Below are 144,179 nucleotides of genomic sequence, written 5' to 3' on the forward strand. Positions count from 1 at the left end.
TAGCACAGACACTGAGGTCAACAATTGATAAATGGGACCTCCTGAAACTGAGAAGCTTCTGTAAAGCAAAGGAGACAGTCAGCAAGACAAAACGACAGCAGATAGACTGGGAAAAGATATTCACCAACTCCACATCTGACAGAGGGCTGATCTCCAAAATATACAAGGAACTCAAGAAGCTAGTCCCCCAAACACCAAACAACCCAATTAAAAAGTGGGGTACAGAACTAAATAAACAATTCTCAATAGAGGAATCTAAAATGACTGAAAGACACATAAGAAAGTGTTCAACATCCTTAGCCATCAGGGAAATGCAAATCAAAACAACTCTGAGATACCATCTTACTCCTATCAGAATGGCCAAAATAAAAAACACCAATGACAGTTCATGTTGGAGAGGATGTGGAAAAAGGGGAACACTTCTCCACTGCTGGTGGGAGGGCCAACTTGTACAGCCACTGTGGAAATCAGTATGGCAAATCCTCAATAAAATGATCCAGAAATTCCACTGTTAGGCATATACCCAAAAGAATTCATACAACAAGGACATAAGTTCAACGATGTTCATAGCAGCACTATTTGTAATAGTAATGTTTCTTTTACAAATGTGGGTGCCTTCGTATTTGGGGTATAGATGTTTAGGATTGAGACTTCATCTTAATGGACTTTCCCTATGATGACTATGAAATGCCCTTCTTCATCTCTTTTGATTGATTTTAGTTTAAAGTCCAATTTGTAGATATTAGGATTGCTACACCGGCTTGTTTCTTGGGTCCATTTGATTGGAAAATATTTTCCCAACCCTTTACTCTGAGGTAATGTACCTGTCTTTGAAGTTGAGGTGTATTTCTTGTATAGAGCAGAAGAATGGATTCTGTCTTCATATCCATTCTGTTAACCTGTATCTATTTATAGGCAGGTTAAGACCATTGAAATTGAGACATATTAATGCCCATTGACTGTTGGTTCTTGTTTGTTTTGTGTTTAATGTTGGTGGTGTCATTGTGTATGGATTTCACCCTCCTGTTTCTTTTCCTTTTTGGTAAAATTGGATTATCTATTACCTATGTTTTTGTGAGTGTAGTTATCTTCATTGGGTTGGAGTTTTCCCTCTAGGACTTTCTGTAGTGCTGGATTTGTGGATATCAAGCTCTATTATAGAGCCGTAGTCCTGAAAACAGCTTTTCAGGTATTTGCACAAAAATAGACAGATAGACCAATGGAATCAAACTGACAATCCTGATATTAACCCACAGACCTATAAACACCTGATTTTCGACAAAGATGCTAAATCTATACAATGGAAAAAAGATAGCATCTTCAACAAATGATGCTGGCACAACTGGATTCAGACATGCAGAGGACTGCAGATAGATTCATATCTGTCACCATGCACAAAACTTAAGTCTAAATGGATCAAAGATCTCAACATAAATCCAGCCACACTGAATCTTCTAGAAGAGAAAGTGAGAGATATCCTTGAAGGAATTGGCACAGAAGACTGCTTCCTGAACATAACACCAGTGGCATACACATTGAGATCTACAATTAATAAATGGGACCTCCTGAAACTGAGAAGCTTCTGTAAGATAAAGGACATAGTCAACAAGACAAAACAGCGGCCCACAGAATGGGAAAAGATCTTCACCAACCCCACATCTGACAGAGGGCTGATTTCAAAATATACAAGGAACTCAAGAAGCTAGCCACCAAAACACCAATCAATGAAATTAAAAAGTGGGGCACAGAACTAAATAGAGAATTCTCAACAGAAGAATCTAAAATGCCTGAAAGACATTTAAGAAAGTGTTCAAAATCCTTAGCCATCAGAGAAATGCAACTCAAAACAACTCTGAGATACCATCTTACACCGGCCAGAATGGCTAAAATCAAAAACACCAATGACAATCTATGCTGGAGAGAATGTGGAGAAAAAGAAATACTCCTCCATTGCTGGTGGGAGTGCAAACTTGTAAGACCACTCTGGAAATCAGTATGGCGGTTTCTCAGGAAAATGGGAATCAGTCTACCTCTAGATCCAGCAATTCCTGTCTTAGGCATATACCCAAATAATGCACGTTCATACAACAAGGACATATGTTCAACCATGTTCATAGCAGCGTTGTTCATAATAGCCAGAACCTGGAAGCAACCTAGATGCCTCTCAACTGAAGAATGGATAGAGAAAATGTGGTACATTTACACAATGGAGTACTACTCAGCAGAAAAAAGCAACAGAATCTTGAAATTCGCAGGCAAATGGATGGAACTAGAAGAAACCATCCTGAGTGAGGTAACCCAATCACAAAAAGACAAACATAGTATGTACTCCTCATATATGAATTTTAGACATAGAACAAAGGATTACCAGCCTACAATCCTCTTCACTAAAGAAACTAGGAAACAAGAAGGACTCTAACAGAAAAAATGCATGGACCCCAGGAATGGGAAGGGCCAGGACCTCCTGAGCTAATTGGGAGCATGAGGGTTGGGGAAGGGATCTGGCAGAATTTGAGGAGGAGAAGAAGAGGGGAGAGGAGGAAATGGAGGAGCAGAAAGGTTGAGTTGGGGGAAGAAAAGAGGAGAGCAGGATGAGAGATACCATAACAGATGGAGCCATTATAGGTTTGAGGAGAGATCTGGCACTAGGGAGATTTCCAGAGACCTACAAGGATGACACGAACTGACAATCTAGGCAATGGCAGAGAGGCTACCCTAAATGCCCTTCCCCTATAATGAGACTGATGACTACTTTATATGTCATCCTAGAGCCCTCATCCAGTGGCTGATGGAAGCAGAGGCAGACACCCACAGATATACACTGAACTGAACTCTGGAACCTAGTTGCAGAGAGAGAGAAATGAAGACCAAGGGGGTCAGGACCAGGCTGGTGAATCCCACAGAAACAGCTGCCCTGAACAAGGGGGAGAACATGGTCCCCAGTATGCTGTCTGGGAGGCCATCACGGGACTGATCCAGACCCCTGAAAGTGTATGTCAACGAGGAGGCCTCGGCGCTCTATGGGTATCTGGTAGTGTATCAGTATTTTTCCCTGTTGTAAGAAGGGACTTTGAGAGACCATCCCATGTGAAGGGATGCTCTCTAGGCCTGAACACATGGGGGAGGGCCTAGGCCTAGCCCCAGATGATTTTGTGGAATTTGGGGAGCCCCCGTGGAGGGCCCTACCCTCTATGGGGAGCTGAGGGGAGAAGAGGGAGGCGGCTGGTGGGGGATTGGGGAGAGGGGGAGAGGGAGAAGGATTGACATGGGAAATTATAATTTTCTGAAAATTAAATTTAAAAAAAGAAAAGAAAAAAATATACACGATGCCAGAAAAAAAAAAGATAGGGCCGCTTACTAAATGTGAAATTCACTGGGTGGTCAGCAGAGCCCATTGATCCTCCTGTCTCTGCCTTCCCAGCATGGGGACTACAGATGCAGCCATGATGGCTTGTTTTTATTTGGGTCCTAGGGATCAAACACACATCTTCATGCCTGCGTGCCAAGCACTTCTACACTATCTCCCTAGTCGTAGTGTAAGCTTCTTGTCAGTGTTTTTTCCACCAAGGGAACTCACAGTGTATGGCACCAGGTGGTAACAGAGCTCACCCCAGTCAGTGTCCATGCACTTCCGAGGTCCTCTTTTGGATTCTCATTTGTTGGGTTGTATAGCTTGGATTTGACAGGAAAGTCTGAAAGCATCCGCACATGACAGTTTGGTGAGGAGCACAGGAGAGCACTGATGGGAGGGGGGCACAAAGTGTTCTGTGGACTGCTTTAGACCACTGTAGAAAACACCAAACAAAACCTGACTGCTAATCCGATGTCCTTAACATTTCATTCTCATCACACTTTAAAATATTCCTTGGGGAGAAACACAATACCTTCCCCATCTGATCTCGTATCATGTCTAAGTATTTTTAAGCAGAAGAGTTGATTTTTTTTTTAAATTAAGCTTCCCATCATAGCAGGGCTATAATTTAGATAGCACAAGCAATGATTTTGCTTGGTGTTAAATTACTGGGCATACGCCACCGCTAATTCTGTGATTCATTTGGGGCAGGAAAGGATCTTTGTTTTTCCTTTAGTCACAATATAAAGAGTTGAGCATTAATAACTTGAAGGTAGCAAACCATGGTGGCAACCCCCCTGCATCACACCATAGGCAGATCCAGACTGGAGCAGGCCTGCAGAGGCAGTCCAAGGGCAGGGAAGTCTTGATAAGAATATCATAAGCAATAAGAATATCATAAGCACATGAAGCATCACTTGGGGCTATGGGGTGTCTCAGTGGGGCAAGTGTGTGCCTTGCAAGTACAGGGCTTGAGTTGGTTAGCCCTGAGTGGCAGCATGCACCTGACCACAGCGATCAGGGGAATGACAGGTGGATCCCTGGGAAAAATATTTCTCAGAAAACTAGGTGGAGAGTGATAAGAAGTCCTGACATTGTCCCCTAGTGTTCGTATACACACCCATGGATGTATGAACTAGTATGCGTATAACACACACACACACACACACACACACACACACACACACACACACACACACACTTTCGAAGCACAGTGAAGCATATAAAGAAGAGAAGTTGGCAGTCTGCATGAGAGATGACACCTTACCTCAGAGAAATGTTTATGGATTGCTCTTTGTTCACAAAGCAGAGGGTTAACAGAGTACAAATGGAAGGTATCTCAGGACAATAGATTGGGAAGTGATCAGAAAAGGACCAAGTTGCAAGAGCATGTATTCTGTTTGAGGGATACATTGTCTGGGACCAAACCACAGGCTCTAGACCCAGGAGGTCCCGTTGTCACACCCTGGGCTATGAGGCAGAAAACAAGAGAATAGATTCTGCAATTCCAAACTACAGATGCAGGCTCAAAAGATTCTCAGTGTAATGACGCCTCGCAAATTCCCAAACCCTATGAGTCACCAGGGGCCTGGGAAGATGGATCAGTCAGTAAAGAGCTTGACACACAAGCATGGGGACCTGAGTTCAGATCCTGGCACCAATGTGACCAAAAAAAACAAAAAAACAAAAAACAAACAAACAAACAATCCAGGTATGGCAGTACACATCTACAACTCCAGTGCTTGGCAGGTAGAAACAGTAGAATCCCTGGAATCAGACTAGCTCACCAGTGAGCTCTGGGTTTAGAGAGAGCCTGCCCTAAAATATTCAGGGATCTGCCTGCCTCTGCCTCCCAAGTGTTGGCATTAAAGGTGTGTGCCACCATTGCCCATCCATAACTTTTTACAAAAAGGTTTTTTTTTTTTCTTTTTAAAAAGAGAGAATGGAGACTAACATTCACCAGCACTCTCTGTGGGATCGTCAAAACAGCAGTTTGTCAGTTAAAAGTAAAAACAAAAAATGTAATATATTTAAATATCCTACTGATCAGAAGTGATAAAAATGGAAAAAAATCCATATTAAGCCAACAGAAAAATGAGGAACAAAAGGTAGACATAAAAGGGACATTCTTTATGATGTAACTTATCTGAAGACCACAAAGAGGTAAAAAAAAAAAAGGGGGCCACTGAGATGGTTCAGCAGGTAAAGGTGATTGTTGCCAAGCCTGATGACCTGAGTTCAATCCCTGGAACCCACTTGATGGAAGAAAATTCAAAAGTTCCATGTCATGTGTGGCCCCACCAGAAAATAAATGGATTACTCTCTTTTTAAAGGAAGAGACAAAAAAATATCCAGTGATTTCCTCTGGCATCACTTATGAATTGTGAAAGTGGGCAGAAGGGCAAGGAAGCTTCTAGTTCCTGATCTGGGTGTGTCCACTTGGTGATACGATATCAGAATGCATAATTACAGTGAGTGTATGTCTCTGCACTTAGCTAAGCTCCACTAAGTACATTATTTTCAAAAATAACATCAATGTACTATTTACAGGGTGTACAACTGTGAACATTAAAAGTGTAAGATGATATCTATACAAGATCGATCCATCAAGCTGGAGTCACCAGCTGACAGCACTGTCCCCTCTGAGCACTGAACACTTCTCTTTGTCAATCTTCCTTTGTCTCTCACCACCCTTGCTGCAGTGGGGAGCTAGCAGCTTGTGTTCTGATTCCCGACTTTCCATCTGTAAAACTGAAAGATCTCATAAGGATTTGCTTGAGAATATACAAAAACCTAAACACTTCAAACTTCATTTATGAACACCACAATTTTCTTCTGTCCATGTATCTAAACCAGAAGACCTCTGTGACTGCCATGGTGAGGGAGCCTGGAGTGGGCGGGGCCTCAGTCTCATTAAACAGCTTGACTGTACAGAACAATACCAACACCCCAAACAGTGTCCCAAGGCAGAAGTAAAGACAGAGACTGGGGTCTTAAGGTTGGAAGAGCGTGTAAGATGTAAAGGCAGGGTGATGGGCTATAGAGAGGAAGAGTAGGTGAACATTTAATTGTCAATTTCTCCTTGTGAACTTACTAACCACATCACCAGAGAGAAGGCTCTCCCTTTGAGCAGACAGCAAAAGAACAGCAGCTCATTGTTAAGATGAGAAAATGCCAAGTCTAAACTATCTTTGGAAATGCATACACTTACGACCATGGAATTTTGGAAAGCATAACTTCCCAAACATGACTTGCTCCTGCTCTTTGGTACTATTATTAATTCTTTTATGTTTTTCATGCTAGAAAAATTTTGAGAGAAAGAAAATATTAGGAAACAGTATTCAAATTATTCCAGCCAACCAAAACAGAAGTGGCTAGAGAGAAACACGATCAGGACCTCTGAAGACTGAACTCACTCTGACTTACAGGGGTGGGGACAAAGCCTTGCCAGGGCCCCTCTACAGGGGCTGCAAGAGAATGTATTGAAACCATGAAACTGTCAACTGACTATGGCCACATGGATCCCCACTCTGAAAGACCTTGGGTTTGTGGAGTGAGGAAAGCTGGCAACCCAAAGTTCTTAGCTCATGAGAAGCTATTAAAAACCAAGCACTGGGACAAGAGCTCGATGAGCCTGCAAGAGAACCAGCTAAGGCTTGACTCAGTTGCTACAATATAGGAGCCCAGAGGCAGGGGACAGGCATCCAGACTTGAGAAGGCCACATGGGACAGAGAGGGGAGTAACAAATGCCCCTGTCGGCCTTTGAGTATTCAGTGCAGAGTGGAAGGGGGTGGGTGCCTGGGCAGATGCTCAGTGACAGCAACACCCCTTCCTGCCTGTCCTATCCCAGTCTGTCTGCTCATTTCTCTCATTCCTTCTTGTTTGTTCAGGCAACACACCAGTAATTTCCACAGCTGACTTGGTTGTTTTATTCCTCCACTTCCTTTTCCTTGGGTTGGACTTTATGTGTAGGCAGACATAGCTGTGTGTTCTAGCTAATGAGCCAAATATATTGTACCTATTTCTTTGTCTTCATTCACTAATCAGGTGATTCAATCGGAAAAGTGTGACCAGAACTGTCTAACTCAATTCGGTCTTTGTAAACCAAGGTATTTATGGTTAATGCCTTGTTACTCCCTGGAACACAGACAGAGTTTTTTCCTTCCAATTTGGATCCAGATACTTTAATAAAATTTGAAACTAGATTTAGTGCTTGATGATTGCCAAGAACACAAACACAGTGGGGGTAGGGTGTGGTGGTGTGGGGTGTAGTGGGATGGAGAATGTGAAAATGGTTTAGTGTTTTCTCCCTCTTAATCATCTGTTTACCATACAATGGAAAGTCAATGGTATAACTTTTATAAATTATTTTTTATTTAAAAACAGCTTATTTATTTTACTTTTTATATGTATATTTTGCTTGCATGTATATTTGTGCATCCTAAGCATGCAAGCCTGGTGCCTTCCAGGGCCAGAGGAGGACACTGACTCCCTTGGAACTGAAGTATCCAGACTGGTTCCTCTGCAAGAGCAGCAAATGCTCTTAACCACAGAGCCATCTCTTTAACCCCTTTGAGACTCCAATTGACTTTGTAAAAATAATTTTTGTTTATTCCTGGAAAGGTTAGTTCGTGTATACAACACATCTGGGTCATTCCCACCACCGGTAGAGATCTTTAAGACTGAAGTCTCACCCAGTGCAATGGAAACTCCCAGCAATTGATGGGGCTGACCCTATCAAAGACTCCTACAATGGGGGATATGGAGCCTGACCTGCCATCTCCTGTAGCCAAGCAAGACTTCCAGTGGAGTGACTGGGACACCAACCTAGCCACAAAACCTTCAATTCACAATTTGTCCTGCCCACAAGATGTGTTGGGTTAAAAGTGAAATTATGAGAGTGACCAGCCAGTGACTGGCACAGCTGGAGCCCATACCATGAGAGAAAGCCTACCTCTGAGGGCCAGACCCCTGAGGAGAGATTCCCAGTAACCTAGAATAAAACCAAACACTACTGGCAATAAAAGGTTGATGTAATGATTCCTAATGTTACTCTACTATACTCATAGATCACTGCCTAGTCCAACTGTCATCAGAGAGCCTTCATCCAGCAACCGGTGGAAACTGATGGAGAGATGCACGGCCAAACATTAGGTTGAGCATGGGGAATCCTACTGAAGATGGGGAGGAAGCATTGTAGGGGCCAATGGAGTCAAGGATACTGCAAGAAAACCCATAGAACCAACTAACTTGGGCTCGTAGGGGCTCACAGAGACTGAACAATAACCAAGGAGCCTGCATGGGACTGATTTAGGCCCTCTGCATATACAGTCCTTACAGTTGTGTAGATAAGTCTTCTTATGGGACTTCTAACAGTGAGAGCAGGGGCTGCCTCTGACTCTGTTGCCTGCTTTAGGCACCTATTCCTGCTATTGAGTTGCGTCATCCAGCCTTAATAGAAGAGGAAGTGCCTGGTCTCCCCGCAACTTGATATACCATGGCTTGCTGAGATGCATGGGAGGTCTGTTCTTTTCTGAAGAGAAACAGAAGAGAAGGAGTGGAGAGAGGTGACTGAGAGAGAAGGAGGTAAACATTGGTTATTATGCAAAAAGGAAAAAAAAACAAAAAGACTGAAGGCTAAAAGTATAAATGCCCTCATCTTACAATTAGTCAAACATATAGAAAACATGACTGATATGCAGAGTCACAAATACCTTACCATTTAATAAATCATGACTTCTTCATATCCCCTGCCACCCTTCCTTCCCCAGTCACTTTCTCTCCCTTCCCCCATTTCAAATTCAACAACTAATTTCCTTTTAAGATTTATTTGTTTTCATTTTTGTGTGTTTTGCCTGCATCTATGCATACACAGCATTTGTGTGCAGGAACCTGCAGAAACACCACAAGAGGATGTCAGATCTCATGGAACTTGAGTTGAGGATGGCTGTGAGCCATAGTGGGGTGCTGGAAACTGAACCTGAGTTGTCTGTGAGAACAGCCAGAGCTCATCACCATTGCACCATTTCTCCAGCCCCTCAATAGCCAATTTTTTCACTATGATGTGATCCCAAAATTCACAGGGAGGGAAAATACCCTTAGAAAATGACTCAGTTAGTCTCATTTCCATTAAAATCCATTTGCTCACACAGCAGCCATGTGGTAAAATAGAAAAAAATTAAAATAAAAAGGGAAATTGAAACACTGACTCCAGACAAAGTGACTTCCTGTCTTTCATTATGAAACAAGGTGGATGGGAAAGGAGTCATGGAGCAAGGCTGGCATGTCAACCTCCCATCATCACTGTGTACCATTGGGGTGACACTCAAGTTCACTAGTTGATTTAACCCCTGGGATATGCAGGTGATAAGTGCACCAAACAGTTGTATTGTGCAAAAGTAAGTGACTCGGATGACAATAAGTGCATGTGAAACAGAGAGCTCAACCCATGTGGTGCAGGGCCACACATTTATGTCCCCATCAAAGCCTGATTGGTGTAACAAAAAATCCCACCCATAAGAATATAAAACGAACACACTAATGGCTGCAAACAGATTTCTACCCCAGCAACTGGCTTAAACTCTGTGAGGAATTTATGCATTTTCATAACAAAGAAAACACAGTCAAATTGACAATATAAAAGAGGGAGAAAATCAAATGACAGGTCTTACCTAAAACTTGAGGTATTACCATTATATTGCACATTTTAAGTTAAGACACTGCTAAGATTTATCAATAGCTGATGGGTATTGGATATCATAAAAATTTTCAGAAGTATATCCTAATACCATCTCTCCTTCATTTCTGTTGCTGTGATAAACAAAACCAACTTAGACCAGAAAGGTTTATTTTAGCTCAGAATTCCATTTAGCTCAGGGAAGTCAAGATGACAGGGGTGTGAAACAGCTAGTCATGTCATATCCACAGAGAGTGGAGAGAAATGAATGCTAGCTTGGTTGTGCTCAGCTTGGTTTTTCTACTCTATAATGTTCAGGACCCTCTGCCTAGGGAATAACACTGCCCACATTGGGCTGGGTCTTCCCATATCAGTTAACTAAAGTAATACCCCAGAGGCCAACACAATGTAGACAATCCCTCATTGCAACTGTCTCCCCAAGTGATACTTAGTTGTGACATTTAAAGCTGACTGCCGTATCATTCTATTTTATAGATAAGGAAATGAGGCAATGCTAGTAGAAGCCAAGAAATGGTGAAAATAAAATAACAATGAAGCTCCAAGGCCCAGAGATTTCTACTCATCTTGACAACGATGTATGTAAGAATTGCCTATTGATACAAGACACTGTGAAAAAGACAGGTTTTCAAGTCTCACTCTAAGAAATGGCCTTGGAACCAGAATGTGAGATACACTACTCTAAGATGCTTCAATTGTTCAGTAAGAGAAAGTAAAATGCAATAACATGAAAAATGACTCTATGACTTATCAAGATGTTTAAAATAATCTTTAGGGTATCATCTAAAAGCACTGACACAAATATTACAGGTTTTGTTTATTTAGCATAAGCTTGTTCATTGAGTGTGATGACAGAGTTAATACAGCCTCCGCCAATAGTTAGGACTCTAGCTGTGTTCATATTTTTCACAAAATTATTCCAGTATTGCTTCTCTATTGCTCTTCTGTATTGAATAACAACAGGGGGGTGGCCTGCTAATTGAAACTTATCAATATTGCAAAGCCATTCTTTAATTTAAACTACAGGAGTCAATCCACATTGAAATACTTTCAGTGACTGACTCCATAAGAATCCAGTCTAGTCAACAAAAATATTGATACAGTTTATAAACACTTAAAAGAGCAGAGAGGGAAGGAGAGAGGTGACAGTGAACTTGGAAGGGGAAAATGAACACACAAGCCAACATTCCTCCTGAGTTAAATTCTAAATGGTGAAAAAAAATTAAAGAGCAATATGGATTTCTGGGAAGATACAAAGGACAGGTCTGGCAAACAAAGCTCTGACTAAATGGAAAGAAAGAGAAAAGTGGGTAGAGAACTCAGGACTTAAGGTGTGGCAGTGTGGTGAGTTTTCTGGGTTTATGTTCTACTTCATGAATTCCAGACACAGGGCTGAGGGGGCAGTAAGTCAGAAATAATGGTGAACGTGTGAAGCAAGCTCTCTGCCCAAAGATCCTTCTTCATGTTCCTAAAAACCAGAATAAGGATCATCTACAGTTAGATTTATCATCATGAGACCAACAGATGGAAGTTAAAGAAGAAATTACTTAGCCTGGCTCACAAATTCAGAGATTTCAGTCCATCACCACGGTTGACTCTGTTGATGTTGAGTATAGCTCAAGTTCACAGCTACTGAAAAAGAAGGTATGAAGTCTCACACCATGACAGCTGGGACACAGAAAGTATAGTAACAGAAAGAGACCAGGATTGGGCACAGGTCTCAAGAACACTCCCTTAGTACTATACTTCCTCCAACCAGATACAACATTCAACGTTCCAAAACTTCTGAGTAAAAGATTGAAAATTTGAGTCTATCAGTGGATTAAACCATTTATTATGTGGGTACCCACATGGTCTAGTCAACTGTAGAAACACCCTCACAAACACACTAAGAGGTGTGCTTTCCCAACATTCTTGGGATTAGCTAATCAAGTTGCTAATCAAGACTAACCATCACAGGATACACTAAAAGACAAATACCTTTAGATATCTCTGGATGCCAAACATTGCACAGTGTCTCTGGGCCCACTACTCTACACATCACCAAAGGTAGGGGCAGACAACTTAGACTTCCCTCCTAGCCAGGTTATCTTGAGTTATGATGAATCATTGCTAAGGTGGCATCTGAGAGCTTCAAGAAAGCTAAGCAAAGCCCAGACTGTAAGATCCCAACAGAACCCATGCCAAGACATAGCCAAAGACAGCTAAAATTTTAAGAAATGAGAACAGAAAAATTCTTGAGAGACACCAGAGAGAAATACAATACACAAATCAATTTCTTATCAGAAATCATTCAGGGCTAAAAGGACTGGTATAATATTTACCAAGTATTTAAAGAATTGTAGGCTCTGAACTCAATAGATATTGCAATATCCCTCAAGAATGTAAAAGAAATCAAGATACTCTCAGAGGGAGAAACACAATGAGAAAATTTGTCAATGCCCACTGCAGAATTCTCTTTACAGATCCCTGATGGAGTTCTCTAAACAGAAAGCATACAGGAGAAGGAGACTGGGAATATCAGCAAGGAAGAAAGAATGAAGAAAAATGTCACCAGGAAAAATAAGAGTGAATCAAAAGCATTTTCTGTCTTGTGTTTGATGGCTGGGGAAAAACATAGGCTGCTATCTAGGGTACTTCTACATGTATGCAGGGGAAATATTCACAAAACGTATCTGAGACACTCAGAACAGAGATTGGACACAGCAAGAGGAAGTGTTTATACAGACAGGCAAGGCAGAAAAGATGGGCAGAACCAGGTCAGTTGTGTCTGTTTAATATTTAAACATTGATGGAGTCAGCGTATCCACATTCCCAGAAGGAAAAACAAACCATCAAATCAGTAAAACTCAACACATATCCATGACTAAAAGTCTCAGGAAAAAAAAAAAAAAAAACAGGACTTCCCCACCATAGTGAAGAATATACACAGAAACTCTAAAGTTGATCTCATAGGTCATAATTCTTAGCAAGCTCACAGCCAGACTTGCATATACAGGTCAACATTTTAAAGTGATTTTTCTAATTTTATCAGTCATTTTTTATTGGTTCTCTGAGGTGCTCATACAATGTATTTGACCATATTTAGACGTCCCCAAGCCTCATATACCCACCCCCTGTTCTTGGACATATGGCATTCCACTAAAGAACATATATCAGGTAAACACATGAAAAATATTTAACGCCACTAGGGAAATGAGCCACAATGAGATATCTTCATGCATCTATTCAATGGCTAAAATGAAAACTGAGAAGGTTGGGAGAAATTCTGTCAATCACAAGTGCTGTGGGGAATGTTAAATGGAACAGCCACACTGGACATGTCTTGTCAGTTTCTTTTACAGAAAATGAGGAGGCATCTGTCATAGAACCCAGGAAATACACTCCTGGACATTTACCTCAAAAAGACTTTGGAAGTGCACAGAAACTTCTAGATGAATGCTCTGGAGTGAATTTAGATTCTCTTCAGTAGATCAAGGGTTAATCAGGGCTACAACCATGTCATTGAGTAATACAAGAAGCAAACTATTGAGAGATGATAGACAGATCAGACAGATAGATAATAGATATAATAGATAAAATGATTGATAGATGATATATATATATATATATATATATATATATATATTAGAGGGAAGATACATCAATGAGAAATTACAGATAGTAGATAGAAGGCAGATGAATAATACAGATAATACCTAATTGATACAGATGGAGATAATAAATAATAGACAGATGATAGATACATAGATAGATAGATAGATAGATAGATAGATAGATAGATAGATAGATGATTTATTGATTACTGATAGATACTTCCTTGGACCTAGCTCCAGATAATTACATTGAATAAAAAGCACCAATCACAAAACATCATACATCACGTAACTCCCTGACATAACATTCTTGAGACAACAAATCACATTAAATAGACTGAAGGGTGAGAACGAAGAAGAACCCAGGGGATATGGCTTTGGTAGTGGAATGACATCACAGAAATGCCTGACACTTGACCATCGTCACTGAAATGCTCCCTGAGATGTGCACTGGACTTTCATAATCATCTCCAACAGGTGAGCTGAGCAAAAAGCACACATGAGCATCTACAGTCATGTCAAAAGCCGGAATCTGAAGTGAACAGTTTGAGTTGCTGTGTGTCTCCTGTGTGTTTCAGGGGGTAATAGGGATGCACCCCATAAGAAAACATTATCTTCACATTATCCAAGACCTGTTGGGAATTTTGTAGCTGGATTTTTCTAGTTAAAAAGGTGCACAGAGGAGACTTCAAGGCAAGAAGACAAGCATATTAGATTTTTTCCTTTACTTTTATACATTCACAAATCTACACCACATTCTGTCCTAGGCACAGCTACTTCCCGCCTGCCCCCCCCATACTCACCCAGGTATTCAACTTGAAAATAAGTGAAAGGGTCAAGATCTTCAGAGGATGCAAGATGTGGAGAGATCAAGAGAATGTTGCTTCACATGAAGACCACACTGGGGGCTGGCCCTGGAGCCCGTGCGCTGAATGCCCAGCCTGCTCTCCAGTCTCCTTGCCCTGTCAACCTCACTCTGGATCCACTGTCCTTTGGCCTTCCCATAAACACATTTCCCCCATTCAAATATTGCTTTGACGTCTGCTTTATCTGCCCATGCAGGAACAGGGCCATCACAAACCTGAACCTGAATGTAACGTTCAGTAAATAAGCCAAATTTCATTCCTCCCACTGTGGTTGTATTATGTAGCTGTCTTGCTGCTGTGACCAAAGCAACTTCTGAAGGCTTGTTTGCCTCGTAGTTCTAGAACACAGCCCACCATGGCAGCAGGAGCAGGAAGCAGCTCTTTGCGTTTCTTCCACAACCAGGAAGCAGAGAGACAAGAATACTTAAACAAGCTCCGAGCTCGATTCTCTCCTTTTCTTCAGTCTGGGTGTGAAGCCTGTGGAATCATACTGCTCATGTTTTGGGTAGGGTGGGGTCTTTCCACCTCAACCCATTCTAGGAACATGCTCACAGGTTTGTTTCCATGGTGATTCTAAATCCTCTCAAGCTGGCAATTAATACAAAACGCCACAGTGGTCAACAAACCCCTTTAGTTGCTCTGAATTAGTCATAAATAAGGCAGTGAGGATCAATTCTATGGCTGCATTGAAGGTCCCTTTGGCCATGACTGGCAAATGGCTCAAAGTCAGGATCCCTTTCTGCTCTAAAGGTTTCTTTGTGTTTCAGTTGTGCATAGAACACACATCAACCAGAGATTACTGCCCACCTCTGCAGAACATTCAGTATCACTTGGTGACATCTTAAATGCCAGTGGAGTTTAGTTGGCCAGTGAAAAGAGAAAGAAAAAGAGGAGAGCCATGTGCATGATAAAAAATGTGTAATTACAAATGTCTACTTTACTCATTCTCCTCATTAATGCATCTTCTATTGGGAGTCGTCTGCCACAGTTCCAAAAAGATATGCTAACTATCTTCTGAAAATTAAGATCAGTCCAAGGCTCTCCCAGTGCCATTTCCTCTTGATTGCTCCGTCTCCTCAAGTGGAAGGAGAGGGGCTAGTGGGGCCTGAGCAGCAGTCTACAGGGAAGGCATTGTTAATAGTTATGGAGATTGCAAACCGTCAGAGTGCTGGAGAGTTGTGATTTTATAGTGAGTTTTGCATTCTTTTTAATTTTCCACATGAGTAATTTTTTAATAAGGAAGAAGGCGAGGACAGATGAAGAGAACCAGGAAAGTGTGCCCACGTCTCCACTCCCATCTGAGATGGGATGATTGTGTGAGACTGTGTTAGTGATGATGCTATCATTATCCAGATGATGGTGAACTCAGATAATGGCAGAAGCCAGACATTTGTTAGTGAGGAGAAACAGTGTTTTTGAGATGCAGTGTGTGTGTGTGTGTGTGTGTGTGTGTGTGTGTGTGTGTGTGTGTGTATGTGTGTGTGTGTGTGTTAGGGGTGGTACATAAGTATGAGTGTGTGTATGTGTGTTAGGAATGGTATATTATATATGAGTATGAGTGTGTATATGTGTGTGTTAGGAGTGGTACATGAGTATGAGTGTGTGTATGTGTGTTAGGAATGGTATATGAGTATGAGTGTGTGTATGTGTGTTAGGAGTGGTACATGAATATGAGTGTGTGTATGTGTGTTAGGAATGGTACCTGAGTATGAGTGTGTATATATGTGTGGTAAGGGTGGTACATGAGTCCTTGCACACCTTTTGAGGCCAGAGGATGTCATGTGTCCTTGCCTTGCTTTATTACCCTGCCTCATTCCCTTGGGACAGGATCTCTCAATGAACCTGGAGCTAGGCAAGCAGGCAGCAATCTTCGCTGTCTCCACCCACAATAGAGCTAGGATTATAGGTAAACACAGCCCCAGCCAGGTGTGTGTGTGTGTGTGTGTGTGTGTGTGTGTGTGTGTGTGTGTGTGTGTGAGCATGGATTTCAGGCCCTTAAGCTTACAAAGTAAGTGCTCTTACCCCACTGAGTCATGATGCCAGGCAAAAGGGGAGTCATTTTTCAACAATTCATTTGTCTCCTAGTAGAACTTCAGTGCTGGTTGATTATATTAAGAAGAAACTGACCTATTTTGAAAGAGAAAATTAGCTCCTCACATTAATAAACTATCAATGTCACCAAGTTCCAATGACTCAGCCATAGGCAACTTGTTAATGAGGCTCACACAACTTTCTACAGAAACATTTAGTCTAGATTATTTATTACCAACCACTTTGAAAAGGCAAATGTTCATTTTAGAAGACATGGCCAGTCTTCTATTCTTTATTGAAAAAGTGATTAAAAGTATCAACTGGCCACCAAATATATGATACAGAGTGAGCACAGGTGAACAATAGAAAGAAAGAGGGAGAGGAGAGCAGATGAGAGCAAACTTTGAGAGCTACTCTCCAAGGATGTAAAGTGTAAGGATGAAAATTACAAAATAAAATCAATGACCTGGGGCTATCGGTGAGGGGTACATGATGGTGAATCACTGAGAGGCACGGTTACCTGGAAGGTGAGAAAATGCCAATCTCAGGGCCTTGACTTACACACAACGGTTATATGGTAATATTATCACTTACCATATAACGTGTGTGTGTGTGTGTGTGTGTGTGTGTGTGTGTGTGTGTGTGTGTGTGTGTGTGTGCGCGTGTCTTTATGTGAATGTCAGAGACCAACCCAGAAGTCTTTTCTCAGGAGCTGTCCATCTACTGTTTTAAAATCAACTCTCTCTGGGACCTGTGACTTGCTGACAAACTAAGCTGGCTGGCCAATGGACTCCAGGCATCCTTTTGTCTCTACTTCCCTGCTTGTGGGATTAAAATAGACAACTATCTTTTTATGTGAGTTCTGGGGACCAGACTCAGGTCCTGTCACTGTTAGCAAACACTTTTCTGAGCTACCTCCTCACCCTGACTAATTTTTATATGAAATACTGTTTTCCCTGGGTCCATTATTTGGTTTAAGCTACAAATGACTATAAAATATCAGATGCCTTTTTTTCATAAAAATGCAAGAAGACCATGTGTATCTTTTCCAATAAAGATGCTGCTCTGTGTTTAGGCTAGGATTAGTCATGCTCTTCCTTCATCCAATTTCCTGTCTTGACAATCTTTAAAGAATGACCTTTGTTGAAAATACTACCCTAATCATTTTCAGGAGAAATACAAGAGCCTTTGCTTCATTTCTGAAGACAAAGAGAGATTCTACAAGTCCCTTCTGTCACTGGGCAGGAGCAAGGGAAGGAAACAAAAAGACTCAGAACACAACAGATGTTGAACACAAAATCTAGAGCCCAACTATTCCCGGAAGCAAGCGACTGATCCAGCTGTGCAACCAGTGCTCATCCCACCTAATAAAGCTGACCTGTAGAGGTCTTGTGTTGGGTTTGGAGGCAGGGTCTAGTGTAGCCCAGGCTGGCCTCCCACATCCTAGTGGAAGATGAGCTTGAAATACCAGGCCTGGGCCCGCACACTGGGTTTATACAGGGCTGGGATGGAACCCAGACTTCCTTCTCAGCAGACCAGCACCACTCACTCAACTGTGTCTCCATCTTCTGCTCTGAAGACTACTACCTGGATCAAGACCTGATGAAGACAGCAATAGCAAATGCAACATACAACCAAGAAGTCAAATGCACCCCTGCAAGTGGTTACTGCAAATTCTACACATAAATTAAAGTGTGCCTGCATATGCTTAACAATATAAATACAATCTATTTTTGTCCAGAGACTTCCTGACTCTGTGTCTGTCTTATATTTTATCTGCACACTTAGCTTTATACTCCAGAAATTCAGTTAATTTACATAAAAGGATTCTGCAACACAAAAATTATCATACTTTTTGAATAAATATATAGCTTTATTCTTTCTCAAGATATCCAGTGAATGTTTTCAAAATGGTTTATTTTCTGGTGACTGAGAAATCCAATTTATTATAAACTAAATTTTCATGAGTACTTGAGTCCAACATTTACAAATTCTGCTTCCTCCATTACAAAGGACCATCCAGCCATGCATGTACCAATGATTTTAAGCATCAATTAGTTTTAAGTACTATATTCCCTAAAACATGTTCTCATATTTCTTGGGATTCTCCACTCACTGGTCTTCAACTTTCACAGTTTTTAATTTGTTTGTGTTTGTTTGTTTTCCTGGCTGCTTTTATATTGTTTTTCTTGAAGTCTGGTTATGACTGTTCAACATTTACAAACCTAACTTTAAGACATGTTCCGTATTTCTATGATATTTAATAATAGAGCACAAGTCTAGGTCTCATGCTGAGCACTTGCAGTCCTAGCACTCAGGAAGGGATGTAGAGGCAGGAGGGTGACATGTTTAAGGTCAGTCTCAGCCACATAGCAAGACAGAGTCCAGTGTGCAGTACCTGAGACATCTCAAGCTAACCCAGACTAAACAACGAACTGATTCAAACTAAATGCTAGTGTCTAAACCTATCCTTTACCTCTTACTTTCCTTCTAGGCTTAAAAAAATAGCTTCTAAGTTCCTTTAAATATATTTATAATATCCTGATCTCTGGTTTAATGGGATAATGCCTTCTAATCAGATCCATTTCTTGTGATGGAGAGAGGTCCCTCTGTTGTAGTGTGAAGCCTGAGAGACAGGTGCCAGCCTTGTCCTTTGGAGCCACCTCAGTGTGGCCTGTTGTTACAGAACCAGACCAGCTCCTTAAGAAGTCTCTATCCTTGAAAACTGTGGTCCTCTAAGTTCTTCTCTCTTTCTCTTTCTTTCTTTCTTTCTTTCTTTCTTTCTTTCTTTCTTTCTTTCTCTCTCTCTCTGTCTGTCTATCTCTGTCTCTGTCTGTGTCTCTGTCTCTGTCTCTGTCTCTCTCTCTCTCTCTCTCTCTCTCTCTCTCTCACACACACACACACACACACACACACACACACTGGCAACAGCAACAACAACTCTAACTTCAATTAAATTCTATGTTTTAAAAATAAAAATATAGCATGCTTATTAATCATATCTTTTAAAGGATATAAGAATGAAAATCCGTTGTGTATCAAATTCACTTTAAGTGATTATTTTTATGTGTTTATGAGAGAGAGTCTGTCTGTCTGTATGTCTGTGTGTATAGAGGCCAGTGGTCAACTTCATCCAGCATTTTGTTTCTTGAGACAATGTCTGTCACTAGCATGAAACTTGTAGTTACTTTAAAACATAAAACCAACCAAACAATAGAAAGCCTTCATAATATCATTTCTTATCTTAGTGAGGGTTTCTATTACTGTGATAAAACACCATGACCAAAAGCAACATGGGGAGGAAAGGGCTGAGTTCATCTTACAATTCACACTCCATCACTGAGGGAAGTCAGGAACTCAAGGGAACCTGGCAGGATGTGAGGCGGAGGCAATGGGGTACACTGTGGACTGGTTTGTTCTCCACCACTTGGTCAGCCTCCCTTTTTTTCATACCGTTCAGGACCACTTGCCCACAGTGGGCTAGGCCATCCCACATCAATTATTGATTAAAATGTGTTACAGACCTGTTTATAGATATTTTTTTAATTGGGTCTCTCTTTTCAGGTGACTTCAGATTGTGCCAAGCTGACATAAAACTAACTAACTCATCTATTGACAAACATTTTTCTTGCTTCAACCTTAAATCTCTATAATATATTGAAATTCAAATATGGTTTCAAAAGTGCTCAGCACAGGGCTAAAATATTCTGTTTGCTGATGATGTTCATTACTTCCTTAACAAACTCCCACTAACATTAAAACAGAGTCATTTGAAAACTGTGACATGACATATAATAAGCCCTGCAAAATCACACACAGACATGCACACTCACAGACATTTGTGCAACTCCTAATGGTGCCAATAAATCAACGCAGAAACATTAAAAAAAGTAATTAAGCACAAAGAATTGCCCTGGCTGGTGCTGCTTTTCTTTTTAATGTAACTCTAACATGATTATGTATGCAGATCTAATTAGATCTACATCTGATGACCTATGGTCTTAGCTTGATGTCTGCATTATAAATGGCCTGACATTTGATTAGTTTGTGTGATTAAATTATATAATTGCCTAGATGGTTACCAAATGATGAAAACTGTTTTCTACCTCTAGTTTATCCCAGCACTAGTTAATTATTTCTGCCTATATAAACAGCATATGGACAGACACAAGGACATTTTTATAGGATGAAATATGCAGTTATCCAAAATCAGAATAGGAGATATATTGATGAGTACATATTACAAGAAGGAGAAGTAGGCTATAGGACTTAAACCATTATAAAGACTTAAAGTTGATGATGGAGAGATGGCTGAGCAGTCAAGAGTACTTGCTTCTCTTAAAGAGAATCAGAGTTCAACTCCCAGCACTTGTGTAGGATGGTAAACCTCCTGTAAACCCAGTTCCAGGAGTCCCAGGTCCCGTAAGTCCTCTTCTGGTCTCTTTAGGAACTTGCACTCATGTTCATGCACAGAGATACATGCAAATCCACATTTTAAAAAAGGCTTAAGGCCAAAATTCAAATCAGAGAAGACCTGGCATTGTCTTTTCATTGTCACAGGTGTTGGTGGCCCTTGGTATAATTCATTTTATAAGAATGGCAGATTAAATTTTCTTCACAATTGTGATATCAACCTTTACTTCTCATTCTCATGAGTCCCAAACCAAACAGGGGAGTCTTTACTCTTTGTCCCAGGGACTACAGCACTGGGTATGAGTCTCAGTGGGGTTTAGTTGTTTCTAATTTCTGTAAAATACGGAGTTTAAGTTCCAAGAAATATGTGAAGAAGAGCAAGGGAGAAGGAATCTCTACCCCCATTGGCCTAACCAAGTTGGGTGAAGCAGGGAGCAATTTTAGAATGTCTCTGGAGACATGTGTGTGCTAATTAAGCATGTCCTTTTGACACCAGGAGGAATGGTATACTCAGGTCACATCTCAGGGATGTGACAGTGAGGACTGCACCAGTCCAAACAGCCATAAGAGACAGTTAGGGAGAACTGAAACCCACAGTTAATCCTCAGATCCAATTGTTCTGCCAGAAATGTCTCCATAACAGATAACAAGGAATAAAGTTGGTTGTTTGTATGAATCCCAGGCACACGGAGCTATGAGTATAGAAAGAGAGAAAGATTAGAAATATGTCTTTGTTGCAACAGCTCGCTACTTCCTAAGGACTGATTGCTGAGATTTAATGAGTTATATTTAAGCTAGTAAATGACTTAGTGAAATCTACATGTGGTCTAGAAGGCAGAAGTAGGTAAAAAAATGCCATCAGGAAGCCTGCTTGTTAAGTGATGTAAAATTAAAAAATGAAATATATTCAAAAGGCAAAAAGTAGCAAGAAAATTATATTGGAGATCAGCTTGTTTTCTTTACTCTTAACAGGTTCAGAAATGATATGATACATCCAATAATCACCATGTGAAGACAATGTATGTGAGAAATTTCAAAGCCTGTCAAGGAACTATTTCTATAAAGACTCGGGTATGGCTGTGTATATGGCTGCATGCAATTATGTCATGGGTATAGGATCAATGAACCATTACCTCCAGGAAGGAATTCAGCTGCACAACAGCTGCAATCTTCCCCCAATTTAGCACACTTCACTCTGTCTACACATCTGCCCTCCACGTTTCTAATTCATGACAACCCCTAACCTGTTATCTGTCTCCATTCTTATTTCATAAATCCTACACAGAACACAGCAATATATGTCCTGTTGACTTTGAGTACCATCAGCTACTTTTATAGATGGGATCATATGTGTATCTTTTCATGACTGGCTTAGTCAGTTGGCATATCTTGCTTGCTCTTCTTGTTGCTGTGACAAACCTTAAAGAAAGAAGGTTTGGGCTCACAGTTTGATGGCGCAGTCTGTTGTGATGAAGGTTGAATCAGGAGCTCAAGGCTGCTGGTTACATTGAATCATCAACCAAGAAGTAAGAGGTGATGATGGCTGGTGCTCAGCTTACTTTGTCCATTAAAAAATTCATTTATTATCACAGTGTGTGTGTGTGTGTGTGTGTGTGTTTGATATGTGTATCTGAGGGCATGCTGTGTGCTAAGCACACATGTAGAAGCCAGAAGACAACTTTGTAGAGTCAAGCTTCTTCTTTATCTTTGCATGGGCTACAGAACTAAAGCTCAAGTTGCCAGGCTTGTAGTCCAAGTCACAGGACTTGCTTTCCCTTTTGTACTGAGTCTGAGACTTTAATGCATAGGATGGTGCTACTCACATTCAAAAAGAAACTTGCCTTCTCTGTTAAAGCCTCTCAAACACATTAGGAACATGTTCAGGGGCATGTTTCTGTGGTTATTCAACATATGATGGGTCAAACTAAACCTAACCATTGTAACTTTGGGAGCCAGTTTAGTGTTTCTCTCATTCTCTTGATTTTTTTCTCATATGTCTGATGACATTGATGTTTATATTCTATAATGAAATATGTTTTATGTTTTGTTCACTATTGAGTGATTTAATCAGTTGTACAATAGTATCCGATCCCCTGGAGCTGAATTTACTGTATGCTGTGAACATATATTTCTCTTATTGGTTGATGAATAAAGATGTTTGGCCAATAGACAGACAGGATTTAATGGGGGAGCGGGGGATTCTGAACAGGGATAGTGAAAGGTAACAGACAGAGTCAGAGAGTCACCATGTAGCCACTGGGGAGGCAGGATCACTGGGTATTACTCGTAAGTGAAGGCCACATGGATATACAGAGATTAATAGAAATGGGTTAATAATTTTTAAAAAAGAGCTAGCCTGTAAAAATCCTAAGCCAGTAGCAAAACAATTATAAAGCAATATTAAGTCCCAAAATGGTTGTTTCATAGCAGCTGCAGGGACCCTATTGGGTGGAGAGAAATTGGTCCAGTGGGACTGAGACTAGATCGAGAAAATCTCCCAACAGGGTTGTAGCCTGCCCATGATGTGTGCTTAGAACTAAACTCAGGTTCTCTGCAAGAGCAATAGCACTCTTAATTGGTGAACCATCTCTCCAGCCCTTCTTATAGTAATTTTACCTACAGGCTTGGTACCAAGGCCTCCATGGTAACTTCTGATTTTGGTCTTCTCCGTTTCCTTCCTAGTTCATCTAGCTAAAAGTTTGTTGATTTTAATTAGTCTCCTCAGAAAATGATTGTCTATTTCATTGGTTTTCTCTGTTGTTTTCCTGTTCTCTCTTTCATTGATCTCTGCTCTAATCTTTATTGCACCTTCTTTTTGGTTTGGGTTTAGTTTTTCTCGCTATTTAAGCTATTAATTTAGTGACTGGGGATTTTTCCTGCTTACACTATAAGCATTTATAGCTATTAATTAGACTTGTAGACTATACAGTCTTGAACATAAGTATTCAATTCTACTGCTATAGGACTGTAGGGAAAAACATTGGCAGTATTTAAAAGAATGTATGTGGTGTTATTACAATAACACTTCACAAACAGGTACCTGGTTCATGGCTGCAATCGTCAATGTCTACCACTAATTATCATTACCTTAACTGTTCTGCCACATCAAGTGCCATAGAGCCTAGACTTCAAGTCAATAGATACAGCAAATTAAATCTTGGATCTAGTATGATTAAACAATAGTGTCAGTGAAGGTGAATCATTTGTTGTCTCTAATCTCTAAGGAAAAAAATCCAAGGGCTTTTCCTCAAAGTAACTGTGTGGTTTCTAGAAAAAAGTGTTGATGCTTCAAGTAAAGTTGTCTTCTTCCAGCTTTCATTCTGTAGTTTTTGTAATATGAATTCAAGTATGAACTTTTGTGTCCCACATTGACCAACATGTCTAGGCTTTCCAAACATGAAAAAAAATCTGTTGTACAACTGATGAAATTACTCAACAGTGAACAAAACGTACATGCAGGTCATTGTTTAATATAAATACATAAATCATCAGACACATGAGAAAAATTCAAGAGCATGAGGCAGAAAGACAAAACTGGCCCTAAGCAGATAATGCAGTAAGATAATTTGGCAAACTAAACGTAACTTCAGAAGATTCAGATGGCATCGTAAATAAAAATAAAGAAATAAAATGAGACACAGATATTTAACAGACAAGGGTCGTTATCAGCAATGGGCAGAGAAGTGTCTTTTCTGGGTTTAGTGATGCCAGTTAATGGGGAGACCCATAACTGGTTGATTTCTTGAGAGAAGGGACAGTGGAATGTTTGGCTCTAAAATGGACAGTTATCTGTCACCGTTAAAGGCCCAGGTATTAGCACAGAAGAGGGGCAGAGAGACTGTAAAGGCTGGTTGATGAAGAGGGATGCCATGCAATACCATATGGTAGATGTGGCAGAGCCATTAGAATTATGAACACACAGCATCTACGCATTCTTGTATAAGGTTGGGCCCTTCATTATTTCATCATGGGTGAGGGAGGAGCTCCCAACAGTCCACTCATTCCTGAAGCATCCTAGGCAGTTAAGGTCTGCTGAGACAAGTTATTTTCTTCAGTGGTGTAGCCATTAGCCAGTTGTTCATGCCACAGTAAACAAGCCCTATTCATGTGGACCCACTGCAGAAACTCAGTGGGTCAACAGTTTTCCTTTTAAAGACCTGAGAGTAAGAAGGTAACAAGTTGGGAAGAGTAAGAAGGTAACAAGTTGGGAAGATTATCCGGTTCAGAGGGAACAAGAGAGGGACCAGTGAGGATAACAGGGAGGTGGTATAACCAAAATTCAATGCACAGATATATGAAATGAGCTCACAGTCTGGGGTTCCCAGTCAAAGTTCAGTTGACCCTGTGGTGAAGAAGCTTGTGACTGACAGGAGAATGTGTGTGAGCAAATGGTCTGATCTTAGATGCAGTAGAGACTTAAAGAGGACGGTACTCAAGAGTCACTGTTGAGGATGCTTTGAACTAAAATCTAAGAACTTCTTTGAGGTCCCCCTTGACAAGGTCTCCACCATCTCCCAACAGTGCCACCCTGCAGACTAAACCCTCGATTGTGGGTGTTTGGGCTACAGTCTGCCAACATGTAAACACAGAATATCTATTTTTCCAAAAGGGTGTTATGACATGGCCCTCAGTAGGAAGCATCGGGGACCGTGAAAAAAGGTCCCAGATTCCATCAGACTCTCAGCACAGACTGAGCCAAAGGTGGAGCCTTCATTCTTAACCACTTGGCTCAAGAGTAAACACATGAGAGAAAAGTCTGTGAGACAGAGAAAAGACAATTTTTTTCCTGACGTGTAGGCAGAAATGTGCTTTTAAGTTTAAGGGGCTTAAGGGGTACCAGGAAGATGAGAACCCAAATCCTAGACTTGGAAAAATTCTCTTTAACTTGAAACTTCAAAGACATCCTTTAAAAGATCTTTGAAGAGAAAGCATTCCAAGTACACAAACAGGCCGCCTGTGCAAGAATCATATACACAGACCTCTTCCTCACTGGCCTTTTTTGATCAGTGGAGAATTGGCTCCAAAGATACAAAAAATGGAGTATTTGAATTCCAGGATTCTGTAACTTGACAAAATATCAATCACAAGTGTCTGTGGAACAAAGCCATTCTTAAACACGGGAGCCTGAAGAATGTTCCTCATCCTTTCAGGAAAATCTCCAGCAGAAAAAAAAAAAAATGACTGGGGGAGGACGGAGTGAGGAGAGCAGCTTGAAGGAATGAGGTTCTGACCCAGGGGACAGTCCAAGTGACTTCTCTGCAGCATGGGAGGGTAGCACACAGCTCTAAACGAACCCAAAGTACTTCTAAAACAGTGGCTCCAGGGAAGAGGCGAAAATCCCAGAACTTGATTACTGTTCCAGACTGACTTGGGAGGATGCTAAAGGCACACTACTCTTTTTTGTTTATTTGAGCAACCAGAAAAAGGCAAACACTATCACAAATTCTAAAACGAACTCAATCAGATGTGAGAGTCACGGAATAAACACATCCATTTTCTTATCACTTTATACTATTAATTTCTATTGCCGAGTCATCAGAGTAATTTTTATCATTTGATATCTCCATTTGTTGTTAGATTTTACATGTATTTCATATGTGCTTATATGAAGAACATTGACTCAAAGTTCAGGAGATGCCTTAGTCAAAAAATCGCTTGCCTCACAAGCACGGGATCCTGAGTTTAATCCCCAGAACCCATGGAAAAAAAACAAACCAAACAAACAAACAACCCAGGCATGGCAGTCCACTCTTGTAAATCCAAAGCCAGGGAGGTGGAGGCAAGTACATCCCTGGAACACCCCAGCCAACACACTTGAAATCCACAAGTTTAAGCCAGTGAGAGAGCATGTCTCAAGTAAGCAAATGAGGACAGCATCCTGATGAATAACACCTAAATGACCAATGGCATGTGTATAAACACACACACACACACACACACACACACACACACACACACACACACATGCATATACATATGCTCACACACATGTACACACATGCATACATATAGGCACACAGAATGTTGATGCCATATTTGTTGGCCAAATGTTTCCTTTTAAATCCATTAAGTAAAACCTGATAGCCATTAATATTTTCTCTATCAATAGCCAAATAACTAAAAGTAGTCAAATTCTCCCACTATGGCTAAAACTTAACTTCTCCTTTATCAAGTCTATTATTTTTTATGTATTCAAGGTCTTGTAGCACATTTTCACTATAGAACTTTTATTTACCCAGCTTGCTAGAACAGTGCTTCTCAACCTGTGGGTCATGATCCCTTTGGGAGGGTTGAATGCAAAGCTTTCACATGGGTTGCTTAAGACCATCAGTAAACACAGATATTTATATTATGTCCTACAACAACAGCAAAATTTGAGTTATGAAGTAGCAGTGAAAATAATTTTATGGTTGGGGTCACCACAATAAGAGGAATGTTTTGAAGGATCACAGCATCAGGAAGGTTGAAAACGCTGCCCTAGGACCTCACACAAAGCAAGGCAAGCCTCCTTGGGCTCCCCCATCCTTTCCATGGTCCTGTCTGGAGTTTCCAACATCAGTCTCGCTTTGCTGTCATCCATACAGCATTTTCTGACCTATCTCTTCATTCACAGATTCTCTGTTCAGCTGTGTGCAGTCTGATGCAGAAGACACCCAGGAGCTAGTTTCTTGTGTTATTCAGACATCATTCCATTTCCTCTCTACTCACACCCAACTTAGCTTCTACAGGTTCGCTTTCTTGTTTTATTTAAGTTATATTTTATTTATTTGAACACAGCAATCAGTTTGAACATAACAAGTCTAATATCTACATTTTGGTGAATCTTTTCCATGTTCTGTGGTTTCTGCTGCTAAGTGTGGTGTCTGGCAGTACTGAGTGCTACCATTGGAACATTCTATTTTTAAGGTTTATCACCATCACCATCATCATCATAACCATTGCTACAAGGAGGCACCCAAATCAGACAACAGCATTTGCTCAGACATTGTTTCCCACCACTTTTACCCTGCACCCCAGTTCAGCACTATGACCCTCCTGGACTGCTTGGACAAAGTGCCACAGACTTGATAATGTAAAAAAGATCTGTGTTTCCTGCTTCTGCAGGCAGGAACACAGGGACAAGGCATGCTCTCCTCTGGTTTCTGGAGAGATGTTGGCCATTGGCACTCTATGGCTTGTAGACCTATCCTTTCAGTCTGTCCCCTCATGCCCTCCTTCCTGTGTCTCCTCACACGGCCTTTTCTGTCTGCCCACATCTTTGTGAGTCACCAATCTTGCTAATTTCACTGTAACTTGATTAACTCCAGAAGACCTTGTCTGCTTCTCTTCTTTCTTCATCCTTCTTTGCCTTGTTCATTCCTGCTTTCCTTCTCCCCTTCTGCCCTCCTTCATTTATCTCATCCACCTTTCTCCCTCCCTCCCTCCCTCCTCCCTCCCTCCCTCCCTCCCTCCCTCCCTCCCTTCCTTCCTTCCTTCTTCCCATCACACTACAGGGAATTGAAGCCATACCTTTTCAGTGCCATCATGCCTTCCCCACGAGGGTAGATAATACCCAAATCACAGGCCAAAACAGACCCGTCCTTCCTTCATCTGCCTTCATTGGCCATTTCATGACAGTAATTAGATAAATAATGAATACAGGCAACTAAGGAAGATGAGCTAGATTGGACTGACAAATAGTTCAAGAGTTCAGGGCCCCTAATAGATGTAATATTCATAATCAGTAGATTTCATTGGGTTATAAACAATGCCCACTGTTTAACCAGCTGGGTTAACTTCTTTTTGGAAACATCTTCTGTGCCAGAAATTGATCTTAGGGGTGAAAGGGGTACAAAGGTATGCCTGTGGGAGGTCAGAGGACAACTCCCAGGGGTAAGTTCTTTCCTTCCACGGGGGGGGGGGGAGGGGGGTCCTGAGGATCAAACTCGGGTTGTCAGCCTTTGTTGTGAGCATCTTTATCCACTAAACCATCTCAGGAACTCACTACTCAGAAGCTGAAACTAAGATGAAACTAAGAATTGAGAGTTTACAAATGTCCTCTTTCTATCTACCACATTCATTTAGTAGCAATACAATTCTCTGTCCCAACAGCAAACTCCACCGTTATGATCCCTTTGCAGCAACTATCACAAACCCAGCATACAACAGGACTTTAAAAGTCATCAAATAAATGTACACACGCATGGCGTCTTCATTGTTTATAATTCTGACCCTTCAGAACTTTCACAAAACTTCTAATTTAAGGCCATTTAATTTCTTCTACTGTCACTGTCCTTTAATTAATTGGAATATTCTTAAGGGGAAATACTGATAAAATACATCTCCAAATTGGACCAGAGGAAGACAAGAAAGTGAGGGATGTCTTAACTTTGATGGGCTAGTATTAAAAAATGTGTGCTCTGCACAGAGTAGAAAGAGTATGTACCATTAAGGACCCTCATTGTTTTCTCAACAAAGTCTGGTATACCAAGCAGAGGCAGGACCAAGCCCCTCCCACCATATCAAGGCTGAGCAAGGTGTCCCACCATAGGGCATAGACTTGAAAAAGCCAGTTCATACACCTGGGATGGGTCCTGGTGCCACTGTCAGCAGCCTCAGCCCCCAACAAATCAGCTACATATCTGTCACCCACATTCAGAGGGCCTCGTCACTGAGCTCCTACTAGCTTGGGTAAGTTGTCTCTGTGGTTTTCCCCATTGTGCTCTTGACCCCCCCTCCTTGTTACTATGACCCCCTCCTCCCTTTCTTCAACTGAACTCCAGGAACCCTGTCCAGTGCTTGGCTGTGGGTCACTGCATCTGCTTCCATCAGTTACTACACACTGGTTCTATGGTGATGGTTAGGGTAGTCACTAATCTGATTACAGGGGAAGACCAGTTCAGACACCCCCACTATTTCTAGGACTCTTAGCTGGGGTCATCCTTGTAGATTCCTTGGATTTTCTCTAGCACCAGGTTTCTCCCTAACCCCATAATGGCTCCCTCTGTAAAGACCTCTCTTCCATTGCTCCCCTCTCTGGGTCTTCTGGATCCCTCATTTTCCAATCCTCCACACCCTCTCTTCTACCCACCTCCCAGTTTGTCCAGGAGTTCTTAACTCTTTTCTTTTCCTGGGCACCTCATATGTGTCCCTCTTGGGGTTACCTAAATTCTTTGGGCTGTGGCTTGTAGCCACTTATGAGTGAGTACATACCATGTTTGTCTTTCTGGGTCCGGGTTACCTCACTTGAGTTTTTTTTTTTTTTTTTTTTTAGTTCCATCCATTTGCCTGCAAAGTTCAAGATGCCATTGGTTTTTTTACTGCTAAGTAATACTCCATTGTGTAAATGTACCACGTTGTCGTTATCCACTCTTCAGTTGATGGGTTTCCAGGTCTGGCTATTATGAATAATGCTGCTGTGAACACAGCTGAGCAAATGCAGAGCTCTCATTTTTAAAGAATCTGTGTGAAAGTTTGAAGCCCCGATGAGCAGGATTTGTCTAGAGTCATGCTTGCATGATCAGGATTTGTGTACAGTCATGCTTGCAAACCAATTGGTGAGGAGAAGCTGAGATCTTGCTCCCCTGTGGGGTACCTTCTAGCATTCAAGAAGTTCTGGGTTTGACCCTCTGTACCTCATAAAACCAGGCAAAGTAGTAAATGTCTATTCCCCAAGGACTCTAGAGGCTGGGGAAGGAGGATCAGAAGTTCAGAATCATCACAGCTACATGATGAGTTCAAGCACTTGGAGCTCCATGAGACCCTATCTCAGAAAACAAACAAAAAGAGAGCAGGGTATCATCATTTTTAGAAACAGTAACCAAACCAACAACTTATATCTCAGAGAAGTGTTTGAGCCTTTTTCCTGGAAGCGCCCCTGGTAACAGTGGCCCTAGCCCACAATGATAGAAAGCCCGGGATGCTATCAGGTATTTCCTCCAGGTGTCAGTATTCATGGTCCAAGTTCAACAGTTCCCCCTCCCTCTACCCTCCCCCCTCTCTCTCCTGTGTGTGTATGTATGCATATATATAGAATTTTACATATATATAATAAGTACAGTTTTACTGGAAAAAGCCAAAAATATGTGTTTATGTGATACCTGTGCCTTTTTGTGCCACAACAGCAGAGTTAGCAGATATAGGAGTCTATATAACTACAGATTTATATATATATATATATATATATATATATATATATAAAATGAGTTATAATGAGATGTTCTATATATATATATGAGATGTTCTGAGGGTCGGGGAAAGTTTTAGGGGTTATATCTGATCAGGATATAGTCTTTGGGGCTGGAGAAATTAATCAGTAGTTAAGAGCACTGGCTGCTCTTCTGGAGGGCCTGGATTCCATTCCCAGCACCCACATGGTGGTTCACAAACATCTGAAACCCCAGCTCCAGGGGATCCAATGCCTTAGTCTGGCCTTTTTGGGCTCCAGGCACACTAATGATGCACAGATACAACAGTTACACATGCCAGGTGTGGTGTCATGTCTCTAGTCCCCACACTTGGGAGGCAGAGGTAGGCAGAGGCAGACAGATCTCATAATTCAAGGCCAGACTGTTCTATAGGGTGAGTTCCAGTCAGCCAGGGTTATAAAGTGAGACCCTCTCAAAACAAAATGAAACAAACAAAAAACACTACCCATATTCATAACATAACAAATTTTTAAATTGAAATAGTATTTAAAATACATGACTCACTCCCGGCCACTTAGGAGAAAGTCTTGCTGACTGTACTACAAACAATAGCAGATGCACTGAACAAAGTTTGCTTTCTAGACAAGTCCAAACATAGTTTTGTCCAAATGTTTCTTTTTCTTTGACCCAATTTGAATTTGCAAAATTTCAGTTTGATAACATTGCTGGATCTGAGGGTGGAAGATGGGCCAGTCAGTAAAGCACTTGCTACATAAATGTGAGCCCCCCCCCAATTTAGAGCCCTTCCTACCAGCACTGCATAGAAAGCCTATAACAGGAGTGTGTGCCTGGGGAGGCACAGATAGGCAGATCCTAGGGACTTGCTGCCAGTTGTCTACGTTGGCAAGGCCCACGTTCAGTGAGAGAGATGCTCTCTAAGACTAAGGTGAAAAATGACTGAGGAAGACACCAAATACAGAACTCAGGCCTTCATACACGTGCCTATACCACAGGCATGTGCACACACACACACACACACACACACACACACACACACACAGAGAGAGAGAGAGAGAGAGAGAGAGAGAGAGAGAGAGAGAGAGAGAGAGAATTTTTGTAAATTGAGGAATGTGTAAGTGACCTTCAATTTGAATGTATTTTTTCTCATTTGCCCTCTAGAAAAAGAAGAGTAATTTCTACTAAGGCAGAGTATGTTGTGACTAGACACTTCTATCCCCATTCCAAAGTTCCTTCTCAGAAACAGGTTAGCCTTCAGCAGCCACTAGGTCCTCACTGAAGAGTCAATACTTAACATCCAGTGAGAGTGGATTTACTTTACCTCACCCCCAATGGAATCCTCACCCACACCCTGCCTGTCCCAGCTTGCTGCCCTTCACTTTGTAGCTCTCCATACAATGCCCTCATGTTTCTCATAAGGTGTCCTTTTCTCATAAGCTCACCATTCAAATCAACTCATGCCCTGAATAATGGACAAGCTTTCTGCTACTCTGCCATTTATTCCTACACAGAGATGGAAACATTATTTCCTGATTTATATTTAACAATGCACAACTGAGTCAGGTAAGCTGGGCATTGGTGGCGCTTGCCTTTAATCCCAGCACTCGTGAGGCAGAGGCAGGCATATTTCTGTGAGTTTGAGGCCAGTCTGGTCTACAGAGTGAGTTCCAGGACAACCTCCAAAATAATACAAAGAAACCCTGTCTCGAAAAAAAAAATGAGTCAGGTATGGCAGTGCACACTTATAAACTTGGCAAGTGGAGGCAGAAGAATTAGGTGTTCAAGGCCAGCCTGGGATATGTGCTGAGTTGAAACCAACTTAGGCTGCTTGAAACCCAATGTCAAAAAATGGAAAGAAAAACAAAAACAAAGCTGAGATCCATCTGCCCTGCTGCCTTCACACAACTCTCTCATTGAAGGTGACACACAGATTTATCTGCCCAGGCACAATTGCAAAACTCATTGTCTTTTTTAGCAGCACTGTAACCAGCTGTATTAGCCAGGGGGACTTTCAGAGAACCTCCACAAAACTGCTTTTCTTCCATCTTTTCTTGGTCTGAAAGTCCTCCCTTCCTTATTTCCATTAAAAGCAAACAAACAAACAAACAAAACAAGCCCTTGGGCAAGGCCAGTTCTGTGTAGTCATACATCATAATTAGGGTTACTATTATAGCTATAATGCTGTGATGAAAAACAATGACCAAGAGCAATCTGGGGAAACTAGGGCTTATTTGTCACAAGTTCTGAGTCACAGTCGATTATTGTTAGGAGCCCAGGCAGGAACTCAAATCTGGGGAACCTGGAGGCAGGAGCTGATACAGAAGTCATGGAGGGGCTTGCTCCTCATAGCTTGCTCAGCCTACTTTCTTATAGACTCCAGGACCACCAGCCTGGTGACGGGTGTGAGTGACTCCAACCACAATGACTAATTAAGAAAATGTCCTACAGGCTTGACTACAAATGGATCTGAAGGCATTTGCTCAATGGAGGCTCCCTCCTCTTAGACGACACTAGCATGTGTCAACTCGACATAAAACTAGCCTGTAATCATGCTTGCAGGAGGACCAGCAGAGACAGAGACAGTGGGGTGGACACTCCTTCCTCACGGGACTACAATGGCAAGGATTATGGGATGGCTGGGGCAGAAGGACACAGGTGACAGACATAGACTTCTAGGTCTAGAGGAGGTGTAGTCCATGAGGTGATGGGGGAAATACTTCTGTGTATGTTTATAAATAAAGTACTTGCTTGGCCAATGAGACAGCAGGTTAGGCTGGACTAGGAATCAAAGAGGATTCTGGGAAATGTAGTAGAGAAGTGGTGTTCCAGACAGGAAGTGACATAGCAAGGAGACTCATATTTAAGAAGAGGAAAAAGGAAGTATCGCCCTCTTTTCCCCTCGGCTCCTGCTCCAGCGGCACGATGTGATCCACCAGCTAGGATGGACGCCAATAAGGCGTCCGATAAGATAAGTCTTATAAAATATATAAATGTATGATAATTGAGACTTGGCTAACAGATGAGAATCCTAGTCATTGGCCAAGCAGCATTGTAACTAATACAAGTCTCTCTGTGTATTGATTTGGGCCTAACTCGGGCAGGTGGCTGTCGTAAAGCTCACATGTGGTGGTGGGGCTCAGCGGCATTTGGCAAAAAGATTTATCGTAACACAGAGGTGTAGTCCATGAGGATGGAACACCTCAGCCCTTCTCATCAGTGAAGAAGACAGAGGAGGCTTGACATCTGTATCATTCATGACATTCCCCACAACAGGGCCAACATACAATCTCCTGCCAGACTGGCAGCGGGGAGCACAAAATCAGAGTCATTTGAGGAAGAAAAAAAAGTTACAGGATTAATGTCAGAGGATTAAAATATCCCTACATTTTGAACTCCTAATGAAAATGAGTAACAATTCAAGGATAGGAGGGCCCAGCAAAGGAAGAACATACTCCGATTAACAACAAAAACTCTGCAATTCTTCCCATTTTCAGCTTAGACACCTAGAAACTTCAATATGAATACAGTACTCAATAGACATAATTACATCTTCCTGCAGACTTGTGGGAATTCTTACACCTAATCGCCTCGTTTCCTCTTCTGTGAAGTTTACATTTGATCATGAATTGCACCGTTTGTGAGTTGTTTTATTTAACTTGCAATTTGCCTGGAATCTGCTAGGACGCCTATGTGTATGTTAAATGAGGGGGACCTCTGGCTCGGATTTCTTCGTGTTAATTCTCTTCTAACTAATATAGTCCCATTGTAAAAGAGAAAAATATCACCACCCACCATGGTGCTTCCTTAGCTATCGTTAAAAATACCCCTCCTTGGCAGTTATTACATGGAGTAGAAAATAAAATTCAATTTGTTTTTAAACTAAAGTAACTCTCTAAACAGTCACAAATCGTTCAACTATGACTAAACTAGTTTGAACGACATTGTAACTTATCAATTGTATCCATTCTTGTTTGCTGAAAACATCTTTAATTTGAAAATATCTCTGGGGAATATACACTAGTGGATGGGCACAACTCTTTTGTTTCAGAGTAGGGGTTTTATGCGTGGGTCTCAATCTGTAGCCCAGGCTGGCCTCAGACTTGCAGCATTTCTTTTGCCTCAACCTCCCCGTGGCTGGGATCCATGCATGAGCCACCAAGCCCAGATCCACTCCTTTAGTTCACAGAAAATAAATGAAGAGTAAAACTAAATCTTCAAAACATCTATGCATGTGAAATTTAATCTATATTTTATGTTATATTCAGTAAAAATTAAAGAATGCAATTTTAAAATAATGATTTCACCAAGAAATAGTTATATATGAACTTCTTAAACCAATTTTTCTAAAACAGTATTTAAAACAGACATGTATATTATTTCCTAGTTGAAATCTATGACAAGTATTTCTGTATCTGATGGGTAAATCTCCAGTAAGACAGCCTTAGAAATGAGATCATGGGGCTGACGATTCACAGAACTGTCCTGGTAGTGAGTGTGGGGGTGTGTGCATGTGTGTAAGTGCACATGGAGGGTGTGCATGTGTGTAAGTGCACATGGAGACAAGAGGTTGAAAAATGAGGTCTTCCTCAATTGGTCCCTATCATGTGTGTGTATATGTCTGTGTGTGTGTGTGTGTGTGTGTGTGTGTGTGTGTGTGTGTGTGCCTGTGTATATGTGCGTGCATATGTGTGTGTATGAATTTCTGTGTGTGTGTGTGTGTAATTTTTTAATTTGGGGGGATTATAATACAATTATATCATTTCCCCCTTCCCTTTTCTTTCTCTAAATACATAAGAACAACCTGCTTAGTCTGTATAATGTTACTTATATATGGGAGACATTACATAAAACCACAACCAATCAAAATGCAGAATTGTGGAGTCTACCTTGTACTTTGAGGCAGACTATCTTGCTGAACTTCAAGCTCACTCATCCGGACAGACTAGACGGACACTGGGCTCGGGGATCCTCCTATTTCCCCTCCCAAGTTCAAAGACTACAGGCAACAGCACTGTGTCTGCATTTGCATCTGGATCCTTAGCAGGCACACTCAGTCTGTCATGTTCTCAAGGCAGGCACTCTCCTGCTGCTGTGGACGGTTGTACTGAGCACGTCACAGGAAGTGGGTAAAGGAAAACTCTCTAATAAATTTACATAATGGACCCCCAGGATGATGAAATGGCAAGGTATTAAACCCTGGGGTCTTATAGTAAGGCACAAGAAATAGGTTTCCAGGTTATAACAGGACAGATTGAAAGCTCTGGAAGGCACCTTTCAGCAACATACTAAATCAGCAATTAGAAAGTATCTATCAAGTGTCCTTATATTCTGGACTTCATCTGTAGGTAGGAGGGTGAGGTGAAGAGGGAGGAGGTGGCAGAGTCCAGGTCAGGGTTAAAAAGAAAACCTCTTCATAACTAACCACAGCCCCACATGGCTAGCTGTGGAAGAGATTATGAGCAACCAGTTATGGGTACAGAGGGTGAAACAGTGTCTGAACCACAAAAGTCTGGGCAAAGGCAACTTAGAGTGTACGAGAACCAATATATGAACCAGGATAGAAATGGCTCACCATACCATAAAATTGCCTTAAAATGCAGAATAGTGTATTCCTGAGACCTTCAAAGTCAATGAGTAATGGCTACTATGTCACTGAGAATTTTTTCAGCAAAGAAACAATTATATTTACTTCAAAGTTTTAAAGTATGCATTTGGTAGTTCTAGGGTTGGGGCAAAGAAGATAGAAAATGAGCATTGGGATGTCCTGTGGTGCCAGAGTCTGGATGCGCTTAAAGAGTCAAGGCGGATGAAGGCATATCAAAGACACACGGGAGCCCATGGAAACGGCCTCCCATGGCCCAAAGCCGGAACCACCAGGGCAACAAAATCAATAATGTAGTACGAGCTTATAGCCCAAAGTTTAAAATAAATATTCATGAGTCCAAACAGTTATAAATAAATGATTGGTTGAATAAATAAATGGATGGAGGAGACAAGCATTTTGCAAAAACTCAAAATAATTTATGTAGGTGGTCTGTCCTCAGAAGGCAAACCTGACTCATCGCCCTTAAACACAGGCTCTGCACGGTGATGCTTGCCTCAGTAGTGGAGGGCATTACCTACAGTGTAGAGAAGCCAGGCTAGCATCTTCAGTTAAAGCCAAGCTCTTGCTCTTCAGTCAGGAGGGAGACACCAGAGAGTTCTACCTGAAGAACACTCTACCTAGTACCTGATCCAAGTCCTCCAAGCCATCAATAACATCAAACAAAGAATGTCTGAGAAGTTTCCATGGACAAGAGGGCCCAGGGCATAATAACAAGGTCTCATGTGGAATCCTGGATAAATGGGTAAAAGTGTAGTTTATAAAACTGGCCATAGGTAGAGCTAGGGGTACAGAGCAGGATAGAAAACTTGCTTTGGTACTGGGTTCCACCTCTTACAATGGGGGCAGGGCACCAGGTAAAAGGAACATTACAGAGCTAAGAAAAATCTGAGTGGAAGATTTAGGCCAATATTGGTTAGTGTTAATGAATTTATCATAGTTAAGTAGTATACTCAAAATGAAAAAGCAGAGTCAGGCATGGTGGTACAAAATTATAATCCCAGAGTTGGGAGGGCAAATGTGAGTGAAATATTATCTCAACAAATAAAAATCAATAAATAAAATGAATACAGGAGAGGTGGATGGATGCATAGCATGTGAGAACTTCCATTGTTGTTACAATATTTCTGTAAATCCAAAACTTTTCTGAGATAAAATTCATTTCCAACAGTAAGTAAAAATTACTGAGAGCACACACACACGCTTCTCACTAGCTAAGTGGTAAGTGTTACTTCAAGGCAAGCACAGAAAAACGGATGCAAGTGCTGGACAGACAGCTCAGCAGTCAAGAGTACCAGCTGTTTTTGCAGAAGATGTAGGTTCAATTCCCGTATCTACATTATGGCTCACAGCCATCTCCAACTCCAGCTCCAGGGGCACCCATTGCCCTCTTCTGGCCTCTGTGGGAACTGCATGCATAGTGCACAGACATACATGCAGACAAATACTCACATAAACAAAATAAAAATCAATAAAGCTTCTGGGTCTGGGGAAATTGCTGGGTCAGCAGAGTGCTTGCTATAAAAGTGGGGGGCCCTGAGTTCCAGAGCCAACACCCACTTTTTTAAACAGCCATGTATGATGATACCCATTTGTAATGCCAGCACTAGGAGATACACATTTCTGGCTTGCCAGCCTACTAGCATAGCCTGCTGGCATAGTCTATTAGGCAGATATCAGGTAAATGGGAGATGTCTCAAAAGCAAATTGGAAGCTCTCCTTAGGAATGATACCCAAAGCTGACTTTGGCTTCTACACAAATATGCACAAATGTGCATGTATACCCCCATATCACACATGTGCACACACAAAACCATACACATATACTATACACATGTACACACACACACACACACACACACACACCTCTTGGGATTGTAAATAACCTTGCCCTTCTTAGTTTTTACTCTGAACTGGACACAATGGAGTCATCTGGTAAGAGGGACTCTCCCTGGAAGAGCTATATAGATCAAATTAGCCTGTCTGTGAGAAATTGCCTTGAATGATGCTTGATGTGGGAAGGCCAAGATGACAGTGGGTGACACCATCCCTAGCCAGATGGGCCTGAGATGTGTAAGAAAGCCAGCTGAACACAATCCCCAGAGTGAGGCAGCAAGCAGAGTTGTTCTATGATCTCTACTTGAGGTTACTGCTTTGAGTTCCTGCCCTGACTTTCCTCAATGCTGGGCCATGACCTGTAAGTGCCAGCTGATAATATAATACCATGTAATAATGATACTATTATAAAAACCTTTCCTCTATTAAGTAACTTGGCTTGTGCTGTTTGTCATAGCAACAGAAAACAAACCAGGGGAGGCTACCATCAACAAGTGAACAGATACTCTGTCCACAGTACCCCAGCCCAGGATTCAGGGGACAGCCTCACAGTACTACAAATTCACACAACAGCCTACAGTTTCCCAACAGCTAGTGTTCAGACTGTGGCCCACTGTCAGTCTCTACACGCTGTCCTTACTTATCTACCAACAACTGGGTTCCCTATGAAACTTTCTCGAACACTAAGACCATGTATGCCACTTGGTGCATTTAATAGCAATGCCTTTTTTTTTCCATTAAGGAAGTAATGCTGAGTGTGGCTAATCTGAGACAGAAGCCATTGAACAGAAATTTACCGTAAGGATCATTATGGTGACTCAGAATCATGGTAAAAGCAAAAATTGGTTCAGAGTGGAACAGTCCTTGGAGATTTTTTCTGGGATGAACTGATCCCGCCTGTATTTCTGAAAACTTTACCCTGTCATCTTTGTTTCTCTCTTTGGAATGAATCTGGGCTGAAACGTTAATGTTAGGTGCATAACATTTGAACACCTAGACACATGACAGGAAGTGAGCAGTGTCGGATATATGAGGTTTGCTGAATTTCTCAAAGTATCAATGAGCAAACAGTGTTCAATGGCACATGGTTGAAGAACACAGGCTTCTCTGGATAACTTCTGATGGGCATCTCTTGTTCTACAGTGTTGTTCTATGGTTCTAAGTGTTTCACCAACCAAGCTATGTTCCTAGCCCTCTCCCATGGTTTCCTATGGAATACTTCAGTGGCTTCTTTATGTATAATTTAGAAAATTTGCCTCTCTTCTTATTATATGTAGGCAAATCAAGGAAAAAGATGTTTCCACTTTCATCTATGTGTGTTTTTTCTTCTATTTCTTTAAGAGATTTTCTTGTTTCCTCTTTAAGGCTCTGGAACATCTTCATGAAGTAGATCTTTAGGTCTGTCTCTTCTTCTTCTGTGTTGTGCTTTTCAGATCTTGCTGGTGTGGAGTTCCTAGAGTCTAGTGCTGTCATATTGGTCTTTCTGTTGAGTGTGTTTTTATTCTGCCTTCTTTCCATCTCTTCTTCCAGTGGGTGCAGGTGGGATCTCTCTATCTCCTCTTGTCACCTGGTGGTGTGTGGGGGCCAAGATATGGATGGTCTTGCCTCTCCTGGTATTCTCCTCACTCAGGAGAGGTTGGGGTGGCAGAGGGGGAAGGAAGAGTGAGGTATTTCCAGACTCAAGGAGGTCCTTCCTGTCTGGGCAGGTCCACTCTATGCAGGCGGGTTTACTCTCTGCAGCTGCAGGCCCAGAGAGATCCTGGGGTGATGGGGACCTTGGGCAGGAGTAGGGCTCAGAAGAGGTCAGGGAGGCAGAGAGGGAAGGAAGCTCATCCATGTGTGTTATATACATGTTCATGTGTGTGTGAACATATGTGTACACTGAAGTTCAAATACTGCACCTAAGTACCGGGTGGAGGCCCAAGATTGCTACTGACTTTACTTCTGCCTTATTCATTGAGGCAAGTCTCTTAATCAAACCCAGATCTTACCAATATGTCTAGTACCCTGAGCCAGCTAGGACTGGGGACCCTGTCCCCACCTTCCTAGGCTAGAATGACAGGCTGACTGCCATGCCCACACGGCATTTTTACTTGGAATCTAGGAATCTCAATTCCAGTCCTCACACTTGCATGGTTGGGTGCTTAACACTGAGCCATATCCTCAGCCCAAGAGACAAATATGTTATTTTAAGAAAGATAAAAACCAATAAATATTGTTAGTCACGATCATATAAAATGGCAAGGTAATTAGCAGGGAACTTTAAGATACATTAAACTGATTAGAAAGCTTGATACAGAGACACTATTTACTATAAATAAAAGCTTGCCTGATTTGAGAATTGCCAATGGCAACCCATTTGCTGTGTGAGGTCAAGTAAGAAGCTGATGGCTCTGGTCCCACACTGATATGCAGCCAGCATTTGTAACACAGCTCACAAAAGCTCCCTGTTCTCCATTGCCCTGTCTTGTAAGCTTAAATATATCAAAAGCAAAGAACTGGTGCATTCACCAGTATCTAGTGTTGATTTGAGAATTGCCAATGGCAACCCATTTGCTGTGTGAGGTCAAGTTTGGAAATTGTTCTTGTATATGTGACTTAAACTCACCTACACATTCATCCAGGAAACAGTGTTTCTACACTTAGGTTTCTGTAAGATGACAGTCTAAACCTGTGTGAAACATAAAAATATGTGTGTATGTTTGTTTGTGTGTATATATATATGTGTGTGTGTGTGTGTGTGTGTGTGTGTATGCATGTACACATGTATGAGTGTGTACAAGCATGTGTATATGTGTTTGAGTATGTGTGCATGTACACATGTATGAGTGTTGATGAACGTGTGTGTGTGTGTGTGTGTGTGTGTGTGTGTGTGTGTGTGTGTGCGCGCACGCTCTTGGGAATGGGAAACCACCAACCTGTGGTATTTTCCAATGCTCAGAGTAGCACATTTGTTTCCTTAAGTTGGACTTCCAAACAACAGTCTGGTTCTGACGAAAACAGTGCAGCACACCAGTACTGAAAATCCATCTGCTGTTCCTCTGGGTAAGACGCCAGATCAACACCTAGTCTGGAAATAGGGGTTTCTTTCCCCTTGCCCTCAAGCCCTCTGCCAGCCAAGCAGTTCTGAGGCACTGGGAGATACTCTATCCAGTACTGTCAGCATTAAAAACTTCATGAACACACAGCACCTGGCACCATCAACACTAGATACTGGTGAATGCACCAGTTCTTTGCTTTTGATATATTTAAGCTTACAAGACAGGGCAATGGAGAACAGGGAGCTTTTGTGAGCTGTGTTACAAATGCTGGCTGCATATCAGTGTGGGACCAGAGCCATCAGCTTCTTATACATTCGGTAACTTGCAGAGGCTGGGGAGATGCTTGGGTATAGCACTCACTGCATGAAGGTGAGGTACTGAGTTCAAATCTCCAGAATCCATGCAAATCTGGGTGTCTCTGCCTGTCTGTAATCTCCTTGTTCCCGTGGCAAGATGGGAAATAAGGACAGAATCGATGGAGCATGCTGAACTGGCTGTCCTAATGTGCACAGCTGTGAGCATCAACAGTGATAGAGACTTTGTCTTAGACAGGTAGAAGTTGAGGACCAACAACACATGCTTCACACATACACGTGCCACACTATGACTCTACTGCACACACACACACACACACACACACACACACACACACACACACAGGATGAACACTCACATATGAACTTTAAAGATAGATTCAATGAGTTCTAACAAGGAGAGCAAAAAGTAAGAAACTGACTAGTCTATTTTAAACATACCTTCCATACCTAATGTACTGGCGGGAAGGTGCATCTGTTCAGATTTCGATTCCTGTGGAAAACAAAAGTAGGATGGATGATGGATGGAGGGATACAGGGATGGATGGATTGATACAGGGATGGATGAATGGATACAGGGATGGATGGATGGATACAGGGATGGATGGATGGATGGATGGATGGATGGATGGATGGATGGATGGATGGATACAGGGATGAATGGATGGATGGATGGATGGATGGATGGATGGATGGATGGATACAGGGATGGATGGATGGATGGATGGATGGATGGATGGATGGATGGATGGGTGGATGGATGGATACAGGGATGGATGGAGCTAAATTAGAGAGATAAATGGCAGAAAGATAGATAAGAGATGAACGGCAGAGGGCTAATAGATGATAGACAGAAGATAGTTATTAAATAGGTGGGCAGATAGACAGGTGATATTTGGATGATATATGATAGATGTAGAAATTACAAATTAATGCAAGAAAGTGACTGAAGAATCATTTGGATTCCCAGTTCCTCTTCCAATTCACTACGACACACTTCAGGTATTTTGGAAGTCACCACAGTGTGGTAACTTCTGCCCAAGAGTTACCACATAAACACAACCTGGATGCCAAGAGGATTTAAAGGAAATTAATGGGGAAGGCATGCAGGATGCTGTCTGTTGTTCAGGCTTGTGGGCAGTCAGTGAGGTGTATAATTGGGATTGCTAATGTTACTGCTCATTCAATTTTCGACTATATTGTGTGAATTCAATAAATATTGGCAAAAGAAACCCTACACTTGTCCAAATTCAAGCATCTTTAATGCAGGGGGGAAATACCATATGATTTCTCCTCCCATGCAGATGTTACTTTCTTAGAAACTAGAGGCTTTTAAATATATTAATATCACTCTGGTGTATAAGTGTATATATGTGTACCTGTGTGTACATATGTGTGCACATGCATACAGAGGCCAGAAGTGTCTCTCTACCTCACTCTTCACCTTAGATTTTAAGACAGGCTCTGTCACTAATTCTAAGTTCACCAATTAAATGACAATGAGTAGGCCAGCAATCCCCAAGGCCCTTCTTGCCTCCATCTTTGCAGAGCTAGGATTACAAGGCATGGCCCCTATGCTTGGCCTCTTCATTTGGGTTCTGCGGCTCTGAGTTCAGATCTTCATAAGTATGTGGTAAGCACTTTACCAGCCGAGCCATCTTCTATCCTGCTTAGACCTTTTTTTCTGCATCTCTCTATTGCCAACCAATACCTGAATCTTTGCTCTTTAAAAGTGGTCCAGGGTCCAGTAGCATCACTGCCTCCCGGGAGCAGAATTCCAGGCCTTCCCACACCCACAGAACCAGGATCTGCCTTTATTAATAAGATCCCTAGATAAGCCATATGTACATCAATGTTTATACATTGAAACTAAATTTTAAAGCCCACATGAAATCAGTAAAAAGAAGAGATTAAAAAAATAATAACTTCTACATAGTTACCAGAAATCTTTGGTTCTTCAACAAATACCAGCCATGGTATTTTTGCAATTTCTGCTTTTATTTTATCTTAGGGTTGTCAGTTCAATGTGAATAAGCTGACAATAGACACAGTTTCTGTTTTAAAACACAAAAACTGTTGACCGGAGGAATAGCTCAGCTGAATTTGGTTCCCATGGCATTTGTAACTCCAGTTCCAGGGCATCTGATACCCTCTTTTGGTTTCTATGGGCATTGCACACATGGCATATATCCATGGAGACACATCTACACACATACAAAACTCTTTTAAAAACCACAAATCCATACTAATGCTGTAGAAGAAAATCTCATATGCTATTTTTGCAACTTTTTGTTGTTAAAGTGATATATTATTTGATAGAATGTCAAATAATTCTGGTACTTAACTGCTGTGTGTATATGTATATGGTGTGTGTGTGTGTGTGTGTGTGTGTGTGTGTGTGTGTGTGTGTGTGTGTGTGTATCCAGTAAATGGAAGTAGCCATTAAAATGGTATCCACATCAATTAACAAAATCTAGAAGCCCTGCCTCAGGCAGACCAAGAAACTCACTTCTTAAGTGATCCCAGAGTCCATCAAGTTGACAGCACTGACTGTCACAGCCCCTCTGCTCTAGGGGCTTCAGAACCCATCTGCAGAGCCACTTGTACAAGAGGCTCAAAGAGACAAGCAATCATAAAGCGGTGTTTGCGATCCATTGCCTTAGTGTCTGCACCCGTTCCCCTTGCTCTACCTGCCTTGGCATTGAGTCACATGCCCTAAGCCTCCTTCCTGGCTTGACTTCCTCAGTCCTGTGACTCTGAATTTCAATAGACATCAGAATTAAAAGTATTATGGGTTGTAAATTAATGATAAAGCATGCAAGGCCACAGCTGCTTCCTTTCTGTATAAAATGTTAGTAATACAAAGCCCTAGTCATACAGCATTCTATATGTACTCAGTGAACACATTTTTCTTTTTTTATTTTCCAGGAGAAAAAAGGACCTGGGATGCTAAAGGCTCAGGTGTGCTTTGCCTTTGAGTATAAAATTCATACACTGGGAAGGAAGGAGAGAAGGGAAGGGAAGGGAAGGGAAGGGAAGGGAAGGGAAGGAAGGGAAGGGAAGGGAAGGGAAGGGAAGGAGGGAGGGAGGGAGGGGAGGGGAGGGGAGGGGAGGGGAGGGGAGGGGAGGGGAGGGGAGGGAAGGGAAGGGAAGGGAAGGGAAGGGAAGGGAAGGGAAGGGAAGGGAAGAGAAAACGTTAGTACACCCCTCTTTACCTGGGAATGACACCTCCCCATCTCAGCCTCCTCCCTCTGCTCCAGCAGTTTGCTACTGCCCCTCAGGCAGACAAATGGACTAGAATGAGTCCTTTGGGCTTTGTTTAAATAGGAAAATCTCCCATATGGTGATCCAAGGTAAACCAGTGCTGGGCCTCATGATTCTGTCTCAGGATTGGTATTCGACAGACAGGAGGTGGCCCGCAGCGTCAATCCTGTTCCTCCATGTCCCCCCAGACAAGCTCACAAGGGCATTTATGCATTCTTTTATTCCGTGTGTGCCACTGTATGAGCAGGTCAGAGGACACTTGGCAAGAATTGTCTCTCTCCTGGTAGAGGGAAAGTTGGAAATGACTTATTCACCTGGAAATAAATAGCTGCAACTTGGTCCTTAAATTTATTAGTAAAACACTGCACAAAGAACCACTAACCACAGCTTCCCCTCCTGACTGCTGCTGACAGCTGATGAGTTTAATTACTTGGGCATTGGGGATTCCTTTATGAAAGGATTTCCTCACTTTCCATAAAATGTCTTTAAAACACAGTTCTATTATATTTCATGACCCATCTACTGGTTTCTTATAAAATTCATCCCTCTGTTTCCATAGGAAACAGTCGTCATGGAGAAGACAGGGTCTAGAAGGGACTTAAAAAACGTGTGTGTGTGTGTGTGTGTGTGTGTGTGTGTGTGTGTGTGTGTGTGTGTGTCTGTGTGTCTGTGTGGGCACCTGTGTATGTATGTGTGTATATATGTATGTATATATATATATATATGTGTGTGTGTATGTATGTATGTGTGTATGTGCATGTGTGTACCTGTGAGTCTTTGTGTTGTGTGTGTATGTGCATGTGTGTTTATGTGTACAGGGAGGGAGCATTTACATGCACCACATGAACCCAGGTGCCTGAGGAGGTCAGAAGAGGACAACAGATGCCCTAGAATTGAAGTTACAGCTGGCTGTGAGTAGTCCAGTGTGGGTGCTGGGAACTGAATTCTCAGGTCTCTCCAGCCCCTAGAACTATTCTTAACATTGTGACCTGAAGAGCAGCTTTTCCAGGGTTATAGAGAAGACAATCGGGTGTTGGTGCCTGAACCATGGCTATGAGGACCCTGGGTCACCCCAGTGTAGAGTTGGTTCTATACAACAGAGTAACTTATATTGTCAGATTGCTGCATGCTGAGCTAGATGACTGACACTAGCCTAGAGTAATGGCTGTGCCCAGTGACATACTATAATTACCTCGACTGATGCCAATTTATGTCAATCCCAATGGCAAAATGGTTTGATAAAATCATGCATTTGACTTAGACGCAGACATGGCCTGTCCAACGAAAAGAGGAGACACAGGCAGTGTGATTCTGAGGCACTTACTGTTCTAAGATGGTTCTGGATTTAGAGACAAAAATTTGTGGTCCTATTAGCATGTCAAACAGCCACACTATTTTGTATAAACACATCATTTGAGTCAATTATCAATGAAAACACTAAGTTTCATTCATGATCAGTAAAATGATGCCCTTGTAAAAAATATAAAATTTAATGATCTGTATGGCTAACTTTGGCAATTTTAACACTACTCTCAGACCTCACTGAAGCTGTAACTCAGCCATTCCAGTTTTTAAAATAGTTCCAACTAAATGCCACAGCAGTGAGGCCATGGGTGTCTGATAGAGGCCACTGTGAACATATGACGAAAATGTCCCCAGACACTGCCTATGACCAGGCCCCTGAGAGCCTTAGCCTTTTCTGACAGAAACCCTTTCCTCAGCCTCTCCTCGATTCATCCACTGAGATTCAGCTGGTGATGGCCAGTGGCACTCAGCCAGCGTGGCAGAGTGACTGGAGGGTCACATGACCTGTGATCTATGTTGGCTACACAGAGCACAGGAAGTGGGGACAAGAGAAGGAACATAGTTAAAATAAGCCATGTTCCAGTCTGTTCCTACCCTGTGGGACAGTCTTGACATTTTCACCCGATGAAGGTTGGGACAATGCTCCCAATCTCCTTCTAAGTGCATCTCTCTGAGCTTCAAGAGACAGACCTGGGAAGTAGCTATGGATTCCCATTTCTATCTGAGAGTCAAAAAAAGCCATAAAATGAATTTTCTTTTGCTATGAAAAAATAAGAAGCTGAGTTTTTTCAAAGCCTGTGGAAAAATCAAAGCAATCACAAAATAGAAAACAAAACAAAACAAAAAGAGTTAAACTAAAGACAGGGGAAAGAATCATGCCGCAAAGAATGCTCGTCTCATAGCAGAAAAGGGAAGCCACCAGATCCAGATGCATGTGTGCAAAACTTCAGACACTTGGCACTGCCCTCTGTCCTCTGCATGCACATCCATGCACACACATATTCACACACACACACACACACACACACACACACACACACACACACACACACACGTAACTGGCCTATTGAAAGTAAATTAGTAAAAATGCACTGTGGAGCTTTAACATATGCAGAGGAGTGACATGTGACTAAAAAATCGTGAGTTATACTGGGTGGAAGTGGACTGAACCCCTAAGTACAAAGCAGACACTGTTGGGCGGTGTCTGAAAGCAAGACCCTGGGAGGCAGGGTGGCTCAGCACTGCTTGGAAACCTGACAACCCAGTTCATTCCCGAGCAACTCCCACACGTGGTTCTCTGACACCCAGCCATACATGTAGTGGGGCACACACACACACACACACACACACACACACACACACACACACACACACACTTTTAAATTTCAAAACAAGAGCCACAATACACCTTCTTCATTTTCTTTTAAAAAGGTTTTGGGTGGCAAGACCATTCAGTGGGCAAAAGTGCCTGCTGCCTGACAACCTGAGTTCAAGCCCCAGCAACCAGTGACAGAGGGAGAAAGATGACTGCACCCCTGTAGCCACAGCACACACACTATGGCACATATGAACTCACACTCACATTCCTCATAGCACACACACTTTAGCATCATGCCTACACATACACACGCTCATACAGCACACACACTATAGCACACATGCATACACACTCACACACTATAGCACACATGCACACACACACACACACACACACACACACACACAGGAATAAAATAAACAGATATTTGAGGAAAGAGCCCTTTAAATGTGAAGGTGGACACATTTTACTATGAAGTGGTAAAGAGCCAGCACACGATCACTTTAGCAGCCGAGGTGGAAAACACAAAATCCACTCATTATGCAGATGACTGACAGTAAGGGCATGTTTTCAAAGTTAAACGTACATTCACCTTTGCCCCAGGGATCCCATCACAGATGCTTATTCAACATTAATGAGAACCTATACACACAGACACATGCAAGCTTTGTACAGAAGTCTCATCACAAGATTTATTTGCAATATATTATACCTTGAAAGGCTTAATTGCCTGCTAACAGGAGAACAGGTGATTGAACCACATATCTGTGCTGCAGGAAATCTTCAGTGATATCAAGGAATGAGCTACGAGGAACCATAGCCACAAGTATAAATCCTAAGGGTATCTAGAGAGACTGAAGAAACACACAGGACAGATCGTACAGTTCTTATCATATAGGCTTTAAAGTTGTATTGATCTTACTGTATGCATATGACTTTTTCATATTTGTGTGTGGCACACAAGGAGGCAGAAGGGCGGCATCAGATCCCCTGGAACTGGGGTCCATCCTGGAACTCTGTGGGTTCAGGGAACTGAGCCAGCATCCTTTCCAAGAACAAGCACTGTTCTTAACCATGGAGCCATCTCTCCAGGCCCTATCGCATACATGTTTTAAATGGAAGGGGTTCAATTGTTAAGACAATAAAACTAGTGATTTTTAAAAATCAATTAATTTGTAGAGATATGGGAGAGCTTGACTAGGAAGGACATAGGAGACTCTGAGGTGATGGATGAGTTCTCTGTCTTGCTAGAGAACAGATAACATGAGTGTATTCATTTGTCAAAATGAACCAATCTGCATGCCTAACATCCGTGCATACACTACACGTAAATTACATCTCAATATACTTGGCATTTGGGTATAAATAGCATTTCTACAAGACTATGAAAATCAGCAGGCATTTATGCAAATTGGCTATAGTAATATATCAACACTTCTCTGCAGACAAACGGTGCTCAGACACACCAAGGAGGGCATTGTTTGAGCTGGTGCTTCCACCTCCCAGACAGCCAATGCCAGTGGCCATGCCACTCCTTGTGTGGCGGAGTGGGTGTGACTCTCCTAGCATTCAGCAGACACTCAGATCCATGCTGTCATCCCTGCTGTCCTCGGATGGGACCTAAGAGGAATATTTACACACCAAAGTTTTCTATATGTAGCTTATATAGTATCCTCATGTTTGACATAGCAGAATCTACCCACAAAGACTGTGTGTGTGTGTGTGTGTGTGTGTGTGTGTGTGTGTGTGTGTGTGTGTGTTTACACATATGTGTGCAAGTGCACCTGCCTGTACACATACACTAGCAGAGACCAAAGATGCCAATTGCCGTCCTTTGTCAAGCTCCACTTTATTCCATTGAGACAGGTTCTCTGGCCGAGCCTGGAGGTAGGCTGGCCTCCAGCAGGCTCTGCCTGCCTCCAGCAACGCTGGGGATCCATGCATGGACAGCCATTCCCAGCTTCTCACTGACTAGTGGAGTTTCACAGCACTCACCCACTAAGCAATTTCCCTAAACCCCTTCTTCCCAAGACACTTCCTTTTTCTCTCTTCCTATCCCTTTCCTGAACAAGTAACAAACATTCTTTAAGTAGTCATGACAGCCTCATCTACAGAGTTCAGTTACTAAATACGTCTTTAAGTAATAAGGTGGCCATGTCTATGGAGTTCAGTTAGTAAATATGTTGAAACTTGTTGCCTGCTCTCAGAAGCTCACTGTACTGGCACAGAATGAGCTTGTCCTGGGTCACAGTGTAGAGTATGTCAAAGTATCAGCATGATCTGGACAGACAGGAGTTTGTAGAAAAAATAAATAAATCCACCAAATCAGTTCTTACAAGCCACAGCAAACCAGCCCCAGCATGTATACTATAATATAAGAGAAAAACAAGTTGGTGAGTTGATTGGACACTAAGAAGGATATGAGGCCTGGCCTCTGGCCTCTCCATCACACTCTACAGTGCAGGTTTTGTGAGGAGGGGTGTCTTCACTGGGCTTCACCCATGTTCAAAGAGAACGTTGGTAGAGATGGCATTAAAGAACGGTGAGGTGGCTCAGTGGGTGAGGATGCTTGCTGCCGGGCCTGATGGCCTGAGTTCAATCCCTGGGACCCACACAGGGAGCAGAGAAAACAGACTCTCCCAAGAGCAACCTCTGGGCCTCCACATGCATGTTGCAGCATGCACCCACACAGATTTACATGCATGTACATGTGTGTGTGTGTTATGTGAGTATGTATTTTATACATGATCTAACCATTGTTTTCAAGACAACTTCTATTCCCCAGGCTCTCTATGCCCACTTCTGTTAGCAGCAGTGATTCTCAGCGTACCCAAAGGGAACTGAACATGACAACCACTGTACTCAGAACAGGGCTCCCTCTTCTTCCATATTGGACAAAAGACAAGTATGCTGTCAAACTTGGGTATTAATACACTTTAGGATAATAAAGCACATTAGACAATAATACCAAAGGCAATATTAAAGTGTCAAATATAAAAATGTACAAGAATAGAACAAAGCAGACACTCTGGTCGCCAGGCCTGTTCACAGGACAAAGCAGACTAAAGCAGAAATAACCAGGCTGTGCCAGATTGAGTGGTGACATCTTTGCATGTTTCCTTTGCCAGGAGCAGCGTGTTGAGACCCAGCATCCACACATCCCTCACCTTTGTGAGATTCTCTGGCCTTGGTGACACAGAACCTCAGGCATGTGAGATTCATTTCCTGTTCCAGTTGGTTCAAAGGGATATCATCCTCTAAAGGTTGGCAATTAATAAAAATTCTAATTCAATGTAAACATGTGGCCTCAAAGGCCCAGGGGGTCTAGACAGGGTGATCTGTCCCAGAGGGCTGTGTGACCTCTGCCAAGGCCTACTGTGACACATAAAACGTAGCAACAGAGCCCTCTGAGGTAATATAGTGTTAGGAAGCACTTTCCCTGTGGAAGAATAGCATATATCCTGATTCCAATAGTATACTGGGTTAGGAGGTAAGTCCCAAGGTTCAGGAATGTGCTGTGACTTTAAAGTGATAAGGGGGAGAGGGGAGGGAGCTGGCTTAGCAGATAAAAGGGCTTGCTACAAAACCTAACAACCCCAGTTCAATACCCAGAAGCTACATGGTAGAAGCAGAGAGCCAGTCCCCACAAGTTATCCTCTGACCTCCAAATGGGTGAGTGTACACACAACACACACACATACACCACACACACACACACACACACACACACACACACACACACACACACACACGAAACCATTTGAAACTGATGTTCCTGAGTGTCAAGTTGCTAGACTTGGTTAATTGAGTTGAGAAAACCCACCCTAAATAGGGGCAGCACCGACTCTCAGGCTGAGTAAAAGGAAAGTGAGGGCATGGACAGGATTCTGTGCTCCTGCCCTCCCCACCATGAGAAACTGTGCCCTCTGCGAGCTACATGAACCTTCTTCCTTCAAGCTGCTTTGTGTCAGGAATTTTGTCCAGGCCACTGGAAAAGTAATTAATAGAGGTTGAGTTCCCATTGTGAGGATTACAACTGTGCAACTTTAAAGAGAGCTGTTTAACTTGGGTGTGCCTCAGTTTCTCCATACCCATAATGAGGATTAACACTGAAACTATCCTACATGCATACACCTGTACTATCTCACGAATGAGTGTGAGTGTGTGTATACACCTGTTTATCTCACAGATGAGTGTGTGTATACACCTGTACTCTCTCACAGATGAGAGTGTGTGTATACACCTGTACTATCTCACAAATGAGTGTGTGTGTGTATACATCTGTATCATCTCACAGATGAGTGTGTGTACACCTGTATTATCTCACAAATGAGTGTGTGTGTGTGTGTGTGTGTATACACCTGTACTATCCCACAGATGAGTGTGTGTGTATATATACCTGTACTATCTCACAAATGAGTGTGTATATACATCTGTATCATCTCACAGATGAGTGTGTGTACACCTGTATTATCTCACAAATGAGTGTGTGTGTGTGTGTGTGTGTGTCCCTCACATCACTTTGTGCTTGTGACTTCCAAATGCCAATCACTTTGCCACGTGTGTGCAATCACCCCAGAATGCCAGAACTTACCAGCATGCAGTGAACTAGAGGCTCCAGCTACTTAACAAGCCGTTGTAACCTGTGAATAAGCCGGTATAACTGTAAGAGTCAGCACGTATTCCCGGACTCTCACTCAGGCAGGGCAGTTCGGAGGTTCTGTTTTCTATTATGTTCCAGAACTTTCTTCCTTCAGTGCATGTCATGAAGATTTGCTCAGTGGCTCACACAATGGCCCTCCTTGCTTTGGTTTAAGTATTTCTCATTCCCTGGTGACTATTTCCTGAACTTCATAAATATGCATTTTGTGTATGAATATTTATCTGCCCTAAGGTCAGTTTCAACTGCATTTGTGTGGCGGGGTACCTGTGAGAGGTCCCACTGTCACCCTGAGCCTAGGCTCATGGGAATTAGGTTTAAATATACATCAAGATAATGTATTTCGATTCATAATATTTATTACAAACAAAGTGGCGATGCTGGTTTTAAAGCACAGAATACATTTACTTTTTGGTAATGGAGTTTGCTTTTGGCTTAAATTGGGAGAGCGTGTCAGCAACTGATATAGAACACTATCTGCCAACTCCACATCAATCCTATGCCCTCTTCGATTATTGTTTGACAGCCATTTGCCATAGTTGCCTTAACTGTCAACTTGACTCCCTCTGGAGTCATCTGAGGAAAGTTTCCATGAGGAACTGCCCAGATCATATTGGCCTGTGGGCATGTCTATGGTAATTGTCTTAATTGCTCATTGATGTGGGAGGGCTCAGCCCACTGTGGGTGGCAGCACTCCTGAGAAAGTGACCTTGGGCTTTATAAGAAAGGTAGCCAAGGAAGACCTAAAGAGCCAGCTAGTAGAAGTGCTCCTCCACAGCTAGCAGAAGTGCTCCTCCACAGGTCTTCCTTTCAAGTTCCGACCTTGAATTCCTGAAGTGATGGACTGTGACCAGAAAGTCTGAGAGGAATGAAAGCTACCGTTGGTCAGAGTGGTTAGCCATGGCAACAGGGAAGAAACTGGCACTCCAATCTTTCCAGGTACCCACCACCACCCCAGACAACTCAGAAAATGAAGACACAGGCTAGATATGGCATAGGTCATGATTAGCCTCTTCTACTGAGCACTTATTCTAGGCTGATAACATTCTAGTCAAAGAAACAACAGGACTCCTAATCACAAAGAGGGACCAAGTTGCAGGTTATCCTTGAGAAAAGGCTCTTCTATCCCCCTTCTTCCTGGGGGAAATAAGTACCCTAATGGACCCCAGCAGTCACCTTGGAAGCATGCCAAAACACAAAGATACAGCAGCAAAATGGGATGCTGTGTGCCTGTGAAGGCATCTCCTGGCTCCATCTATGCCTGAATCTATCACTGGCTGGACTTACAGTGTGAAAAAGAAAAAAAAAAATGTCCTTGTTTGCGATAAGCCCTGTTACTTTCAATCAATCACAAGATAAGTAACTTGGTGCCTTTACTTGGCAGAATTGGATACACACAATCGAGAAGGAGCCTTCTTGTGTCTCACCAGTTGCAAAAATCAGCTCCTAAAGAGCAGACTTAAATGTGAGACTCAAAATTATGAAACTGCTAGAAGAGAACACAGAAAAAATGCTACAAGATGTTAGACTGGACAATGTTTTTGCTTGTTGTTTTACAGGATCCTCAAACTTATTGGATACAAAAGCAGAATAGACAGAAGGGATTACATCAAACCGTAAAATGTCTGCCCAACCAAGGAATCCATCCCTGGAATACACAGACGAGCAATGAATGGGAGGGCGTGCTTGTGAATTGTATGTCTGATGAGGTGCTGGTGTCTAGGATCCATAAAGCACTCCATGAACCCAACAGAAAACAAATGACAAATAATCCTACCAGGAAACAGGCAACACAATGGGAACAAAGTACAATAAACAAATGTACAGAAATGTTGTAATGAAACCCATTAATTTGCTTGCTGACCTAAATTTCAAGTAAATTTAAAGAGTGAGTAGTAGGAAACATGTCTAAATAGACATGTCTGAAATGTCTAAATAGACATTTCTGAAAAGAAAATGGACAACCAGAAAACAGACATAAGACACTGCCCCCCATGCCCCCAGCTCCAGGATCAAGATGTACCATTTAGGACGGAGGATATCACAGTCCTTTATTCTCAGCACTCTAACCAACCCTGTCAAGGCTCAGAGAATGTCTTCAGGAGGGGGAAAAAGCCGGATCTGGTGAATGGGGGAAGCTAGGAGATGTGTTCAGGACAGAACCCTGCTATTACATTCATGAAATCACAACAGCCTTGGCTACCTGCACAGGATCAAGCCAGTCAACATGCTGGCACAGACGGGGAGGAGCTTGTGTGGCCTCACCCCTAGCTGAGGAGCTGTTGGCTGCTGGTGGCTTTTCTGGAAGAAGCTGTCATTTCCTCTGGGGGTGGGTGGCCATTGGCAAGTGGCCCATCCTCTGTTGGATGGCCCCACAACTGTGTAGTATATAAGGTGGTGGACTGGAAAGAAAAGTGAAGAAAGTGGGAGGCAGGAGTAGGGGGGGCCCAGGGAGGAATCAGAGGGGTGACTCGGGGGAGATCTACTCAAGATACATGATATATATATATATATATATATATATATATATATATATATATATGCCAAAACATTAGTAAAAATTCTACAAGCTCAAGATCATTAATCATCATGGCAGTATAAATCAAAACCAAAATAAAATATCACCTCACTCTAATAAGAACAAATGTTATCAAAAGATTACAAGCAATGTGTGCTGGCCGGGATGTAGAGAAAAAGGGAGCCTGACCACTGTTGGCACTGGTTTAAATTAGTTCAATGTATATGGAAAATAATATAGCCATACCAGATCAATCAATCAATAAAACAACTATCTTGTCCCAGCAATTCTTCTGTTTGGGTACTTACACAAAAGAAAATAAGTGATAAAGTCAAGGGGACATCTGCATTCCTGTGTTCACAGTAGTATTCCCAATAGCCTGGAAATAGAAATAACCGAAGTGTCCATCAAAGGACAAACACAGAGGAGGAAGGGGGAGTCATACATACAGTGAAATACATCACCACCAAAGAATGGATGTCCAGTGTGCACACCCACACAGTTACACCTGTTCTCCCCAGCTCCACTGAACACTGCTAGTCTTCTGTCTTCTGCCAGCAGCAGAAAATGACCAGCAAAGTTGGGGGTCACAGTTCCTCCTAATCCCACCTCTCAGGGTGGCAAGATAGCTTTGCAGCTAAAACTACTTGCCATGCAAGTCTGACAACCTGAGTTCAAGGCCCACTCAGAACTCATGGAGGAAGGTGAAGGAAGAAGAGGAATGACTCACAAGAACTTTTCTCTGACCTCTTCATGTGATCTGTGACATGCATGCAAATACACTTACATGCACTCATTACACATACTCTATACTCATTAAACATACCCTCAATTGTAATAATAATAATAATAATAATAACAATAATAAATACAACCCACATCTCCTAAGAGTGAGTCAAGAAGATGACAAGATCTAAGACACCCACGTCTATACAGTCAGGTCAGGTCTAAAAAGTAAAATACTAAATTAATTAATTAATTAATTAATTAATTAATTAATATAGGGATAAGTAAATAAATGAAATGGCTTTCCCAGACTCCTGGAATTACCTACAAGGAAAGGCTCTTCAGGCAGTAGTTGAGTAGTCTCCTTGGAGTACCAGCTTGACTTTGAACTAGCACTTCCTACTGTTTGCAAGCTTTCCATAATTTGTATCCCAGCTTCATCCTTCCCAGAGATTGAAACCAAAGTCCCAGCAATCTATAGAAGTTAGGCAATTGCTGCACTGACCAAGGGATATATGATGTCTTGAAATTTCAATTCAGTCCAAAACTGAAGCAGATCCCCAACAGTGAGCACTAACTCTGCAGCTGAGAGTCTTGAGTGCATCTTGTTCCAATTGCTTACAAACTTGGGTATTTCTCTGTTCCCTCCCCTTCCAGGAGACAGAAACTAGAGTAATGATAGGATTTCATTTTAAAGTTTTCTTTCCTCAATTTTCCAGAAGCTGAAGTGTGCCAGGTAGATCTGTGGATGTGGGAAAATAATCACTTTAGCTCCTGACACATCTCCCTCTGCAACCTGTGAGTTACGTGATGCTGCCTTTTGTTTCACAGTAAAAATAGGTTCATTCTGTGCTAAAAAGCCAGACATAGACATGAACCGTGTATCACACAATACACATGGATCACTGAGCTGTCTGCAGACTTTGGCCAAAGACAAAGACAGTCTCCATGGTAGAGGATCCCTTACCTACTAAATTGTAGCAAAGATAATGGATGTCTGGGAGAAGAGACTAGGAAGGATATTATACATGGGGGAAGAGTTATGTGTGTCATAATAAAAGGAAAATCACACTAAAAGCAGCATTAAAAGGAAGGTTTGAAACGCAGCTGAAGGGTGACTGGGGAGGCTGAAGTATGATTCAAGATGCAGTCTAGGAATACAGTTGCTGTTACTTACCTTCACCCTTGGCAGCTACAGGATGCTTGTGTGTGTGTGTGTGTGTGTGTGTGTGTGTAGGTGTGTAGGTGTCTGAAGAGGACAGAAAAGGCCATCATATCTCCTGAACCTGGAATCACAGGTGGTGGTAGGCTGCCCAGTGTGGGTGCTGGGAACTAAACTCCGGTCCCCTGCAAGAGTAGCAAGTGTTCTAAGCATGGTTCTAGACCCTTCGATTACTTTTAGTCCTAGATTTTGATCCACCTTGTTAAAAAGAGTTTAAGGGAGCTTTGCAAGAGCTATGTAAGATAAAAATATAGATAAATTCAAAGGCTTTCATCAGAAGAAGGTAAGAATAGAAACACATTATGATGGAGCTGGGCATTGGTAGCGCACGCCTTTAATCCCAGCACTCGGGAGGCAGAGGCAGGCGGATCTCTGTGAGTTCAAGGCCAGCCTGGTCTCCAGTGCGAGTGTCAAGATAGGCTCCAAAGCTACACAGAGAAACTCTGTCTCAAAACACGGAAAAAAATGAAAGAAAGAAACACATATGACAGAGTTGGTTGTGGCATCAGCAGAGAGACTTTCACAGGTCCACATATTTTCTGTGGAAGATGTCATACCAAAGGTCATGTTTAGACACCCTGACAAATAATTAAGCCACACCATGCCATGAATGAGGTGACCTAATTCCTATGGAAGGTTATTTACATAACAGATGAGAGCATGGATGATGGTCCTTAGAAGTCATATCAATAACTCATGTATTGGACACAAATAACCAGCAAACCTCTGTATTCATAAAATGGGAAACATTTTAACTAAATCAGACAACACATATAAAACTAGAAAAATCAGTGGGGTCTTCAATGCAATGTAAGAATTATTAACCAAATATTAACACAGTTCCCTGTCCTGCTCTTTTTTAATAAGTTTTCATCAATACCTGTCTTCTCCTACAACACAGTGCTCATTAGACAGGTCACTATTTACATCCAACATAGGATATATATGCCCATTTACACTGCACAAGCCTATTTCTAAAAAAAATCATAAAAGGGAGTTTTTAATTTCTTTGTTTTTCTGGATGGCCGTATAAAGAAACGGGTTTCAAGGTGCACTTCCCTAATGGCTGAAGGTGTCGAACCTTTAAGAAATTGTCTTATCAACTATATTTCATCTTCTGATGATTAGTTCCCTTCCCCATGTTTTTAAGTGAGTTGTCTTGTTGGATGTTTAGTTTTCTGAATCACTGTATATTCTAGATACTAACCCTCTGTCAGACGTCTAGCTGGTAAAGATTTTCCCATTCTGTAGGATGCATCTTGATTTGCATGATGGTATCCTTGGCTGTGCAGAAGCTTTTTAGTTTCATAAAGTCCCATGTACTAATTGTTGGTCTTCATGTTTGTGTGGCTAGCTAGGAGTGACAGGTCTTGGTGTCAACTTGACTATATCTGGAATTAACTAAAATGCAAGAGGCTGGTTAGACCTTTGAGGGATTTTTCTTGATTAAATTATTTGAAGCAGGAAGGTCCACCCTGAATCTGGATCTTCTGAGGTGGGAAGGCTGACCTTTAATCTGGGCTGCACCTTCTGCTGGCAGCCTGTATAAAGGACACAGAGGAAAGAAGCTTTGCTCTTTGCCTGCTTGCCCTCACTCTCACTAGCAAGTCCATTCCTTCATTGGTATTAGAGCCCATGTCTTCAGGATTTATGCCTAAACTGAAGACCAGATGAGACTTCCAGCCTTCTAGATCAAGCAACTACTAGATTCTTAGATTTTTCCATTGGTAGACAGCCATTGCTGGGCTATCTGGACCATAGCCTTTAAAGCCATTCTAAGAAATACAATACAAATTCATTGCCTCAGTTCTGTTCCTCAGAGAACCCTGACTAACACACTAGGATTCTATGTGTAAGGTCCTTTCCTGTGCCTACAAGGTCAAAGCTATTCCCTACTTTGCCCTCTATCAGGTTTAGGGGGTCAGGTCTTATTTTAAGATCCTTGATCTATATGGGTTTGGGTTTTTTCAAAGAACCAATGAAAATATTATTCTGTAAATATAGAGATTTGCCTTTGACTTCAAGCCCTGACTTCTCCTGTGTTTCATAGGAAAGCAGAGCCCACACCTTGGAGTAAAATTTCTAGGAGGAGAAAAGAGAGTCAGGTGACAAGAGAGACAACATCACACAGCATAGCAGACAGAGATGATTGTCATGGTTGGCACTTAAACTATTCAGTGTGATATAAACAGAAATGGGTTTCACTGTTCACGCGCGCACACACACGCACACACACGCACACACACACACACACACACACACACACACACAGTCATACTGTCTCCTTAGACACTACTTCAGCATCATCCTTTCCATTATTTCTCCAGCCACTCCCACTTAGTGTCTTTTCTTCCTTTAAAACACTGCCTTCTTGAGTTTCCATGACACAGGCTGTTGCCCTCTTGTTCTCCCTTTTTCTTCCCTCCCTTCAGACCTATTCCTCTCCTCTCACAGACCACTTTCTACTTCCAGATACACACACACACACACACACACACACACACACACACACACACACACACACAGAAATACAGACCCTCGCACAGGAACATGGACATTTAAATCTAGATTCTACTTCTGAGAGAAAACACAATGTATTTTTCTTTCTAATTCCATGTTAAGTGGAATTTTAAACACTCTGCTTATATAAGAAGATGGTGGTGACCTTCAAAACCAAACAGTGACAATGATCAAAATAAAATTACACCATCAGCGATTGGTGGCTTCTAGGGTAGGGTAAGTCAGTGTTCTTCAGGGTTGTGGTCCTGAGAGACAACCCATGCTGCAGGGGATGATCCCACATATATGTACCTACAGGCAGTACTAAATAGACTCAGGAGTATGAAATATCGATAGATAGATAGATAGATAGATAGATAGATAGATAGATAGATAGATAGATACATAGATAGATAGATAGATAGATAGACAGACAGATCACACAAATTAGGAAGGAAAAGCAATCGGAAAGATCAGGAATTGGAGGGGAGCAATGGGGGTGGATTTGATCAAAATATATTATATTCATGAATAAGTATTATGTAAAATGTTTGAAAAGATAGACACTTCCATGTCTTTGGATATGTCTGCTGATGTGGCAGTTACCAGCACAGATGACAGGAAAGACTTCACAGTAAATTAATAAAAATATAAGGAAATTGAGTCATGAGCTCCTCTGCTGGGTTAGTCATGCTAGAAGTGTCAACAGCCACACGTGACGCATTCTGCCATGCTGGACACACAGGTGTAACATCCCATCACTCCGAAAGGCTCTACACAGCAGTATGGCTTTAGAATCTAAATTTTCTGTGGTTAACTTGATGGCATTTGGTAGCCTGCATGGAAGCAGGTTTATTCCAATCAAAATGAATCTTCCAATAAAATGATGAGGACACAAGGTAATTTACAAAACTGCTTGTTCTCAATATAACTGAAATTCTTCATGCCAGCACACTTTTTAATAACTTTATGCCATGCTTCTCGTTATCAAAACATAATGATGATACTATTGCCTAAGAAATAATGATTTATTTCCTATGACTGCCGTACCAGGCTTTGACAGACTTGTTAAAGTAGGCAAAATGTAGGATATTGTTGTGCAGATGTGCGCTACACAAGGCCTCAGGCTCCACCCCTGGTCTGCTGTATCAACTCTGTTCCACTGAGGCCTGGGAGGGATTCACAGGCACACTGCAACTAGACAGAGTGGCGCAGAGCTTCTTCGAAGCAGACAGCTCAGAGAGAGCCTCTGAAGTTGGCCAATTTGATTGCTCCATATGCTCCTCAGATCTTGTCAGTGACCCGCGCATCAGCTATTCCCCAAGCCTTTCTTGCTCATCTGTCTTCCACTAATGAGGATTTTAAAAGCCAAATACTTTCTTTCTCTGCCTTTCTTGCAGCTAACAGTCACAGTAACCAGTTGTGGACTCGGAGGCGTAACTCGACGTCTGGAAGGTGGCTTCTGTGTGAGGTTTTCCTCTCTGATTAGAGCAGAGAGAATAAAGTGCCCCCCCTTTGTGGCACCTGGCCGTGTCTTTTCAGCTCAGTATTACAGTGCGAGGATGAGCCACATGCTTGGGGCCAGTGCGCCACCTCCACCAAGCCTGGCGGCAGCAGTGCAATCCCTAGGACACAGGTGACGGGAGGAGAGAACCGACTTCTGCAAGTCGTCCACCGACTTCCAGATGCATGTGCCACCTCCCCAGCACCCAAGAAGTGTCATGGCCTTTTAATGAAGAAGGGTAGACACACGAAATTCTGAAAGCATATGTCTTTGTTTACAAAAGATGCCCGGAGCTGTGACCACCACTTTAGGAGGAACAAGGGAAGACCCTAGCCTGGGAAGAATATGGGTCATGGGGCTGGAAGGAGCCTGGGTCCTTGGGGACATCACTGGGACAAGGCAGTGACCAAGCTGCCCACCTTTGACTTCTCTGTTCTGTGGTATACTTGAATCCTTTGGTCTAAGTCAGTGTTCTAGTACCCGCAGCTGACTTTGTTCCTAGACCACTGGGGAGGAGCAGAGCAGGGGGAGCACCGAAGAGGAGCACAGCCTTCATGGAAGAGAGACAGGACAGGCTAAGCCAGGTATACAAAGTTCACAAACACGAATTCAAAACTTAGCAAGCACTCAGAATGCTTAGTAATACTGCAGATGACGGGAGGGTAACTCCAAGTATTGGGGGCTGGGCACATTTTCTCTCATGACGAAATGAACTTGACGGTTGGTTCATTGGGGGCGGGGTTAGAGATGGAACATGAGCCACACATGGGCATGAGTCCTCAACTGGAGAGTTTGTCCCTTGGTTAGTGATCACAAATGGGATCTTGGGTACCTATTTGTTAACCAGTCTACGTTTAACCCTTTCTGCTGCTACTGCTTTTCCATACCTCCTAAACCATACTTAACATATTTAACACTTAAGGGTCAGACAGTAACATGATATAAATGACAAGGTTGTGTCTTCCTAAACTTGTGACTAAAACTATTTAATCACAGGGAGACTCCTCACATTTGCTGATTTTTTTTCCAACCTGAATCAATGATATCTCCTCAGGACAAAGAATGGAAACCATACTATCTATTTTTGGACTGGAATTGAAATATTCTGTGACATTTCAATCATGTCTAGCCAGGATAAAACAACTCCACTGCTGATTCTGTACAAAAGGGAGTATAATGAAAGGCATGGATTACCAAATTTTTTAAGGATTAGGGTTTAAATCTTCCAATCATATAAGAATATTCATTGCATAATGAAAAAATATATTTCAAGACTTGTGTATGAAATTCTTCATAAATCAAAGAATGCATTTACATTTTCACCATGAGGATATGAATGTAAATGGTTCTTCTGGCATTGCGAATGTCCCCAGTAATTATGCTGATCAGTTCTGTTCATGCTACAAAAATGAAAATTAAAGGTGCCTGTGTTTAGGGTTACTGGATGCCCACCCATCCATGCGTGTTCATTCTGCAGTTTGTTTAGTTTCTGGGCTTAGTTCTGACCTTTTATTTCTTTGGGGGTGAGCTCATTTGTCCCTCATTCTTCTCTAAAGGTGATGGCCACTAAACTGTGTATACACATCATTCAAAGACTGATCCGAGATGCCACACAGGCTTGATACACAGAAGATGAGAGCTGTCTGCTATGTTGGTGATACGCAGGTTCTGATTCCACAGACTCTGTGAAGCCTAAGATTGCCCATGGTTTGGTGTTTTCCCGTGTGTGTGTGTGTGTGTGTGTGTGTGTGTGTGTGTGTGTGTTTGTATGTTGTGTGTGTATGTGTGTGTGTGGAGTGTGTGAGTGTGTGTGAGTGTGTGTGTGTTTATATGTGTGTGTGAGTGTGCGTGTGTGTGTATGTGTGTGTGTGTGTGTGTGTGAGTGAGTGTGTGTGTGTGAGTGTGTGTGTGTATGTGTGTGGTGTGTGTGTGAGTGTGTGTGTGAGTGAGTGTGTGTGTATGTGAGTGTGTGTGAGTGTGTATGTGTGTGAGTGTGAGTGTGAGTGTGTGTGTGAGTGTATGTGTATGTATGTGAGTGTGTGTGTGTGAGTGTGTGTGTGTGTGTGTGAGTGTGTGTGTGTGTGTGTGTGTGTGTGTGTGTGTGTGTATTCCCACATGATGTTCATATCAGGAATCATCCTCAGGTGCTCTTTCACCTTATTCATTGAGGCCAGGTCTCCCAACAGCATTCAGACCTCATCAATATCGTCAGCCTCACTAGCTAGTTTATGCTCTGGCCTCCCAAACTTGGATTACAAACAAGCCACAATTCCCACTGGCTATTAATGTGAGGTTCTGGGGATCTGAACACCTGTCCCTGTGCACGCAAAGCAAGCACCTTTATTACCATTGAGCCAGCTCCCCAACCTGTGATGTTCTCCTTTCTCCCCAGCTCCCAGGTGATGCTGAGGCTGATGGGCTGTGCGTGAGTCAGATTTCCAAGCACTCATTTATATCATCCACTTTGTCAATGAAGAAGAACAAGTTTCTGACATCTTCAAGGTTTGTTCAAAACTGTGAATAGCAAAGTTGAAACTCTCACCCATGGAGGTAGATGTATCTAACTCACTTCCTATTTCCTGGGTGGGTTTTCCCTCCCATCCTCATGCATCTGAGACTAGTCTTTGGTCCCAAACCAGTGCACACTTTATAGTCTTTTGATTTGTTCAAAGTATTACCAAGTCAATGAAAATGTTAAACCTATAAACTAAATCTGTAGCACACAACAGAAGGATCAACATGGCTTTACTTTCATATGAGAACACAGTAATTTGGGTTTGGGATATTGGAATGATATACAGAGAGAAATATCATCTTAAAAATACTATGCACTGTTAATATGCCAGCTCCGTACAAAGATGTCCATGTGACTGAAGGTGGCAAAAGGCTGAGTGGAAAAGGTTTCTGACTAATTGGAAGAAGCATCTCTCAGTAGAGGACAAAACAACATCAGGGCTTCCATTCACCTTCCTTTTCCTGTCTGTATCTCCTCCCTATCTCCCACCTCCTTCCTTGCTTGCCATTGAATGCATGTCTACAAAACCTTCTGGGATCTGCCTTCGTTGTGATGATTCAACTAACTGAAAGAAGTGTAAGATCCATATGAGAATCCGAGAGCAGCACAGTGATATGCTGCTTGGAGCGATGTTGGTGAGCTAGAGACATCACAGTTAAGTAAGCATCCTGGAAGTCACCCAGAATAAGCATATGGGAGACCTCCGTTTGAGATCATTATCATTCAGTCACTGTCCATTATGTTGGAGCTGACACTGACAACCCACATTGACGCCCAGGTAATTTTTCATCTTCACCAGCGGCACTAACAGCCACAGAGTGTTTCTGGCACCATTTGGCTGAGAGGAGCCCACGCGGCCATCCACCTGCTCCTCCACACAGTTCTTGCCGCGGCCCAGCAGCCTAGAAGTTTCTTTCTCTGCGCTCGCTCTCTGTCTTACACCTCCAAGCCCATTTCAGCCGGGCCTAAGAACCTGTTTGGGTACTAAGCACCATTTGGACCGACTGCAATTTCTACACCATGACTTCTGTGACTTGGGATTTAGAAAAGACAGACCACATGGGTTTTCAGCGGGCTTCCTCCATTTTGGAAACCTGAGGCTCCTCCCCTTCCATATACGGTAGACAGGGCCTGCACACAGCTGCTTGGCACCAGATAACCCTTGGCTATGCCAAGAAAGTTTTTGTTACTCTGCAGGCCTCTGCCTGCCGCCTGAGGATCCTGAGAAAATGCAGAAATCCTGGCTTTAGTGGTCTATGGCTGCATCATCCCAGCTGTTTTGGATGTAGGATAAGTTAGGCCACTGCTTCAAGGGTTGTTTGATCGAACCATATTAGTCTAGAAGGAATCCATAGCTTTTCATTTTCTGTAGAAACACAAGCAAGAAATCTTTTCCCAAGTAGCCTGTCCTTGGACTTAAATTTTGAAGTCAAAGCATTTTAAAATGTATAAGTTGGATTAATTTAGCAGTATTTATAATCAAATGTATTTTAGCAGCTGTAACTCTTTCCTCAGCAATCAATTTAAAGACAACCATATAGCATATAGTATCTAGACTCTGAGTATTTTCCATCTTTACGTGGCTATTTATTTATTTTACTTTTATTTTTTCTTTTTATGAGACAGGGTTTCTCTGTGTAACTTTGGCTGTCCTTGAATTCACTTTGTACACCCTGCTGGCCTTGAGGTCACAGAGATCTGCTTGCCTTCTATTTAATTCCGTGTTGTCTATTTAAATCCATCAGCTCTGGCAGGAAAGACCCACAAATAAAACAAAATAGAGAGATCCAAAAGGCCACCCACATAGCACTTTCCCCACACTTTTTAAGATCCTAAGAAGTTTACTTTGGAAAATAATGTCACCAAATTAGTCATGTGACGTGATACCTATGGCTTCAATCGAGTATTTGAAATGGGTTGTTTTTTCTGTTTATAAATTAGTGACCACACCCAAGAGGGGAGGGAAGAGACATTTAGTATAGACATCTTGCCAAAGATGAGAAAACAGTTTTGGTATATGAGGGGATGATACCAACCTAACTTTTCATGAATCATCCCACAGCAGGGAAACTGGACAGGAGAGAGCCCCCTAAGACCTGCCCTCATCACACACGCTCCTATATTGTTGAAGTGAGAAGATGGAGAGGGTTGAGAACCATTAACTTCCAGGGACCTTCCAAGCATTTTCTGCTCCAAAACTTTAGTCCTGTGACTCATTCAAGCAAGATGTTTAAAGGGGTGTGTTTTTTCACACCTATGTAAGTATGTGTCCACGTGTATAAGTGGTATGCAACTACACATGTGTCCATATGCCTATGGAGGCCATAGGACAATCTTATTTTACATATCAATCCCGTTTCCTCTCCCCCCACCCCCCCACCTCCATCCCATCCCTCTTCTGCTCCATAGAAAGGGTGAGGCCTTCATTGGGGGATCATCAAAGTCTGTCGCATCATTTGGAGAAGGGCCTAGGCCCTCCCCCATGTGTCTAGGCTGAAAGAGTATCCCTCCATGTGCAGTGGGCTCTCCTGTCCATTCATACACTGGGATAAACAATGATCCACTACCAGAGGCCCCATAGACTGCCCAGGCCTCCAAACTGACACCTAGGTTCAGGGGACCTGGTTCCATCCTATGCTGGTTTCCTAGCTATCAGTCTGGGATCCATGAGCTCCCCCTTGTTCAGGTCAGCTGTTTCTGTGGGTTTCCTCAGCATGGTCTTGACCCCTTTGCTTATCACTTCTCTCTCCCTACAGCTGGATTCCAGGAATTCAGCGCAGTGCTTGGCTTTAAATCTCTCCTTATGCTTCCATTAGCTACTAGATGATGTCATATAAGGTAGGTAGCCATCAATCTCATTATACAGGAAGGGCATTTAAGATAGACTCTCCCCTATTGTTTAGATTCTTATTTGGGGTCATCCTAGTTATATCTCTGGACATTTCCCTAGAGCCAGATTTGTCTTTAACCCTATAATGCCTGCCTCTGTCACGATATCTCTTTTCTTGCTCTCCTCTATTTTTTCCGACTCAATCTTCCTTCTCTCTCATGTCTATCTCTCTCCCCCTCTTCTCCCCTTCTCTTTCTCCCAACTCCCTCTCCCCTCACCCCATGCTCCCAGTTTGCTCAGGAGATCTTGTCCTCCCTTTCCTCTTCCCAGGGGGACCATGTATGTTTCTCTTAGGGACCTCCTTGTTTCTTAGTTTCTCTGGAGGTGTGGATTGTAGGCTAGTAATCCTTTGCTCTATGTCTAATATATGTATATGAGTGAGTACATACCATGTTTGTCTTTTTGTGACTGGGTTAACTCACTCAGGATAGTTTCTTCTAGTTCTATCCATTTGCCTTGAATTTCAAGATTCCATCCCCCCCCACACCATGAGTAATACTCCATTGTGTAAATGTACCACATTTTCTTTATCCATTCTTCAGCTGAGGGGCATCTAGGTTGCTTGTTGATTCCAGGTTCTGGCAAATAATGCTGCTATGAATATAGTTGAACAGATGTCTTTGTTGTATGAATGTGCTTCTTTTGGGTATATGCTTAAGAATGGAATTGCTGGATCTAGTGGTAGACTGATTCCCATTTTCCTGAGGAACCTCCATACTGATTTCCAAAGTGGCTGTATGAGTTTGCACTCCCACCAGCAGTGAAGGAGTGTTCCCCTTTCTCCACATCCTCTCCAGCATAAACTGTTGTTGGTATATTTGATTTTAGCCATTCTAACAGGAGTAAGGTGGTATCTCAGAGTTGTTTTGATTTGCATTTCCCTGATGGCTAAGGATGTTGAACAATTTCTTATGTGTCTTCCAGCCATTTTAGGTTCCTCTATTGAGAATTCTCTATTTAGTTCTGTGCCCTACTATTAAGTTGGATTGTTTGGTGTTTTGGTGGCTAGCTTCTTGAGTTCCTTGTATATTTTGGAAATCAGCCCTCTGTCAGATGTGGGGTTGGTGAATATCTTTTCCCATTCTGTGGGCTGCTGTTTTGTCTTGACTGTGCCCTTTGCCTTACAGAAGATTCTCAGTTTCAGGAGGTCCCCTTTATTAATTGTCCGTATCAGTGTCTGTGCTACTGGTGTTATGTTCAGGAAGTGGTCTCCTGTACCAATTAGTTCAATGGTACCTCCCACTTTCTCTTATAAGAGGTTCAGTCAAGCCATCTTGTTGTAACTTGTTTTTTGAAACAGCCTCTTACTGGTCTAAAGCTTGCCAGGTAGGCTGGAGGCGTGGGCGGAGCTGACCAGTGAGGTCCAGGAATCCAGCTATGTCCCACACCCCAGTTCTGGAGCTACAAGCACATATTACCACACCCCAATTTTCATATGGATTGTGGGGAGGGAGTCAGACTCATGTCCTCATGCTTGCCAGATAAGAAGTTTAACAATTCAGTCATCCCCAGTGCCCTGGAGGAGCCTCTGATTGGGGTTTCCTGTAACCTCATTTCCTGTCTCAAGTGACCACCAGAGTATTGGAATAAACTCAATACTGGATTTATCAAAAATGAGACTCCAGTGTCTCCCATGTTTTGATTTCAAAGTCCCAAGTACTCTTCTAAAGGTCTAAGCTGCCCCAATGCAAGTGCAACTGGGAAGGCAGCAGGGTCCATCACTCCATTCAGAGACCCCAGTACCTCCCTTCTTGGATTTGATTAAACAGAGTCCATCTCTGTTTACCATCTCACAGTAAGAGATTCAAGAATTGGGTTTCTGCAAGCTTGTCTCCACATCCATCAAATGATGTATGATTACCACATTGATTTTCATGTTTTTTCTAAGTCCCAACGCTTAAGTGGGGATGGCCATTTCTCTGAGAATATGGGCATTGTTTACAGTAGGGGGTGGGCCCAACTGGTGAACACTACAACCCTGTCTCTGTAGAGGCTCCGTGAGTACATCCCATTTAGGTTTCATCAACTCTAAGTCAATCTTGTTGCTAGCAATGTTTGCTCTTTGTTAAAAATAAAATTATAGAAGTGGGTTTTTTTTGTTTTTAAGCAAGAAAAACTGAAGCAAAAGTTAAATAATAGCTTGAAGACTAAAGATTCATTGACTAAGTGTATTTTCTTCATATTAAAGAAAGGCTTAAGTTTAACTATAAATAAATATCTTCCCTTCCCAGCAACATTACTCCATGGCCATTAAAATTATCTATATTCTCATCACTTGACATATGAATTAGGTTACAAAGCTAACACATATCTAGAAAATCTATATGTTGACTTAATGATCAACACATACCTGGTAAACAGAATATTTTGGAAAATGGGGCTTTATAGAGGTAATCAAGTTACAAGGAGGCCATTAACTTCCATTGTAAGCTAAGGTGATGGCATCCTATATTTTAAGAAGGAAATGTGGGTAGCCACAGACATAGAAGAGAGGGTGGGGTGGGATGAAGAGACACAGCATGGAATAGGAGCTCTTTAAGTCAGTGAGGCTCAGAGACACTGAAGGCTTGCTGACCAGGGACTTCAGAGGGAGCAGCTTGGCCAACCCTTTGGTTTCTAACTTCTAGAACCCTAACAGTAGATTCCTGCAGTACCAAGTCACCCAGGTTTTGACACTTTGTCTCCCTAGAAAAACCATATATCTGAGTCCCTCTAATCTTCCAGGAGTCTACATTCATCTTGCCTGAAGGCCCATAAAGCAATTCTTGGCCCAGAGGAAACATATGAGCTCAAAAGTGTTTGGAGCTAAAGCCAAACCATGGTGGACAGATTTAGGAAGGAAGGTGAGGGGCAGGAGGATGAAGCTGAGGGGAAGAAGGTTCACCCTGTGAGTGGCTGTCCTTGCAGATGCCTGGGTTTAACTCACAGATGAAATCTAGAGACACAGCCTGAGGCCCCAAAGAATAGGCTAACACAGGAAAGCAAACTATTGGAACCAAGTCCCTCCTGGATCTGCAAGCATCCCACTAAGAGCAGAAAGACTGGATTTTAAAACAACAGAAACCATCTTAATGATCTAACCCCAGATGGGATGTCCCCAGCACAAAAACCACAAGGACTGTGAAATAAAACAAGACAACTTGCTTCTTCCAAAAGTTGCTGGTTCCATAATGATGGCCCCCAGTCAAAATGACCTTGAAGAAACTCTACATCAACATGTTTAGCTTGAAGAGGACAAGGATATAAGCCAGGAGAACGCAGAGCAAGATGAAGAAAGGAGGTTCAAACAGGGTATGAAAAGAGAATTACTAAGGAAATCAAAATAGTGAAGAGGGACTGAATGAGGATGGCAATGAACATTATCCAAGAAGATCAAATACAAAGTGCAGTGGAAAGCCTTCTCAAGAGAACCCATCATGTGGAAGTCACAATCTCAGGGCTTGAAGACAAGGCAGAGGAGTCAAGTCGCTCAGTCAAGGCCAATGATAATTTTTAAAGCCTATGAAGGAATGAATATTCCAGAACTTTGAGACACTATGAAAAGGTTAAAATTTTATGAATGAGGGGCATGGGATAAGGAGCATAGTTTCACACCAAATAGGAAATGTCCTTCTTTGCTTTCTATTGCTGTGATAAACACCTTAGGCAAAAGTAACTTGAGGAGAAAATGGTTCATTTCAGTTTACAATGTATAATCTGTCATGAAGGGAATGTCAGGGAGGAAACTCAAGACAGGGACCTGGAGGCAGGAACTGAAGCAGAGGGCATTGAGGGTGCTGTCTGCTGGCTTGTTCCCCAAGGTTTGCTAAGCTTGGCTTCTTCAATGATCCAGGGCCACCTGCCCAGAAATGGCATCACCCACAGTAGGCTGGGCCCTTCCACATCGATCACAAATTAAGAAAGCAACCCATGAGCTTGCTCACATGGCACTCTGATGGGGCGTACTCTCATTTGAAATTCCCTCTTCTCAGATTACCCTAACTTGGGTTAAACAGACAAGAAAAAAATATTAAGCAGCACAGGGAATATTTTCAATAAAATCATAGAAGAAATCTCCCTAACCATAAGGAAAGAGATGTCCATCCTACTATAAGAAGCTCCCAGAACACCAAATACACAGTGCCAGAAAAGAAGCTATACACATCACATCATAGTTAAAAGACAGTAAGTACACCAAGACAGAAGGTCCATGTTACATATAAAGGTAAGCCTATCAGAGTAACTGCTTACTTTTCAATGGGAACCTTAAAAATCCAGAAGTTCTTGGGGAAATCTCAAATAGAATAGAATAGAATAGAATAGAATAGAATAGAATAGAATAGAATAGAATAGAATAGGACAGATATAAGTCTATGTGACTATAGGCTCCTGAATTCTTACGAACACGCCATACACATTTGGAGAAAAGGCAGCCTTTTCAACAAAGAGTGCTGGGTCAAATGCATCATTGTGTGACCAGAAATTACTAGAGAAAAAAGTATAGTAGGCTTGATAATAGTGACATAGCTAAGGACTTTCTCAATAGGACTCTGGTCACTCAGTTCATAAGGCCAACAATGGACAATCTGGACCTCTCAAAAGTAAAAGGTCTTATGACACAAAGGAGATGCATTTGGGTGAAGAAGCAGACTGAAGAATGGAGAAAATCCTTGTCAACTATACATCTGACCGAGGATTATTGCCTAGACTATACAAAAAGTCTAAAAAAACTAAACATCGAGAAAACAATCCAAGAGGCTGAAGAAATGGTTCACCAGTTAAGAGCACAGTCTGCTCTTTCAGAGAATGTAGGCTCAGTTCCCAGAATCCACATGGCAGACAGGCAGTTCACAACCCTCTGTAACTCCAGTCCCAGAGGATCCTACACCCTCCTCTGGCTTTTTCAGGCACTGCATGGACAAAGTCCACAGACATTGAGGCAAAAGACACATACTCATAAATAAAATCTTTTTAAAAATACAAAAAGAAAGGAAAACCACCTGATTTTTTAAAAAATGGTCTGTGAAACTAACAGAGTGCTCTTAAAAGAATAAACACAAATACTTAACAGATACCTTAAAAAGTGGCCAGCATCTTAACCAGCAGAGAGATGCAAGTTAAAACTGCTCTGGGGTTTCATCTTAGCCCGTCAGAATGTCAGAGACAGAGAAAACAAATAACAACAAATGCTGATGAGGAGGCGGGCAAAGTCTACCCCTCACTTACTGGGGTGGGAGCATAAACTTGTGCAGCCACTCTAGAAATCAGTGTAGAGACTCCTCCAAAGATTGAAAATAGATCTTCCTGATAACCCAATTACAACACTCCTGGACACAAACCCAAAAGACTCCACCATCATACAACAGAGAACTGCGTGTACATTTATATTTTGGTTCTTTTCACAACAGGGAGGAAACAGAACCAGCTTAAGTGTCCATCAACTGATGAAAACATAACGAGAATGTGGGGCATATACACAGGGGAAATTCTTTTCACCAGTAAAGAAGAACAAAATCAAGAAGTTTGAAGGAAAATGATTGATGGACTGGTAAAATATCACACTAAGTAAAGTAATCCAGTCCCAGGAAGTCAGCTCCTGGGCTTTCTCAGATATATGGATACTACTTACGTGTCTTTTAGAATTATGTTTTTAACTGTGAGTGCCAATGAAAGGGGCCAACAGAAGAGAGAGGAGGAAGATGGCGTAAGGAGAGGAAGAGCAGAACACATGGGACATGTGACCATGGGGAGGGGATGCTAGAGGTGGGGGAGTCTAGGTAGGGGGAGAATGGGAGCGTAGGAAAAAGGAAGGGGAAAGGTAACCAAACCTATATGAAAAAGTCATATGGAAATCTTCTGATTTATAAACACATACAATATAAATGCAGGAATCTGAAAGAATGCCCTCTCTCTGGGTGGATAATGCTTCTCCCCGAGGCCACAGGTTAAGACAAACTCCCCTGCCAAGTGTGAGGGGCCTCCTGTGAGTCACTGGTCAGAGAAACCCCAGATGCTCACAACAATACACACCGGCTATTGCTTATGGCTATTGCTCTTGGTTGCTTTACCAGATCTTAATGGTAAGACTCCATTGCTGAAAACCCCCCACTCTGATCTCAGAAAATGAAGAAATAAAGTTGCATAAGGTCAGGAAGCATCTCCCTTATTGGCTTGCTCTCATGCCAGAAGGAGCTATGCAAGGCACAAAAGCCATCAACCATCGCAACTAGCTGTGGACCCTGTGAGGCACAGCAGTGACCTTCCAGGCATGATGTACCCTCCTTTTCAACAGCACTATGACTGATAAGTCAGAACCAACCACTTTCCAATTGGACTTGAGGCCCATTCCTAGAAGGAAATCCTTGCCTATTTAGATGACAGTGTTCATAAGCCCTTGGCTGTGGGGTCACAGGCTACTATGGTCATGTCATCAAACTATCTCCTAAATAACAGGTATATAGCCGTGAGTGAAGGCTATGCCCAACCTTCACCAGCGAGCTCTTTCCTGAAGTGTGCACCAGTTAACTCAGTGGCTGTAGGCTGGCCAGAGTGGGGAGAATGAGTCCTGGGGCCTAATTGAGTCAGCAATACAACCTCCCCCCAGACTCAAGGATCTTCTTAAAGCAGAGATAAGATAGGAAGAACGTAAGAGCCAGAGGATGGGAAGATACGCTCTGCACAAGGTCGGTACCATCAATATTTCGTCACAGACAAGCAAGCAGCTATGAGACAGTTCCTCCCCAAGAGACTATCTGCAGGTGATGTTGTAGGGAAGTGTTATTTCTTCACTGCTGGAGGTGTTGGTAAGTCACCTTGCTCCAGCGAATCAGGTCCCATTCACAAAAACTTAAAAAATCAGTGGGTCACACACAAGAAAACATTCACATGTAAGGGTGTCAGGAGAGAGGCAGGAACCTATATGAAAACAACTAAACTTATTACATAAATGTATGAGGCTCACAAACTGTAACAAACTTGTTTTAATGTAACAACAAAAAAAATTACTAAATAGCATGAGAAGTTATTCCCTAAGAAAATCTAAACTCTGCGGTGGAGAGGAACAGGTCAGGAAGAGAAAAAACTAGGCAGCCTCCTCCTGAGACAGTGTTGATTATGACTTACCTACTATCTGTCTAATCTGCCAACTGGAGACATAAGAACCTTTTCATGGTTTTGATCTAGGAGAAAACAAATCACACATTCTTTCTAGCTACCAAGCCATGTTTCTTCTCAAAGAAGAAACACTCACTTAGAGTTGACCACAAGTCACTCTTGACTGTCCCTGGGTTTCATTAGTCTCTGGAGCTTCTGATTTCTGAGAGTGTCCTCTTCTTCCTCTTAGGAATTTCCAGGTGTCGTTCCACACATCAGCCACAAATCTATTCAGTGTTCTGGAGAAATAGTTGGCTTTTAGCTGCAGGTCCCTTACCTGCTTGCTCAAGTTCAAGTTTGTGGTTGCTTGCTTGCTTGTTTGTTAGGAGGTCTCTCCTGTAGTGGGCTGCTGTGGAGGTCAGCTTGCTGGGCTTCCTAGATGGATGAGCTGTGGTTATGAAAGTGCTGAGCTTCTAAATTTACATGATGAATATTCAACTCATGTGCTTGTGCAGCCTAGAAAAATAACCTCAGAAGCAAGGTGTTTCTTCCTAAGCAGGGCTTATAATCTCATTGCATAAATGTGCTGTTTTGTTCAGCACTTAATTAAGTGCACAGTACATACCATACTAAGTAGTGGATCATTTATAAAATACATAATTAAACCAAAGTATCATTATAAATTAATATTAGACTCAAGAAATCATGGTAACACTTGAAATCTATGGATAAAATCACTTTGCTACTTTTAAAGACTTGGGCTAATTACTCACCTCCGTGTGTGTGTGTGTGTGTGTGTGTGTGTGTGTGTGTGTGTGTGTACACATTCATATGTACATGTGTGTGATGGAATACCAGGTACATATGTGTCCACACATGTATGCAACTTTGACAGAGGGCAACTCTGAATGACCTGTCTTCAGGTATCATTCTTCTCCCTCCCTCTCTCTTCCCCATTCCCACCCTGTGTCTGTCTCTGTATATGTCTTCCTCTCTCTGTCTCTCAATGGCCTGGCACTTGTTAAGTAGGCTATGCTGTTGGCTATTTTAGATAGTCAGTCTCTGCCTCCTGACTGTGGGGACGACAAGCATGTGCCATCATGCCTGACATTTTTTATGTGGTTTTTAGCATCCAGCTTGAGTCAATGTGCCTATCAGGCAAGCACTGTGAAGACTGAGCCACCTCCTTAGCTTGACATGAGATAAATTTGGTTCTAAAATGCAAATTTAACTCATTGTCCATTGAAATGGAATTAAGGAGCAGGGGGTGTAACATATGATTAACTAAACAATTATGGTACAATTAATTGATAGTTGAGGAAATGGCAGCATTCATCATGGTTATTGTAATGATGGCTAACATCTGTTGACAATATATGGGATACATAGTGTGACCAACTTGTCAAGTATGCTCTCATTTGATCTTCACAGCTGATGTGCTGGATGGATGCTGCTACTCGGCCCATTTCAGATAATAAAATCACTGATCAGAGACAAAGGTGACTTACTCAAGGCATCCTAGGGAGATAAAATTGGGTGCTAGATTCCAGCACATCCTTCTCACAGAATAGCTAACAACAGAGGCAGAATGCTCACATACTAAACATGATACTCACTAACTAGGTTAAAATTTGAGTCATGTTTTACTTTCCCACTTTAAAGGATAATAGCCTTTGATTTGTTCTTATGCAAATACCATCTTAAAAATTAAACAGACTCCAACAATACTGTAAGGAAAATAGGCTGATAATCAAGGTTTGCATATTTCCTAGGACGTAAGAAAATCACTCCAGAAAACAAATATGTATTTTAATAAAAGGGAGAACGTATCTACTTGGTAGGTAGAGGAGAAAGTCCTATTCAGATGAGACATGTGAGATTTTGACCATCAACAGGTTTTTTTTTCAATTAAAAAATTCTTTTGGTTACAGAGTTTATGTCAAATATCTGATGTGCAAGAAAAGGGGACAGGGCCGATGCCATCACTTAATTACAGAGCATGGGTACCAAAGAGATGATGTCAATGCCCTTACATCAATCACAGGGCATACAACTTCAGCCCAGGGAGTGCAAGGATGATACAAACAGCAAATGGAAATGCAGAGGCTAAGATGTGTCAAATGTTGGCAGGAGAACTCTACTGAGACAGCTTGTAATTATTACTGTTCCTCTGTTTTCTTTTCTACACTCACACTGAGAGTTTTATTGTCAGGAACTAAATAACTTTATTAAGAACAACTATTGCTAACACATTCCTTCAAGAATATCTGAGTCTAATGCATTCCTTGCACTATTAGCAATCGTACATGGACTGAATGCCAACACAATGTCATTCCCCCCTCAGAACAGAAAACTGAATCTGGGATAAAGACATCATGTTCTCTTTCAGAGCACAGGAGGACACCACTAGCCACTGGTGAAGAAGGGAAGGGCCTATCTCACTAAGTGTCAGTCCATACCACAGTAATTATTGATAATTACATGGTAATAGGATGGTAATTATTTTAAAGAGTAGTTTAAATGATTTAAAGATCTTTTACCACCAGACTCTCATTTTCTAGAGGTTGCGACAGGAACCTTTGTTGCACATGGCATGGCCACAGTGTAGTAATATTGGGGATCACTTAGAAGGAGCTATGGAAGACTGTTGTCTGATTGACAGCCTATCATAATTGCATGAAAAATAATTGTTGACTAAATTCTGCCAGGGATCTTTCAGAATCTGTTACCACAGCATAGACTAGCCTGACTAACATGGAACACAGCTTTCAGAATATAGCCATTCTTGGGGCTTTTCTAGAACTCCAACTATTTCTGGCATACTCACCTTGGCACCCGAATGTGAAGGTCTTGACATGAAATTAAAACACTAAAGAGAAGGTCAGGTTGCTTGTTTTGGTCTCTATGGTGTCTCATTTCCATCTCCCCCTTGTTCATCTATCCTAGGAATTAATTTACATCTCTCAAAAACACCAGCACTGTACCTCTAAATATAACTGTACATGATAATTTGCCTTTGTCTTAGTATGTGTTGAAACATCATAACCAAAAGCAAGTTGGAGAGGAAAGGGTTTTCTTTGTTTATGCTTACATGTAACTGTTCAAAATAAGTCAGGGCAGGAATTCAAAAAGGGCAAGAACCTGGAGGCAGGAGCTGATGCAGAGACCATGGAGGGGTGTTGCTCCTCATGGCTTGCTCAGCCTGCTTTCTTATAGAGTTCAGGACCACCCACCCAGGGATGGCCCTACTCACAATAGACTGAGCCCTCCCCCATCAATCACTGATTAAGAAAACGCTCTACAGGCTTGCCTGCCTACATCCTGATCTTATGAAGGCAGTTTATCAATCTACATTCCCTCCTTTCAGATGACTTGACCTTTTGACAAGCTTACATAAAAATAGCCTGGACATCTTTCTCCATTCAATGCACTAGAAGTTATAGGCTGATGTCTTTGATGTCTAATTCCTTCTACTCAGTAGGATCATTAATTTGATCCATTTTGACATCTACCTAGTATATAAACACTTGTGTTATAAACACAATTATAACTAGGAACCATACATACTGTCAAAGTGAGGGTTAGAATCATACAACCTCTTAACTGTAATCTCCTGTAAAAATCAAAATCAGAAAACAGATCACATGATTCCAATATGCAATGGCATTGGATATACAGCACCATCCCAAAACACAGGGAAGGGAACATACTGTAGAAATATCAGACCAAAGCAAGTCTGAAAACCAACTGGGCAGACTCCAAACTCTGCATGTCTGATGTCAAAACATTCTTCAGCTCTCCAACTGTGTTCATCTTTGTTGATTGCAATGCTCTTCTTTCTATCGGGCTGGTTCCACTCCCTGTTAACAGCTCTACTTGGCAAGTATTTCACACTCTGGTATCTTGAAGATCCTGGGTCATCCAAAACAATCCAGGCTTCAACTTCACCACTTCATGCAATGACCTCTTAACTAGGCCTCCATTCAGGGACACCCCTGACACTTGGCTGGCCTCAACAGCTTTCCTTACTCTCAGGGGCAAATTACATAACTTGTTTCTTCTATCCTTAACTATAAAGCCAGAACCATGTGGCCAAAGCTGCCAAGTTCTGCTACTTGCTGGGGCTGGAACATAACCCCCTCATTCATTCAATTAATTTTCATCAGCTTTCTGTTTCGGCTGTTCCCTTCACTGCCTAAGCTTGACTATCCTGAAACCAGATATGTAGACAAGGGCTACCCTTGAACTCAGTGATCTGCCAGCCTCTGCCTTACCAGTACTGGGGTTAAAAGCATGTACTACCATGCCAAACTCTACACTTTTTTAAAATTCCTTTTCACAAATTGGAAACTTAGCTGGGTGGGATCTTGCTCAGAGATCACCACTCTCTTTATTCTATTTCTTAACCTGCTTCTCTCCTTGAACACAGCGCTTAGCTCCATCCACTTTCTGGAACTCTTTTCTCCTCAAATATTTTTCCTTGTTCAGCTTGCTCCTTTTCATTATAAGTCTTCATTAGAGTTAACACTAACAACCACACAACTAGGCTGTTTTGAAATTTCCTCTGCCAACAGAATTAATCCAAGCTCTTCACTTAGTCTCAGGCTGACTTTTTGGGCAAGGGCAAAAAGCAGCCACTTTCTTTATCAAAATATCACAAGACCAGGCTCTAGGCCACATACTAAGATGATTCTCCTCTTAAACTGCTTGATTCCCATAGTTCATCAAATCGCATTCAGCACCACTATCTTCCATGCTCCAACTAGTATGGCCCATTAAGAAGTGCTAAAGCATTCCACTGATTTCCTAACCCAAAATACCAAAGTCCATATTACTCCAAATAAAAACATGGTCCACCTTATCACAACAATACCCCAGTCCCTGATACCAACTTGTCTTAGTTAGGGTTTCTATTGCTATGAAGAAATCCCGTGACCATGTCAACTCTTATAAGGAAAACATTTAATTGGGGTGGCTTGCTTACAGTTTCAAAGGTTCAGTACATTATCATCATGGTGGGGAGCATGGTGGTATGCAGGCAGAGATGGCTCTGGCTACATCTTGGTCAGAGGGCAACAGGAAATCAACTGTGACACTGGGAGTAGCTGCCACTCCCTATGAGATTATGGGGCAAATTACATTCAAAACACCACACATACCCAACAATGCATAATAAAGTATCTTTGGTTGAAATTTCTTCCCTTCTTCTCCAGGCTTAAGCACTATTATAGCCAATAGGACCACTCAATAGAAGGGTTCATTAATGCCAAGGTGCCAAGACCATGTAGATTCATCAAGATCATTTCCATGTGTTTGTGGAATGCTGAGACAGGAGGGTTTCCTGAGTTCAATGCCAGCCTGGCTACATAGTGAATTCAGGCTAACTTTCCCTACAGAGTAAAACCCTGTCTCACAAAGTAAATAAATAAATATACAAATAGGTTTTTAAGGATAAAATTTCTTTAAATTACAGTTTGCTATTTGATCAGATCAATACCTACTTTTTTTCTCCTGAAAAATCTCCCTGTTGTCTGTTATGAAACATAGCTGGGGTCATATGATGGGGAGGGATCAACATAGGAGAGGACTTCAAAACGATTAAAAACAGGTAGATCTGGAGTGACTGTGGTTTCCAAAAACTGGCAGGTATCACACACTCAATTGTATCACCTACCACTCATGAAAGCAACAAATACTCACACTATCTGTATCTCATACATGCACTAAAGGAGGGGCGGGGAACACTTGTAGGAACAAGATGCCAAAAAATACACTACTGCCAGGAGGCCACACATGAAGGACATCTGCTCGATTGTAAGACATAGAAAGGAAATCACATTTGGAGAGTTGCAGAGCACAGAGTGGAGAACTAGACTTTTACCCAGAGGGAGATGGCTGAGTGCCTGAAATAATATCCAACAAAACTACAAGGTATCTCCAGAAAAGCATGTATAAATGAGCATGGCCTCTTCTGGAAAGTGTAGTAGTTCAGAAAAGCAATAGTGAGCAACAACCTCCTTCCTCTACAATGTATTGGCTTTTGACAAATGCTTACCATCAAGCACTGAAAGCCAACAGTTGTCTACACTGTGGCTTTCCTTTGAACCCATCAAAATAGCATGCCTTGTGTTAAAGACCACCTCCAGGAGAGAGTTAGAATGTTGGAAATCTGGAAGCTTCAACTATTTTCTATATCAGATGGTCCCCCAGCTTTCCATCTTGGGATGACATAGAGGGTCTCTTTCTATATAAAGTCTTAACCCTCCTCAAGACCATCAAATCCAAGAGCATGGCTACCAGATACGACACAAACACTGCACTGAAGATAGACAAATAATGTTTTGCCTCATGTTCCTTCCATATATATTACTGCCAGAACACAGGCCCTATTGCTTAAAGTCTTTTAATGGTATCCACCATGGTATCTGCACAGAGCCAATTCTGATGGGTTATCTAAGTAAAGACTGACTTTATTGGCATGACCAAAGACCTCATAAGAAGCAACCTAACTGTGAAGAGCTTTTTTTACCTGGCTCATGGTTTGAGGAGACACAGTCCATCACAGAGGAGGGAGCAATGGCACAGTCTCCTTGTGTCTGCTTCCTCACACTCAGCAGACCAGAAACAGAGATAATGTTGGAACTCAACTGAAAACTCTCCTCCCCATTTTTATTCAGTCTGCATCCCCAGTCCATGAGATGATGATACTGTTTATGGTGGATCTCCACCCATAGCTAATCCTCTTTGGAAAAGCCCTTACAAATAGACCTAAGGGCTATTTGATTCTGTAGGCTCTTCTTTAATCCAATCAAGCTGTCGATCAAAATTAACCATAAATCCAGGCATTGTTAATTCTTATATAATCCTGGAAAATATTTTTCAAGCTTCTTATAAATGATGAAGAGATTACTATGATCTAATAAGCTTATTTTCTACTTTGACCTCTGAGGAATGATTTCTCTTGTACACAACCAAAAACTTAGGGCAAACCATAACCATGCTGGGTCCTAATTACTTAGATTCTTGGCTCAAGGGCTGGGATTGCCTCTCTAACTTCTGTGTGCTTCTGCTTTTAACAGCAGGCAGAAGGTGGAGTTGCAGAAGCTTCTAAGACTGTTTTAGACACAGGCACAGAAAGCCGAGAGTGCCTGGTAACTGATGTCCCCACCAACCACAGTATGGAAACCACTGAATTCATTCAAGGGACAAAATACTACAAAGGGGGTGGTTAAGTTTGTTTCCCACAATCTAAAGGCCAGAAGTCTAGTTCAAGGTATTAGCAGGGTTGATTTCTCCAAATTCTCTACCCCTGGCTTATAAACTGTCACCTCTTTCTGTGTTTTTACATGGTCACCCCTTTGGGTGTGTCTGTATCCTCATTTCTTCTTATAAGGAAATTGATCATATTGGATTGGTCCCACCCACGTGACCTCATTGTAATTTTCTCTTTAATGTACATTGTAGGGAAAATGCACATAAATTCCTGTTTAGAAGTACTGCTGACCACGCCCATTTGGGCATGGTCAGAGTTAAGTAACAAGGGTTTAAGAAGCAGAGGGGCTCACACAAGGCTCTCCTTCACCTGACTGAGCTAACTAGGAAGTATTTTGTGGGTCTTTCCTGCTCTGGTGCAAACCTGGTCACTGGCTCCCTTGCATGAGTATTTTTTCCTAATAAACTACCTGTTATCAATCTATTTCTGACTCCATTTTGTAATTGTCTATAGATCATGTCTCCAAATACATTCAGGTAAGAGGCACAAAGGATTGGGACTCCAGTGTGTAACTGGGAGAGGGGCAGGGCATACTACATCCTATGGTAGTAGACAGAATGAGGCATGACTTACCCTGAGCTCCTCATCAGAGTTAATCTGGGGTCCAGGTATGGTCTAAACCATGCTATTACTTGAGGTTACTCTGGCACTGTGGCCCTGTTTTCCCCCACCTCTTAGTGTTCTCTCCTACAAGCACAGGCATTCTCATCCTAAACTAACTCTGGAGGACAGTGAACTAGGACAACACCCTTGGCAAACACTCCTTTGCTCACAAAGAACATGCCTCTTGCTGGAGAAATGGTAGATGAAATCTTATGGGGAGCAAAGATGCCACAGTCTCTCTTCTGTAAGAGCCACAGAATGCTGGGAGAGAAATTACTAATTGCCTTTTGGAGAATTCTGGACTTTTTTTTTTTACTTTTTTATATTTAATTTTATGAAATTATAATTTCACATGTTAATCCCTTCTCCCTCTCCCACCCAACCCACAACCAATCCCCTCCCCTTCCCCCTCCACTCCCCATGGAGGGTAGGGCACTCCACAGGGGCTCCCCAAATTCTACAACATGATCCTGGGCCGGGCCTAGGCCCTCCCCCATGTGTCCAGGCTGAGAGAGCATCCCTTCAAGTGGGATGGGATCTCGAAGTCCCTTCTTTTTTTCTTTCCATATTTTTTTAATTTGAATTAGAAACAAGATTGTTTTATATGACAATCCCAGTTCCCTTGTCCCTACCACCCTCCCCTACCAACCCCCGAAACTAAAACCCTACCTATCACATATCCCTGAAGTCCCTTCTTACATCAGGGAAAAATCTAGCAATTACCTCTGGACCTTGATGGAAAGGAACGGCTGAACAAGAAGAAGGAAGATCTCACAGGAATTTAGACTTCAGAACTCTGTAGTCAGATCATGGTAAAAATGTAGCCTAACTGCCATGGAAATAGGCCAAGGTAAGAAGAGCTTGTCCCAAAGCCTAATTCTAGATGCCCAGCGTCTAACCTGTGGAGTCATTCCTTCAAACATACAATCACAGGGTCTGCTTTTCTTTTTTCTTTTTTTTCAGACCCCACAAAGAGCAAACTGCTTTAAACCAGAGACAGCTATTAAATGAAGTAAGAAGACTCATTCAATATCCCAGCTGCTAGAACAGTAGGAAAAGTAACATTTGGTGCTAGCAAATGAGCTGCTCAAAAAAATGCTGAGGCAGGGGGTCACCGATGACTTAATGAAGGCTGATTTAGACTGTTCGCCAGCAGGCAGAAGTCCACAAAAATGCAGCAGAACTGTACCTGTACGGAGGGCCCCATGGAGGAAGTACTACACCAAAATTATGCCTGAACCGCAAATAAAGTACCAAACTGTGCAAGACCACAGAACAGCAGTTCTCAACCTTGGGTCACGACTCCTCAGCCAAACCTCTATCTCAAAAATATTTAATTATGATTCATAATAGTAGCAAAATTACAGTTACAAAGTAGCAATGAAAATAATTTTATTGTTGGGGATTACTACAACATGAGGAACTGTATTAAAGGGTCACAGCCTTAGGGAGGTTGAGAAAAACTGCTGTAGAAGAAACAGGGCAAAGTTTGGGGAGAGAGTTGGTACATAAGGGCTCTGTACTTCCCTTCAATTATTCTAAAAACTTAAAATATTTTAGTGACTTCTCCTACAGTGTGACAATGGACCTGACAAAAGTGACTTAGAGGAGGAAGGGTTTATTGCAGCTTACAGTTCTAGGGGATACAGGTCCATCCTGGCAGCAAAGTTGTGGCAGCAGGGGCATGAGGTACCTGGTACAGTCAAGAAGCCCATACGGAGCTCATTTTTTCCTTCGTATGTAGCCCAGGACCCAAGCCTAGGGAATGGTGCCCCACACACAAGTTGGAGTCTTTTCATCTCAATAAACCCAATCAAGATAGTCCCTGACAGGCATGGCCAGAGGCTTGTCTTCTCGGTGACTCTAGATCCTGTCAAGCTGACAATGTACACAGCATTAATTATCACACTAAAACAGACATAAAAATCAGATCTATCAATTTTAAGGTCATCTGCATGCAAAATCACATACAAATAAATATCTAGAGGGCTGCTATTCAGAAATAACCCCCAAACAGAAATAACCTAAACATCTGTCAACAAACTACAGCTAAGCAGCCATGAGACAAATGGCATAGTGGTTCATTCCACAATGGGAACTCCCAAGTGCATTCAGTGAGAAAAAGCAACCAGGACAAGTAACTACTCTGTATTTCAGAATAGAGACAATGTCAAGGACAGTGTGCAGATTGGTAGATTTTGCCACTAGTAGTTGGAGGCAGTGATTAGGGGTAAACCTGGAGACGCAACAAAAGGAAGTGAGCAGGATTGATAGCTACACAGGTCTTTGAGTAAACTAAAAGCCACTGAATAGTGCATGGAAAAGTGCCACATTAATTGTGGGTTTATCTCAATTAAAAAAAATATATCAGGTTACCCTCTCCTTGACAGTTTAGAAAGAAAAAGTATGATTAGAAAACAATGTTGTTCACGAATCTAAAATGTTCGTGTCCCAAGATCGTGTTTACATAATTAAAGTTGTTAGCCTAACAAGCAAGAGCATTGTGTTCTGTCATCCATGACTGTGTTGCCCCCTTTGTGCCAACCCACTCAGTTTGATAACTCAAAAGGAAACAGAGGTGTCTTCTACCGACTATGAGCAGCCTCAGGAGCAGTATGACCCCCACATGACCAACATATCATTCTGAGACAGCATCTGCTCGACATCCACTTCATGGGTCTGTTCAATAGCTATTGTTTAGAGTCCTCTGTAGGAGATTCTGAGCCTCTCCTTCACCTCTGAGAGGACCTGTCCATACACCCATTAACTTATCATTATCTCTCACTTACATGTGCTGACATGAAGGACATTCACCACGTGTAAGCAAGGAATGGTAGTCCTATAAGCTAATGCCATGTAAACCATTTGCCTATTCAGATAGAGTTTCTGGAAGCTTTCAACAGGAACTCTCGGGGCTAGGAGATGTGTAATAGCTCAGTGGTAGAGCACTTGCTTAGCACGAAGAAGCCCCAGGTTCCATCACCAGATCTTTCGGCATGTGTGCATGCAAACTTGACATGTATATGTACATGAAAAAAATCCCCACTTGTTAAATACGCAAAGTAGACTGGAATTCCAGAGGACTCTACATTTTATATGTACTATCATATTTTAATCCTCATTTCTGCTGTTTTATATAAACCTAATGAGTATTTTAATCCCTACTTAAGCAGTAAGGACACGGCTATTGATTTTTGAAAAAATTAAACACTCTTTGTGTGGCAGGAACAGAATTAAAACATACCCTGACTTGCATCCTTATTGAAAAATGCCTTCTCTTTTCTTCCCTACCGTGTTAGCAACCCATTGAAGTCATTGGCGAGACTGTTCTGACTTTGTAGTCAAAATGCCTTCAAGAATTTTAAAGTGGGTGATTCGGTTGTGGTAATTCTATAACTTAAATTGGAAAGACGATGAAAGGAGTTGGGTAGAAGGGATGTGATGCAAGGTCTTAATGGTATATTTGTTTAAAATATTGTGGCGAATTACCCAGGAGTTGCTCATTGAAATCAAGTGAATTTTATTCAATTGCCCTCTCTGTTTTTCTCATTAACAAATTGTGCAGAGGGAATGATTTTGCAACATCCACAAAGTAATGCAATGCGATCTTATCAATCTTCATGATTCGACAGCACCCTAAACTAAACTGTCCACCCTTCACTGCACACCTACACAGATACACACACACACACACACACACACACACACACACACACACACACACACACACACAGTGTCCTTATCTTATAGCCTGAAGTATTTTTTTTCTTCTACCATTTGATTTGGAGAAGTAATAATGCCTTGGAAGGATAAGGACTCTTGAGACACTTGTGAAATAAACTCAATACCTACTCTTGTTAGAGAAAATTCCCATAAAATACCTAGTATCAGATTTTGGCTAAACCACCATTCAGCAGCATTTTCCAGAAGAGTCTTTGTTATTTACTTCATTTCTCAGATTTCCCCAGGCTGGTAATAAATGTCACACAGTGCTCCCTCTTACCTGAGATTCTCTCCTAAGCAAATGGCAAACACCCTTTCTCTGCCATAGACTGTATGTAGAATTCAGCCTACACAGGGGCTAGAGGGGGCTCTGCTGTGAAAGTGTTTGCCATGTAAGTACTGGTGCCTTGATGTGATCCCCTAGAACTCATATAAGAAAGCCAGGCAAAGCAATGTTAAAGTAAAACCCCAGCATGGGGAAGGCAGAGACAGCCAGACCCCCAGGGGCTTGCTGGCCACCCAGCCTAGCCTTCTTGATAAGCTTTCGGCCAATGAGAGACCCTGTATCAAAAACCAAATGTAATGATATTCAAGGCTAATCACTGATCTCCACATGGAGAAACACACACATACATTCTTATGCTCACACATACACACACATACACACACACACACACACACACACACACGCACACACGCATGCATGTACACACACATACATGCACACACATATATACATGCATGCATACATGTATACTTGTGTGTAGATGCACATGTACACACACACATACACACACACCATGAGAGACAGAGAGAGAGTCCCAAAAACCAAGATGCCTTCCTATCACCTCTTGTAAGTAGCACTGTTCATAATGGAATGTAAATCCACAAGGCCTGCTTCCTAATCATTTATGGCAAATGGATGTTACTCATAGTGCAGAGTTTGGCAAGTTAAAATAGGTGCAGGTGGCAGTTGACACATATTCAGCCTTCTTGATTGCCACTGCACAAACTGGGGAAGCCACTAAGCATGTGATAAGTCACTGTTTAAAACGTGTTGCTTACATGGGAGTTCCAAAAGTGATACAAAACAGACAATGGATCTGGATATGCTAGTAAAGTGTTTTGAGCAATTTTGTGCTCAATGGAAAATTGATCACAAAAAAGGTGTTCCTTATCATCCTCAAAGATAAGGAATTGTGGAGCATGCTCATAGCGCCTTGAAAACACAACTTCAAAAAACTGAGAGGGGTATAATGTCTCTGGTCTCCACATGATGCATTAAATCAGGCACTCCTCGTTTTAAATTTTTTGAATGTGGATGGCAGTGAGCAATCTGCCACAGACAGATTCTGGCATGATGGAACTCGAGCAAATTTTGCTCAGGTCAAATGGAGAAATCTATGCATTAGACAATGGAGAAGACCCAATTCTGTCCTAATTTGGGGTGGAGGGCATGTTTGTGTTTTCTTGAAGGATAAGAATGAAGTTTGATGGCTTCCAGAACGTTTGGTGAGATGTGGGGAGCAAAGAAAAAAATGTATCTGAGATCACAGGCACATGCCCAAGCCAGTTTGAGTGAGACCCAATGAACCAGTGTTCCTGACCCTTGATGTCATCAAATCTACAGTCCAAGAAAGAAAGGAAACAGTCGGTACAAGGTTTCCAGGTTCTCAACAGGCCTTTTTCATGAACTTCCCAGACCTGCGAGTTTTCATCCCAAAGCTGACAAAGGACTGAATGACTAGCAGTTTGCCCTCACGACACCTTGAAACACAGAACTCGTTTTTGCCAGTTTTTCCCTTTGGGGACAAAGGACCCATTTAAAAGAATTGAACACTATTATGAACTGGACAAGTGGCAAAAGCCCCTCCTCAGTATTTGCACAGGACATGGACAAAAAGTTTACAGTTAACATTCAAGGACTGTGATATTTCAAAGATTTTTGAACTTTACAAGCAGCAGACCATTGGCCTCCAGTATTAACTGAGAATCCTCCTGATAAGACCAGATGACTCTGTTTAATCTTTAACGTCATTGGATAGATAGGCCTTTCCTCATCCACACTCCTCCACTCAGGATAGGACCCGGGGCTGGTCAGCTGGTTCTGATCGCAGCCCCAAAGACATCAGTCTGGGACAAATGGCCCCTACAATGTGGGACTAATACAGACCAGACAGGACAGGGTTCCCGGTACCCAGTGATGGAGGAATCTCCATAATTCAATGTATTTGACACCCATAATTATTCCAGCCAATTCAGTAAAGACAAGGGAAGAAAATCTCTGTATGACTCTGGCAAGGGAGAGTGTGAGCCTCTCTTAAGCCTTAATTACAGAGACACTGGGAATCTCTGAAGAAAAACATACTGGGCACCCTCTCAGCTATGGGAAGGCTTCCCTCTTCAACTCCTACTAAACTTCCATTCTTACTCAAGCGAGGGAATCAACAAGATGTCAAAAAGCCAATGAGTCAGTGCAGCAAATACATAAAAATAAACTTATGCATTCTTATTGTTATAGGCAGAATATGGTAGGAGCTGGGGTAGAGAAATTTACAACATGCATGGACACTTCTAAGTGATGATGTCAGAGACAGACTAGAAGCCTTAAATCAAATAGATTACACATGCCATGCTGTGTGGTGGTGCACATCTATCTAATACCAGAACTCGAGGGGTAGAGGCAGGGGAACTGCCATAACTCCAAGACACCCTGGTCTACATTAAGTGCTCCAGACTAGCCAGGGTTCCAGAGTGAGACTCTATCAAAATAAGTAAATAAACAGAGGGTGTGGGACGGAGAGTGAAAGGAAGAAAGGAATGGAGGGAGGGAGGGAGGGAGGAGGGAGGAGGGAGGGAGGGAGGGAGGGAGGGAGGGAGGGGGGAGGGAGGGGAGAGACAAAATGAAGGAAGGAGATTGGGAATGAAGAGGTGATGTGTAGATTATAGAATGCTCACTTTACCACAACACAAAGAGGGTTCTTACAGTATGTTAGAATAATATAGTACATACACCCCCTTCTATGGAGGAGCACTCACAGAAGCCTAAAGTAAAGAGGAGGAAAGAAACTATCACACTAGAAGAATGGGAAGCCACTGGTGCCCACAGCTGTAACGATAAAAAACACAGTCCAATTACAACCCAGACCATCATAAATCCTCACCATAAAGTCCTATTTGCCTCAGGTCCTTTTACCAAATACAACATCTCCAGCTTTCAACAACAAATAAATGACAAGCCATACTAAAGAAACAAAATCTCCATCTGAAGAAAGCAGCTGCTGAACCAGGCTCAAATTGGACCCAGGTTTCAGATATTATTAGAAAGTTAATTTTAAGAAACCTATAGTAAGTATAGATCCAACAAAGCAATAGGTAATATTCATCAACTGTGTCATATAAGGAGAAATATGAAAGCCCTAAGAATCAAAAAGAAATGATAAGAATCCATATTCCAGATGAGATGCCACCAATGGGATCAACTCAGATGCCTGTCAACAGGCTGAATGTGGGTAAAGACAGAAAGAGGGAGTGTGAAAAGAGTTTAGGAGAAACTTTCCCAACCACATGATGTAGAGAAACAATGGTGAAAATGTTAGTGATTCAATTGAATTAAGACATTTCATTTACATCACCAGATAGAAAAGAATGTAGTCAGAGAATTGAAGGAAGGTCTGAAACATGGCAGCAAGGCATCAAACCCCAGTCTTAGAGACACAGGACAGGAGAATGAATACCGAATTTACTGTGCAAGACTTTAGAATAATTCTGAAAAATATCCTTAGGAGAAACCAGGAAGCTAGTTGACTATTTATAGAGAATTATTGATAAATCTCTCTCTCTCTCTCTCTCTCTCTCTCTCTCTCTCTCTCTCTCTCTCTCTCTCTCTCTCTCTCTCTCTCTCTCACACACACACACACACACACACACACACACACACACACACACACTTCCTGCCTGCTTCTCCAGCTCTAACAATCCTCCCTCCCCCTGTTCTGCAGTGTTTCCTGAGTTTCAGGCGCAATTGACTGGGTACCACATCAGCTCTAGTTCTATGCAGTTTTGATCTATTGTAGTCTTCTGTATTGTTCTCTATTTGTTGCAATTATAAGTTTCTTTGATGAGGGGTGAGAACTATACTTAACCTATGAGTAAAGGGATAAATACGTTTTAATGTAAGTAGCATAATAGAAATTATGCTGCCCTAGTAAAGTCCCATTTATTGGTTCTCCGTTAGCCATGATGCTTTCACTAGCTCAGGATCAACACTGTTGTCTAAACAAGACCTGAAGAACTTTGATACCAATAGACATACAAACATGGGAGAGGAAAAGATCACAAGGTCTCAACCATGTACAAAGAACTATGGGCAACTAGGCAAAACTGATAGCAGGAGAAATGGTCTTCCCTAGGAAAGAGAACCCTCCAAGTAGTTACCCAATACTAAGTGGTCAGCCCTGAGATCATATACATACAGGGAACATTATACAGACTGTATTTATGTATTTAGGAAGTGTGTGTGTGTGTGTGTGTGTGTGTGTGTGTGTGTGTGTTTAAAGCAACAATTAGAAGAAAATAAGACCACAAATTTAAGATGGAGCAATGTAAGAGATTACAATATAGTTTTAAAAATAAAACAATATTATAAAAAGAAGTAAAAGTTTAAATAGTCAAAGCCCTAGTAAGTGTACACAAAACTAGAATTATGAATATGAGACATTACCCTTCTGAAGTAAAAGAGAATAAACATTTTTCTTAGGTAAACACAAATGCAGAAAGTCATTGCCAACAAATGAGTCCTGCAAGAAGTGCTAAAGGGGAGAGGAAAAGCTAGAGGCTAGAAAATCAAAAGAATGACAGAAAAGGAATGCATGGGTAGAAAATAAAATCTTCCATTTTCCCTTAGAGATCTAAAAGAAAATTGCTCTATGGTGATAGATACAACACCAAACAACACTAGTTATGGCATAAGGTTAAATGACAGTGACGACAGTGATGTTATCAGATGAAAGAGGGGGACTGGGAGCACTTTGCTATAAGGTGCTAATGGCTAATATTGATTTCCAAGTTACCAGGACCTACAGTCACCTAGGAGATAAACCTCTGGGCATGTCTTTTGGGAGAGCTTCTACATTGGGTTCATTGAGATAGGAAGACACAGTTTAAATGTGGGTAGCCAGGGGAGTGGATGGTGCCATCCTCAGGCTGAGGTAAGCACTCCACAGGCTGGGGTGTGGTTGATGCCATCCACAGGCTGGGGGTATGCACTCCACAGGCGGAGGTGAGGTTGGTGCCACTCCAGAGGCTGGAACATGGATAGCGCCATCTACAGAATAGAGTATGAGTAGCGCCATCCACAGGCTGGGGTGCAGATAGCACCATCCACAGGCTGGGAATAAAAGGAGAATGTGAGTTGAGAATGAGCACAATCTCTCTCCACTGCCTGGCAACTGATGCAATGTAACCAGCTGCCTCAAGTTCCTGCTGCCATGCTTGCTCTGTAAGTGTAGTGATGGACTGGGCCCTCAAACTGGGAACCCAAATAAGCCTTCCTTCCCTGAACTGCATCCATGGGACATTTTGTCACTTCAAGGAGAAAAGCAGCTAATACATAAGCTACCTAGCTGTGTTGTAGTTTAATGTGAAGTCTACTTTGGAACAGTTAGAACTTTACATGGTAAGTGACAACTCTACAAGTAGAGAGGAGGTAAAATCCATCACAAAATACTCCATTAAAACCAAAGAAGGGGAAAAAAGTGTGTGAGGAGGAAATATCAATATTTTTATTAATTGCAAATGATATAAAATAGATTGTAAGACATTTTAAAAAGCCAAGTATGTTATTGACAAGATCCAAATTTAAATATTTGGACACAGACTAGAAATAAGTGATGGAGAAATATCCATGATGCTGGCACTACCCACACATGGCGGAAATAGATACAAGTCTATAATGGGTAACTTACGCATGCACTGCAGGACATAGCACGAAAACAGCGAATCAAGCAAATGGTGGAAAATCAAAACCAAAGCAGATGAAGAGATGGTTCAGTGATCAAGAGCACTTAATACTCTTTCAGAACATGAAAGTTCTGTTCCCAGCACCCTCATCAAGTAGCTCACAGTCTCCTGTAACTACAGCTCCAGGTAACCCTACAGCTTCTTCTAGTATGTTACCACCTGTGCACGCACGCGCACGCACGCGCGCACACACACACACACACACACACACACACACAAATAGAATGTTCAGGGCAAGCTCTACTCTATGCTAAAGATTAGATGGCCAACATAAATCAGACTCCATGCTCTGTGCTCTGTGTGTGTTTGTGTGTGTGTGTGGGGGGGGTTGTTGTTGCTGTTGCCTTTGGTTTTAAGAGAGATAAAGGACATGGAGCTGGGTGGGTAGAGAGGTGTAGGAGGTCATAGGAGGAGTTGTGGAAGAGGAAAGGCTATTTTCAAATGCATGAAATTCTCAAAGAATAAATAAACATTAAAAAAGGAAAGTGTCCCTCAAAAAATTACAAACTCATCTTCTCTGGGACAACTGACTCACAGCAGACAGCAAAGAGTGACAGGTTCAGGAATAAAGCTCTTGTCAAAGTCTTATAAATCAATGGAGATGGATCTACCCAGGGAAATTAAAGTGCCCTCTGTGAAATTCACCACAATGAGGGGCAAGGAGGCTCCATGTGGCCAAAGAAGAACCCTATCCCTCAAACAACAACAAGAAGCCAACAACAACAAAAAAACATGCCAGTGACTATGAATGTCATAGTCCCCAAAATTCATTCAACTTGGAAATGAGGCTGACAGATCAAGCTGCAAGTACAATGATTGTGGTATGTAAGATGTAGGAAATGCCTGGCTATACTGGAGGGTGGTTTGTGTGGCCGTAGATTGAAGAACTAAGAACTAAGATGGCCCTAAAAATGTAGTAATGGAGCCTAGGTTTGAAAGATGAATAGATATCCAAGGAATTCAACTCTCAGTTCTTCCATGGAAAACCTCTGTGAACCCAGAAAAACCACATAGACTCTCTTGGGTCAATATGCTTTAATCCATAAACTGATGGAGAAAGAATGAAAACTTTAAGGCTTCTTTTTACATGATCAGTCAAGATGTGTATTGATTATGAAAGTGGAAATATCACTGTACTTTTCCCTACAGCCCTATTCATATGTCATTTTCTTACTTCTGACTTGCCTTGACCATCCACACTACCCTATACACCACAACCACTGTTCCCCCACCAGCCCCAACTGCACCCCCATAATCTACCACCAAAAATAAAGAAGACAAGAAAATTAAATTTTAAATAGCAAGTGCCTTTACTCTTGGCTAAGTTACACACGTGTTTAGTCCACAGCAATGGGCTGTTTTGAATTTTAAGTGTGGTTTATTCTGACAGCAAATGAGAAAGACATAGCTTACCTAGCCACCAACACAGACTCAAGCACAGAAATCAGGTACCTCTAAGGAGTTTTAGAAGCAGCTACCATAAAATTTCACTAATTTTTTGACATTTTGATGTGGAACTTCAAACCATAGACATATGAAAGTTCTAAAAACTGTGATTTTTTTATTAGATTGTTATATTATATTGCTAATGGAATGGTTTTTTCCAGACATAGTAGAAAAAAAAAAAACTGGAGAGGCAAAAAAGGCTGAGTCATCACAGAAGACTAAGGCTGAAGTATGACAGATTGGATCTTGTTCTGGCTATGTGTCAAGAGCAGAGAGGACCCATGGAAGTGGCATTTGCTTATGCAGTTTCCTGGGAATGAAAAGCAGAAAGGGAAGCCATCTTTCCCGTGAGTATACTGAGCTGTGCAGGTGAGCCAGGGGTGATCCTGCAGACACCAGTGGCCCAACCCTCATCCACAAAGAGTAGGTGAGCTAGGGGTGAACCTGAAGATACCAGTGGTCCAACCTTCCTACACAAAGAGCCTTTCGATGTTAGGACTTCGAAGAAATCTTCCAGTTTCTTTACATTTCAGTCCCCCTTTATGAGAAATGAAGTACTGGCTATTTCTGATGTTTAATGTCCTCTAAAAGGCAAAAGAGGAAGCAGAAAAATGTATTCTTATTTTAAAGTCATGATAATCTTGTTATTGATGGGGACAGAGATACAACTCCACACTATCACTATAAACAGGCTGAGGAGAGCTTCAAGTTACTAGGATTTGTGGCTCCAGTGTAGAACAGTTTCAGGGCATGATGACAAGTTGGTGATTTTTATTAAATGTATTTTTTTTTTTTTTTGGTTTTTTGAGACAGGGTTTCTCTGCGTAGCTTTGGAGCCTATCCTGGCACTCGCTCTGGAGACCAGGCTGGCCTCGAACTCTCAGAGATCTGCCTGCCTCTGCCTCCTGAGTGCTGGGATTAAAGGCATGCGCCACCAATGCCTGGCCTAAATGTATTTTAATATCAGCTTTAAGTACAAGGGTTAAGAGAAAGAGGGAGTCTCAGGGAAATAAAAGAAAACACTCTAAAAGCATGGGTGTGCTCTTCTCCAAGAGAGTCACAGAAAGTACAATGCATCCAAGTGTGGGGATGGACTCCTCAAGGGACAATAGGCAATTAATTGTCTTGGCATTCACCAAACGATCTAGTTTCATTTCTGTTGTTGTGATAATAATGCCCTGATGAAAAACAACTAGATGAAGAAGGTGTTTATTTCAGCTTAATTCTGGGTGACAGATGATGTGGGGAAGCCAAGACAGCAACTTCAAACCACATCCATGGCTCAAGAGCAGAGAATAATGAATGTATATACATACTAACTTGTTTGCTAACGCCCAGCTCTGTTTTTACACTAGTGTACAGTTGGGGACTCGCCATCTGGGGAATGGTGCCATCCACAGTGGCCTATGTGTTCCCACATCAGTTAATGAAGACATTTCCACACAGGCATGCCCAGAAGCAAACCCAATGCAGATAACCTCTCTTTGAGATGCTGTTCCCTGACAACTCCAGGTTGCATTAGATCATACCATGTAATCCATTTTTGGTAGCTCACAAGTTACTAAAAAGCAACAGCTCCTTTTTAAGAGAAAAAGTGAGGAGGCTCTAAAGGTACCTTGGATGGAGTTATACTTTGAAAAGGTAATCCCGCCAATGTTTCACGAGGCTTTTAGTACATGTCCTTTGCCTGTAAAGGAGAATTTCTGCAGAGTCCTAAAAACTGCAGATTTACAGCTGGGAAGGCTGAAAGGTCTCAGATATCTGTTGTTAATTGTGCAAGAGTTCTTACTTCTTTGCTGCGAAGAGGTGTAAATGAGACTATTCCCTCATGAGCTCTTAAATTTAAATACCTGGTCCCAGTTAGTGGTCCTGCTTAGGAAGATTTAGGAAGTGTGACCTTGCTGAAGGAAGTACATCACTGGGGACAGGCTTTGAGATTTCCAAACCTTGATCCACTCCAAGTTCATCCTTTGTCTTCTCCTTGTGATTTGAAAAGTGAGCTCTTTGCTGTTCTCCTTCCATGCCTGCCGAGTGCCACCCTTGCCAACCACGATGGCAAGGGACTCATCCCTCTAGCTGTAAACCCAAATAAACATGTCCTTCTGGAAGCCGCCTCAGTCATGGTGTTTTCTTACAGCAAAAAGGCAGTATTTAATACATGGCTTCACCTAGATTATTCAGTGGAACTTCTCTCTCTTCTCTTGTCCCCAAGGTTTTCTGTCTTTGTGTTCTGCCTCATTCTCTCTTCTAAGACTCTGATCCCTTAATCTTAAGGGTTGGTAAAGGAAGATGGCCCATGTTCTGTAATATCTTTTTACCAGGAACACAAGCACTACCTACCGGCAGGTCAAGAGTCTCAGTCAGACTTGACCTTAGGGACATTTGAGAAGCCAAAGTCTGCAGATCAGAGGGTAATCATTCGAAGGGAGTCTTGCAGAGAAATTGCATTCACATTAACACTTGCTAGACCTGACTCTCCTCCCTGTTCTCCTGCTTCACTGATAATGTAGGGAAGTTAAGGGCCTCACAGCGAAGAAAAGCAGAGCAATGAGCACACCCAAAACATGAAGATGCAGCTGTGACGGGAGACAGATGACACCACATGAACTGTGATGACCCACAGGAAGAAAGGCAGAAGCTCAGGCATGGGCTAGCTGAGGACAGGCAGCCCCAAAGTGTGGCACCTGAGAAAATGGCCGAAGCAAGAAAGTATGTCTCCTTCGTCCTTTTCTTTCTCCCTGTAACTAGCCATAACACACACTATGAACCCCATGCTGAATGGGAAACATTTTTCCTACTTAAGAGGAAGAAAATGGAAAAGAATTCTTGAATCAAGTCCTGAGAGATTCCAAATTATCTAATCAAGCTAGACAGTATCCAATGAGGAAAAGGGAACTCACAGAAGAGAGAGAATAGGTTATTCCAAAGACAGGGGTCATGGTTAACCCTGCAGACAGGTTAGCCAATATCAGCCATGTGAGATACTCACTGAACTCAGTGACCAATAGACCACTGAGGATCCAGGTCACAGCCAATAAGAGTGCCTAGGCAGAGAGGTACATGCCTGCCTTTATTAGTTCTGTGACTAGAGGTCAAGTTGAACCTGTCTCTGGCTGAAATGATATCCACACACTTTGACTCATCTCTACATGAAAGTGTTGTACAGAATCTCCTATAGCATTTGGAGAAACTGGTGTATAATTAGCAAAGATGGCCTTCTAATTCATTTTCTCCACAAATTCCAAGTGCCTCTATTAAGAGATGGAGTCTAATTTCAGGAAGAGGGCAATCCTGAGCCTTCTTATACATGTGCGCACACGTGTACACACACACACACACACACACACACACACACACACACACCTTAAAACACACATATACACAAAACAAGCAAATATACATACACAGAAAACTATAGCAAAAAGTGATACCCGGGACTATGAAGGAGTCACTAGAAGGCATGAAGCAAGCTACATTTTCCTGGCTTGCTCACTGTTGGAATCTCCCTTCAAGAATATTCTCTTCAAAGTCCCTGTAGGAAACAAGTAGGTATTAATAATACACACACAGCAATTCCACTCTAAGGCATATACCCAAAGGATGCACATTTATGCAACAAGGACATTGTTCAACTATGTTCATAGCAGCATTATTTTTAATAACCAGAACCTGGAAGCAACCTGGATGCTCCTCAATCTAAGAATAGATAAAGAAAATGTGGTGCATTTATACAGTGGCATACTACTCAGTGATAAAAAAAAAATGACATCTTGAAATTAGCAAGCAAATGGATGGAACTAGAAGAAACCATCCTGAGTGAGGTAAGCCAGACAAAAAAGAAAAATATGGTATGTACTCACTCATAAGTGGATATTAGACATAGATCAAAGGAAAACCAGCCTATAATCCACAACCCCAGAGAAGCTAGGAAACAAGAAGGACCCTAAGAGAGACATACATGGACCCCCGAGAAGAGGAAAGGGACAAGATCTCCTGAGTCAATTGGGAGCATGGGGACAGAGGGGAGGGCAGTAGAAGAAAGAGGAGGAGAACGTGAGGGATCAGGATGGTCGGGTTGGATGAAGAACAGAGAAGGAGAGCAAGGAAAGAGATACCTTAATGTAGGGATCTGTTATGGGCCTAACTAGAAACCTGGCACTAGGGAAATCTCCTGGAATTCACAAGGATGACCCCAACTAAGAATCTAAGCAATAGTGGAGAGGCTACCTTAAATGCCCTTCCCCTGTCATGAGAATAATGACCACCTTAGATGCCATCCTAGAGCCTTCATCCAGTTACTGATGGAAGCAGAAGCACAGATTTACAGCTAAGCACTGAGCCGAACTCCTGGAATCCAGTTGTAGAGAGGGAGGAGTGATGAGCAAAGGGGCCAAGACCATGCTGGGGAAACTCACAGAAACAAATGACTTGAGCAAATGGGAGCTCACAAACCCCAGTCTAACAGCTGGGAACTGCATAAAACCAAACCAGGCCTCCTGAAAGTGGGTGTCAGTTGGAGGCCTTGGACAGCCTATGGGGCCTCTGGCAGTAGAACCAGTATTGATCCCTAGTGCACAAATGGGCTTTGGGAGCCCATTCCCTATGGATCGATACTCTCTCAACCTAGATACACAAGGACCTAGGTCCTGCCCCAAATCATGTGACAGACTCCCATGATCCCCCATCCCCCATGGGAGGCCTGCCTCACCCTCCCTGAGGAATGGCTGGGGGTTGGATGGAGGTATGGTGGGGGACATGGCAGGAGGGAGCGGGAACTGGGGTTGGTATGTAAAATAAGATTGTCTTTAATTTAAATGAAGTTTAATTTAAAAAAATATCAAAATATGTCACAGGTTTAAAAAAAAACATAAGAATACACACAAGGGGCAATTGGTAACCATGGACGAAAGCTCAGCAAACACCATCAACAGCCATTTGAATAAATATCCAGATTCACTGGATCTTCAGACAACCCAACCCCAGTCTCTCTCTAACTGCAACTGCCTAAGAACCCTGACATGGGAACCACACAAAGGAACCCCAAGACAAGCCTCAACTGGGACAGGTAGTAATGAGCTAATTTTCAGTAAGGATGTGTTCTTCTATGCAATAGAAGATACCGAAAGGGTAAGAACGAAGTCTCATATGCATGCAATCTATTCCGATAACCTCATTAGCATTGAGTTGTTGTGTCTGGGAAACATGGTTTAGAAAACTTTATAGTAACCTATGAGATTTCAATACAGGTTGGCAACCTAAGTAAGCTATTGTTCAAAATTACTGAAATAACAGACTTTCTGAGAGGACAGTGTGATGTTTAGCTTTAAGTGTCAACTTGGATTCAGTCTAGACTCCCCCAGGAAGAGAGTCTCAACAAGGAACTGTCTAGCTAGATCAAATTGGCCTGGGGCACGTCTGGGAGTGATTGTCTTGACTGCATTAAAGGACACAGAAGACCCAACTGACTGCAGGCAACTTTTGTCTGGGTTTGAGACTGAAGGAAGGAGGCAGAGTACTAGGCATGCGTGCATTAATTCTCTCTCTGCTCTTGGATGCGCAACTCCCTGCTTCAAGTTCTTGCCTCATCTTTCCAGCAGTGACGGACTGTACCATGGAATTGTGAATCAATTAAACCCCATTCCCTTAAGTTGCAACCAAATGAACCAGAATGAAACCAAACTGGATAGTCTCTTAAAGGGAACTGTAATGTAGACATGCATAGATTTCATGGCATATACAATAGTTTCTTGAATGGAAAAGGGAGATAAGCAATTAGATTGGGAAGAATATACACATGGGAAGGACGTTTGAAAGATATTCTGTTCTAGAAAACCCAGAATGAGAAGTAGCTTCAGTCAGAATTCCATGTAGTTTGAAAGGAAAGTGTGTGCTCTGTCTTCACACCAAGTGGAGGTTTCAGCTCATGGTTTCTGAGCAGGGTTGGACTCTCAGAACTGGCTACTGCTGACAATCTATGCAGAGCTCGCCTTTAGTTTTGCACACAGGCAGAGCTTCCCCTGTAAGGCAAATCATAGTTAAAGGGTAAGGAATGTTCACCCACACATCTGCCTGAGAAAAGATCTTAAGTGATAAAACTGTAATTTTCCACTGTCTCCTGACATCTGTACTGCTGCCCTATCTGCCCTCTGTGGCACATGGTGGAAAGCTGAAAGGCATTTTAAACTCCTCATCTGGTTGTCTGCCTTTAATAAAAGATGAAGATGGACTATTCTTCTGCAGATTCTGTTAAGACCAAGTATCTTTAGAACCAACTACTTGAAGGAAAAGGAATTTTATCTCTGGATTCAGCTGAGATGACAAAAAGTAAAACCATACAAATAAATTGTTACAAACACCGTCTTCATTTTAGCGTAGTTATCAGACTACAATAGGTATTTGTAATGAAACACTACATAAAAAGAAGGCAGACAAGTGAAAGACAGCAAGCGGAATGTAGACAGGACATGTTCCATCTTCTCTCTCAAATTCGAGGATGGCGTAGAATGAGAAGAGGGTCAGTGACCTGACAGGTGCAGATGGTCCTGCCTCATGTCATCTAGTGCTCCACCCTCTCATTTACTTTACAGATAATGACATGGGCTTAGACACTAAGTTGAACATACTCTTGGAGTGGGCAGGAGCACTTTTTCAAGAAGTAGCACTATGTGCACATGCACAGACACATGCATGTGATGTCCATAACGTGATATATGAGTGTGAGCATGTGTACAAGTGTGTGCGTCCATGTATGCATGTGCACGTGTGGGATATGTGCACATATGGTTACATATGTACAAGTTTGTATTTGTGTCCATGTGTGTGGATACCAGAGGTCAATGTCAAGTGTTTTCTACAATCACTTGCAATTCTATTTTTTGAGACAGGGTTTCTCACTGAACCTAGAGCTCACCACCTGGACAAGAATACCTGTCCATTAAACCAATTCTGACTCTTCAGGGATCCCCCTGCCTCCTTCTCCCAAACACTAGTTATTATAGGAGCAAATTTCCAGATAGCCCTGTTTAGTCTGGACTTCTATATGTAGTTCAGACTATACTTCAACTCAAAGAACTCCACCTGCCTCTGTCTCCAGAGTGCTGAGATTAAAAGTGTCCCCCACTGTAACTGTCCATGCCTGGAGCCTTACATTGTCGAAGGAGATACATACTCATGTCTTCCTGCTTGGACAGCAAGTCCTCTAGCAAGTGAGCCATTACCCCAGCCCCTAGTGTAGCATTCTTTGCAAAAACACTTACCTGACATTTATTAATATAATGCTACTTAAAACAGAGATACAGAAAAGACAGAAAATCTCATGAAATGCACTATAGAATCATTGATGACAAATCATAGGCACAGGCAGGCAGCTCGGATGCATGGCAAATAGGCCAGGTTGCCAGAGAGCGTGGCATGGGAAAAGAAGTCAGAGATTTGAGAGGCTGGTTGGTCAAACTGCTCAGGGGCTTTGTGCAGCTTTTAATGCTTCAGGTTTAACTGCGCTGGCTGCAGCAGCCCTCAAGCCATCTAACAGGATCAAGGTCATGGTAGATTCCTTGGGTAGCCTGAGAAAGCCTCCTGACACATTTACACACACAGGAGAGGAAAGGGGAGAGGAGGAAAGACATACCAGGCAAATGTTACACTCAAGAACTACATCCGAAGCCCTCCACATTTTTGTGAGGCTAATTTGTTATATACAGTTTTGCCATCAGACTCCAACAAACATGGGGGTTCAGACAATCTCTTTACTACTCTTTTCGTTGCCTCAGAATGATCCCAGAAGTGGAAGTTCTAGGCATGAAGCAACTGTCTATTTTAGATTTTGTTTTGTTTTCTTCTTATGCATGTGTTTGCCTGCATGTTTGGAATGCACCATTTGCCTGCAATACCCACAGAAGCCAGAAGATGGCAGCAGATCCCCTGGAACTGGTGTATCACACTGTTGTGAGCCACCATGAGGGTGCTGGGAACTGAGCTCGGTCCTCTGCAGGAACAACCAGTGCCCTTAACATTGTCAGTTGGAGATCGTATCTTGGTCATGGATGGGAACTCATGTCCATTTCCTACTCTCAGTGCTGGCACCCTGTCTGCTTTGAGCCTGTGCAGGCCCTGTGCATGCTGCCAGTGTCTGTGAGTTCATATGAGCATCTGTCTTAGAAGGCCTTGTTTCCTTGGTGCCCTGTCCTCTCTGGCTCTTAAAATCTTTTCCCCCTTCCCCTCCTCCTCCTCCTCCTGCTCCTCCTCCTGCTCTTCCTTCTTCTCCTCCTCTTCCTCCTCCACAGAGTTCCCTGAGGGAAGAGAATTGATGGAGACATCCCATTTACGACAGTGTTCCAACGCCTTCAACACATTGTTCAGTTGTGGGTCTCTATTTGTTCCCACTTTCTGCCAAGAGGAAGTTTCTCTGATGATGGCTGAACGAGACACTGTTATTGTATAAAGTCACTAGAAGTCATTTAATTCCAATGTTCTTTAGCAGAATAGTAATTGCCCCCCTAGGTTCATGGCCTTCTAGTATCGGGTTCTTGGCCACCTGAGAAGTGTCAGACATGGGTTCCAACTTTTTTTTGTTGGTTCTAGATATCAAGCTTGGATCACTGTGGTTTCAAAGCAGCACTTTCTAGTATGAGCCATGTCCCCAGTACATTCGATTTGCATTTCGAATGAAAATGCATGGTGTAATGTTCTGTGCATATAATATGTAACCATGGTGTAAGGATCTGTGCACATAACATGTAACCATGGTGTAATGATCTGTGCACATAACATGTAACCATGTTGTAATGATCTGTGCACATAACATGTAACCATGGTGTAAGGATCTGTTCATATAATATGGTCATGGCAAGAGAGAGAATATTTTAAAGAGAGATATTTGTCATTTCAGACTATTGGAACAATGACTCCCTCCCCCCAAATTTTAAACTCCTCCAGGAATTGCATGCCCTGGGAAGGGACAAGTTGAAGCTTTGGTATCAGCCAAAAGAGGAACTGCCCAAGAAAACAATCCACACCTCACACCATCCTGACAGCTCAGCAGACCAGCTTTCTAGGACAGCATGGACTAAGACACAGGTGGATCAATGATGGGCTGGACATACCTTGACCAGGACTGATTAGTTATCTACAATCCTTGCCCCCTATTCAAACCTCAACCTCATGTCAGGGTCTTGAGGGAGGACTTGGGGGAGGTGGACCCCTTTGTTTTTCTTTACTTGTTTCTCTTTTCAGTGTGGCCACAGAGAATATGCCTCCTTTCCCTGCCTTCCCCTGCTCTTGTCTGCATAACTGATAGATTGCAGTTGGATGGCCAAGCCCAGCTTGCTGAGGCTGCCAGTAACACAAAGACAAGGCCAGCAAGGTGAAGAAGCCACACATGAATAGAGAGGATGTAGCCATATGCTCAAGAGTTTCCATTAATTCCAGCCTCAAGAATCCAAACCTAAGCCAGTCTTTTGAGTAGAACACATTAATTGCAAACTGAAGCACTTATTAGAGGGTTCTTCTCAACTTGATAAAAAAATGTAGAGGGCTGGGAAGCACTTTTGTCTATTTCTATTCTAAGGAACACACAGAGAGAATATAATGGGAGAATTTAACTCAGCATGATACAAAAATGAAAGTCTCTCTCTCTCAATGAGTGGTGTGTAAAATTGAAGGAGGAGGCAGGTGGCATTGCATAAGCAGAGCAGGGGCTTGGAAATTACTTTATCATCCAATTGCTTTAAGAACTGCGACTGATTATGATGTCACTGTCCATTTTTTCTCATTTCTGAAAGAGAGCAAACAAATCAAGAGGAAAAAGCCCTAGGTTTCTAAATAGTAAGTTTTAAAGACTAAATAGGAGATGCTCAAGACACCTTACAACCAGACACCTATCTCCTGGACACAACTCCCAAGCATCAGCAGCAAGAAGCAAGGGGACTTGGGTAGGGTGAACAAATCTCCCCCAAGCTACCAGTTCAAAGTCATCCGCCAACCCCAGAGCAGGGAGGTGACATGGGAACATTAAGAAACAGCAGAACCTAACCCTCAGCAAGATCCAAACTTGATCTCCATCCAAGAGGCCCAGAGCAAACCTGAAAGCCCTCTCTCCCCAGGTCTCTGTGGGTATTTTTGCATACTCTGGCACGCACGCACACACACACACACACACACACACACACACACACACACACACCTATTTCAACAGGAAGGATATTATGAATGTGATCCACCTGTTCAATCTTGCTGCAAGCTCTTTATCACTGTTCCTGTTTAATTTATCCAGATTCCAAGAGCCTGCCCAAGCCAAATGGAAACCTCAGGCAGTCCTACTGGAGCAGCTCAAAGCCAATGGGTAAATGCTCCTGGGGTGTAGGGGTTAACATCATCATTTCACAACACTTCAGCTAAAATCCCATCTGCCCACTTTCTTTCTTGGCCTCTCCTAGTCCACAAATTCCTTACAGCATAAGCTGGGAGTCAACCTGCTCCAGAAACCGTCTTCTGTGCTTTGCTTGTGGAGAGCACGATCTAAGTTACTGTGGATGAAATAACAAGTATGGGTTGAGTCCTTATCTATCATCCATGCATCACTGGACTCAACCCTGAGCTTCCCCAAAACTGGGGGTGGTGTATGAGTACACACCTGTAATCTTAGTATTCACAAGCTTGATACTAGCCTGGGCTTCCTGAGACCCCATCTCAAACATACAAATAAGAAAACATAGAACCTTAAACAAACACAATCACAGCTTTCATCTGCCTCATGTTTCTTAAGGCTGCACACTGTCCCGAGGGCTCTGTGACAACCATCTCTTTTGATAACTGCTACTTACTATACCCATTTTGCAAATTAGAAAACAGATATTTGGTGAAAGTTAACAAAAAGGAGCTAAAAGAAAACTTAGACCAAGTCCAAAGTCACAGAGTGTGAACTCTTAGTCTCTCTCCTCTGTGCCCTAAATCCTAACAGATTTCATGCCCACGTGGTTTTCAAAGTTAATCTACACGCCATGGAGTTTCTCATTGTAAGGACCTGACAGACGTGGCAGACCTGTCTGGGCTTCACCTTGGGAAGGAAAGAAAGCATGAAGGACAATCAAGATCTGAAAATGGACTGTGGGGAAAATGGTTTATAGGGTGCTGTGGACAGTGTGGAAGGACCTCCCCACCCATACACACCCAGCTCAGGCTACAGGAAGTGACAGCTTCGTGGACAGAGAGCCCTGGTTTATAGATCAGATTATGGAAAACACATATTCCAGAGGTGTAGTTACTTGTGTTCCAGACCCTTGGCTATGAGAACTAGAACTTGACACTTTGAACTGATGCAGGAATGTGATTTATATTTTCCCTCTCCATACCCTACTCCTTGGGAGCCCTGACTGTACACAGCCCTTCAGCAGGGGTCTCTCAGGGTGCATTCAGCAGACAAGAGCCAGGGAGAGTTTAGATGCCAGCAAAAGCTAACCAGAGGCACTGTGCTCATGGCAACAACATAAAGCAAGTGTAAGGTAGAGCACACAGAGGGGACCCTGAGGGGGAAGTCCTTCTGTGTATATGTTTGTCTTATTGGTTGATAAATAAAGCACTATTGGCCAATAGGAAAGCAAAATAGGTGGGGCTAGGAGTCGAGGAGGATTCTGGGAAATGGAGGAAAAGGAGGGTTGCCATGAGATCACCAGGAAGAGAGGACACAAGGCTGGCATCCTCAGTAAGATAAGTCTTTAAAAATTTTTAGATTAATAGTTATGGCTGATACTTAAGACAGAGATGGCAGATAAGATATCCTAGTCATTGGTCAGGAGCATTATAAATAATAAAAGACTCTGTGTGGTATTTGGAGGCCCTAATGTGGTGACGGAACTCAGGCAGCTGGCAGAGAAAGGTATTGTTACACGACCCCTTTACTGAGAAAGTAGTCTTGGGTTTTACAGAGTGCAAGCACTCTGCCTTCAAAGCTACAGATGCTGTCTGGCTTCAAGATCCCTTCCTGGTGAGTCACGCCAGATTTATTATCAAAATACTGGAGGACACCTGTACTGACTGTAAAACACCTAACACCCTAGCTCCTTCCTCTCCCCACTCCCTTCTAACTAGGGACCCCAGAGACCATAGGCCACCCAGGACCCAGCAATGAGATGAAGACTCAGACCAACCAGTCCAGCCGCCATCCAGAATCTGTAAATAGATGACAACACAAAGAGGGAAATCAAGAAATCTTCTGGGCAAGTAAGAACTGCAGAGTGGAAATGGGCAAAGGGGTAGGAGAACTCATTTGCAAAGACACAGCATGTTCCAAAGGGGATTCTGACCTCTTCTCAATTTAAGGTTTCTCAGAATTTACTTTCCACTTATTAAGACTGGAAAGACAAAATTCTACCCCAAAGATACACTGTAGGTGAGGCTCCAGTAACTTTTGTGTGTGTAAACTATTCATGAGACAAGACATTGTCCATGATTCACATGACACAACTTCAATGAGCCCAGTGGGTGTTTTTGCTTCCTTCTTGGAGCTCAAGAGTATCTGGGCAATGTCTGCCCATCCACCTACAACTCTCCTGAATCCACACTCTAGCAACCCTATATTGGCATAAAGCACACTTTAAAAACATCCTATGGGAGGGTTTGAAGAGACAGCTAAGTGGTTAAGGGCACTTGCTGCTGCAGAGGACTGGAGTTCAGTTCCATCTATTATGGATGATCCAGAATCACCTGTTAACTCCCGTCTCCAGAGATCTATGTGAAGCCTCTTCTGGCTTCCGCAGACACCTGCATGCTTGCTCATACACAGGCACACATGAATTTAAAAAATAATAATAAAATAAAAAGTTCTCATAAGGGAGAGATTTCTGAGATTCATTTATCCAAGAGTACTTTGAGTGTTTTTCTGCCAGAGAAAATCCTATCCTATTTTTGACTCACGATTACTGATAGTTTCTTGGATACACTGAGCAAAAATGGAGGACCATTGCTGGGGAATTGCAGGCAGCACACAACTAGGACTTAAGCATGCTCCCACAACTGGCTACCTTCCCCTTCTGTCCTGAAGACTCTCCTAATGCCATGAACCTGGTATCTAATAGCTGACTTACTTAGAAAGAGATAAAGAAGAGATGAAGAGGGAGAAGAGAAGGAGAGTGGGGAAAGGAGAAAGGGAGGGTGGGTCTCCTTGACACTCCATCTAGCCTGGTAAGTATTCCTGTGACTACAGTGGATAAGCCCTCTGCTTCAGGCTCAGGAATTCAACTTATTTTTCCATGTATTTTGTCTTTCAAGAGACTATGATTCATACAGACTTGTAGCATCTGCCTGAAGATGCTTCTCAAATCCCAGGGCCAATTCATGATCTCTGTAATAAATTACCACTTTCTTAGTAATACCTTGTTTAGATTTTATTCTCTACAACTGTGCGTTGGAGATGAGACAGTGGAATTTTAAAAGATATTACAAAATTAAAATGTCTGCCCGTCTCAGTTTCGAGGAACTAAAGCTCATCAAATTATGCTAATTTACTGTACAGTGTTTAATTAAGTCTTACCCCAGGCAATCTACTTCCAGGGTTTATTTTTACAGCTTAGAACTTTAAAACATGAAAATGCCTTTCAATTTAAATTATATATATTTTAAAAACTACTCACTGAAGTTTATTAAGAGGAAAAGCATTTTATACCCTGCCGTTCCTCCGGCTTCAACTCCTCCTTTTTTTATTCCCTCCCATTCCTTGTTTCTCTCTTTTCAGGAAATTAGAAATCTTTAGAAATCTCTCTCTCTCTCTCTCTCTCTCTCTCTCTCTCTCTCTCTGTGTGTGTGTGTGTGTGTGTGTGTGTGTGTGTGTGTGCGCGTGTGTGTGTGTATGTGTGTGTGTAAGAATAAATGCAGTACTCTGCCTTATCTATGCAGGGTTTTCCCCAAGACCCCCAGTGGACACCACACTGGACCTCCCACACACTATGATTTTATTATACCTGCATAACTCGATAAAGTGTGACTTACAGGTGAGGCACAATAAAGGATCAACAATAATTTAGAATAAAATGGGGCAACTGTGAGGGCAGGCTGTAATCCAAGTGATAAGAATGTGGGCTCTCTGCTTGTCTTAATTGTCTATTGCTGTGATAAAAATGCCATGGCTGAAAGCAACCTAGGGAGGAAAAGGTTGATTTCAACTTAGTTACACATCACAGTCCATCAGTGAGAGAAGTCAGGGTAGGAACTCAAGTCAGGAACCTGGAGGCATGAGCTGACACCGTGGAGGAGTGCTGCTTACTGACTTACTCCCTGTGGCTTCCTTGTGTTGCACCAGGACCACCTGCTCAGGAGTGGCACTCTGGGCACAGTGAGCAGGGTCTTCCCACATCTATCATTAATCATGAAAATGCACACGTTTGCCCATAGGTCAGTCTGTTGGGGGCATCTTCCCAATTGAATTTCTCTCTTCCCAAATGATTCTATCAGTGTCGAGTTGACATAAAAATAGCCAGCACACCTAAAACTGTCTCTTATTATAATTTAGCACATTTTAGGACTGTGATTAACAGTGGTCATCTGAAACTTAAAAAAATGAAACCATAGACAAAATGAGTTAAAAATAGCCAATTTCTCTTGTAAGTGTGTGTGTGTGTGTGTGTGTGTGTGTGTGTGTGTGTGTGTGTGTGAAGCATAGCACATGTATGTGTGTGTGTATGTATGTATGTATGTATGTATGTATGTATGTATGTATGTATGTGCATGCATGACCAGAGGTCCTCCTGGGACATTCCACCTTGTCATTTGATATAGGGCCCACCACTAGGCTCTGGGTTTCACTGATTGGTTGAAGCTGGCTGATCATCAAGTGCCAGCAATCTGCCCATCTCCACCTCCCCATCACTGGGATTATAAACCATCTAGATTTTTTCGTGAGTTCTGGGAATTGAATTATAGGCCCTCAGGCTTGCCTGGAAAGCCCTTTTCTGAGCCAAGCCATCTCACTAGCACTCATAAATTTATACACATTGGGGGATTTCCCAGGTAGACTGTGTTCAGTCAAACATAGCTGACTGGGGAAAGGGGATTTCTGTCATTGAGAAAGTGACCATGAAAATAGAGGGCTACAATTGAACACATGGACACCAATGATCTTTACCATTCAAAATTTCAGGGCAGGACAAACTGGTGCCATACACCTACCTCTTGGCACAGAATAGTGTGTGTGTGTGTGTGTGTGTGTGTGTGTGTGTGTGTGTGTGTGTGTGCGCGCGCGCGCGCGCGCGCGTGCGTGCATGTGTGTGTTGCTATCTGCTTTCATCCTCTCCCGTCCTCACATGTCTGTGTCTCACCCTCTGTTAGATGACAGGCAAAGAACTGTGCATTCTAGATTTTCTTTTGTGGAAACCTCTCTGCTGCCAGGAGATGCACAGAGCTTAATGAGCATATGCTGTGGAGTCTCCAAACTAGAGATGAAACTGACTCCACAGTATGTGAAGGCCTGTGAGAAATTCTCCATGTGTGGGTTGTTGGGGTTTCTTTTTCTGAATATTAATGCATTTGCTGCAAATCTTGATAAACAGGCTAATGTTTCAAATCATTTTTGAGAGAAAGGTCTGCATCACAATTATAATTCCCATGATTTGTATGAAGCCACTGACAGAGCATCACATTCTGACAGACATAGTTCAAGGTTGGCATGGGGTCACAGAGGTATCGGTCTTTTCCCGTCAATTCCTCTGGGATAGAAAATTCTTTTACACTTTGCTGTGTGGCATCTGCCCTTTCACAAGGGTGAAAGACCTCTCCGTTATCAAATTGACTCAACCTCCTGAAACACGTACCGTAGGCAGCTTCCAAGGTGACTATAATGACTTCTTACTGCCTGGCCAGCTCATCCCAGAAGGTTCCCTCCCAAACTGCACAGGACTGCTGTGTATGGTCAGAAAAGCACAGAAGCAATGCTTCACCACTGTTGAACTTAAGCTTTGAAAAATATCTCCCAATTTAGATTTTTCTCCCCCACCCTCTTTCTGTCATCTCACCTTCTCCCTGTCCCTGATCCCCCAACATCCTCGCCTCTCTCATCTCACTTGTACATGGGAAAGTCTGTATGATGCAGATGACATTTGGAGGAGGAGTTCCAGAAAACAGGCAACTGCACTAGTAAGTCTGGCAAGGGACCCTTCATCAGCTGAACCTTCATTCGTGACACAGCCTCCTGCCCTGCAGGCCCATCACGCCCTTCAACCAGGACCACCTCACTTTCTGGAGCCTTGACTCAGAAACCATGAAATGAATGATAAATTTGTGATGTAACAATGTATGCTAAAGGTAGGGTTGTAGATCATTCTATGCTCTTTCCTATGTTGGTATCTCAACCCATGACTGACAGGAAATGAAGTCACTCATCTTCTCAGGATAGAGAGACTCTTAATGTAGGGAAATGGTTACTCTAAGAGATGAAAACATGGAAAAACTAAAAACAGAAACAATCCAGAGATGAGAGCCCCAGACTAGGATGAAGAAGAGAAAGGCTAACGTCAGAAGAGTCTAGAGGTAAGATAACTTTCCAGCTCATTGCCCAATACTTTGCTCTGGAACGTTTGGGAAGCAATCTTTATGTCAGAAGTGAATATGAAAGCCATTGGTGGAAAATAGCTACTTAACACTTGATATGCAGGCAATAATATGATGTAACAAGTGGACTGGCAGTAAGCTGGGGGGAGATGAGGGGGTGGGAGGAGGTGTGGGAGTCAGGACTGTGGTTCGAGTATAAAATGAAATTTAAAAGGATAAAGAAATTATAAAAAAGAACTTAATTTTTCATTTTATTTACATTAATTTAAAATGTATTCCTATTTATCACCACATAACACTGGTGACCATGTACAGTGAAATTATAGAAACCACACTAGGATATTCTACTAGGAGCTGAAATCTTAGAAGATATGTAAGTAAAGGGAAGGTGGTTCCTAAAGTTCATGATACCTACCTCACCGAACTTTTACAATCCTCTCCTGAAACCTCCCTTTGGCAGAATCTATAAGCTGATACTCATGGTATCATATCCCCCATGGGACACACAAGAAGGCGGTGATGACTTTAAGGACAGGTGTTCAGAAAGTAATTCGAAATCTCGATAATTCCATGGAGAGCTGCATGCTTTCCACTTTTCTCTATGTACTGAAAGCAACACTATCTTGTTTGGCGTTGCACAGAGTTCTGGACTACTGTGTGGCAGTTTATTAATTCTCCTGGAGGAAGAAGAGAGACTCATACAACTCAGGATATAAAGGAAACATATAAGGTCCAGGAAGTACATTAAACTTACAGGACTCAGGAAGTCCATGAAATTTAGAAGACTCATTTACCCCCATCCCCTGCACCCACTTACTATATAACCAGTGGAAATTGATAGAGAGAGGAGAGACTATGTCATATAATAATCAAAACTGTAAATGTGCAAAACAAAGAAAGGATAATAAGGGTCACAAGAGACAGAGACCAAGTCTCAATATTTTCTTTGTCTTTTTAAATGAGCGTGACACTTTCCCTAAAAGAACTTCAGGTAAGTTAATATCCCTTTGCCCCTTTTTATGTTACATAGGCATTAGCATTTCCCATGAAGTAGAGATTGTAAACTGCCCCTATTAGCTTTCTATTTCTCCATAATAAATTGCTATCTTTTCAATAGCTTAAAACAACATTCATTCGTCACCTCATGGTTCCCACAGAACATGAATCCAGGTACAACTCAGCTGGTTTCCCTGCTCAGGATTCTGTCAGGCTGTAATTGAGGTGCTAGCCAGAGCCACTATGGTTTCACCTAGGGCTTAACTAGAGGAAAATCCACTTTGGAGCTCATTCAAGCGTTAGAATTCATTCCCTTGCAGCTGTATGGCTGGAAGCCCAAACTTCTTATTCCCAGTTAGAAGGAAGCTTGCCTTAAGCCCTGTAAGACTTCCTACACTTGACTCTTTCTGTGAACTGCTTACAGAAGAACTGTGTCATCCTTCACGACCACCTGAAGCTGCCTTGGCTCTAGTCTACTAAGAGCTCAGTGCTTTCACTGTTAGTTTTTCGATCTCCCTGCTGTAGCCTCCTGGGTGCTGGGGTTGTAGGTGTGCTCTGCAGCTCCTACACTGAAAGATTCTTGTTGAAAAATAATGGAATACCCACATTATCTCCTCCATGCAAATTAAGCCAGTCAAGGATCAGATATCCCATCACCTTTGCTACATGTTATTGGTCATGTAGCAAACTGCAAGTTCTGCTTATCCTTAGTGAGAGAGGATTAAACAAGGATTTTATTCATTGGAAGGTCACTCACTCCATTCAACTAGAAAGGAGACATGTGTCTTACTAATATGTAATATATATGTCTTTAAAGACCATCACCATATTTAACTATGTTGAGCTACTTAATAGGTCCCTGCTTTGGAAAATCCTGTTTGTCACTTGTTTTCTGATAATGTCTTGGTTCCCAGGCCCATGGAGTTGGGAAATACTGAGGATACAGCAATATTGTGGGGACCATTGTGTACTCAGCACAAACAGATGGTGAGATGTCCCAGAGCCTGCACAGGTTCATCTGTGTAGACAAAAGTACAGGCACAGGGGTCATTAAAATTGGCCCAAGGTAAAAGTCATATGCACACAGATGTGTCACAGGTCATACTGAAGATGGAGTTTATTCTAAAGATGTGGCACTTAAAGATCAAACAAAAACAGTTGTCAAGGTTTTCAAGCCAGGAAATTTCACACTAAAGTTTCGATTATTTCATCTCTTGAAATCACACTTGTCACAAGGATACAACTGTGGCTGCCTGGTTCCTCTAAACAATGGCTCTCTTTCCAGTCCATCTCCATCCCCAGCCCTCAGCCTTCAGAACTGATGCCTGCCTCAGAAACCTCTTTCCAATGATGGTTTCAAGAAACCAGCTCAAGATCTTTGGAAACAGGGGGAAATAATAAACTTCAGAATGCAGACAGGTAGCTGAATTCTGTAAGATCTTTAGATGTGAACACCCTTTCACCAGAGAAGGGCTCTATTCTGACTAAAGCCAGGAAAAAGCAGCAGAGGAAGCCCAGAGACTTTGCAGACACGAGGGGATGGCAGGGCCACTTCTAAACAGATTGGCTGAGGAAGCATCTTGCAAACGTCTCCCCTGATCAAATCCCAATAACCTCAGGACTGAAGAACACATAAGATGCAGAGACTGACCTCAGCAGTCCTCCTGTCCCTTCCTGGGGAGGTTCTGGGTCCTTGTTCTGTGGCAGGACACTTGGAAAGGGGACAGCAGAGCCTTATCCATCAAAGTAAACCAGCTATGGATCTGGATGGAGCTCAGCCTGCAGCTGGACTGGCTCATCACGCCAAGAAGATACAGAGAAGGACGGAGAGTTCACTTAAAGCTTCAGCTGCGAAGATCCAAATCTTTTGGATTTTGTTTCAAGAACTATTTGTCTGAGTTAAAACACTAAAGAGACTGTCTCCGGCTCCTCTTAAAAATAGAATAGCATAATCACATTTCAGACTAGCTGAAAGCCTGAATACAGAGGTTCTAGAACAATTAGAAAAGAGATTCAGTTCCAAAGAGGAAGTTGCTATTTTATGACTTTTCTCAAAGTGACAACTGAAAGGAAAAATTAGTCAGTTCTTTGTCTCTACAAATCCCAACTCTGTGTTCATCCAACCACAGATTGAAATTTGGGGGGGGAGGGAGTGAGATATCTGCCCTAAAATTCACAGACTTGTTGCTCATCAATATCTTCTAAATAATACAGCATCTCAGTGCCTTGCACAACACCTACAAGGTAGTAGGTATCACAAATACTTTAGAGATGATTTAAAATGAGCAGAGGGATCTGAATGTGTTTTATGTAAATGTATCTGGTTTTTAAAAGGCACTGAGCATTCTCAGGTTTTGATCTGTGACACCCCAGATGAGTCATCTGTAGATACACAAGGCAATCATCTTTTCTGAAACCTTTTCTTTCTTGCCATTTTTTCACTGTGGTGGACAGACCTGGTTGTCAACTTGATTGGGTCTAAAACTGACTAAGAGAGAGGTTTCTGGGCATATCAGTGAGCCATTTCCTTTATCAGGTTATTTGAAATGGGAGTCCTGCTCTAAATGTGGGTAGTACCTTCCCAAGGCACCAGATAAAAAGAGGTCTGAAAAATAAACCCCTTTGTCTTCTGCTTTCATGTCTCATTGGTGAGTTCATTGCCCTGTTGCCAGGGTGATGGCTGCCATGCTGTATTCCTTCCCTGCTATCAGAACCCACCTTTCCTAGGCTCCCTATGAGGATGAAGACCACTGGCTCTCCAGGAATCTTCCAGTACCTGGCTAGAATACTGACACTCATGGACTGAGCTGCTCCTGGGATCTCAGTGAAGACACCCTGTTAGGCGGCCCATACTGCATTATGCAACACAGTCTAGTAAATCTAATATATTTCTATAAATTGATTCTTTTCCTCTACAGAACCCTCACTAACATACTCATCCTTCTTATTTCTTAGCCATCCTTTATTCATGCATAGGAAAGAAAAACTTCCTAGTAAATCCATGAATATGTTAAATTTCTGTGTACCTACAACCATTGGTTGCTATGGCGATTAGTTTAGAGTTACCCATCATCTGATCTCACCCCTGGATGCCTACTGAGAGAAATGTTTTGTTCTTGACTGGAAAACATGTCTGAGGCACTGCATGATCTAGGGACCATCTGTGCAAGTTCTGGGGTATGTTAGGTGACTGTAGAGGACATCAGATGTTAGGTGTGTGTGAAGAGACCTTATAGGAGTAGAGGAGTAGAGACCTGCTGCCCAGTCTCAGTGCTGTCCACACCAGTGCTACAGTCAGTTGCCAAAAGTGGCAGGCACTTACTTAGCCCTCAGGAATCAGATAGCTACAGCCTGATACAGAAAACACCTGACCTGAGGCTGGGGAGATGGTTAAGTGGTAAATGGTGCTTGTCATTCAATCATGGGGACCTGAGTTCAAATTCCTACATACACTTAAAAAGCTGAATGAGGATGTATTTTGTGCCCAGATTCCAGTGCTGCCAAGAGGAGACACTGGGATCTCTAGTCACCAGCCTAGCTCTAGTTTCAGTGAAAGATGTGGTGATATATTGCTTATGATTTATGAAAGCCCCTGGAGATCAAAATATCAAAGCAGCCATGCTAGTTAGTCATAGAAGCCAGGCACATACCTTTCTTTAATCCCAGGACTCGGGATTAAGAGGTAGAGGGATCTCTGTTAGCTCAAGGCCACACTGACTACATGAAATTGATCCAGACCTAAAGAGAAACAGCTCACACAAAGGTGATCCCAGCATATGGGATTACATTCCTTTAATCAAAGAACTAGGGAGGTGGAGACAAGAGGATATGGCTGGGTGGAGAAAGGAATATAAGGAGGAGAAGGCAGGAACTGAGAGTTTTTGCTTCTGAGGATTCGTGAAGGTAGGATCGCCATTTGAGCTGGGTAGAGGTAAGAGCTACTGGCTTGACTGCTTTGCTTTTCTGATCTTCAGCTTGATCTAATTTCTGTCTCTGGGTTTTTTATTTATTGTGCCACAGAAAGACCTTTAAGGTGGACAGTGGTAGAGCAACATGTTCTTTACTCCACATGCACACAGGTGCACACACAAGTGCAACAATATACACTTACACTACATACATGTGCACACACACACACACACACAGAGAGAGAGAGAGAGAGAGAGAGAGAGAGAGAGAGAGAGAGAGAGAGATGCCCTACAGCCTTGGTAGACGTGAGAGCAGTCCGGTATGAAGGAAGAGTAGCTGAGAGCTGAGAGGAAGTTGACGACCACAGCAGGGGTCTGCACATCCCAATGTGTTTAAGAAGACATGTGAAACACCCATCGTGATGTTAAGGGAGTCATGGTTTTCATTGGCTCTTTTCTTTAGCCTTCATTTAGAACCTGCAAGACACCTTATCGCTATAAAGAGGACCCCAGAGGGCACTGAGAATGGAGGTCAGTACACTTAATCAAAAGACAAGGTGGGTTTCTCAAACTCTTTATTCTTAGCTCTCTCTCTCTCTCTCTCTCTCTCTCTCTCTCTCTCTCTTCTCTCTCTCTCTCTCTCTCTCTGTGTGTGGTGTGTTGTGTGTGTGTGTGTGTGTGTGTGTGTGTGTGTGTGTGTGTGTAGGCCAGGGGCTACAATGTACTCTCCATTATCATTCTCTATTTTCTCGAGGTAAGGTCTCTCACCAATCCTGGAGCTCACTGATTTGGCTAGGCTGGCTAAATTTTCCTACCCAGCACTGAGAAAATGCCATACTCCACTGCTTCACATGGGTTCTGGGGGCTCAAACCCAGGTCTTCATATTTGTCCAAAAGAGCCCTCTCCCAGCTCCTTGAAGCTCCTTCTGAAGTCACCTGGCTTTGTGGTGAGGAAATGAAGCCACCATTAAAGAATCCCATCCATTCCCAGCCCCCTCCCTAGGGGACTGGAAGCCAAGGGGTCACCCCTTCCTTCCATCTTTCTTCCCTGCCTCCCCTTCCTCCTTCCTCCCCTCTTTCCTGTTCTCCAGTCTCCCATAGAGACCAGTGGGGATTTTATGAGGTCAGGAGCAAATGCTCTTTGAGCCATGAAGAACTCAGCTGGATAAAAAATTTTAAATTAATGAATATTCAGCTGATTTATTCAAGGTTTCCGGGAAGAATGAAAGAAGTGTGTGTGCGGCACACACACCCCACGTACACCAAGGCACTTCTGTGTCGAATGAGTTCAGGAAAGCCTCCTCTTCAGAAGCAGCCGCTGACCCCCACCATCAGCAACACCCAGGTTCTTGCCGGGTAAGCAGACATGCTCAGTTCTTTATGTGTCTCCATGACCAAAATCTGATTGCTCCTCTTAATGTTTCTGAACTGATGAGCAGACATAGGCCTGCCCCCTTGCAGCTGGCCTCCCCTCTTCCATCTGGGGTGGATTAAATGCAGACACTGCTGGGAAAGAGCCTGTTCTGGAATTCAACTGCAAAAGTTTGAACGAGGAAAGATAGAGTTGGGGAAAGCGCATCTTTGTTTTCTGCTGCAGGGAGAGGGAATGTGCTCAACAGGGCTCCAGCAGGTGTATGGCTTCCTGATGGTTCCCATTCTGCACAGGTCTCAGACCTGCCCCTATCAGAACAAACAGAATCTCACACCTTGAGGTCACCCTCTCACTCTCCCTCCAGAAGTTCCCAGCCACAGCCTCAATCAACTGTTTTTGGGAAATCCATAAATTTCCAAAATACTGTGTTTGGGGCTGAGAATACCACAGAGTACACATGAATCCCTGGGACAGATCCTTAGCCACACTTGGATTCAGCACAGTGGAACATGTCTGCAATCCCAGCACTGGGAGGGTTCTTCCAGAATATGCAGGAATCAAGAAGACAGCCTCAGATGTGTGAGACCTGACCTCAAAACAAGGAAAGCTTGTATGCACTTATTTCCGGCTGAGATGATCTAACTGATGTAGAAGATCACTATTACTTGATATTTGCAATGCATCAGGTAAACATAGGTTAGAGGTGACTTAAAGAATACAGGAGGTTGTGCACAGTTACAAATAAACACTGCATCATTTTCCTAGGAGAGGGTCTTAGGGCCAATCTCCCATGAATGCAAAGGGACAATGGCACAGAGTTCATGTCAAGATTCACCCAAACTATAATTTTTTATTAGATTGTGAACTTGAGAAAATTGTTCCAATAAACAGGAATCATTTAGTCTTCCTTACAACTATAAGCCTTGTCACTCTACTTAACCTATAATTAATAAAAAGATGCTATAAGATAAAAGTAGACATGGGCTGTGGAGTGGACTGAGGAGATGGCTGGGGAGATAAGCATGCATATGAGAGACAGACAGACAAGAACAGATTGAGACAAAACATCTAGCAATATTCCAGTGATCTAAAGACTAGTTTTGTGTTTTTATTCCATGTGTCAGTTATATATGGACATATGAGTGCAGTGCCTGCCAAAGCCAGGTGAGGCTGTCAGATCTCTTAGAGCTGGAGTTGCAGGATGTTGTGGGCATCTCAATGTGGTTGCTGGGACTTGAACTCAGATCCTCTGGAAGAGCAGCCTGTACTCTTAATAGCAGTGCCATCTCTCCAGTTCCTGTTCCAATATTCTAAATATTGGTAAAAGGACTGTGCATATGCAACATTGTTTCCCCAAGAGTATTTATGTGTTTCACTTAGGAAAGTATAATCTGAACTAAAATTACCTACATAGGTCCTGATTTATGCCAGAGACCCTTTAGACTTAGGCAGATTTCTTCAAATGCTAGTCACAGAATGATACATACAGCAGGTCTGGTTTTCAGGTTACAGAACTAAAAACAATTTTAGGTGAAACACTAGATTCACATGTAAATGGTTACCTCTAGGGAGAGAATGATTTCTGTGTTGTTTGAATTTGTGAAAGTGCATGCAGTTATTACTCGAGTAATTAAATGCAATATATTTAGGGTAAAAGAGAATTTACTAAGCCATCCCAGAATCAATATTTTTGTGAGGTAGCAATGTCAACAATCCATCCTCCCCAATGACTGGCCTATGTCCATTAAAGTCAGCCATGGGTACTTGCAGCCACACTCGGTGGATGTTATGGTACATTTTACACATCTTATCTTGTACTACAATTCAAACCTGCCCCCTCTTTGCTTTACAGCAAAGCCAGTGAAAACCCAAAGGCCTGATTTTGTCCTTTGGTTTCTGTTGTTCTAATCTCCCATCCTTACGTCATCCATCACACTGTCCAGCACATAATATCCACTTAGTAGCTATTGGTTGAATCTACCTTATTCTAAGCCTTTGTAAGATGGAGATTTGAGTCTTAGGAATTCTGGAATGGATTTGGTCTGCATGCTCTCAGAATTACAAATGTCTACTTACAATTTATACCTTCCTGCAAGTCCTCCCCCACAGTTCACTCTTTGAATTGGGGGGGGGGTCAGGAAGGAGGCCGCTCACTTTAACAGCTGGCCTCAGTGATCTTCAGCGAGCCACTATTACTCAGTCCTCACCTTTTCCTACAGTCACTTTAAAAGCTATCTCAAAAATGGCACATTACTGAGTTCACAACAATGAAGTGAGAATAAATTCAATACAGAGAAAACATTTCCACTAGCATAGGCGCAGGGATAAACTCTTTTATTGATTGGAAACAAATAATGAAAAAGAATTTTAAGTTTACATAGATTAGGACTTATTTTCATATCAAAATGTATACAATAAACCCAGACATGTCTCAGGGGCCTCTGTGCCTATGACAAATTGTACTCAACACATTTATATCTCCCCACTGGGTGAGAAAGTTGTTATATTAGGAAGTGAGTTAGAATGCCATGTGAAGCTAGGAATTCTAACCCTAGCAAAAACGAGACTAGAGGGAAAAGTGGGAAAATCAATTTGTACCTGACCAGTGAATCCAAGGACTCCCATCTCAGGCATAAACAATTATTTCCCAAATGGCAAGAAAACATTACACAAATGTTGGAATAATTTATTTGAGGGAAAGTAATAAATAGACACATGTTAGATTAGAATCACTAAAGAGAAGCAAGCTTGTAGACACATGTCTACAAGCCTAGAAGGAGGCTGTGACAGGAGGGTTGTGCATTACAAGCCGGCCTGGGCTATGTAGTGAGGACCTATGAAGGAGGAGGGAGGGAAAGACTGAAGAAGAAATAGAGAAGAAACAAGAAGATAGAAAGGAGGAAACTGAAAATTGTTCTAAGGAAAATGTGAACTTCACTTTCTCTCAAATTCTCCTCCAGGAATAAAGGAAAGGAAAATGTTCCTAATTTACCATCTTACTGTAAAAGCATTAATATCCTTCTATATTCTTATTTTGAGTTCAAATGTAGGGGCTGAAGAGATGGTTCCGCAGTTAAAAACTTTTACTGCTCTTATACAGGATCATAATTCCATTCCCAGAACCTATGTTGGGTGGCTCACAACTGCCTGTAACTCCAGGTCCAGGTGAACTTGAACTAACACCTCTGGTTTCCATGGGTACAAACAACACACACACACAAACACATACATACACACATACATACACACACACACACACACACACACACACACACACACACACACACATATATACACACATACACACACACACACACATTCACACACCCCTTTCAAGTTTAAATTACATAATTTAAGTTTCTATAACATTTTTATTGTATGCTGTAGGCTATATGTGTGAGTGTGTGAGTGTGTGAGTGTGTGTGTGTGTGTGTGTGTGTGTGTGTGTGTGTGTGTGTGTGTGTCCGCGCGAGCACGCACACTTGCTGTGTTACACGTGGGTTCCAAGAATCAAGCACAAGTCATCAGGCTTGTTGGCAAATGGGATTCTCTACTGAGTCATCTCACTATTGCCTAGAAGTTTTTAAATTTTAAGATGCTCATGTGGGGTTTCTGGGTAGAGATTACCTCACTTTACTTTATTTACTATTATAAAACCTGTAACTAAAAGCATCTTGGGGAGGAAAGGGTTTGTGTGGCTTACACATCCCAGGTCAGAGTCCATTGTGGTAAACCAAGGCAGGAACCTGGAGGCAGGAACTGAAGCAGAGCCATGGAGAAACTATTTGCTGGCTTGTTCTCCAGGCTCACATTTAGCTAGCTCCTTTCTTGTATCTCCCAGGAGCACCTCCCCAAAGATGGCACAACCGCAGTGGGCTGGGCCCTTACACATCAATCATTAACTAAGAAAATGTCCAGACAGATTTGCCTACAGGCTAGTATTTTCTCAACTGAGCTTCCTCCTCCTGGATAGCTCTTGCTTGTGTCAAGCTTGCAAATCCTTACCAGGACAGAGACAGAAGGATTAAGAGCTAAAAGTAAGATACTCTCCAAATCTTCCTTAAGCCACATTTAAAACAAGACCTTGCAAAAGGACAAAGCCTTCCATATTAGGTATGTGACTAACAGGGAACAGTGGTCCTGCCTATCACCCTACCCCTGGCTTGTGGCCAGATGCTCCAATGGAACTAGATTCTTCATCAATGAAGAGGGGGCTATGACACTGATTTCACTAATTTTTTTATTTGAATTAGAAACAAGATTGTTTTATGTATCAATTCCAGTTCCTTTTCCCTCCCCTCCTCCCCTGCCCCGCAACTAACACCCTGCCTATCCCATACCCTTTGTGCTCCCCAGGGAGGGTGAGGTCTTCCATAGAGGATCTTCTGAGTCATAACCTTTGGGATAGAGCCTATGCCCATCCCATATATATAGCTGTGGGGTTGATGGGGGAGGTCCTTCTGTGTATATGATTGTCTTATTGGTTGATAAATAAAATACTGTTGACCAATAGGAAAACAAGATCAGTGGGACTAGGAGTCAAGGAGGATTCTGGAAAAGGTAGGAGACAAACAAAACGCAGAGTCACCATATGAGCCAGGAAGACAGGACACTTCCGCTGGTGTCCGATAAGTCTTATAAAATACATAGATTTATGATAATTAAGACTGAGCTAGCAGATGAGAATCCAATCATTGGCCAAGCAGCATTTGTACCTAATATAAGTCTCTGTGTGTTACTTGGGACCTTAATGTAGCATCAGGTGGAATTTGGGCAGCCTGGCAGAAAGTGCCCATGTGGCAGCAGGGGTTAGATGGCTTGGCAGAAAGAGTTATTGTTACAGTGCTATCGGTTGGTATATAAGTCAGTCATCAACCTCATTATCAGGGGAAGTCATTTAAGGTAACCTCTCCTCTGTTGCTTAGATGGTTAGTTGGTGTCATCTTTGTAGCTCTCCAGACATTTCCCTAGAGCCTGAATTCTCTTTAAACCTACAATGTCTCCTTCTATTATGGTATCTCTTACCTTGCTCTCTTCTATTCTTCCCCCAACTCAAACTTCCTGCTCCCTCATGGCCTCCTCACCCCTCCTCTTCTCCCCTTCTCATTCTCCTAGCTCCATCTCCCCTCCCCCATGCTCCCAATTTGCTCAGGAGATCTTGTCCCTTTCCCCTTCTCGGGGGACAATGTATGTCTCTTTTAGACTTCTCCTGTCTCTTAGCTTCTCTGGTGGTATAGGTTATAGGCTGGTAATCTTTGCTCTATGTCTAGAATCCATATATGAATGAATACATACCATGTTTGTCTTTTTGTGACTGGGTTACCTTGCTCAGAATGGTTTCTTCTAGTTCCATCCATTTGCCTGAGAATTTCAATATTCGTTGAGTAGTACTCCATTGTGTTCATGTACCATATTTTCTCTATCCATTCTTCAGTTGAGGGGCATCTAGATTGCTTCCAGGTTCTGGCAATTACAAATAATGCTGCAAAGAACATCATTGAACAGATGTCCTTGTTGTATGAATGTGCTTCTTTTGGGTATATGCCTAAGAGTGGAATTGCTGGATCTTGTGGTAGACTGATTCCCATTTTCCTGAGGAGTCGCCATACTGATTTCCAAAGTGGCTGTATGAGTTGGCACTCCCACCAGCAGTAGAGGAGTGTTCCTCTTTCTCCACATCCTCTCCAGCATAAAATGTCATTGGAGTTTTTGATTTTAGTCATTCTGATGGGAATAAGATGGTATCTCAGAGTTGTTTTGATTTGCATTTCCCTGATGGCTAAGGATGTTGAACACTTTAAGTGTCTTTCAGCCATTTTAGATTCCTCTATTGAGAATTCACTATTTAGTTCTGTATCCCACTTTTTAATTGCATTATTTGTTGTTTTGGTGGCTAGCTTCTTGAATTCTTTGTAAATTTTGGAGATCAGCCCTCTGTCAGATGTGGGGTTGGTGAATATCTTTTCCCAGTCTGTGGGCTGCCATTTTGTCTTGTTGACTGTGTCCTTTGCCTTACAGAAGCTTCTCAGTTTCAGGAGGTCCCATTTATTAGTTGTCGAACTCACTGTCTATGCTACTGGTGTAATGTTCAGGAAGCAGTCACCTGTCCCAATTAATTCAAGAGTACCACCTACCTTCTCTTCTAATAGGTTCAGTGTGGCTGGATTTATGTTGAGATCTTTGATCCATTTGGACTTCAGTTTTGTGCATGGTGACAGATATGTATCTATCTGCACTTTTCTACATGCCAGCATCCAGTTATGCCAACACCATTTGTTGAAGATTCTTTCTTTATTCCATTGTATAGCTTTAGCTTCTTTGTCAAAAATCAGGTGTTTGTAGGTATGTGGGTTAATATCAGGGTTTTCAATTCGATTCCATTGGTCTACCTGTCTATTTTTGTGCCAATACCAAGCTGTTTTCAGGACTATAGCTCTATAATAGAGCTTGAAGTCAGGGATGGGGATACCTCCGGAAGTTCCTTCATTGTACAGGGTGGTTTTGGCTATCCTGGGTCTTTTGTTTCTCCATATAAAGTTGAGAATTGTTTTTTCAAGGCCTGTGAAGAATTGTGCTGGGATTTTGGTGGGGACTACATTGAATCTATAGATTGATTTTGGTAAGATTGCCATTTTTACTATGTTGATCCTACCTATCCAAGAGCGTGGGAGATCCTTCCATTTTCAGGTGTCTTCTTTAATTTCTTTCTTTAATTTCTTTAAAATTCTAATGATACAGGTCTTTCACTTTTTTGGTTAGCTTCGCCCCAAGGTATTTTATGTTGTTTGTGGCAATTGTAAAGGGTGATGCTTCTCTGATTTCTTTCTCCACCAATGTGTCATCCATATATAGTAGGGCTACAGATTTTTTTGAGTTAATCTTGTATCTTGCCACTTTGCTGAAGGTGTTTATCAGCTGTAGGAGTTTTCTGGGTCACTTATGTAGACTATCATATCATCTGCAAATACTGAAAGATTGACATCTTCCTTTCCAATTTGTATCCCCTTGATCTCCTTTTGTTGTCTTGTTGCTCTAGCTAGAACTTCAAGGACTTGAAGAGGTATGGAGAAAGTGGACAGCCTTGTCATGTTCCAGATTTTAGGGGAAACACGTTGAGTTTCTCTCCATTTATTTTGATGTTGGCTGTTGGCTTGCAGTAAATTGCTTTTATTATGTTGAGGTATGTTCCTGTTATCCCTGATCTCTCCAAGACCTTCATCATGAAGGGGTGTGAGAATTTGTCAAAGGCTTTTTCAGCATCTAGTGAGATGAGCATGTGGTTTTTCTTTCTCAGTCTGTTTACATGGTTGATTACACTGGTGGATTTTTGTATGTTGAACCATCCTTGCATCCCTCAGAGGAAGCCTACTTGATCATGGTAGATGACTTCTCTGATGTGTTTTTTTATTCGACTTGCCAGTATTTTATTGAGTATTTTGTATCAATATTCATGGGGGATATTGATCTGTAGTTCTCTTTCTTAGTTGTGTCTGTGTGTGGCTTGGGTATCAAGGTTATTGAAGCCTTGTAAAAACAGTTTGGCAATGACCCTTCTGCTTCTATTATGTGGAATACTTTGAGGAGAATTGGTATTAGCTGTTCCTTGAATTTCTTGTAGAATTCTGCACTGAAGCCATCTGGCCCCGGATTTTGTTTTTGTTTTTGTTTGGTTGGGAGACTTTTGATGACTGTTTCTATTTCATTAGAGATTATAGGTCTATTTAAGTTGCTTATCTGTTCTTGATTTAATTTTGGTAAGTGAAATCTATCCAGAAATTTGTTCATTTCCTTTAGATTTTCAAATTTTGAAGAATACAGGTTTTCAAGGTATGACCTGTTGATTCTCTGGATTTCTTCTGTGTTTGTTGTTATGTCCCCCTTTTCATTTCTGGTTTTATTAATTTGCATGTACACTACTCTCTGCCGGTTGGTAAGTTTGAATAAGGGTTAGCCTATCTTGTTGATTTTCTCGAAGAACCAACTTTTTGTTATATTGATTCTTTGTATTGTTTTCCTAGTTTCCACCTTATTGATTTCAGCCCTCAATTTGATTACTTCCTGGCATCTACTCCTCTGGGGTTCATTGACTTCTTTGTGTTCTAGAGCTTTCAGTTTGCTATTAATTCTCTAGTGTGACTATTCTCCAGTTTCTTCATGTGGGCACTTAGCGCTATGAACTTTCCTCTTAGCACTGCTTTCAAAGTGTCCCATAAGTTTGGGTATGTTGTGTCCACATTCTCACTGGATTCTAGGAAATCTTTAATTTCTTTTTTATTTCTTCCTAGACCCAGGGATGGTACAATTGGGCATTATTCAGTTTCCATGAGTTTGTAGCTTTTCTGCCATTTGTGTTGTTGTTGAATTCTAACTTTAAAGCATGGTGGTCTGATAAGATGCAGGGGATTATTTTAATTTTTTGTACATGTTGAGGTTTGCTGTGTTGCCCAGTATGTGGTCAATTTTAGAGAAGGTCCCATGTGGCACTGAGAAGGTGTATTCTTTTGTGTTTTAATAGAATATTCTGTAGACGTCTATTAAACCCAATTGGATTATAACTTCTATTAGTTCTTTTGTTTCTTTGTTAAGTTTCTGTCTGGTGTTCCTGTCCAGTGTTGAGAGTGGGGTGTTGAATTCTCTCATTATAAGTGTGTGAGGTTTTGTGTGTGATTTGAGTTTTAGTAATGTTTCTTTTATGAATGTGGATGCCTTTGTATTGGCAAATAGATGTTCAGAATTGAGACTTCATCTTGATGAATTTCCCCTGTGATGAGTAGCAAGTGTCCACTTTCATCTCTTTTGATTGATTTTAATTTAAAGTCTAATTTATTAGATATTAGGATTGCTACCCCTGCTTGTTTCTTGGGACCACCTGATTGGAAAATCTTTTCCCACCCCTTTACTCTGAGGTACCATCTGTCTTTGAAGTTGAGGTGTGTTTCTTGTATGCAACAGAAGGATGGATTCTGTCTTCTTATCCATTCTGCTAGCCTGTGTCTTTTTATAGATGAGTTAAGACCATTAGCATTGAGGGATATTAATAACCATTGATTGTTCATTCTTGTTTTGGATTTGGTGGTGGTGGTAGAATTGTGTGTGGATTTCCATCCCATTTTTCTTTTGGCTGTTGGTAAAGTGGGATTATTTATTGCCTATGTTTTCCTGGTTGTAGTTAACCTCCTTGGGTTGGAGTTTTCCTTCCAGAACTTTCTGTAGGGCTGGATTGATGGATATGTATTGTTTGAATCTGGTTTTGTCATGGAATATCTTGTTTTATCCGTCTATATTGATTGAAAGCTTTTCTGAGTATAGTAGTCTGGGTTGGCATCCATGGTCTCAGTGTAGGTAGAATATCTATCCGGGACCTTCTGGCTTTCAGAATTTCCATGGAAAAGTCATGTGTAATTCTAATAGATCTGCCTTTATGTTACTTGGCCTTTTTCCTTTGCTGCTCTTTCTATTTTTTTTCTTTGTTGTATGTTTGGTGTTTTGATTATTATGTGACAAGGAGACCTTTTTTGTGGTCCACTCTATTTGGTGTTCTGTAGGCTTTTTGTACTTTGACTGGCATGTCTTTCTTTAGGTTGGGAAAGTTTTCTTCTATGATTTTGTTGAATACATTTTCTGCACCTTTGAGTTGCATTTCTTCACCTTCTTCTATACCTATTATTCTTAGGTTTGTTCTTTTCACGGTGTCCCATATTTTGTGTTAGGGATTTGTTAGACTTAAGATTGTCTTTGGTCGATGAGTCTATTACTCCTAGTGTATCTTCAACTCCTGAGATTCTCTCTTCCATCTCTTGTATTATGTTGGTTATGCTTGCATCTGTAGTTCCTGTTCATTTACTCAACTTTTCTATTTCCAGCATTCCCTCAGTTTGTGTTTTCTTTAATGTCTCTATTTCAGTTTTCAGGTCTTGATCTGTTTGATTGCTGTTTCTTGACTTTCCTTAAGAGATTTGTTGATTTCTAGTACTTTTTGTGTTTTTTTCTTCCATTTCTTTAAGGGATTTTCTCATATCCTCCTTCAGGCCCTCTATCATCTTCATGAAGATGTTTTTAAGGTCATTCTTTTCTACATCATCTGCATTCTGATGTTCAGGTCTTGCTGGTGTAGGATCTCTAGACGTTGGTTGTATCATATTGGTTTTCCTGTTGTTGGATGTATTTGTATATTGTCTTCTTCCCATCCTTTCTTCCAGTGTGTGTAGAAGGATTCTCATCCTCTCCTGGTGGATATGGGACCAAGGTTCCTATCTGGTAGGTGCAAACAGACCCAATACTCTGATGTCTCTCCTCTTCCAGTGGATGGAGACGGGACTGGCACTGGGGACCTGGAAGTCTCTGGATGTGTTGGATCCTGCGGAACTGGGATCCGCAGTGAGCAGAACCTGGCCTCAGGTGACCCCAAGCAGGGCAGAAGAAGAAGGACCAGAAACAGCCCCAAGCCTACTGAGTCTGGATGGAGGCGAGACTGGCACTGGGGACCCAGAAGTCTCTGGACGTGCTGTATCCCGTGGAACTGGGATTCACAGTGAGCAGTCCCCCGGCCTTGGGTGATCCCAAGCATGGCAAAAGAAGAATCTTTCATTAATTTTTATATCACCTCTTTATTTTAAATTTTTATGTGAATGCACACGCCTGTGCATGATACACCATGTAGAGTCCAGGGGAAGACACATGTGTCCTGCCATATCACCCTCTGCCCTATCCTCTGGAGACAGTGACTCTCACTGAACCTGGAGGTAAAGCTGGGAGGGATCCGACTTTCTCCATACCCGACATCCAGCACTGGGGTTACAGTGGTAGCAATGCCAAGCACAGACGAGACAGAGGGAAAGAAAGGGCAACGAAATTCACATCTGAACAGTAAGAGGAAGGACTCCCAGCCCAGGTGTAAACGGTTCTTCACAATATGGCAAGAAAATCTTATGCCACAAGGCCACACCTGGCTCTTTATTACTTTTTTAAGGTGGGTGCTGGATATTGAAACTCAGGCCTTCACATTTGCATGCCAAGTGCTCCTCCCAAAGGAGCTGTCTCCCTTCATGACAGTATTTCCCCCATTATCATGTTTGTGTAGTGGGAGTATGGTTTCATGTGTATATATGCTTGGGTTGCATACGTTGGGATACACATATGAGTGAATGCGAATGTGTGTGCACATGTATGGGCCCAAGGTTGATGCCAGGAACAGTCCTAAATTGCTCTTACCCAGGACTTTGGAGGCAGGGCCTCTCTGCCTCACTTGGAGCTCAAAGAAATGACTAGTCTCCCTAGGGGGAATCCCCCGTGTCTGCCTTTGGTGGCTGAAATTACAGTCAGGCCTCCACATCCACTTGCTATTTGAAGTGGGTTCCTGGGGACTGAACTCTATTCCCTATGCTCTGCAGCAGCACTCCAGCCCCACATGGTACTTTTTGACTGCACTATTTGTTACCCTAACATGCTTATTACCGGAGGAGAAACCCAACAGTGTCACCAGCATTCCACCCATGCTTGGATCATCATAAATGGTCTATTTCACACCTTGCAGTCCCAAGACCAATTCTGTGGCAGGGGCTCATTCCTCAGAAGTCACTATGGTGGGGTCTTATTTTGTTTTTCTGGCAGTACTGGGGCCCCACACATGCTAAGCTAGAGCCTTATCCAAACTCTTTTTTCAAGCTGTCCCACAACCATGTTTCTAGCTTATTTATACGGACTTTTAAAAAAAAAATGTACGTTTCTCCTTATCTCTTTTTCTTGCTCATTAAGACAAACTGTTTTGCCTGCTTAGCTAAAATACTCCAAAGCATTACTTTTCTTTCATATCCTAGCAGTAATTATATATAATGCATTTTTAAAGAATATGTTAGTATTTATAGAAAAACAGTCACAAATACAACAGTGCAGCAGAGTGCTCACAAGAATAAACGAGATAAATACCATGCAAACCATGAAATAAAGAGGTCATAGCATCTATGGCAGAGGGAGACCCGTGGGATACCCTGGAAACAGACCTCTGAAGCCTAATCCATGGGCCATGGTTGCCCTGGCATCCTAGCCACCACTTTTCCACTTTACCACACAGTGGGACTGGGAGCTCTGAGCCCACCCTGGCATAGTGCTTCTTCATCCCTACATCCTTGTGTTGGCTGCATTGTGAGAGTCGGAAGCCCTGCGACAATCAGGCAGAGTGCATGGGTCTCTCCAGCTTCCCCCAGGATGTGTCTTAGAGTCCAGCTTGCTTCCTCCAAGCTCCAGTGCCCTTGGGAGCCTGCCCTCACATGGGGTGTCTGCTGTCCTTGAGTCTCCCAGCACGTAAGGTAACCTTTGTAGCTCATGGCAAAGGCTGAAAAGCTCTGTGCAACCAGCGCTTGGAGGTAAAGCTGCCTAACATTAACAATCCACCCTTGACTGGCCTGCCCACTACTCTGAACACGCCAGCAGCCCACAGTGCAGTGGGAAAAGAGAGGAGCCAACACTTCAGCTACCACCCCCCACCTCCCCCCAAATCCAGAAGATTACAGCAGGAGGGAACTTAGCTGATCACTTCCTCTGGCTCCTCTCCTTCCTTCCCCCCTCCTCCCTTCTTCCTCCTCTTTCCCTCCCTTTCTCCTCCTCTTCCTACCCCATCCTCTTCCTTCTCCTCTTCTTCTCTTTCATTTGTTTTGCTGTTGGTTTTCTTACTTGTATTCCTATACTATTGCATAAATACTATTATTTTTAAAAACTTTTAAATATATTCCTCATCTTAGTTCTCCCTAATATTAGTTAAGTGTTATTTTTTAATTTCTTCACTGGATCTTTTTTGTTTTATTATTCTGACTCTTCACATTGGGGGGTTCTTTTTCTTTCCTTTAAACTCACTTTTCCTTTATTTATTTTTCTGTACTTTTGGGGGGTTATCATTAGTATTTTTGCCTTTAACAGTCTTATAATTCACTCTGCATCATTCTGACTGGTTTCTGCTGTAAGGGAATCTGGTGGTGGCATAGTCATCTTTAAGATGTTTGGCTGTGTTTCTATACCTGGCTGAAGTGAGTGTTCTACTAAGAGAGCAGAGCATCTTACCCTCTCTGAATATGACTTAGCTGTGAGTCCTGTCACTAAGAAAACCTGCATATAAAAATCTGAAGAGGCATCTAAAGTCACAGGCGTGCAAATTGCAGCGCAGAGATGTAAGAAATAAAGAAGTTACACAACTCCTTTTGGCTCATGTGTGATACTCAGAGGACAGCTTCTGGGAGACAGTTCTCTCCTTCCACTAGTGGGTGCTGAGGGAGGAACCAGTGTCTCAGCCTTGAGATCAAGTGTCATTAGCAGAAGAGCCTTCTTTCTGGCCTTCATGGCACCTTTGAAGACATACTCACACCGGCATTCCTCTAATTATTCTAACAGTGAATGTAGAAGAGACTGTGTGCTTACAAATTTGCTCTTCACAGCCAGCACCGCCTCAATACAAGACAAATACAGGTAAATTTCTATAATTAACACACAAAAATTCCAACAAAATGAAAATGTATTTAATAAAAACAAAATATATCTAACACCACCAAAACCCAGCTGGTTTCATTCCAGGGGCTTAAGGTCTGTAGGCAGTACATACAATGAAGCACATTAACTAAAGGGCACACAGCGTGACCTCCAAAGGCCTTTAAATTTTTTTAATTCCTTAAGAAAAAAATCCTTTGAGAATAAGCAGAGGCAGGCAGATTTCCACAGAGAAACCCTGTCTCAGAAGAAAAAAAAAAGAAAGAAACAAAAGGAAGTAAAAGTAGAATAGTAAAAAAGCCACCTAGAGATAAAAAAATACACAGAGAATCTGGATGCTAAATTCCATACTGTTGTCTTTAAATTGTTTGATTGCCGAGGAAAGACTTACTGCTACTAAAATACATTTGATTATAAATGCTGCTCAATTAATCCAACTTATACATTTTAAAAATGCTTTGACTTCAAAATTTAAGTCTAAGGACAGGCTACTTGGAAAAAATTGTTTTCTTGTGTTTCCACAGAAAATAAAATGCTGTTAATTCCTTCCAGACTAATATGGTTTAATCAAGCAAGACCCACTAAAGCTAAGACGATACAGCCTTACAGACTACAAAAACAAGGACTTGGTCAGGTTTCTATGTTTTATCATGATCCCTATGATATATGAACATCGTCCCCAATCAGCAGGAAGCAGTTTAGAAAGAACGACGCCCATATTCCCAAATATTGTTTATAAATGTTTGTTTTCATTTAAATGGGGTTAGTTATAAATGATAATGAGCATAGTCAATTTTTTTTAAAGAAAGAAAGGGGGAATAGGATATAGGAATGAATACTTTGCATTGGTATAGATTTTCACTTATTGATACAACTTTAAGGTCAATTTTGTGATAGGTATATGCCTCCTCTTATTTAGGTATTATGTTTATACAGATCTTTTACCTATAATAGTCAGAACTTATAATTAGGTTAGTTAGGTTTTCTAGATTTACAGGATGTATTTCAGATGGTTAGGTATTCTTCAAACCTTTCAAAGACTTACAGAAATATGGCATTTAAATGGTTTAGGGTTTTTCTTGGCAGTAAGACATAACTACTCCTGGCATACCAATTACATCAGAAAGGAGGAGTTTGCTTTCAACATGTCAAGACTAGCCATTTGGGCAAGAAACTGCTCTTACCTGGACTGTTTGTTGCTGTATAAACTGGACATACAGGACCCACAAGAAAGTGACTGCTGAACTTACAAAACAAGACAGTACTGAAGGGTTCCTGTTGAAATGGAGAAGTGTGCCAGACACACTATGGCCTATGAGCTGAAGATAGATGCCCCAACATTACAGAGGAACTTTGGGTGACTGTTCAGGTAGCAGATGTCTTTGTCAATTCTAGAGTTTATATATTCTCCTTCTGTGGTCTTTGATAGAGTTGAAGACAGATAGTTATGGTTATAGTTTTCTTCAGTTATTATAAAAGATAAGTTATCCTTTTTATTTAGACAGAAAAGAGGAGATGATGGGGAATGTACTGTGTATGTTTATCTTATTGATTGTTAAATAAAATACTGTTTGGCCAATGAGACAGCAAGTAGATGGGACTAGGAGTCAAAGAGGATTCTGGGAAATGTAGTAGAGAAGTGCTGATCCAGGCAGGAAGTGACATAGCAAGGAGACTCATATTTAAACAAAGGAGAAACAGGAAGGACCCTCTTTTCCCCTCCGCTCCTGCTCCACTGGCACGATGTGATCCACCAGCAAGGAGGGACGCCAATAAGGCGTCCGATAAGATAAGTCTTATAAAATATATAGGTTTATGATAGTTAAGACTGAGCTAACAGATGAGAATCCTAGTCATTGGCCAAGCAGCATTGTACCTAATACAAGTTTCTGTGAATTCATTTGGGCCTAACTTGGGCAGGAGGCTGGTATAAAGCTCACATGTGGCAGTGGGGCTCAGGCGGCCTTTGGTAGAAAGATTTATCATAACAAGAGATCATACAGAAAAACAATAAGGCTGTGTCTGTCCGTCCTACAGTCAACATTATACTAAGTGGGGGAAAATGAGAACATTTCATCTAATGTTAGAGAAAAGCTAATGAAACTCATTCTCTATACCCCTCCACAATACAGTGTTTGATTTCTTAGCCAAAACAGCAATGCATGCGAGTGCATTCATGGATGTAGAAGCCAGCAGTTAACAAATTGATGCTGGATGCTTTCAGCCACTCTACACCTTGTTTTTTGAGACAGGATCTCTCCCTGAACCAGGATCTCACTGACTCAGCTAGGCTGGCTGGCCAGGGAGTTCCTGGGGTCCACCTGCCTCTTCATCCTCAGCACTTCCGGGATAACAAGTATCTGCTTCATATCTGACTTTTCACATGGGTGCTGGAGCTTTGAGCGCATGTCCTCATGCTTACAAGGCATGCACTCTACCAACTGATCCATCTCCCAGCCACTAGTGGAACACCATTAAGAATCATGTGCTTGCCTTTCATATAAGTGACAAGGACAGGCTTATGAAATGATCCTGACAGCCAGCACAGAAGAGGGCCACACCCTTGGAGATGGAGAAGACATGATATACAACAAAACACTAGTAGTGGCCCTATTTATTCAGCTGTGGTGATATCTTGTTTATACTCTAGCAAATAAAGCTTGCCTGAAGATCAGAGGGTGGAGCTAGCCACTAGTTAGCCACAGGGGTCTAGAAGTCTGTACAGATAGACAGGAAGTGAGATGGCTGGGCAGAGAGGGGAATATAAATGGGAGGGGGTCTCTTTCAACTGAGGAGTTAGCAAGGCAAGAGTTGGCTGTGGTCTGCTCTTTTCCTTTTCCCTCTCAGATCTTTCAGCATTTGCCCTGATATCTGGCTGCAAGTACTTATTACTGAGACCAATTAGAACTGGTGTTACATTCACCACAACTACGTATCAGAGCAAGGCCATATTCCTGTTTTCGTCATACCGGGACAGAGAACAAAGCTTTCAAATACAAGTGGAAGACATTCAAGAGTCTTCTCATTGGTCAGCTCCTGCCCTAATTAGCATACTGCCCTACACTGGGGGATGGCCTGGCTCATTTTGAAACTCTAACAATATTATTTCTGAAAAAATAAATGTACAGAAGTCAACTCATGGAGTCACCAGAACAACAAAAGACATGAAGGCAAAAGGAGGCATAGCTGGGAAGAGGAAGTAGACCAGGGGAATGGAGGGGATGAGGGTAACGGGGAACAAGCATTACCAAAATACATTATATAATTAAAGGCATGAAATGTTATAATAGAACTGTTATTATGTATAATGAAAATATGCTAATAAAGAGAATAAAAATACTACTGTTTAAAAGAAAGGAGAGCAAATTGTATTGTTTGTTATAACTGTATCACAAGAATATGGATAAATGCAGTTAGAGAGATGGCTCAGTGTTTAAGATAACTGGATGCTCTTACAGAGGAACCGGGTTCGGTTCCCAGCATCCACATGGCCGCTCACAAACTGCATGTAACTCCAGTTCCTGAGGATCTGATGCCCTCTTCTGACCTCCACAGGCACCTGTATGCACATGTACACATACATACACTCAGGTACATACTTATTAATTTTTAAAATACATATAAATAACATCATTTCTAGTAAATTATTCTTTGACCTTGTATCATGTTGATAGTCTTTTAATGTTATAAAATCAGGATATATGATGGGTTGCCCTTCTGTGTATATGTTTCTCTTACTGGCTGATGAATAAAACACTGTGTGGCTAGTGGCCAGCAGGAAGGAGAAGTGGAGCTACCAGAGGAGGAAAATTCTGGGAAGCATAGGAAGAAAGGAGTTGCGGTATGACCCCAGGAAGACAGAACACATCAGGTATTCCCCAGTAAGCCAAGACCACGTGGAAATACATAGACTAACAGCAATGGGTTAAGACAGAGCTAGTCAATAAGAAGTCCTAGCTACTGGCAAACAGTTTCATAATTAATATAGCATCTGTGTGTCCATTTGGGGCAAGGCGGCTGTGGAACTGGGTGGGAAATTCTGTAACAGATATACATCACAAGGAAAAAATATCAGCCCCAGGAGGAAATGAGAACATTTGACAATAAAATCTTTTCGTTTGTTTGTGTTTTTTGAGGCAAGGTTTCTCTGTGGCTTTAGAGGTGGTACTGGAACTAGCTCTTATAGACCAGGCTGGTCTTGAACTCACAGAGATCCATCTGCCTCTGCCTCCCGATTGCTGGGATTAAAGGCATGCACCACCATCGCCCGGCTGATGATAAAATTTTAACACCCCACTAAAAGCCTTCTAAAACCAGAAATATTATTATAGTAGTGTTATCATTTATATCTCTTCTGTCTTTCTCATATATGACATATTCATGTGTAACCAAAACTTTGTGATATTTCATTTTCTCCAAATTAAGAACTTTTTTAGACAAATTAATTATGTTTTCCTATACCAGGCTTTTTGTTTGGGGCCACCAACAAGCTCCCAAATCATGACACGGAGACTTACTAGTTATGAATGCTTGGTCTAGCTTACTCTCTTTTCTGGCTAGCTTCTAACTTAAATTAACTTGTTTCTCTTTATCTACTTTTTGTCTTGGGTTTTTTCTTGTAACTTTCTTCCTCCTTTTTACCTTATTTTCATTGCTTCTCATGCCTGGCTGTCTAGTGGCTGCCCGGCTTCTGTCCCCAGGCATGCCCTCTCTTTCTCTCCTTTCTTCTTCTCTCATTCTTTTTGTTCCTCTCTTCTCTAGACTAGGTTTCTCCTCCTACTTACTCTCTCTGCCTGCCAGTCCTGCCTATCCCTTCTCTGCCTAGTTCTCGGGTGTTCAGCTCTTTATTAGACCAATCAGATGCCTTAGGCAGGCAAGGTGAAACAAATGCAACACATGTCTACATCATGAAACAAATGAAGCACAAACAAATGTAACACCCTTTGCCTAGTAAAAACAATATTGCACACATTTCCCTTTACGTTTCCCTTGCATCTTCATCCTAGTGGCTCACATTTTTCTGTGCCAACCACAGTGCTGGGGTTATAATTTCAAAGAGAATTCCATCTACATTAAAATACAGTGCACCTTGGGGAGTCACTGTTGGAAAATAATAAATTTCTATGAAAGGGAAAGTAGTCATTTTCTAAGTGAAGCAAGAGATGCCTGTATGTGGACATCTGAGGACTTGAAGTATACACAGAAATGGACAGTGTTATATGCAAATTAGGTGCTTAATACACACTCATTAATCTGGACCAAAGCAAGCACACTGTGTATGAAGTCACATAACCACAGTTCAATGAATTCGTTCTGAAGCAAGGGGATAAATTTAGCCCCAGTTTAATATTTATCAGTATTTTTAAAGTACACAAAGGTATTTCTATGACCCACCAAGGAAGTATGAAACACATTTCTTTCACAATAAAAGATTAGCAAGTACTTCCTTTATTCTCCCATGTGGCTCAGAAGTGGACATAATATCAATTAAAAGACTTTGCTGTGAACTGTTTAGCTTGTTTGAACAAAATCTGGGAACTGAGGGGATGGAGTCTCTCACTGGATGCAACAGAGTCCTGACTATGTGAGTGCAAAGTGGAAGACAAGAATTCACAGGACTTCCTAGGCATGAAGACCTACATACATTCAAACTCACTGGGTACCCTGCTTTTCATGTTACATTTCCTTACCACTATGACATACTTTTCTATTGGGTTCCAGAAATCAAATTCAAAGGACAGAAGGCAGTCAACATTTTCAGAATTTACATTTCTATCTAAATGTCTCAACCCAAAGAGCCAAAATACTTGAGAACACACCTTCAAAGAGTCAAGCCATGATGGGAAAAGACTGTGATATTTGGTCTGAAGAATTCCATTAAACTGTTAAAGAGAATGATTTTTTTTCAGTGACTTTAGGACACTCATACAAAACAGGAAGAATGAATTCTGCTGAACATCAGACCAAAGGTCAGCCTGACATTAACTGTTGTGTATATGTAGCTCATGGTTCAATATTTGCTTTTTGAAATGCAGCCTCATGTAGCACAGGCTTGCCTCCAACTCCTTGTGTAGCTGGGCTGAGAATGACCTTGACCTTCTGATTCTCCTACTCCTGGTTGCCAACTTATTGGAGTACAGGCATGTTCCACCATGCCTAGTGTACACAGTGCTGGGGAGTCAACCTTGGGTCCCAATATGGTAGGCACTTTTCCAACTAAACATCATTCTTATCATTCAGTTCTATTCTGTCTGTCTCTGTCTGTCTGTCTCTCTCTCTCCTCTCTCTCTCTCTCTCTCTCTCTCTCTCTCTCTCTCTCTCTGTGTGTGTGTGTGTGTGTGTGTGTGTGTGTGTGTGTGTGTGCCCATCCTTGATGGCCTGGAAGCTCACTGTGTAGACCAAGCAGGCTGGCCCTGAAACTCACAGAGATCTCCCTGCCTCTACTTCCCACTAGCTGGACTAAAGGCCTGTTACAGACCACTCCAAGTAGAAAGAGCCACAGTTGAAGGCAGCACTGAGCCCAGACACAAATCTGTGTCCACACAGGAAGCTGGTCTGTGTTAGTGTATCTATGGAAACAAGGCTCTGGGCTACAGGTTTATCTCATATTACAGATATTACAGACTTCCCTGAGGGCCATGCTTCTGGCTCATCTGAGCAGTATTAGGAGGCAGAACCTAAGGGGAAAGAGCGCCGTGCTGTCCTCAAGAGGACGAGGAAACACCGACTTCCTGATTCTTCTTCTCAGAGACAAAGCACCAACAAATGCCTCTGAGGACGTTTTGCAGACATGCACCAGACATGCACATTGATGTCCTAGACTTGCTCAGCTCACAGTTCACGACACAGGGTCATAGGCTGCATTTCAATCTCTCTCTCTCTCTCTCTCTCTCTCTCTCTCTCTCTCTCTCTCTCTCTCTGTGTGTGTGTGTGTGTGTGTGTGTGTGTGTGTGTGTGTGTATATGTGTGTGTGTGTGTGTGAATAAAAATCAATCAGGAGGAGGCATGGGAAAAACTCACTCCCCATGATGAAGGCCATCACTCAGAATGAAAACTAAAAACCCAAGGCCCTCTGGAGAAAAGTTGGCTCCTTGGCTTCAGACATACTCCTCACACTAGGAGCCTGCTTTCTGGCTTACTTTTGCTTCAGGTAAAGTTTGGCTTTGCAAATCCCTTCCTGTTCCCCTAGACTGAATCACCTCCTCCCTGCTCGCTCATGTTGGGGGCGTGACCAAACCCCACTATAAGGAGCCTGCATTGCGACTCTGACCCCTCTCCCTGAATGGAGACAGACATTGCCTGCTGAGGGAAATCTGAAGTCCCCCCTGAGGGTGAGCACCCTCACTGCATGGATCCAGTTTCATCACTGGCTTAGCATCTGTGCACAAATGCCCATTTGTTCATCTGCAGGTTCCATTTCTTAGTTCCATAGGAAACTAGGAAATGGAACCATGTTAGTCATTTTAAGACTTTGGTCCCAGGATTCAGCACTGTGCCTAGTCAAAAGCCAGCACTCCATTTACAAGAGACTGACTGCTTAGTGGATGGATGGACGACGGATGGACAGATAGATGGATGGGTGGTGGACAAACAAAAGAAGCCCAGGAGAATCAATGACAAAGAGAAGAAAATGAAACATACATCTTCCCTGCTAATCCGCCCACTCTCCTATGCCAGCCTTCAGTTTTCACAAGAGGGGAGGAGCATATTAAGAGACTCCTCGGAAGCCTCGGGACTCACCCTAAACCAGTTCCTGAAGTTAGAACCATCAAGCCCCTCTCTCTGCATCAAGCCCCTTGGAACACCAAGAAGAAAGGCTAAGGATGGGTGTTTTTCTAATTCTGCACAGGTTTACCCCCAGGCCTATCTTCTCCTGGTATGCTGAAGCTCTGCAAGCTGAACTCTGTAGGCACCGGGGGTATGCATTAGTTATACTTGTCACTGCAACCCAAATATCTGACATAGACAGCTCAAGAGAGAAGTTTATCTGGGCTCACTGTTTCAGAGGGTCTCCCATCAGTGTGGAGGCACTGGAGAATTCACAGTGGTGGGAACTACTGTAGCTTGCTACATCACAGCAGACCAGAAAGAAGCAGGAACCTTCAATGCCTGCTCCTAGTGATTTATTTCCAAGGCTCTATGACCACCACAACAGAGCCCTCAGATGAGGACTGGGTGTTCAAAGTATGAGCCGATGGGGGATGCTTCGATTCTCACTGTCACAGAAGATAAGAAGAATGTGTGGGTGTATCTATGGCAACACAGAGGCAGACACCCGAGCACATTAACAACCAGACCATGACTACCTGCAGCTAGACCCCTGTCACCTCCTCAAACACTTACAGTATAATTGCTAGTCACTTACGTTGCCTTACCGCAAATGTTCAGTCTCCAGACAGACAACCAATGTGAAGTAATCTACTCTTTGAAAATATAGTGAGATCTGTGCTTCTCTATTACACACATGACACAAGAGATATGACTAAGTAACTCACATTAGTCCTCTGATAGGCCTGGGCCCATGACCTAGCAAGTATAAACATGAGGATCTGAGTTCAAATCCCCAGCATTCACATAAAAGTTAGGTACGGCTATTAAGTGAACTATAACCCCAATCCTGCAGGTAATAGAGGCAGGAGAATGTCTGGGGTGTTAGCTTCCGGTTCAGCAAGAGACCCTTTCTCAAGGGAGTAAGATGGAGAGACAGCAAAATAGCCTATGTCCTCCTCTGTCCAACTGTGCATGCATACATATGTGCGACACACACACACACACACACAACACACACACACACACACACACACACACACACACACAACAACAACAACAACAACAAGTAAATACATAAATAAGCAACTCCCATTCCTTCCCAAGGAAGAGTATCATTCTCCATGTGAGAATCGTCCTACTACACTTCTGTGTCTCATTGCAAGATATTTTCTTTAATAAACCCTTTCTTTATCTGTTCTTTATTAAATACTCCAATCCCCACCTTTTTGACTGGTTAGCTTTATCCCAGCGTAACAACAGTCCACAGACAGAGCTGTGCAAAAACCGAATTTTGTTCTTCTTTCTATGTTATGATAATCTCCAGATGAAAGAACATGTCTCTGGCTTCCACCCACTGAGTAAGATGGTAATGATAAGTTTCCTGAGCCTTGTAGTATACATATTTGAACCATGACTGCAAGTCTCATGTTTGCACCCACCATCCGTGTTCCCCAAAGTCAGAAAGCTCAGTTTATCAAGGAAGAATAGTGAAATTCAGGTGCCAAGAGCCTCCTTTGGCTCAGTCGTGGCATGCGAGTAATAATTTAAACCGCTTGCCCCACTTCCCTATTATGACACTCACAGAAGATGTCTGTTTTTCTATCCCAAGCACTTTGCCACACAACTGTGGTCCCCATCTGGCTACAGCCTCTCTGCATCAGTGCTGATTTTCTGGTTGATGACACCATGATGGAAATTGGTTCTCAGCAAACTGTTTCAGAAAATATTCTTCAGCTATGGAGGAAATCCTTCCTAAAATATCTTGCTTTTAACTTTTCAGGCTTAAAAACAGCTGGGGGGCGCAGAAACTCAATTTTGAGGGTCTAAATAGAAACCAAGATAATTAGAAGTTTTCAAATAATAGTTGAGAAGTGTTTAAGAGCAAAGGTACCTTTATTTAAGAGGCCAAAGAATGGCATTTCCCCTTGGCTTTAATGCTAATGTTTTATTTAATCCTAACTCACTGTTCAATTCCTGTCACCTCACAAAGAAGGGATACGGGTATTTGCTAACACTGTCAAGTCAAGTGTGCATATTTTAATGATTCTTTTGAAATACATTTACAAGAGGCCCCTAAGAAAAAGATTTTATTACATTCTACTTGAGACAATTGAAAACTTCAAATACATTGGAGCCATGTTGGTAGGAAAAGCTCTCAGAAACGAGGCCACGTCCGCTCATGAAAAGAGAAGAGGAAAATGGAAGCAATTATCTAGGTCCTGCAAGGTAAGAGAACCGTCTTAGCCTTTAAACGTCTACCCACTCAAGCAAATGTCTGCTTCTTTTTCTTTTCTTTTTGCAGGTCACAGGTAGAATTGTTTAAAGTTCTTATTTCCATCGAACTTTTGTTGAAAGAAATTTCAGAGTCTGACCTATCAAATATTTTCCTTTAGATTCTAAGTTTGCTTCACTCAGTGGCTGGGGGATGAGGGTAGGAGACCGCTCTCATTTACACTCTGGTAATTGTAGCAGTCAGAAGGGCTAATAATTAATAAGGTGTGATAAGTCAAATGGAGGCAGTTTTTAAGGGCAAGACATCTTGCTAGAATTTCGAGGCATAGGCCACAGGAAGTTTAGAGATAAACATGTATGTTTCACAGTTAGGTTTGTATCCCAGCACCTCTGTGGATTTCTAACCCAACCCTTTTCTCTCTAGCCCTGTCTGTCTTCATCAAACCAGTGATGTAGTGCCAGAGAGTAAATTACATGGAATATAAAACACAGCATATAGCATCAGTCATAGCTTGGATTTAAGTAACAGGAGCCACTAAGCCAAGTTAATTCAGGGCCCTCCTACTTACACTTTATGGCATACAAGTTCACTATCACAGTACTCAAGTTCAAATCCATTGGCATTCAGGATCACCCAAGCATGATAGAAACTGGGCTGTCCATAGACCTTTGATAGCCCTAGCCTGTGAATTAGAAAACTCAACCATTTCATTGTTAACATATTCAAGACAGCCACATCGGTGTAAAAGTTCATTGTATGTGCCACAAACATTTTGACTATTTAATTTTCATTGCTAACACATGCATTTAAATTTAGTTATGATTTGATTTCTCAGCAATCAATGCCTTGTTGAGGTGGGAATAAACTCAAACCTATGATTATTCTCCAAATATGAAACAATATTTATTAGAACTAGATAATTTCTGAAGATCATAGCAAGTTGCTGTGTTAAATTGTTTTATGATTATTCTTAAGTCAGGGGAAAATACAAACATTGACTCCTTGTGTGAGGTCCTAGCTTAGCTCCCGCCTGCAGCACCCTTGAGACTGGTTATCTAAGCCTGTCCTCCGAAGCAGGCAGAGCATGGTCTCCAGCTCCTTCATCCCTAACTTACGTGAGGGTCAAACTCTGCTACTGCCTGAGAGTCTTAAGACCTCTGTGAACTAATCAAACATGATCAAATGCCCCAGCCTCAATATCAAATGCAGAGTCACTTTCCACACCCTTTGTGAAAGGAATTAATGCAAAGCATCCTGAAGCAAGCCCAGAGGTTGTCCTAAGATCCAACGTCTTCCTAGAAGGAAATCAAGTAGCAGATGCAGGATGCCATCGATTCGACCCAGCCTTGAGATGCACAACTGAAAATACACTGAGGCCATTCAGCAAAAGCACGCATTGCCTCTGCAAATGAAGTCTGGGTTACCAGCCATGGCGGCCTTGCAGACAGTCAAGTGAAGGGGCCCCACAAGTCGCCCATTCTGGCTTTCTGGAAACTCCTGTGGCTTTCACCAGCCTTCAAAGTGAACTGAAGCCAGACATCCTTCCAGGGCCAAAATAGTTCGGAAACAAAAACACGCAATGCGGGCAAATCCACCAAAGCCTAGGCAGCTGAAAAAGCACACGGCTCACAGCACAGGAAACCAGGCTGCGCTGTAAATGAAATTAATGTAATGAGGCACTGTCGCCATCCCACGCTGGAGCTGAAAACTGACCTCTGCCAAGTCTTATGTTCCATCAGATCTTCCTGGCTGAAGGTGCATGGGGCATTCTGCTGGAGACTCTCTCATGGACTCTGAGAGTGCTCCTGTGCTAGCATCGCTTGCACAGTCACAGTTCCCCAGGACCACAGCATCAATGGACCACTCTCATATGTTATTTTAGGAACTATTTATTCATACTGAGCTCTGTGTTAACTGGAACTCAAAATAGACTTTAAAAAAGCAGAGAGGGTAGGGGGACAAACAGGAGAGGGGGAGGACAGGAGAGGAAGAGGAGAGGAAAAGGGGAGAGAGAAAGGGGAAAGGGGAAAAGGAGAGATGAGAGAGGAAAAAGGAGAAAGAGGGGGCAAGAGAGAGAAGAAAGAAAAACCGGGAAAGGCTTTTGATGTCCCAAGTACTCTCCCCTAAGGGTCCTAAACTAACAAAGAACTAATGATGTAGATAAAAGAGGCTCTTGCCTCTTTCCCCAGAGGGCATCAATGACGTATTCTGATGGATAAACATATCCCATGGCCACCTTCCAGCCTCCAATGATCTAGGTAGTGAACAAGAGAGAGCCAGCAGCTGGTAGACACTTACTTTAGGAGCTCCTTGGTACCCAAATCAACCACTCCTCCTGCGTGTCTGGGAAGGTGTGTAAGGCCTCTGGCCTGGCTGCAGAATGCCTTTTATAATAGATGCAATGAGCTGGCAATAGTCAACATCCCCAAGAAATCCAGAGGCTTAGCCGATTGGATCCTCAGAGCTTGACTAATCTTCCTCTGCTCCATGTTGTTTTAGGTCATCCCGTATTCCAGTAGGTTGGCAGCCATTTTCCTTTGGCCCTTCCACAGGAACTGGGTGGGATTCTCCCTGCTGTGAATAAGAACCCCAGTGGGCTGACTGTCTTGGGTGAGGCATGGAGATACCTCACAACTTCTAGGAGGTTGACATTTAGGATACGACATAGTTTATATTCTCCCAAGTATAATTTCTAAATATATCCACAGGGAATTTATACAACAGCCCGAAATGTTCAGATGTTTTTAGAAAGAGTAGCATGTTGGTTTGAAGGACAAATGTCCCTCATAGTTTCAGACATTTAGATACTTGGACCCCAATTTGTGGCACTGTTTGGGAAGCTTAGGGGTATGTAAGAGGATGGATGGATGGATGGATGGATGGATGGATGTATGGATGGATGGATGGATGTCCTCATTACAGCGAGCACTGGCTGTAAGAAGTGCTCTCTACTCCATTCTTGCAGTTCAAGATGTGAGACCTCAGCTTCTGCTCCTGACACCAGGCCTGCTACCTGCAGCCTCTACTCTAGACTCTAACTCTCTGGAACTTTAAATCTAAATCAACCCTTGCTTTTTGTTTGGTTTTTGTGTTTGTTTTTTGAGACAGAATTTCTATGTGCAATCCTGGCTGTTCTGGAACTCGCTCTGTAGACCTCAAACTCAGAGATCTGCCTGCCTCAGCCTCCTGAGTACTGAGATTAAAGGTGTGTGCCACCACCACCCAGCTAAACTTCTCTTTCTGTAAGTTTCACTGGTCATGGTGTTCCATCATAGCAATAGCAAAGCAACTGGTAGAAATGGGAAGAATACAGGCCTTTGTAGTTAGAAGGTGAACACAAGCAAACCATAAGGAGACTGAAACATCTTTAAGTCACCCCACTGTGAACTAAATATTCATATGCAAAGCACATTCAATCACACAGGACAAGTAGCAGGGATCCTTTCCTCCACAGAGTTTTCTGCTCCCATTTACCCAGTAGGAATAGATAGAAAAGTTATTTATTTTTTTGTTTGTTGTTTGTTTTTGCATTTTTTGCTAAGTTGAATGTCCCCACATTGTCACATCTCTACTACCACCTGCTAAAACAATACAAATTCCACCCATTCTTTTCCTACGTATAAATTATTTCAGATGGTAAAGATTGTCCAAGTGTTCCTAACATGGCTGTCCCATGAGCTCGACACCCACAGTACCATGAGGGAGTTTGTTGGCTGTAAATGTCCTGATTACATTCACCTCGTCTCAGTGAAATACTGACTCAGACTCTAGGTCTGCTGTGAACTGAAGGAATTTCTGAGAGGAGCCTCTGTCCTGAAGACGGGACATGAAACACTAGTAACCCAACCCCAAAAGATGCCAAGGGCTTAAGAGCTCCACCATCCTGTTCCCTTGTAGGTGGCTCCCTTCATATGGTGTCCTATGGTAATCTGCTCCTGTTTATGCAAATAGGATTCTCCTATCCTCACATGCAAACAAACACAAAGTGCAGCCATTTTAGCTCTGCCTGTTTGTGCCAGCCAGCCTCAAGCGTCCTCATCAACAAGCCAGGAGCCTCAGTGCTCAGGGATTTGCATCCATCTTCAGTCTGTATCCAAGGCCCTGAGCAGCCAGGACCCACGTTATGGCAGCAGCTTTCCACTTGCCAGCTTCCCGTCAACAAAAGCTGCTGAATGCCTCACTCAAATTAAAAAGACCTTATTTCCTTTGCTTTCAGTTAATTCGTCTAGAAATCTAGTGTACGGTCTAAAACTGAATCTAAAGAAACCTATGACAACAGGCTTGACAAGTCCCTGTTTCTGTCGCTGTCTCCTCCACCACACACACACACACACACACACACACACACACACACACACACACACACACACACACACACACACACACACACACACACACACACACACGGCTGACCTTGAACTCACTATGAGGCTGAAGGTGACTGTGAACTCTTGATTGAGCCTCCTCCTCCTACTCATGAGAGCTCGAATTACAGCTGTGCATCACCCTGCTGCATTCAGCTTTCACTGCTCAAATTGGTGTCAGATGAACACATGTATACAACTGTGCAATGTCAGTTTCTCCTTCCTCTTTTTGTAAATTAGTCCATGATTCCCTCATTTCTCCTTTTCTCGAGTTTCTTCAAGTTTGGGCCATACAAAACTCCACTCAGGCTGGGCCTTCAAGGTCGTTTGACATATCTGAGTACCCTCTTAATGTCACATTTCCTTGCCCGGCCATCTCCACATTCTTTTTTTAAATTTTCACCATTTTATTTTGTTGTACATATTTGCTTCAAATCAATGAATTTTCCAAGCCAGTTTCAGATAACTGAAGGGCCTTCATGAGGAGTTTATATTGCCTAGATCCAAGGCACACTGAAAACAGTCTGAAGTAGAATGGGAAATGCCATCTTTCTACAGACAGGCTTAGAAACTGTAATCCAGTAATTTAAGATGTTTCCTTTCTGTGGCAGAGGGCTTGATTCATACCTGGCAGCAAGGCCTCCATGCCCAGGTATAGCCAAAAGGATAGCGTATATCACCCAGACAAAAACCAACTAGTGCTCCTTGGATCATGGCACAGGTCTCATGGTTCAGATCACCTATACTCAAAGGGTAACTTGCAAAATGGACATAAGTCAGGTTTGCTGTCAAACAAGGCCTCACAGCCATTGGCAAGCTGGAAGCTAGTCCAGCTGGCGTCACCTGCAAGATGAGCCAAAAAAGACTGTTTGCTCTTAGGCCACTGAAACCAGCATTAAGTCCAATGGTCCGTGTTCAAGCAGATTCCTTTCTGACTCTGAGAGTTGTTTAACTTTTCTAGATATGATACTCAATATTAAATCTTCTTTGATAGCACTTTATGGTTTTCCATGTTGGACACTCCACGGGATGAATGGCACCGTATGCTCTCCTCCCAGTCGCCGGTGCTTGCCCAGGTTCT

At 42.3% G+C, this 144,179-nt stretch overlaps 1 long non-coding RNA gene and 1 pseudogene across 8 annotated transcripts; one reads left to right on the plus strand and one right to left on the minus strand.

Moving 5' to 3' along the window:
• Positions 1–34,159: 34,159 nt before the first annotated feature.
• Positions 34,160–82,532, plus strand: LOC103160625. 8 transcript variants are annotated; one of them, XR_003485253.2, is made up of 7 exons: positions 34,160–34,735; positions 44,820–44,852; positions 50,564–51,041; positions 60,804–61,491; positions 62,464–62,572; positions 63,300–63,409; positions 82,223–82,532. It is a non-coding gene; the product is annotated as an uncharacterized LOC103160625 (long non-coding RNA). The 8 variants fall into 8 exon arrangements; XR_003485255.2 differs by having other exon boundaries at positions 50,907–51,041; XR_003485252.2 differs by lacking the exon at positions 34,160–34,735 and having other exon boundaries at positions 42,591–44,852; positions 50,564–50,683; positions 50,907–51,041.
• Positions 82,533–143,528: 60,996 nt separating this feature from the next.
• LOC113835617 overlaps positions 143,529–144,179 on the minus strand; it is a 6,941-nt pseudogene continuing 6,290 nt past the window's right edge.

The sequence above is a fragment of the Cricetulus griseus genome, chromosome 4, assembly GCF_003668045.3.
Source record: "Cricetulus griseus strain 17A/GY chromosome 4, alternate assembly CriGri-PICRH-1.0, whole genome shotgun sequence".
Taxonomy (NCBI): Eukaryota; Metazoa; Chordata; class Mammalia; order Rodentia; family Cricetidae; genus Cricetulus; species Cricetulus griseus.